The sequence below is a fragment of the Neopelma chrysocephalum genome, unplaced genomic scaffold, assembly GCF_003984885.1.
Source record: "Neopelma chrysocephalum unplaced genomic scaffold, ASM398488v2 Primary Assembly neopelma1_65, whole genome shotgun sequence".
NCBI lineage: Eukaryota > Metazoa > Chordata > Aves > Passeriformes > Pipridae > Neopelma > Neopelma chrysocephalum.
In genome coordinates, this window is record NW_020897722.1 from 2,468,448 (window position 1) to 2,581,142 (window position 112,695).

At 54.3% G+C, this 112,695-nt stretch overlaps 9 protein-coding genes across 23 annotated transcripts; 4 read left to right on the top strand and 5 right to left on the bottom strand.

The window, feature by feature from the left end:
* Nucleotides 1–7,782: 7,782 nt before the first annotated feature.
* On the top strand, nucleotides 7,783–13,304 carry GRAP (GRB2 related adaptor protein). The gene is made up of 5 exons (XM_027683703.1): nucleotides 7,783–7,945; nucleotides 9,132–9,229; nucleotides 10,310–10,432; nucleotides 11,658–11,826; nucleotides 12,816–13,304. Exons 1-5 carry the CDS (start codon nucleotides 7,868–7,870, stop codon nucleotides 12,999–13,001), a joined length of 654 nt encoding a protein of 217 aa, XP_027539504.1. The 5' UTR covers nucleotides 7,783–7,867; the 3' UTR covers nucleotides 13,002–13,304.
* Nucleotides 13,305–13,352: 48 nt separating this feature from the next.
* Nucleotides 13,353–53,304, bottom strand: SLC5A10 (solute carrier family 5 member 10). Of its 2 annotated transcripts, XM_027683701.1 has the most exons (15): nucleotides 53,159–53,304; nucleotides 52,068–52,139; nucleotides 51,184–51,288; nucleotides 50,545–50,604; nucleotides 50,286–50,390; nucleotides 45,102–45,207; nucleotides 43,377–43,457; nucleotides 39,740–39,945; nucleotides 37,366–37,501; nucleotides 18,072–18,179; nucleotides 17,528–17,678; nucleotides 14,980–15,148; nucleotides 14,315–14,530; nucleotides 14,075–14,156; nucleotides 13,353–13,924 (listed from the first exon to the last, which is right to left on the bottom strand). In XM_027683701.1, the coding sequence occupies exons 1-15, from the start codon at nucleotides 53,270–53,272 to the stop codon at nucleotides 13,758–13,760; spliced, it is 1,878 nt and encodes a 625-aa protein (XP_027539502.1). In that variant the 5' UTR covers nucleotides 53,273–53,304; the 3' UTR covers nucleotides 13,353–13,757. The 2 variants fall into 2 exon arrangements, with proteins under 2 accessions (XP_027539502.1, XP_027539503.1); XM_027683702.1 differs by lacking the exon at nucleotides 13,353–13,924 and having other exon boundaries at nucleotides 14,138–14,156; nucleotides 14,315–14,319.
* Nucleotides 21,380–39,744, top strand: FAM83G (family with sequence similarity 83 member G). 2 transcript variants are annotated; one of them, XM_027683699.1, is made up of 5 exons: nucleotides 21,380–22,715; nucleotides 29,539–29,706; nucleotides 33,331–33,455; nucleotides 34,270–35,716; nucleotides 39,214–39,744. In XM_027683699.1, exons 1-5 carry the CDS (start codon nucleotides 22,221–22,223, stop codon nucleotides 39,631–39,633), a joined length of 2,655 nt encoding a protein of 884 aa, XP_027539500.1. In that variant the 5' UTR covers nucleotides 21,380–22,220; the 3' UTR covers nucleotides 39,634–39,744. The 2 variants fall into 2 exon arrangements, with proteins under 2 accessions (XP_027539500.1, XP_027539501.1); XM_027683700.1 differs by lacking the exon at nucleotides 21,380–22,715 and adding an exon at nucleotides 24,363–24,522.
* A 1,857-nt stretch (nucleotides 53,305–55,161) lies between the features above and the next one.
* Nucleotides 55,162–75,385, bottom strand: PRPSAP2 (phosphoribosyl pyrophosphate synthetase associated protein 2). 9 transcript variants are annotated; one of them, XM_027683892.1, is made up of 13 exons: nucleotides 74,863–75,385; nucleotides 70,888–71,143; nucleotides 67,848–67,910; nucleotides 67,218–67,368; nucleotides 66,052–66,104; nucleotides 65,862–65,928; nucleotides 64,761–64,933; nucleotides 63,707–63,822; nucleotides 60,227–60,282; nucleotides 57,769–57,917; nucleotides 57,330–57,400; nucleotides 56,242–56,388; nucleotides 55,162–55,846 (listed from the first exon to the last, which is right to left on the bottom strand). In XM_027683892.1, exons 4-13 carry the CDS (start codon nucleotides 67,334–67,336, stop codon nucleotides 55,688–55,690), a joined length of 1,110 nt encoding a protein of 369 aa, XP_027539693.1. In that variant the 5' UTR covers nucleotides 67,337–67,368; nucleotides 67,848–67,910; nucleotides 70,888–71,143; nucleotides 74,863–75,385; the 3' UTR covers nucleotides 55,162–55,687. The 9 variants fall into 9 exon arrangements, with proteins under 9 accessions (XP_027539693.1, XP_027539689.1, XP_027539690.1 ...); XM_027683888.1 differs by having other exon boundaries at nucleotides 67,791–67,910; XM_027683889.1 differs by having other exon boundaries at nucleotides 67,791–67,910; nucleotides 70,726–71,143.
* Nucleotides 75,386–77,214: 1,829 nt separating this feature from the next.
* On the bottom strand, nucleotides 77,215–79,981 carry LOC113967879 (chemokine-like receptor 1). Of its 2 annotated transcripts, none has more exons than XM_027683895.1 (2): nucleotides 79,325–79,981; nucleotides 77,215–78,775 (listed from the first exon to the last, which is right to left on the bottom strand). In XM_027683895.1, the coding sequence occupies exon 2, from the start codon at nucleotides 78,757–78,759 to the stop codon at nucleotides 77,674–77,676; it is 1,086 nt and encodes a 361-aa protein (XP_027539696.1). In that variant the 5' UTR covers nucleotides 78,760–78,775; nucleotides 79,325–79,981; the 3' UTR covers nucleotides 77,215–77,673. The 2 variants fall into 2 exon arrangements, with proteins under 2 accessions (XP_027539696.1, XP_027539697.1); XM_027683896.1 differs by lacking the exon at nucleotides 79,325–79,981 and adding an exon at nucleotides 79,160–79,301.
* A 188-nt stretch (nucleotides 79,982–80,169) lies between these two features.
* On the top strand, nucleotides 80,170–85,629 carry SHMT1 (serine hydroxymethyltransferase 1). The gene is made up of 12 exons (XM_027683885.1): nucleotides 80,170–80,289; nucleotides 81,168–81,282; nucleotides 81,564–81,709; nucleotides 82,000–82,115; nucleotides 82,204–82,364; nucleotides 82,533–82,614; nucleotides 82,777–82,989; nucleotides 83,245–83,361; nucleotides 83,628–83,750; nucleotides 84,006–84,122; nucleotides 84,307–84,417; nucleotides 84,770–85,629. The coding sequence occupies exons 2-12, from the start codon at nucleotides 81,190–81,192 to the stop codon at nucleotides 84,937–84,939; spliced, it is 1,449 nt and encodes a 482-aa protein (XP_027539686.1). The 5' UTR covers nucleotides 80,170–80,289; nucleotides 81,168–81,189; the 3' UTR covers nucleotides 84,940–85,629.
* A 4,113-nt stretch (nucleotides 85,630–89,742) lies between these two features.
* SMCR8 (Smith-Magenis syndrome chromosome region, candidate 8) lies at nucleotides 89,743–94,694 on the bottom strand. The gene is made up of 2 exons (XM_027683883.1): nucleotides 92,248–94,694; nucleotides 89,743–90,238 (listed from the first exon to the last, which is right to left on the bottom strand). Exons 1-2 carry the CDS (start codon nucleotides 94,593–94,595, stop codon nucleotides 89,785–89,787), a joined length of 2,802 nt encoding a protein of 933 aa, XP_027539684.1. The 5' UTR covers nucleotides 94,596–94,694; the 3' UTR covers nucleotides 89,743–89,784.
* A 135-nt stretch (nucleotides 94,695–94,829) lies between these two features.
* Nucleotides 94,830–107,442, top strand: TOP3A (DNA topoisomerase III alpha). 4 transcript variants are annotated; one of them, XM_027683831.1, is made up of 20 exons: nucleotides 94,830–95,066; nucleotides 95,561–95,795; nucleotides 97,566–97,625; nucleotides 98,161–98,234; nucleotides 98,704–98,779; nucleotides 99,314–99,422; nucleotides 99,695–99,838; nucleotides 100,360–100,530; nucleotides 100,744–100,844; nucleotides 100,968–101,042; nucleotides 101,160–101,242; nucleotides 101,362–101,569; nucleotides 101,719–101,904; nucleotides 102,306–102,435; nucleotides 102,781–102,894; nucleotides 102,975–103,140; nucleotides 103,561–103,704; nucleotides 103,985–104,107; nucleotides 104,397–105,109; nucleotides 106,546–106,724. In XM_027683831.1, exons 2-20 carry the CDS (start codon nucleotides 95,616–95,618, stop codon nucleotides 106,722–106,724), a joined length of 3,036 nt encoding a protein of 1,011 aa, XP_027539632.1. In that variant the 5' UTR covers nucleotides 94,830–95,066; nucleotides 95,561–95,615. The 4 variants fall into 4 exon arrangements, with proteins under 4 accessions (XP_027539632.1, XP_027539630.1, XP_027539631.1 ...); XM_027683829.1 differs by having other exon boundaries at nucleotides 95,058–95,105; XM_027683830.1 differs by having other exon boundaries at nucleotides 95,066–95,101.
* Nucleotides 107,443–109,725: 2,283 nt separating this feature from the next.
* On the bottom strand, nucleotides 109,726–112,446 carry MIEF2 (mitochondrial elongation factor 2). The gene is made up of 3 exons (XM_027683747.1): nucleotides 112,272–112,446; nucleotides 111,632–111,809; nucleotides 109,726–110,904 (listed from the first exon to the last, which is right to left on the bottom strand). The coding sequence occupies exons 1-3, from the start codon at nucleotides 112,437–112,439 to the stop codon at nucleotides 109,856–109,858; spliced, it is 1,395 nt and encodes a 464-aa protein (XP_027539548.1). The 5' UTR covers nucleotides 112,440–112,446; the 3' UTR covers nucleotides 109,726–109,855.
* Between the last annotated feature and the right edge of the window lie 249 nt (nucleotides 112,447–112,695).

The window sequence follows — 112,695 nt, forward strand, 5'->3', positions numbered from 1 at the left end:
TTAATATGACAAGCAGACATAACACACCTCTATGTCCTGCTGCCACCTCATCAGCAGCTCCACGAGCTGCAGAGGTGCTCAGCCTGCAGTGACCATCAACCAGCCACAGCTGCCCAGCAAAGCCCCAAACCCAGCAAAACCCAAACCCAGTTCCTCTTTCAGCCTGAGAAAGAAAGAGAGAGGAGGGAGGAAGGAAGATGGCAAATCTGCATTTCAGATGCTTGCTGGAAGGAACACTGTGTATAAACACAGATATATAACATTTTGCTAAGTGCTTTGCTCACTGTTCCCAGTGCATCTCTGTGTGTGTGTACCATACACACACCTACATGGGGAGGGTTTTTATTACCTGTGCCAATGTTAGTGCCTTACATCACTCAACCCACGAGCCCTGCTGGAGCCACACTGTTCCTTTGCCATCAGCCTCACAGCGAGATGGCCCAGGTCCCCATTTTCCTGGGGATCTCAAACTCTTCCATTGAAACAAATGCTGTTTCCAGCTCTACAGGAATATTTTGAGAGAAAGCAGTGCCTTGGCTTTCCATTTAAGATAAAGAATTGCCTCCTAGGAGTGCTTTTGCTAAGAGAGCAGAAAGCAAGAACACACATCTCGGAGCAAACCCCTGGGCAGTGTTCCTTTAACACAGGCCACATCCTGGGCTCATTTACACAGACAGGTATCTAGAGAGGCTTCAGTGAAATTACCCTGGATTTCCACAGCTGCTGTGTCAGAAATCACAACCCAACACAGCCCCAGGCAGGAATCCATCAGTTTTATTGTGGCCTCTCAAAAAATCTGCACTCACTCTTTCCTCTTGCTTTGCACAGGCAAAAGCACCACTCGGGGAAAGTGGCACGAGAGTGCTGTGCCACCAAAGCAGCAGCTTTATTCAGCTTGGATTTCCAAAGGGCAGCGGATGCAGCAGCACAGTGTGGGTTGGGACAGGTGAGGCCACACGTGTGGATTCTTCCATGTAACCTTTGAGGCTGTTTGCTCATTCCAGACTCCGCAGATGACAGGCTGGGCAGAGTCTTCACAGCTACTTAATTACTAAACATTTCCTGCAGATAGTCAGCTGAGGAGGGGAGCGAGGTCACAGTGATGAGGAACAGCCCAACCCTGTGTCAGACTTCAGGGAATCCACACAGACCTGCCTCCACAGGGCCCGGCTCTAGAGGAAAAAAGGCTGCACCAGACACTGTGGCAACAGGAATAAATCAGAGTGAAAGCTGAGCTGGGGGCACTCCTGAGTTTCCCCGCAGGAAAGGGCAGTGTGGAGCATCCTGGGAATCCACAGCTGCACCTGCATCCAGACACAGAGGGCTTCAGTGCTCCATCTTCCCTCCGCTTCCTCCCTCTTGTCTTGCCCATCTCTGCCCTGAATAGGCAGTTTCAGGAGGAGCACAGTGCCCGGATTCTCTGGGGTCTCACAGTGCATCCGGCACTCGGAGCATTATCCCGGTGGGCCCTGCTCCAGGCCCTGCCTGCCTCCTCCCACCGCCCGGCGCATCGCCAGCGTGGCCGGGATGTGGCATCACACACATCCTCAGCCTTAGGAAGTGGCCAGCAAAGGAGTCTCCTCCCTCTGGCCATTGGCCCTCGGCCCTGGGCTGTCCCCAAGGCCGGCACCACCTGCTCTGGCACTGCCCAAATTCCTGCCCAAACACCAGGAGCTCAGCCAAACACACAGTGGCCAAACCCTAAGTTGTCTCTGCGCTGGTGGTCCCTCGCAGCCCTGGGAAGTGTCACCAGGGCATGTTCCCCCGTGCCATGAAGGGACACCTGCCCAAATCTCCCCCCAGAGCAGCAGGGTGGGGTACAGCACCGAAGGAGGAACCGTGGCCGCTCTTGCCACACTGCCAGAGGAAGGCATGACGTGAGCTCTGGCTTAATTGGTTATTAATAACTTCTTTGTTAACAAGCCAGCCCTAAGGAGGAACCGAAATTTGACTACTTCTCTGGTGGAGAGCTCAGCACCCTCTGCCAGCAATCATTCACAATTTCCCCCTGCGTTTTTTTTTTTCTGTTCCCAGGAATCACAGCCCTCCCCGGTGAGTCACGGCGGTGACAGCGCGGTCCCCTCACCTACGCACGCGGCACAGCCTTCTCGGCTGGGTTTTTTCTTTCTAAATCCTAGAAAAATAACAGATGCTGTTGTTGAGGGGGAGCTTCTCAGAATCTGTTCAGGCACCAGGCTGTGTCTGGATGTGAGCAAATCCGCAGTTCCCCTAAAACAAGCCCTGTGGGAGCTGCAGAGCTCCCCTGCCCATGGGTGGTTACTCCTGCCACCCCGTGCTGAGGGCAAGGAGCCTTCCCCCATGGCAAACACAGACAGCAAACAGCCTCCACACCCAAATCCCACACCTCCCTGCCTGCTTTCTTTGCAACTTCCAGTTAAAGGGACCCTTCTGATTTCTCCCCCACCCTCCCCACCTCTATGCTGTGCTCGCAGCATGAAGCACAGTGGGTTCCAGCCTCAGCTGTCTGGGAATGGCTTCTGAGGACCCACAAGAGAGGGCAGAGAATTCCCCACTCCCATCCACGCTGCAGCACCAGTCCATCCAGGAAATTTTGGTCTGGGGACCTTGCCTTCCCCATAACCCGCACAAGCAGCCCAACACTAAGGATGAAGATTGGACGCCAGACATTACAGCAGTTGCTCCCCTCAGAAACCTCCATCAGACATTGCAAGAGCAGGATTCAGCAGAAAACATTCCTTACACAGCTTAAAGCAGAGCCTGACCTGGACAAGGGCACCCAGCAGATCCCAGAGTTACCCACAGGTGTGTCAGGGACCACAGCAAGATCCCAGGACAGAGCCAAGGACTAGACATGGAGCACACAAGATCTCCTGCCAGTTGAACACCAAGTACTTGTCCAGGCAGACCTGAACAGCTCTGTCTTCTCCAGGTCACACATAGGGAGGCCAAGGCCAGCTGGAGGGAGGGCACTGCACAGAGGGACAACCCACCTTCTGCTCTTGGTGTGCCAGGCTGCCAAGGGGAACCATCTCAGGGAGCAGCAGGATCCCAGAAGCATCTTCAAGACATTGCCAGAACACAAAACATCCTCAGCTCCCCAGCCCAAGCACAACTGTGGCCTCCATCTCCTTTTTATAGGGCCCAGGGAGGCCAATATGCTTCAGCGATGCTGGTCCTGGTGATTAACTCATTAATTGTTTACACCTCTGTAACCTGATCCTGGCCCCTGATGGGTTCCCCTCCCAGTCATGCCCTGGACCAAAACAGAGGCACCACCTGTCCCCAGAGCCAGGTACCAGCACTGCTCATGTCCATCAGTCCAAAACTGAGCTCTGGGAGCCCCTCAGGAAGCACCCAATGTTTGTTCCCCAAAGGCTGCTCTGTCTGGGCTTTCCCTCCTCACCTAAAGTGTGTTTGGCCCTTTCCCAGGAGACTGGTCCCAGCCACCCTCCAAGGCTGCAACCCTCTTAAGGAGGCTGTTTGGGATGAGCTGCCCTCTCAGTGACCCTCTACTGCAAGTTTGGGGTTGAATTCCACACCTGAGAGTTCATGACTTCCAGTCTTTTTCCAGATCCATCCTCAGGCCCAAGTGCTGAAAGTGAGTTCCCATCACCAGCCTCCTGCCCTCGGGCTTCCCCCACGAGAGCACAGTCCTGCTTTCCATCCCACCTGTACCACAAGCAATCGGGACCTGCTCTGATTTACCAGCCCAAAAACCCTAATACCAGCCCCAACCACCCATGTTGACCCCAAGGAGATGTAGCTCCATATCTGGAGGCCACCAGCACCTCAAGGAGCCTCTCACGGCCACACTGGGCCAAGCGTGGCCAACTGGCCTTGGGTCTGCTGGCTGCCCCTCCTGTAAATGTTTTCCTACAAGTCCTCTGGGATGATGGGAGTTTCAGAGGGCTCTGATCCTCTCTACTCAGTTACACCAGGGTGTAAATGGTGACACAAGTTCCTCGGTGTGGGCTGGGCTTTGCAGAGAAATAGGGTTCTGCAGAAGATCTGATGCTCAGGAGTTACTGACGTGGCCTCTGCTCCAGGGGGAAAGTGCTGACTCTGAAATGCTGTTTACGGGCACTGACGTGGCGTTTTCTAGCCCAGGATGTTGCTTCCTCTCCGTGTGGGGCCTCAGAGGGGCACCTGCTTCCTCGAGGGACATCCGGATCCCCCTCGACAGACATCCGGATCCCTATCCCAAGGGCCGATCCCGTCCCCAGGCACACAGGCAGCAACACGAGTGACACCTCTGCTGGCCTGTGTGCCTGGGTTTATCCACATGTAGCATCCAGGCAAGAGCTTAAATCCAGGCTGTGCTGCATTCCCAACCCCCTGTCACACTGCTGTGGGATGGGGCAGGATCTGTCCCTCTCCCTGCTCACTCCTGGGAGCAAAGCCTCTCCTGCACTCCAGGGGCTGCGGAACGAGGCAGCTCACCTTGCCCAGCCCTGCACCATCCAGGCCCAGCTCACAGCCCCTCGGGAGGCAAAGCCAGGCTGGAGACACCCCCTGCTCTCCCGTCCTCCCCAGACAGCACCAAGGGCCGTGGCACAGCACAGAGGGCAGGAGCACTGGCCAGAGAGGAGCCGGGGAGCCCGGGGTAGCTCCACAACAAAGCTCCCCAGGCCCCCGGCGGAAGGGGAAGAGGCTCCCCTCCCTCCTCTTCCTCCCTCCCGAGTGGGGATTTTTCAGCCAGGTAAACACAGGATGTTGATGAAACAGGGGCTGGGCAGATTGGGCAACCCGGGAGTCAGCAGGAGCTCCAGGCAGCTCCCAGTGCCCAGAGCAGCCATAGAGCTGGGAAAGGACAATGCCAGAGCCCCCTGCACTTTCCTCCACCTGTCCCCAGGGTCATGGAATTCCTCTGCATGGAGGGAGAGGCTACGTGGGCTGGTGGTTAAACCCAGGGCAAGGTGGGCTCCCACCCACTGCTGCGTGCCCTCAGGTGATCCACTGCACCTCCCTGGGATCCCTTGGCATCTCCTTGCAGGCTGGGCTGATGCTCAGCACCTTGCTCCAGGCTGCAGCCTTTGACACCCGACCAGTGACAACCACGTGGCACCTCCTGGGTCCCTCTGAACACGCAGGGCACAGAGATGGGGGCACAGATGCCCCCGTATCCCAGGCACCAGCTCACGGCTGGCACTGCAGAGACAGGCTCTGCCTGCTCTGCTCCAGGGTGTGCTGCACAAAGTGTGGCTGCTTGACGAGGCACAAGAGGGGAGATGGTGGAAAAAACCCAACCCCTTTGTTTTGATGTTTCTTGGATGTCTCAGGCCCGTGGTTAGTCAACCATTGGCTCCCAGTTGGAGCCTGCAGGGCTCAGCAGCACAGCCTCATGGTCGGCCACCTCTGGGATCCAGGCTTCTCCCGAGGGCTGGTGAGCATGGCATGGGGCGGATTTGGAGCAGGCACAAGGGTTTTGTCAGGGAATGACACAGCTGGGCGAGAGGATGTGACAGGCATCTCATGTTTTGCAGTACCAGGATAAGGGGTTCCCTAGAGGCGTTCCCTGGAGGCAGCAGATGCTGCACAGGTACCAAACGCCTCACTGGGCACTGCTCCCCTCCTGGCACCAGGGAATCCTGTCCTGCTCCATGGCAGCGAGTTGGGATGAGGCACCCAGAAACCAGCTGGACATGGGAGTGTTTCGCTCCCAACCCAGAAAAGGGGCTACAGGCTGCTCTGGCATCACTCCTGAGGTCGGGGTGCTGCTGTCACCCCCACAGTGACCACGTGTGCTCAGGCAGCAGCCAGGGACAGCGAGCCACAACTGGGACACCAGTGAGCAGGAGGGACACAGACCCAGCACAGGGACCACAGCCGGGGCAGCAGGAAGGATGGAGCGAGGGAAGGGGGTCGGGGAGGGGCTGTGATGTAGAAGGTGGCAGGACAGACCTGACAGAGGGGCTGCCTGCTTCCTTTAGAGCATCAGTGGAGGGGCAGGTGGCCTGTCCCCAGTGTCCCCAGTGTCCCTCTGGGATCTGCTGCCATCTGCTGGCAGGATCCCATCCTGCTCCGGTCCTGAGTCCAGCACTGTGCCAAGGCCTGGGGACCCCTCTGTGACCCCACTGCCCTGTGCCCCACGCCCAGGCAGTGTGGCAGCACCCATGGCTCCAGCCCGGACACCCCGGGGTGCTCCCCAAGCCTCCCTACTCCCAGCCCCAGGAAGCTGAGCCCCCAGACTGCTCCCGGTGTCCACCTACAGCACAGGGATTGTCACCCCAAAAACCCTCTCCCTGGGCTGCAGGTTTCTCCCACACCAACCCTCCCAGTGCCCAGTCATCCCCCCCCACTGCCCTATTGTTCCTTACCAGGGAAATGGAATTCCATTCCTCCACCCTGGAATGGACTTCCTATCATCCAGTTTGGGCTGATGGACACAGGGACAGGATCAGGCTCTTGGCCACAGCAAGGATGGAACAGTGGCTCTGCTGGGCTGGTTTCCCCTGGGAACATCCAGCTCCATCCTCGCCAAGGCTGCCAGGGGGTAGGGGAAGCTCTAGAGAGCCGTCTTCCTGCTGCATTCCCATCCCCTGGGTCTCTTCCTGCTGCATTCCCATCGCCTGGGTCTCTCCGGGACACAGGGATTCACCAAGTCCAGTCCTCCATGTGACAGGCAAGCTTATATGGAGCCTCTTCCCACGGCCTCCCTGACCTTCCAGGCCTTCCCAGTGTCTCCGCTTCCCCTGGGACCAGCAGATCCCAGGGATAACCACTGGGGACTGGGGCCTCACTGTTTGTGGGGACACTCAGGGCCACCCTACACATCCCTCTCCTCTTCCCATGGGCGTGAGAGCCTGAAAACGGCCTCAGTGGGGCCTTATATGGGGTTTGCTTTTCGAATGCAGTCAGGAATTGGGATTAAGGTTTGGAGGAGGTGAATCATCGAGCCCGTGTCCCCACAGTGGCCCTGCAAGCACCACGGCTCATCCCACCCTGGGCAGATGGCAGCGGCATCCTGCTCCTCGCTGGAAAGTGCCCAAATCCATGGGCAGGGCCTGAGCTGCAGCTGTCCCTGCTTTAATTCCTCACAGCAAAGCAAGCCAGTGTCTGGCGGATTTTCCACACTCTTCGTGCCCCAGCCCACACACAGGAAGGCTGCACAGCATCGGAGACCTTCCCGCTGGGAACCATACCCGGTGGGCGAGCCCTGCACGCTCAGTGCCTGACGCCCACGAGAGCTGCGGGAAGTCGTTTCAGTCTAAAAGGGATTTTCATTCCCTAGCCCTGCAAAAGAAAGCTGGGAAAAATCAACCCACCGAAGGGACACGACCCAAAAAGCCAATGACGGTTGTGCTGAGATCTGACTGTTCAGAGCTGGGACACGGAGTGTTCGATCTGAATTCCAAAGAATCCAGGTGTGTACATCCGCCCACCGCCCTCCGCCTCCGCCTTTCCCACCCTCCGTGATTTTTTTCTTCCGGAACAACCATTCCCACCAAGCCACCTTTTGGCAGCTCAGCCTTTACAAGACATCAGAGATTCCCATACCCCAGCACTGCCAGCCTGCCCGTGCCCTCCAAACACACTTCCCAACATCCTCAACCCGCGTCCAGCCCATCACCGTCCTGTTTCCATCCAAATCCCCACCGCTGCCCACCACCCACCGCGGAGGGGATGCACCCGGATCCCTTGGGAGATTCCTTTGTTCCCCTGGCACCCAGGTGGGCTGGCACAGCTCCCCACCCCTCTGAGCACATCTGGGCAGCTGTGCCTGCTGGCAGCACCCTCGTGGTGCTCCGGCAGTGCCGTGACATCAGCGCGGTTTCCTGCCCGCCGGCACCGCCGCGCCGTGTGCTCGGCCCGGAGCCCAGAGCCCCGCGGGGTGCTGAGCCCCAGGCAGCCCCCTGGCACCCCTCCAGACCCCCTGGTGACAGCCATGGAGTCGGTGGCTCTGTACAGCTTCCAGACGACGGAGAAGGACGAGCTGCCCTTCCAGAAAGGGGACACCCTGAAGGTACCGAGGGCAGGGGGTCACCAGCCATGGGGGGTGTTGGATGCTGTTGCTTTTGGGGGACTGGGTGAGCACGGGGGACTGGGTGAGCACAGGGCACGGGATGACACCGGTGGTTTCACTGCCCCTGGCTTTGTTGCCTCTTTGGGGCCCTCTGTGGGGTATAAGGAGCCAACCTTGAGGATTTTGGGGTGCGGAACAGCATTCCCAGCAATGGGTACCGCTTGCCTGTGCCACCAAGCACATCTCCAGAGAGGGACATGCCCAGCTGGGACATGGCATGTGGCCCCCCTGGCCATTGGTGCCACCAGCTGTGCCCTGCAGCAGCCCCCCAGGGCTGGAACACATTTTTCCTGCCCCACCGAGGCACTGGGGGCTGGAGGGATCCAGCAGCTGGGAGCATGTGCCCAAACACCCACCCTGATGCCAGGGCACTGACATCAGGACAGGCTCTTAAATGCCCCCTGGGAATCCCAAAAAGCATCAGGGGGGCTCAGAATATCCCTGGGGGGGCTGCAGCCCTGCTACAGGGTGAGAGCACCCACACCCTCCCCTGCTGTCCTGTCCATGGGGCTGGTGCTGCAATGCTGGCAACTTCTCCTGGTCCCCCAGCACCTTGTAGCCCCCCATTAGGTGCAGCCACCCCCAGGAGGGGCGAGGGCACGGCCTGGCTGTAACCCGGGGCCCCAAACCCCTATGCCCGTCCCTGGTGCCCAGGGTGTTTTCCCCATGGCCCCAGACCGTGACCCGGGGTTTCAGATCCTGTTTGCACAGCTGTGCCACCCCCGGGCCCCTGCGTGGGACGCTGGAAAATGGTGTCACACACAAGTGGGTGTCAGCACCCTGCTCTCACTGGGGCACTTCCTCCCACGGGGCACCCACTGCCACTGTCCTGGGAGGACGTGGGGCCTGGCTGATGTCCCGGCTACTCCAGGGACAGATTTCACCCTCTTCTCTCGTCAGGGGTTTGGGACAATGCCGGGCACCTCCCAGCTGTTGGCATCCCTGGCAAGTCAAGGAGGGCTGGGGGGAGCATCCAGGTGCCCCCAAACCCCCCCAGAACGTGTCACTGTTGGCAGAGCCCCCTTTCCCCAGGTTTTGGGGGGTGACGTGGGGTCTAGGGCAGCAATGGGGGTCCCACTCGGCCCCTCTCCCAGGCTGATGCCTCCCTGTTCCTCTCCCCCCTTAGATCCTCAACATGGAAGATGACCAGAACTGGTACAAGGCTGAGCTGTTTGGCTGTGAGGGCTTCGTCCCCAAGAACTACATCAAGGTCAAGCCACACCCGTAAGTGCCATCCCACCGTATGGGGAAGGGGGGCTCGAGCACCCACCACCCAGGCAGCGATCCCAACGGTGCATCCCAATTCCCAAAGGTCTGCCACGAGCCAGGGTAGTCCCACACGTGGGGAAACTGAGTCAGGGAGATGGGGTCTGACTGCTCAATCAGCCTGCCATTGCCACCACAGCCCCAGGGGACGGGAGGCAGAGGAACACCCACATACCCCCCAACACACCAAAATCCAACCCTCACACCGGGCTGCCACTAAATAAATGATAATTGGGGAACAACAAAGCGTTATGGGATTACAACTGCATTAGACACAATCCTATTACCGTGTTATTAAAGCCCACTGTAATCCATCCCTGATTTAACCTGTGTTTTATGTATCATTAGCCCCCGGTAAACCACATTTAAATGCCAGAGCAAAGGCGTGGGCTCGAGGCAGCCTGGGGCACATCCAGCTTCGGGATGGCTGAGGTGCAGCCTCTTCCATGCAGCACCTGGAGGGTTGACTCTGTGCTGAAGTCCGTGGCTGATCATTCGTGGGACAGGTAGCAGAGGGTGCCCACGGCCTGAGGGTGCAAAATGCCCGGACGCAGCCTTGGCAGGGATGGGAGATGGGGACTCTGCTCCCCCACCTCGTTTTGGCAGCTGCCACCAAAGCAAGCAGGAGGGTTTTATCCTGGCACGGAGGGTTTTCTGCTCTACACCTGGAAGGGCTGCTCCCATGAGGGGCCAAGGGACACGGAGGAGGGGACAGGCAGCAAAGTGGGGGACGAGGCACGTGATGTGAGCGGGCAGGTGACAGGATGCGGTCGCGGCTGTCAGCGATGCTGCGCTCACCCCGCACGTGGGAAACACCTCTGCACCCACAGCACCCTGTGGTGCCTCGCCCCACGATAAATCGGGAGGGGGAGGGAAGGGAGTGACTGCTGTGGGGGGCTCCCGGCCCTGTGTGGAGCCCTATGGAGACCCCTCTCCTGCCAGCAGCGGGGCTCTCGTCCTGCGGGGTGGGGACGTGGCACTGGGGTGTCCCCGGGTGTCCAGGGCTGCCCCTGTGGCTCAGCCCGGTGTCCCTCCCAGGTGGTACTCGGGCAGGATCTCCCGGCAGCTGGCAGAGAAGCAGCTCCTCAAACGCAATCACGTGGGAGCCTTCCTGATCCGCGACAGCGAGAGCACCCCGGGGGAGTTCTCCATCTCCGTCAAGTGAGTGGCCCTGGGACACGTGGCAGGATGGGGGTCCCTGCAGCCCCCGCTTTGGGCACTGAGGCATCAGGCCACCCTTGCGTGGGGTCCCCGTGACAGTGCTGGGGAAGGGGCGAGCACCCTGCCCGGTCCCCGCCACCTCGAAGGGGTTGGGGGCTGCGGAGCCACGTCCCCAGAGCGTCCAGGCACAGCCTCGCATAGGGCTTTCCTTTCCTTCCTCTCCTTCCTCCCCCCCATATCCCCGCGCTCCGCCTCCAGCCCCGCTGCTTCCTGCTGCCTGCACCGCTGCCTCGCCCGGGGTCCCTCCCAGGGGCACCCCTAAACACAGCCCTGTGGGTGAGGATGGAGCTGGGGACAACCTGCAAGCACAGTCCAGGGGACACGGCCCGCGGGAACAAGCTGCCTCCCGGAGCATCCCCAGGGATGAAGGGCTGCAGCATCCTGATGCCTTTGGCATCGGCAGCCAGGGCAGAGCCTATCTCCGGGAATCTCATCCCATCGCTGCCCCTTCCCTGCCCCAGCTGGGGGAGCAGGAGCAGGCCGCAGGCCAGCCAGGCACTTTCTCACACTGCTAATCCCTAATGAAACGTTCTGGGAGGTTCTTGCCCATAATGAAAGGGAGCCGTGCTCTGCTGTGCGTCACCAGCATGGCAGGTCCTGCCCCTGCCCGGGGGCCTGGCAGAGGCAGGTCCCTGCAATGCAGACACCCCAACCTGGCACCCCCAGGTACACTCCAAGGGATGCCAGCATGGGGGGCTGCAAGGGAAATCCTGGCCTGTCCCATCCTCCTGCGGCTTGGGGGTCCCCAGGAGTGCAGGGAAGCTGGGAGCCCAACCCCAACATTTTCAACCTCCTCCCCGTACGTGCTGAGCTGAGACCTGCAGCTCTCACCACACGTTCCTCAGATGTGGCCCTGGACAAAGCCACCTGCCCTACACACGGCTGGCACACTGCCCTCCCTGAGCCCACGGGCATCCTGCTGTGCCAGGGCTGGGACTGAGCTTCAGCTGCCTGTGGGATGAGCTGTAGCAGGTCTCAGCTGTGAGCCCTTGTTTCAGGACTAGGAGCAACCCCAGTCATCCCCACCATGGCAGGATGGGTATAGTGAGACCCCCGGGCTCCTTCCAACCTCCTCAGCACCTCCAGGTTTTCCTACCTTGCCAGAAGAGGGTCTGGGTGCTGCCAGCATCCCAAGGCCAGGATAACATCCATCCTCCTTCCACAGCTACGGGAAGCACATCCAGCACTTCAAGGTGCTCAGGGAGAGGAACGGCAAGTATTTCCTCTGGGAGGAAAAGTTCAATTCCCTCAATGAGCTGGTGGATTTCTACAGGACGACCACGATCGCCAAAGAGCAGCAGATCTTCCTCCGGGACGAGGACCAGAGCCAGGAGGTACAGCCATGGAAGGGGCCATGGGGACATGCAGAGCTGGGGTGTGGGGTGATGGCCTGGCTGCTCCCAAAGCCCTCAAGCCCCCTCAAGCCTCAGCATCCCCACAGAGGGGGACAGGGACATCCTTGGGACACCTGGCCCTTGGCTCTCTAGGGTGGAGAAGGAGAGGGTGCAGCAGCACTGCAGGGAGGAAAAGCCCCCAGAGCATCTCAGCAGGGTAGAACAGGGCAGGGCAAGGCAGGTCACCCCGGGCACTTGCCACCATCCCTTGGGCCAGGGATGATGCCCAGGGTGGGTGGCAGAGCCTGACCAGCCCAGGACAGGGCACAGCCAGCCTGGGGCAAACTCCAGCAAAGCCAAGCCCTGGGGCAGTGGCTGTGGAGGCAGCAAAACTGGACCTTGGGAGCTGGGATGGGAGAGGCTCCAGCACCCAGAAGGGCCTGGGAAGAACGTGGGAAGGATAGGAGTGCCAGCTGCCTCCAAAGGGAAGGGGTCCCCTGAGCACCCATCTTGGCTCTCCCAGCAGCAGGAACAGGGAGTTTCCTGGGCTCTGGGGTGCTCCCCTGCACCGCGGGCTCTTCCCTGCATCCCACGCTGCTCCTCTGCACCCCAGGCTGTGTCCTGCACCCCAGGGTGTTTCCCTGCACCCCAAGGTGCTCCTCTGCATCCCTGGCTCTGCCCTGAGCCCCAGGCTGTGGCTGCATCCCAGGATGTTCCCCTGCACCCCAGGGTGCTCCCCTGCACCCCAGGCTCTTCCCTGCACTCAGGGCCATCCCCAGCATTCCATTCTTCCCATGGCAGGATTTCCCTAGTTTCCTTCTCTCCCCTCAAAGTAGACACCCCAAGCCCTCCCAGGGCTGGTCCTTGTCCCACAGTGGCACAGTGTCCTTGTCACTCTGGGGACCCAAACAGTGCAACCTGGTGCGGAGGGGCTGGTGGGTGGGGACCCCTCTCCCCACCACCAACCCCTGCCCTCAACTTCCCTCCAGGTGGGCAGACCCCGATTCGTGCAAGCCCAGTTCGACTTCCCAGCCCACGAGGGCTCCCAGCTGCCCTTCCTCCGCGGGGACATCATCGAGGTCCTGGACTGCCCTGACCCCAACTGGTGGCAGGGGAAGATCTACGGCCGGGTCGGCTTCTTCCCCCGGAATTACGTCCACCCCATCCGCAAGTGACCCCCCCCTCCCGACCCCGCGGGCGCGGCAGGACCCGCCCCACTGCCCCCACCCACGGGAGCCGCTTCGTGCCCACGCGCGGACTGTGTGTCCCTTCATCCCCACAGCCATAAAAACTTTTCCAGAGCCACAGTCCAGTGGGATGACAGCAACAGAGGGGGAGAGCAAGTGTCCCCCAAACCTTGGCTCCTCTCCGGGCCCTGTAAGCGAAGAACCCACCTCCAGGGAGGGCTGCAGGCAGCCAGGATGCAGCTGGGCTCCGTGACCCCGTGGAGGGATGCCGGGACTCAGGGTTCCAGGGAAGGCTGATCCAGGGGGATTCAGTCCTGTGGGTGCTGTTCATAGCTGCAAATTGTGGCTTTATAGTATTTTTTTTTTTTATTTAGAGCTAGTAAAATTTGTTGGGGTGACACCCACGAGTGTGACTGCTCCTTTCCCACCACTGCCAAGATGGTCCTGTCCTGAATTCATGCCCCCGCTGCTTTGTTGTGGATTTGTTCCAAGTGAAGCTCCCATTTTCCCACCCAAATCCCCGTCCCAAACCCCTCCCAGGGACTTGCTGCCCTCACAAATGCCCCCCACACCTCACACCCCCTGGGATGCACTCAGGGTCCGCAGTGCTGAGAATGCCCAGCTCACTGCACCAGTGGATTTAAACATCACGTGTCCTAAGTGTGACAAATAAAAGCTATCACCCAAATCCCCATTTCCCCCCCCTCCCAGCAGCTTTCTCCCTCTCCAAGGGCTGGCTGGGCACTAGGCAAAATAGGCATAACAGAAAATATTGACACACATCAGGACAACAGCGTTGATGTCGCAGACACGGGCCCAGAATGGAGGTTCTGTGGTGTCCTTGAGGGCCACAGCTGGGGGTCCCACAGCCTTGGATGGCTGCTGGATGTCTGGGTAGGATGAGCAGGAACCTGGAAGAGAAATACAGTGAGTGTGGAGGACAGACAGCCCTGGGGACCAGCCAGGAGGAGGTGTCCATGCCATCCTGCTGCCCGTTACAGGCAGGGAGTGGGGGGCACTGCTGTGCCTCCCCTGCCAGACACCCCCGAGGACACACTCACCATCGGGGGGTCCCTGGGATGTGCCACACACAGAGGGCTGGGGGGGCTCCTGTGAGAGGGTCCACCAGGTGAGATCCTTCAGCTGGAAACCAGGGTGAGATTTACTGAGAAAACCCCCCCAGGCCAGACCCCTGTGGGGACCCCCTGGCCGAGCTCGGGGTGCACAGGGTGACACTTGATGTCTCCATCCAAGGAGATCCGGTGGGGGGACAGGGTGAGGGGTCTGGGTGCCCCACTCACCTGGGCTGGGGGCGGTGGGGGGGTCAGCAGGCTGCCCCCCACCACGACAGCGGCTGTGGCGGTGGCCAGGAGCACAGCAAAGTGCAGGTAGTGGATGTCAGTGAGCAGCCAGGGCCGCTGGTCGGGGACCCCACAGCGGGGTGTGGGGTGTGCCAGCTCCAGCCCCAGCCTGGCCAGTCCCAGCGCCAGCCCTGCCATCAGGCCCCAGAAAGCTCCCTGCAAAGCCAAGATCTGTGGGGGGGTGGCTGGAGCAGGATGGTCACCCCACAGCAGGGACAAACCCCCTGGGAGCTGCTCCTTCCAGCCAGCCCTGGGAGAAGGTCTAGTGGCCCCTGTGTGTTGGAGCACGGCTGAGCTCTGCCCCCCCCTCTGCAGGGGATGCCCCCTGCCACCCCCATTGGCCATGCCACACCTGGTGGCCATGCATGGCAGCACCTGCCACCTCCTCCTCCTCTTTTTCGCACCAGGCACCCACCAGCTCCCAGGGGAACACCAGCCAGGCTCGGTTCCTCTCACCAGCCCCTCCAGCATCGCCCCCTCCCTTCCTCCTCCTTCCGCCTCACAACCCCCCAGGCCCTGCTGGGTTCCTGGGAGCAGGGCAGACAGGGGGGTGTTGGTACCACCCATGTCCCCAAGCTGTCCCCAGGGCCACCCCAGCCGTGCACCTGCTCGTTAGCTCGGGGCCAGAAGACAGCCAGGACGAAGACGGCGGTGACGGGAGGAGCCAGGTAGCTGGTGACAGCCTGGATGTAGACGTAGAGCTGGCCACCACTGGAGCTCTGCAGGATGGGGATCCAGACCACGCTGAGGGCCACCAGCACCACCGTGACCACCCTGTGAGGGGCAGGGAGGTGGTGCAGGTGATGTTCCTGTCCCACCTGCAGTTCTTGGCACCTGCAGTGTCACCGTGGCAATGGGGGTCCCCAAAACCAGGGTCCCAGTGCCAGTGCAGGAGATGGAGGTGGGTCAGGGGGAGGACACTCACTGCTGGGTGACATCCCCAGGGCCACAGAGGGTGCTAATGATGCCTGTGCTGGTTCCATTCTGGGGAGGTGAGCACTCCCCAGGCCCCTGCCCAGCCCCAGGGGGCTGCTAAACTGGACTCCCCCATGGGGAATCACCAGGCAAAGGGCACTTTCACTATGAAAAGCCACCAGCTGCAGGTGTTGGGTGCTCTGGCCAAACTTGCTCTCAGCATCCCCATGTCCAGTCAAGGCACCCAGCTGAGAACTGGGGACCTGGGCTGAGCTGCCCCGTGCTCAGCTGCCCTGGCCAGGCTGTGACAGAGGGGTGTGTTAGTCCCCAACATCACCCTGACCTCATCCTCGCCCAAATCCCAGCCACACCCCACAGCATCACCCTCCTCCAGAGCATGAGGTGTTGGCCAGACCCCAGATTTTGGGCCCAAGCCCAAAATGGGCAGGACCCATCCCAAAAGCTGCCATATTTATAGCTCAGCCCGGCTTATTTACAGCTTCGCAGAATTTCCTACATCTCCATCTGCTCATCTTGAAAAGCAGAAGTAGGAAAAAATAAGAGAAAAAATAAGCCATGAAAGCAGCTCTAGCCAGAGGCCCCACTGCTGCCAGGTGCTGGGGAAAAGGGATCCAGCCCAAGCGTAAAATGCACACCCTGACCCACGGGGTGGGAGAAATCCCTCTGTTTGTGAGCCACAGAGGAGAAAATCATAGAATGATGGAAAGGTTTGGCTGGGAAGGGACCTTAAAGCTCATCTCATTCCACCCCCTGCCATAGGCAGGGACACTTCCCACTAGACCAGGTTGCTCCAAGCCCTGTCCAACCCTGTCTGATGCTAAAGGACCGTGGAAAAACACAGTTGTGAGTGTGGCAGGAGCTGGGAGTGCCAAGTGTCCGTGCCCTGCTCCACACGCAGCCCGAGGTGGGTGTCTGGGCAAGCAATGGAGAGCAGCAGCTGGCACAGCCTGCTGCAGGGCGCTGGGGGAATTTGGGAAGGATCGGGTGTTCCAACCACCACGCCACCGCCTGGGCACGGAGCACACATCAAACACCAGCGGGGATTTCCAGCCAGGCACCACGGCCCAGCAGGAGCTCAAAACGCCCAAGTCCAGGAACTGGGAGCTCTTTCCGATCCTACAATCAAAGCCCTTTCCTCCCTGTGCTGGCAGGGGGTTGGAATGAGATGTGATCTCTAAGGACCCTTCCAACCCAAACCATTCTGGGATTCCACGATCCCTGGATGGGGCGTTCCCACCCTGGTGGGTCCAGGTGGGCGGTTGCGCCCCCCTGGCAGCTCCTCAGAAATAACCCCGGGCCGCCTGTCTCTGTCTATGCTGGCAGGTAGGAAAACATCAAACTTGCAGCTTAAACAGCTTTTTTTCCCTCTCCAAAGCGCTTATCGTTGGCTCTGTCCCCGCGATCCGCAGCGTCCTGCTCTCACTAATCACCCGACACGCTAATGAAGCGCCGGGATCCACCGCAGCAGCGACTCCCGCCCCGGGCGGGCAAAGCCCTTTGCAAACACTCATTATCCATCCTCGGGAAAGCTGTCCTGCGTTGTCACACCCTTGTCACCGGCAGCGAAGCCAGTGCCAGGGAGGGGCGAGGCAGGCCCTGAAGCAAGAGCCCCTCTTCCCACGGGGGGAGCACGCGAGACCACTGTTCCCCAGCATCACTGCCCATCTCCTTCCCACCCTCCGGAGGTGGAGGATGCCCAGAAACAGCTGCTCCTGCAGCCGCTGCACCAGCCAGCTCTCCCCGCAGCCCCAGCACAGCCCAGCCAAAGCCCTGACCCAGATTCCCTCCTTGTTATTGTCTGCCCCGCGCCGAGGACGCTCCCGGCCCCGTGGGCACCGCGCCGGGCATTCCGCAGCGCTGACTCCGCCGCCCCGAGCGCGGCACCGCGGGCGGGTTCCCGGGCTGCCCGCGGGCACCCGCCATCCCACGGGAGCAAGCCGGGGCATGTGTGGGCAGCGCTGCCCTTCGCCACGCGGCCAAGTTCCCCCCGTGTGCTTCGTGTGCGACCTCAGCCCCGGGAGCAGCCGCGGCTTCCCGGGGGGAACGGGCTGGAGGCGGCGGGGAGAGGCTTCACACCGGCCAAACCGTCTGCATTTCCAGGGCTTTCATACATAAAATAACACAAGGGCTTGTTTTCCTTGCATAAACCAGGCTGAGCACAGGCATTTTTCAGGCTGGACTGGCCCCACCAGTCTCCCAGAAACCCCCGGTCACTACCTGCCCACGAGGAGCAGCTCCCGGTCACCGGCCCCTGGCCGCAGCTTCCTCCAGATGTCCATGGTGAAGAGGGTGCTGCTGCTGTTGAATATGGAGGTCAGGGATGACATGAGTGCTGCCATCATCACCGCGATCATCAGACCCCGCAGCCCTGGGGAGGAGAGGGAGTGTCAGGGAGTGGCTGAACCGGGAGAGGTGGCATGGGACAACCCCAGGATAATGCCTGACCCTCTGCAGGCATGCTCTGGGGTCTCCCCTGGGGCAAGGATGGGGTTTGGGAACCCTCAGCTGCACCACAGGATGCCGAGACCCTGCTGTGCCCCAGGGTCACCCACATCTCCTGACCTCACTTTTGGAGCCGCCCTTGGAGGGGCTGCATGGGCTGTCCCATGCACAAACCCACCCAGACCATCCATGGGGTCCCCCTCAACACAGACCCACCCAGACCATCCATGGGGTCTCCCCCAACATCCAAGCCATGGCAGCAGCCCCAGGGTGCAGCAGAGCCCAGTGGAGATGGGGTGACCCCCTCCCACCCACCTACCGCTGGGCATCAGCTCCACCACCAGCTTGGGGTAGGCGATGTTGGAACAGCCCACGGCGGCCCCGCAGACACGGGTGCACTCCTCGGGGTCCACACAGGCCACGGAATCTGGGGGACAGAAGCAGGTGACATGCTGAGACCCCTCACAGGGCAGGGGTCAGCCCTGCACCCCCTCTCACCCGCTCCCACTGCGGCAGATATTGACCCTTCACCATGGCCATGGTGCCCAGACCTTTGCAGGGGACAGGATGGAGAAACAGGGAGCACACCCTGTGTGGAAATCCACCTCTGCCACCCCCACCTTATTATCCCATCAGCCTCAACACAGAAGGATCCATCCCAGCAGCATCCCCTCACCTCCTGCTGCCCTTACCCGGCTCAGCACTGGTTGGATCTACCACCACGTTAAATCCAGTGACAGCTGCCCTGGGGGGACCTCCAGAGCCCCACCAGGACCTGGGGCCACAGCCAGAGGTGGCAGAGCCCCAGGGCAGGCAATGTCCATCCCCCCCCACACGGGGCCAGCCGGGTTCCTGCACCGTTGTGGCAATTTCCTGGGCATGGGCAGCACCAGCAGCTCCCGGGACACGCGTGGCACCGCGCCAGGACCATCAACACCCAATTATTTCTATGGCTCAATGAGCGCTGAACCCTTTCTTTTTTTTTTATTGTTATGCTCATAAAATATTGAAATGGATGGAAATTAACGTCAGGCATAAATATGGATGGGCTGCCTGGCTCTCCGGTCCACACCCGCCCTCCCAGGAGCACGGGGACGAGCACAGGTGATCCCTGTGATGACAGGGAGCATCATCCTGGTTCTCCCACGTGGTGACCCCCAACCCAAGCGGGGGGCAGCCCTCACCCCTGGTTTGCCTGAAACACCAGCTGGTGACACCTTGGGGCTTTCCATAAAGGAGCGTGGGGTGTGCTGGGAGAGGGACACGGTGTGGGCAGACCACAGGCAATGCTCAGCACATCCCAGGGATGTCAAAAACTCCCAGCCTGGGCCGCCTTTCCCCAAGGTGAGAGCCAGCGCCAGGGCTCCGGTGACTCTGTCCCCTGGGAGCTGTGAGTAAAGCTGCCATCACCATCCCTGCCTCAGTTTCCCCTCCAAACCACCACCTTCTGCTCAGCTCCATGCAAATGGTTGGTGGCTGGAGGGTGGAAGGTGCTCCAGAAGGCAAGGAGTTGTCTGGGTGTTATATTCCAGCCAAAACGCCCATCCCAGGGCTCAGCTCAGCCATGGAACCCCTCGGTGGGACCCCGGAGCATGTGGGAAGCGGGAGCCAAGCCCAACGGAGCAGCCAGAGCCCCCAAGCCAGGAGCAGAGCCCAGTGTTGGGCCCCACTGCCTCTTTTAGGCCCTCTGCTAGAGATGGAAAATTAATTAGGAGCTTGTAATGACTGCTCCCATCTGCATCCGGGAGGAGCTGGCTGCAGGAGAGGGGCTGTGTCTGCGCCAGGCACTGCCTGTCCGGCTGGATCAGCCCAGGGACACTGGGAATGGTGGGGACTGACCTGCTCAGGCACAGCCATCTGTCCCTGCAAACAGGGGCTGAATTCGGGGGCTAAATTCACTGTGTGGGGCAAAGACTCCTGGGTGAAGAAGCCCCCAGGAACTGGGGACGGGGGCTCCAGGTGTCTTCCCCCCGTACAGGGATCAGGTGATGCTGCAGGTGTGGAGCTCTGCCATCCCAATCCGCCCCCACCAGCTGACTCCAGGAGCCAGTGCATCACATGATGGACGGGGATGCAGCACTTACACCACAGGCAATAAATCATTAGCGCACACACCCCGCAAAAGAGCCCGTAAATCTCCTGGCACAATAAAAACAGCCGGAGCGGGTGGCGGTGGCTGAGCTGGGGACAACCACAGCACACTCCAGCCACGCCACACACACCCACGCTCCATGCACCGAGCCAGGGCATCTCCCAGCCTACCCAAGGGGGGACAACAACTGGAATGAGGTCCTGGAGCCCTCCGTGGGTGCTGGCTCAGTGCTTGCCTTTGTCACATTTACTGTCCCCTGCTCATCAGGGCTGGAATTTCACCTAAAGCATCCAGTTTTGGCTCCAGCACCCTCAGTCTCTGCTGCACCACTCACTGGCTAGGCCACAGCATGGAAGTGACATCCCACCACCAGGAAATCCCTAAGGGGTCAGCACAGCCTTTCCCTAAATTCATCAGGTCCACCTGAAGCACCTCCTGAGCTGATATTTGGTGGGAGCCAAATGCTTAATTCCCCCCTATACTGTAGATGTGGCACTTGGGGACACGGTTTAGTGTTGGACCTGGCAGCGCTGGGTTGGACTTGATGATCTTAGAGGGCTTCCCCAGCCTAAATGCTTCTATGATCCCAACAGACAGCTGTCACATCCCTGTGTCCCCCAGCCCCGCTGCCGCCTCCTGCACAGGACAAAGCCGGGCTGGGCACAACCCCACACCTGACTTGTCACCGTGGGATGAGCAGGGCCACTGTGCCTGCAGAGAGGAGCACTTTGATGGCCGAGCAGCTGGGCACACGGGCGGCTTCGCCTCGGGAGCCTGACTCAAGCAGGGCCCTCATTTATCCGGCTGCAGATCCAGATGAGCCACACCAACGCCAGGGAGGGAGCGAGACACAGCCCATGGCACTTTCCTTTTTTGCATTGGCGCAAGAATCTGACCCCAATTCCTGAAATTCGTCTTCATCTGAGCTTCCAGGAGAAAGGTCCACGTTTCTGGCTTGTGAGCACCAGCTGGTGAATCCAGGGTGGGTTTTTTTGTCCATCTCCCAGTTATGAATGAAATCTGCCATAGCGAGGTCTGGTGACGTAACTGCGTTCATGTCCATGCTGCAAACCTTATAGAGGAAGGGACTGGACAGGACAGGACAGAATAGAATATTTTCAGTTGGAAGAGCCCTACAATGATCTGGTCCCACTTCCTGACCAATTCAGGGCTGATAAAAAAAATTAAGGGCATTGTCTAAATGCCTCTTAAACACTTACAGGTTCGGGGCATTGACCACCTCTCTAGGAAGCCTGTTCCAGAACTGAATCACCCTCTCCCTAAAGAATGCTTTCTACTATCCTGTCTAAATCTGCCTTCACGCAGCTCCGCCCCGGTGCTGCCCCCTGGGACCCACCTGGGCTCCGAGCTCCCACACCAGCACAGGAGGGGTTAACCACAGGACAGAGCTGTTTTCCTGGAAAATATTGACTTACCAGCTGGCACACCGGGAGAGGGAGGGATTTCAGGGGAGAGGCGCGCTTTTTTTTTTTTTTTTTTTTTTTTTTAAGCCAAACACCTAAACCCCTCCCCAGCCTCCCACCACCCTCCGGCACCCGCACGCTCCGGGGGGTTCCCAGGCTCCGGGTCTCAGGCGTGAGGACACATCAGCCGAAAGAGTTAATCGGGGCAGGGCAGGGAATGTGTGAAGGCAACATGTGACTGCAGGTGGGGCAGGGCGGAGGGATGAATCACTCTTTTCCTTTTCCTCTTTTCACTTCTTGCTGTTACCTGTCCGGCCCCGGCACTGCGCGCTGGCAGGAGCCCCGAGCCACCGACCTGCCAGCCAGGGCGATGCACAGGAGGCTGACGGGGAGCGTTCGCCGCCGCCAGACCCACGGGCTGACCCGCTGCTCCAGGGGGGATAACCAGGGACGGCGTCTCGGCCGAGAAATCCTGCTTCTCGCTGCCCTTCATTAAGCCAGTTTTCTCTTTGTTTCTTTTTTTTTTCCTCCACTTTTTATTTCGTCGGGTGTGTTATCGTTGTCTTGGGAGAGCAGAGGATGAGGAGAGCGTGGACTCGGAGGTGAAGGACCTTCCTGGCGGTGCTCATACACCTGGGGCTGTCTCTGCCCTGTCACACAGCCCCGGCCGTGGGAAGCTCCGTGTTTATCTTGCCTGGAGCCCTCTCACCCCGTGGAGCCGGGAGCAAGCCAGAAACCAAATCCTCCTCCCCAGCAGAGAAGAGCTCCGGCGTGGCAGGAGCCGTTGGAAAAGGGAGCGCTGCCTTTCCCGAGCTGCCCGTCGAGCCAGGGAGGGCGAAGCAAAAGGGGATCGTGTGTTTAAAGACTGGAGAATAATTAATTCCTTATTTATTGCCGACATCCGGCGCTCGGTGGGGGCACAGAGCTCCCCTGGGAGAGGCGCGCGGTCACCATGGCTTTCTCCCAGGTGCAGTGCCTGGATGACAGCCACGTCAACTGGAGGTCCAGCGAGTCCAAGCCCGAGTTCTTCTACAGCGAGGAGCAACGCCTGGCCCTGGAGGCACTGGCCTCCCATGGCCGCGACGCCTTCTACGAGGTCCTGAAGAGGGAGAACATCAGGGACTTCCTCTCCGAGCTGGAGCTCAAGAAGATCCTGGACACGCTGGAGACGTACGACCCCGGCTCTGAGTACATCCCGCGCCACGGCGGCAGCGCGGGGGGGAGCGAAGGGGATGGCAACAGCCAAGGGGATGAGCAGGACATGGCTCCTTCCCTGGAGTACTGGCCCCAGAGGTCCGACCGCTCCATCCCGCAGCTGGACCTGGGCTGGCCCGAGACCATCGCCTACCGCGGGGTCACCCGCGCCACCGTCTACATGCAGCCGCCCATCGAGGGGCAGGCGCACATCAAGGAGGTGGTGAGGAAGATGATCTGCCAGGCTCAGAAGGTGAGGCGTGCCGCGAGGACGGGGCAGGACGTGCCCCAGGGCATCCTGCTGGAAGTCCTGCTCTGCCAGGCAGTGCCTGTCCCACGGGAAGCTGTGCCCGAGCAAAAGCAGCATGGGCAAGCGTTCGGGTTTTTCCGTGGGACCAGTATTTGGGGATCAGGCCTCACTGAGGATGCTGTTCGCCTGGTCCAGCGCTCCCTGGGAGGAACACAACCCTTCCCGTGGTCCATATGGCCGCGTCGTTAATCCCAGGGTCCCCACAGGGCTGTGGGGAAAACCACTGCAGAGAAAAATGGGTTGAGCTGCTTCCCAGCTGTGAGGCCACAATGCCAGGCACCCCACAGTTGTTGTTCCCAGTGTGACAGCACGTGGCAGGACGCAGGAACCTGGGGTCACAATCTGGCCTTGGGTCTGCCAGCTGTTTGGCACATGACCCAAGGGTCATGGTGTGGCCTCTGTCCTTGTGTCCACTGTGTGCCCAGTGCGTGGCCCCAAGACCCAGTGCAGCCCTGGGGCAAAGTAGCCAAAGCCTCTGGTCTGGCACTGACACACACGAGGGTCAAGTTTTGCCCAAGATAACTGTGGTGCTCCAAGCTGGCCTCGTCACGGCTTTCAGAGGAGAAGGATGAGCCGGTGAGCAGGACAGGGCTGGGCAGATGCTGAAGGGATTTGGGTTGAGACTTGTCCTTCCTGTGTCATCCAACCAAGGAGAAGGGAGTGGGGGTGCATGAGCAATGGGTTCAGGCCGGTGTCACGGGCAGGAGGACCAGGGAAGGAGGGAGATGATGGCATGTGTTGAAGGCCGGTGGTGGTGGGCAGAGGTTGTTGGTGTTTCCCAGTGATCCAGTCCCAGCTGGGAAGTGCAGGAGGGGTCAGTACCTGCTGGTTTCTCGGTGCTTTGAAGCTCTCTGAGTTCTGTGCGTCCAATACCGTGAGAGCTCCAAGGAAGGAGTATCCCAGCCTGGGGGATGCTTCAGCAGGAAAACAGGGAGAGACTGCCAGGGTGGTTATGGAGCAGAGAGAGACAGGCTGGGATGCATCAGGTCCACCTGGCTCCTCCAGGGACAGGGATGGGGTTTGCAGATCCTGGCAGGAGAGAGGGAAACCTGGTGACATGCAGCCATCAGAGCTTCTCCAGGACCACGGGACCAGAGGTCTGAGCACGAAGAGCCCCAGCTCAGGCAGGAAAACTAACCTCCCGACACATCCAAGGCATCCAGCTTACAGGAAAGGCTGATGTGGGTATCAGGGCTGCCCACTGTGGGCAGGAGCCATCTCTGGCCACTGTCACCTCACGAAAGTCAAAGTGACCTGTCCTTACCTGTGACATTTTCCCCGCCAGAGCACTTTGCAGTGAGGGCAAAGGGAAGGGAGGGCTGCAGTCCCGCGGGCTGGAGGATGGGAGAACTATCTCACAACAAATAATGTCTCATCCCTGGGTCTTTCCCACTACTCTGACTCGGGCTTGCAGCTCCTGTCTGGCTTTGCCTACTCACCGCTTCCCACCTGCCCCACGCAAACGGCATCTCCTGAGTCATCCCACACCCTCCTCCTGCTCCAGAGCCGGTGGCTGAGTCAGGCAGCTGCACATCCCCACCTCCCCTTGGAGCCTCTCCAAGCCACAGGGCCATGGCTGATGCTGCTGTGATCATCACCAGGACCTTGATGCCCCCTGAGCAGGGCTGGGCAGCAGAGCTGCCTCCTGGCCCAGGCGGTCCCTTGCCAGTGGAATGAGACGTGGTGACACCACTGGTGACATGCAGAAGCCTCTTTGATGCTTATGGCACCCCAGGAAACATAGAGGAGGGTGAGTGCTTCATCCTGCAGGCTGCAGGGTCTGGGGATGGCAGGAGTTATGGGATCTGGCAAGAGGGTTCTTCTGTGGTCTCCTGTATTCAAGGACCACAGTCACTGCAGCTGAATGTGCTGTCACGCTTCGGAGCCTGGGTGACCATTTGTGGGTGCTCCTAAGGGTGGGGACACTGGGATAGACCACCCTTCTCTGCCTGCTGATTTTAGCCAAGGCTTAAGGTCTTCACAGTAGCTCAGAGGTGGAAGAGTTTGGCTGAGGAAGCTGAGGGTGGACAGAAGGACTGTCCTGCTGCCACCCCATCAGATGTCACATAGGCTGGCCATGCACGCTGTCTTCCCTGGGGAGATGCCTGCCAAATTGTCCCATCCCTCCAGACACCAGCAGTGCTCTTCATCCACCTGCAAAGGGGCACAGACTTGGGAGAGGTTCACTGTTGCATCCCAGGGGATGACCCTTGCTCCTGACATTGTCTCAGATCCTTGGCCTGAAATGCTCCCAGGTGCTGAACCCCAAACCCCACCGCAGGAGTTGCTGTCCCGTGGCCAGAAGATCAAAGTCCCCTGACAGGCCCCAGCCGAGGAAAGTTCAGAGCCCACGTGAGAGCTGCTGGTGCTGGGAAGATTGTGCAGGCAGAGCTGGGGTGAGGAAGCAGAGAGCTGGCATGTGGGGCTGCTCTGAGGGTGCAGATGAACCCTGTTGCTTGCAGGAACGAGACCAAGCGCTGCTGAGTTCAGAGCCTCAAACCCAGGTGTGCCGGGCAGGGAGATGCAAATGATCCTCTCCTCTTTCTGGGAATAAATGGGAGAGAAGAGAGGCAGGATCCTGTGGCCACATCCCTGCTCTCCCTGAAAATCCCCATCTTTGTGGCCAACAAACAGAGGTGGTCAGGGATGTGGTGCACCCACCAGGCTTCACCCTGGAGACCTTCACCAGGTCCAGCCACGGCATGGCCGTCTCTTCCTTGCTGCAGATCCCCTCAGTCTGCAAAGCTCACAGGATGGACATCAGGAAGAATTTCTTCATGGAAAGGCTTGTCAGGCTGTGGAAGTGGCTGTCCAGGGAGGTGGTGGAGTCTCCATCCCTGGAGGTGTCCAAGGAAGGACACTCAGTGCTCTGGGCTGGGGGACAAGGTGGGGATGGGGCACAGGCTGGACTCGATGATCTTTTCCAACCTCAAATGATTCTGTGATGGGCAGGAAGGCAGATTTCCCTCCTCTTCTCTAAATTTTGGCTCTGTCTGACCAGAAACCAGAGCAGGCTGAAAACACTGACCTTGGCCCAAAGCCACCGGAGGGAGCAGCGACTCTGACCTCCTCTCTGCACTTGAGGTTCCAGGTTGGGATTGTGGTGATACAATTACCCTGAGCAACTTCCAGTGAAGGTTGGGAGGCCCTATTAATTACTGTTTACAAAACCTTCCTCCATTCCTGGATGAAAGGGTCGACAGGGGAGAGCAATTATTAATGTTACTTTGTCCCACCTCTCCTCCATCCCAACACGCTTCCTCTAATTGTGCCTTGGTGCCTGCCTAATTTATTAAATGCCCACGTGGTGTGCCCCAAAACTCATTATCTGATGATTCAGAGTGAGCTAATAAAGAGCTGCAACTTCCTCTATAAAACATGATCCTGCAGTGCTCATCAAAGCTGTTCAGAAGGATCCCAGCAGCGTTTGCCCGGTGTCCGGGGGGATGTTGTGCTCACCACTCCTCGTGGTTTTGGGACCTGGCACCTGCACATCTGCTGTATCCAGTGGATCCTGGCAGCTCCTGGGACCCCGGGAAGAAAAGCATCACCCTCGTGGGCATGGGGAGCATCCAGCTGTAGATTTGGGGCTGATTTCCTCTGTATCTTCCACATGAACAGCAAAGGGATGGCAAAGCTTCCTGGGATGCCCTTGGCAAAGGGGCTTTGGGAAAGGAGATGTCCTTGCAAGGAGTGCTGCCCTGGTAGAGGTGACAGGGATAAGAGTGCCAAGCTCACTTCCCACAGCTGGATGGCACGGACAGTCCCATTCCCCAAGCTGGAACACAAATAGCACAGAGCATTTCCCTGCTCCGGAGCAGACAGACCTCCATCCTTTGCCGATTGCCCCCGTGCCTGGGTTTGGCACAGACCCAGCCAGTCCCAGCCCTGGTTCAAGCACAGGCAGCCCAGCAGCAGACTTCACCTCAGACAGTCTCCACCTGGGGAGCGCTGCCAGGACCATCCTCGCTCTCCCAGCCCACTCCATGCCAGGGCACTGTTGGCACACGGGTGTGAGATCCTGGAGACAAACCGAGGCCAAGCCTGTCCTGCAGGCGAGACGTGGCGGGGAGGGAAGCGGGAGCTGAGCAGTGACAGGATGCACCAGCTGAGCAGGAGGAATGGGGTTGAAAATGTGGGCAAGAGCCAGGCTACCTCCCCGTGCCAGAGCCAGCCACCCTGGGCCACTGCCTGCAGTTCACAGCCCACTCAGCATCCCTGTGGGAGCGGGGCTTGGCGTGGGGGGTGTAATCATCCCCTGCTTGCACCCCTACAAAGCTCCTTCACATCTTCAGAGCCACAGCAGCAAGCCAAGGCCTTGGGAATGCTGGGGCCACAGTAAGAAAATGCTCTTTTCCTCCCAAAATAAAGGTCAGTGCTATTGTCATCCCCATTTTATGAGCCCTCAGCTTCCTCTGGAGGAAACACAGGGCACAGGCAGAGTGACATGACCACAGCCACCTGGATCAGCGGTGTCAGAGAGAGAAGCAAACCATCTGCCACCAAACCCACCTTCTTAAACCAGGCACACACCATCCCACCACAGGTGCCCCTCACCCAGGACTCGCAGCAGACAGCACAGCTCCTCCCCAGTTAGTTGCTGTACACAGCAAATCCAAGCCCAGAGCTCCCAGAGCAGCTTTGAACCCATCCCACTTTACATCCATGCAAAGCAGGCACCCGGTTTCCTGCCTCAGTTTCCCCACTGGGACAATGAGGACGAGCAAAACACACGAGCAGATGCACAAGGGAGTGAGGATTTAGCCTTTCACAGCAAAACCTGGTGAGAGGCTCTTGGGTGAGGATAAATGGGAATTCAGTTAAAATCCAGTGGCAGAGCCATAAAGTCCTCCCTTGGCACTTCCCAAAACACTTATATGTGGCCAGGGCTGGGGAGGCCAGGGCAGCATCAGAGACAGCAGGGCTGGGGCTCCACACACAGCCTCGCTCCTCACCCCCATCGCCTGCAGAAAAGGAAGAGGCAGCAATGTCATAACGCGCCATCCTCTGCTTAATTAAAGCTCTCCAGGTTGTCCTGTGGCACAAACCTAATTAAAAGGCAGCTTGGTGCTTTGAGTACTCCAGACTGGACGTGTTTGACTGTGCAAGTGCCCAGCACCATCCCGATCCCTTCCTTCCTGAGGGAGGAGTATCCCAGGGTCTCTCTGTGTCACCTCACACTCCCATGCTGGTGTCCCCCCCAGCTCAGCCTCGTGCCACTGCCAGCAGAGCCATCCTGGAAGAGCAAAGGGCTGAGAGCACCCATCTTCCCAACCCAGGGCACCTTCCAGGAACAGCCACAGAGATGGGAGCACTGAGATGTTTCCAACCATGGGACAATGACATGCCAGCACCCTGATGACAAGCTGCTGGGATGAGGGGAGACAGCCATCCCTGTGGGGCTGACCCAGGATGCTCAGCTGGGCTGCAGGCAGCTGCCTCCAGCCCCTTTTCCTGCCATATCTCACACACCACCACTGCTGCTCACTGCCATGGGCAATGCCACCTCCAGAAAGTCCAAATCCACGGGCACAGATTGACCTTTGGTGCTCAGCCATTCCATGACATCCCAGCGCAGCACAGATCCACTTTCCTATCACCTGTGAGACTCATCCTGGCCGTGCCAGGGCAGCAAACGCCCTGGGTACAAAGGCAGCTCCAGCTTGGGAATGTCAGTGAGGTTGCTGTGTGACAAACCCAGCTGTCACTGCATGGCTGGCACGGCCATCCCGGCTCTGCTCCGCTCTTTACAGCCCGGGAGGGAGGAGGGATGTTGTGCAGCTGGAGCAGCACCCCAGGCTGGGCACTGAGACCAGGAGGGGTGTCAGGAGCCCCAAACACTGCCCTGGTGCTCTGCCTTGACCCCACATGTGGAGCTGACTCTGGATCCGACCAGAGCAGCAGCCTCTGGAACAGCCGGGTGCAGGAACTGGGAGCTGCAAACTCCTGGCTGCTCTTAAGGAACCTCGTCAGCTCACACTCAGATCTGGTTTTAAAGGGGATTAAAAGTCACTTTAGCTCCTGAGAGCACCTCAGAAGTATCTCAATACTCTCTACCAAGCTTAAAGTCACTTTTAGCTGCTTTTTATAGTGTTTCTCTCAACACCAGCATGTGATTCTGTATGATACCTCCAGAGGCAGCAACCACCCCACACAACATGCCCTTGGACAGACAGACCCATCATTTAATGGTTGGACTCAATGAACCTAGAGGTCTTTTTTCAACCCTAATGATTCTATGAGCGTTAAATCAGAGGTCTCCCCTTCTGGTGCTCCCTGCAATGCTGATAGCAAAGGGACACCAAACTTCTCAGCCAGAAACTGGATTCTGAAATTTGTGGAGCTCGTTAAAGGCAGGAAAGTTGGATTCACCCTCAGCAACCAATTTTTCCTGAGTATATCATGCTATGGGCCACCACTGGAATCACAGGATCGTTAAGGTTGGAAAAAACATGTAAGACCATCAAGCCCAACCACTAACCCAGCACTGCCGTGTTCACCACTAAACCGTGTCCCCAAGTGCCACATCTACACATTTTGTGGAGATCAAACCTCCCACAGTGACAGCAAAGGAATGGCACTGGGGGCTCCTGCTTTCTGCCCTCGGGCTGGCAGGAGCTGGAAGGGATCCTGGGCTCCCCCACGTTGAATCCCAGCCTCCTACAGAGAGGACATTGCCTTGCCTCTCACAAAACAAGCACCGACCATACCTTTGGGTTGTCCCCAGCCCTGCTGCCCAGACTCATCTCTCCTCTCCCCTCTCCAGGTCATCGCGGTGGTCATGGATATGTTCACTGATGTAGACATCTTCAAGGACCTCCTGGACGCAGGCTTCAAGAGGAAAGTGGGGGTCTACATCATTTTGGATGAGACCAACGTGAAGCACTTCCTGCAGATGTGCGAGCGAGCCCACATGCACACCGGGCACCTAAAGGTGAGGATGGTCCGAGGGGTCCGAGCTGGGAAACCTCTCCAATGCAGGGACATAACCAGAGTTATCCACTCTGCTCCCTCCTGTCTTGGGGAATCACAGCCCCTGAAATTCAGGCAGTGCCAGATGAGTTTAGTCCATTTCTCCTGTAGCCAAAGCTGAAGGTGATGCCCTAATCTGGGAGCGGCAGGATGGAGGGGAACGGATGAGAGACAGGGACGTGGATTTCCACCCAGCAAAGCTCAGTGCAGAAATCCCAGGGGGCTGCTGGTACCCAGCCAGTGCTGGAATTGGGGCAGAGGGATGTCTGGGGAGATGCAGCCCCGCAAGAGCGGGCACAGGTCGCACAGGGCACTGCAAAGCTCATGGCAAACCTGCGAGCTCAGCATCTCCTGGTGGGTTGAGGGAACAAGCTGGCAAGAGGGCAGGACCAGCAGATGCCATGCCAGGGCCGGATCTGTGCCACTGCCAGCCCCATTCCTGCGGCTGCCCCAGGGGCAGGACCGGCAGGAGCAACCGCCGGCCGGTTCTCTCACTTTCGAGCTCTCCCGCAAGCCAGAGGCTGGAATTAACAAACTTGATTTTCCCCTTTTCTGGAGCCTCCACCCCAGCGCAGGGCCGGGAGCAGAGCAGGGAGGCACCCACGCTGCCTGCGGCCCCAGCAGCTGCCAAGGATGCCCTCACTGTGGGGCAGCACACACTGGTGGGACTGATCTGCCCACACACGCCGTGCTCACCAGCCCTGGAGTGCTGGTGGGTGCACATGGAATAGCTCCTGTGCACAAATCCCATGTAAAACCAGGGATGGCAAAGCAGAAGGGTGGGATGTCTGGCAGCACAGGGGTCGGTCCCCAGCCCAAAGTGCCCCAAACCTAAAGGCTGGGTTGGACGTGGCTTGGAGCAATTTGATGTAGTAGAAAGTGTCCCTGCCCACAGCAGGGAGTTGGAATGAGATGAGCTTTAAGGTGTCTTCCAACCCAAACAGTTATGGGATTCTAGGATTCTCCTTTCACCTCCCTGTGCATGCAGGGGTTGCAGAGAAAAATCACCTATCAGGGTGCTCTCGTGCAAAGGCAGAGGAAGATGAAGGGGCGGGGGGGGGTGTATCAGCCTCAGGAGCAGCACCCGGAGTGGGGACTCTCACTCCAGCTACAGGACAAAGTCCCAGGTTCCAGCCACAGGACACAGAGTTCCAGGCTTTCCTCTGGCCACAACACTCCCCTTGCCAGCACCAGATGCAAACACAGCGGAGCAGCCCAGCAGTCTCACTCAGGGCCTGCAGACACCCCTCTCCAGCCATGAGTCGCTCGGCCTCGCCCGTTGCTTGGCAGAAAAGTGATGTTTCTGCTCCTGACGTCACCGGGCCGCGCGACGGCTGCCAAATGGCTGCTGGGAAGGCCCGTGCCTGGGCAGGCTCCCCAGATTTGCTTACGGTGAGGGCGAACCCCCCGGCTGAGCAGGAACACGTCGGAGCCACGACACCCTCGCACCTGGCTGGAATGAGGTGGGACATGCTGGGGGCTCAGGGACCCCCACGCAGGGAGCCGAGAGCACCGGCCGGCCAAGCCTCACCGTGCCCGCCAGCCCGGCTTAATTGCCGCTCCCAACAATTAAAGCAAACTCAGCCGAGCTTTTACCCGCGTCCAAACTCCCTGGAGTCTGGGATCCCGCAGGCTGCTGCCGCTCTGAGACCAGAAAAGCCAGCGCTGACACACTCCGGTGTTTTCCTACATTAGCAGCCCGGTGGCAGGACTGGAAAAGCAGGAGAACATCTGCAGAGCTCGGCAAATGTCTGGAAGTTGGGATTTGCCGCACACTGCAGCCGGTTTGCTGGCACGGGAGGCAGCAGGGCAAGGAGGCGGCGAGGAAAGTAGGGCAGAGTCTGGGAGCTGCTTCCTAAGCCCGGAGATGATAACGAAACATCCCTCCTTGTTATCTCGGTGCCTTTGCTTGGCAATTAGTAACTGGCTTGGGCAAGGAGGTCGCTCCGTTGAGCAACGGCGAGTGCCTGGGGAGTGATTCACCCAGCCCAGGACCCGGCCATCCCACAGGGCACCCGCCTTGGCACAGACCAGACAAGCAGAGATACACCAGGAGCTGGGAGGAAAGGGGTCTGGCACCAGGGAGGGTTGATCCCTGGGTGTTACCTGAGAAAAGCCCACGGCTGCTCCCTGAGTTTGGGCATGGAGTTGGCTCCAAGAGGGAGGGATCGACACCCAGGCACACCAGACACACCAGAGAGCAAAGCCTTGGGTGTAAAGTTTGTGCACCCTGGGCACTACCAATCTCAGCAGCACCATGTGTAGGGATAACACAAGACAGGGATGAGAATTCCTGCTTTCCAGCCAGCCCCCAGCACCACCAGTGCTGCTGCACACCCACGGAAACTGAGATGTCCCCCCAGACACGCCAGGCAAAAAGGCAAACGTTAAGAAAAAAAACCAAATGCAACAAAAAACCCCACAAACTTCTCTGCTCAGTGTGTGAATCTTCCCTGGAAACACGGTCAGAAAAGCCTTTCTTTTCACATCATGCTAAAATCAATGCTGAGTCATTGTCCCTCCTGCCAGGCACGGGGGAGTGGGGACCAGGGAAGCCCCTGGGCTGTTCCTGATTGTGATCTACAGGGAGAGAGGAGAGCCCAGAGAAGCAGATGAGAAAGGCTGGAGGAGGGGAAGACCAATATTTTTGGTGCTTTTCTTTAAAAAAAAAAAAACAGAACGAAAAGCACACAAAAACAGCCATGGAGGGCATGACCCAGTGATAACACTGAGCTTTTAGCAATGGCATGACCAACATCCCGGCAGGAACAGGAGGAATGCAGATGCTTTCACAAGAAAATATTTGCTCCCCACCCAAGGGAGCCCTTTTGCTGTGGAAGATGCTATCTGGTGACTTTGGAATGTGCCAGTGCCCTCCACAGAGACGCTGGAGCCAGAAGCCAGATTGGAGAAAGAAAAGTATTTTGACAGAGACAGAGCTCCCCCTCCATCCCTGGGCTCCCTTGGGGAGGACACCCCACTCCCTCCATAGGAACCTGCTCCTGCATCACCAGGTTTCACTTACTGGGGGTAAAAAGATGTTGCCCCACTGCCTTTTCCCCCCCCAACTCACCCCTAAAAGCAGGACTAAACACTCAGATTTTGGGAGCACAGAAAAGGGGGAGTGTGGTGGACAGCAAACCCACTGCCACCAGGTCCATGTGTGCTGTCCTGGGGTCACCACCTCCCCCTAAAGCCCTTGTACATCTCCTGCTGGGGAGGAGGAGTGGGATCTCCTCTCCCAGGGTGGCATTTCCATAGATCACAGGGGATGGAGAGTGCTTGGCAGCACCATCACACACTGCTCACCCACAGACACAGGCAGCACAGAGTTCAAGAGGTGGAAAACACTGCCCAGCACGTGGGCAAAGCAGGAAATTCTCCGGGCTGAGTCCAGAGTTCACCGCGTGGCCTTGGGCGAGTTATTTTATCTCCCCATCGCTGTGGCCTCCTCTGAGCCAGCCATGAAGAGCGTTCTGTTCCTCAGAGGGGCTGTGGAGCATCCGGGGGGGTGTTGATGGAGGGGTGGATGATGCTCTCAGAGCAGCCCTTTGCTCCTGCTCACGCCTCTGCCTTTGCTCTGCAGAACCTGCGCGTCCGCAGCACCGGGGGGACGGAGTTCTTCACGCGCTCGGCCACCAAGTTCAAAGGGGCTTTGGCCCAGAAGTTCATGTTTGTGGATGGGGATCGAGCCATGTGTGGATCCTACAGGTAATCAGCACTCTCCTCCTGCCCTTTTGCCCCCTCCCATGGAGGTGTTGGTCAAAGGATCGTCACAAACCCACATGGCCTAAATCCTGGTCCCCGCCCAGCATGGCCCCAGACCTCCCTCCCAGACTTGCTGCCCTGCTCCTAAACTGGGAGATGACTTTGCAAGGAGATTTGGAATGGGCCCCAAGGAGTCCCCACCACCTCCCAAAACAAACAGGTCGAGGGCACCTGCCATTCTCAGAGGTGGTGGGACACACCAATTGTTTCTGCCACTTGATGCAATAAGCACAAGGAAGGACCAAAGCACCAAACCACACCACAGCCAGTCCCAACTCTCACAGTAACCTCAGCTTTTCCAGTTAAACATTTCCTACACAAAGTATTTTCCAGGTTGTCCAAATGAAAACTTACTTTGGTAGAAACAGATCACCCCCAGTCAGCTTCTGAGCTCTAAAAGATAAGTTTTATAAACACGGAGCTGAAACATTTCCTACTTTCTGGCTACAACAAATTTATGACTTGCTTTTCTTAACTAACCCGATCTGAGAAAGGAAAAGCAGCCAACACTAAAGTGAAAAACTAACTGACACAGTGCAAATACCTTTTACTTCAAGTCCACTGTGCTCAAGACTTCAGCCCTTCACTCTAATTTGTGATGAGAGCTATTTCATCAATCCTATTATTATTATTATTGATGTTTACAATGAGATGTCCCTGCTGGCACCATCAATCCCCCAGGGAATGCCAGGGTTGGGGAGAGGAGTGTTATTTTCCAGTGAGTGCTCAGAGAGTTTCCAACATGTTTCTGTTCCAGCTTCACCTGGTCTGCGGCGAGGACGGACCGAAACGTCATCACAGTCCTCTCGGGCCAAGTGGTGGAGGCGTTTGACAAGCAGTTCCAGGAGCTCTACCTCATGTCCAAGGGGGTGAGCCTCAAGTCCATCTCCATGGGTGAAGAGCCCGAACCCGAGCCCGTAACGCTGCCCTCGGTCGTGCCGGTGACCCCCGCCAACGCCGTGGTGAAGAAGCTGATAAACCCTAAATATGCCCTGGTGAAGGCCAAGAGCGCTGACCAGATCAGCAAGACTTCATCTGAGAACCAGGACAAGAACCAGAAGGCAGACAACAAAGGCAAAGCCGTGCCCGAGGGCCCGGGGGGTGACCGGCACGGGGACATGGGAGACCTGTCCCTGCTCATCCACCCCGGCCTCCTGAATCTGGAGAAAGCCAACATGTTTGACTATCTGCCCACCTGGGTGGAGCCTGACCCCGAGCCCGGGAGCGAAGTCCTGGGCTACATCAACATCATTGACCCCAAGATCAAGAACGTGAAGCTCTCGCAGATGAACCGCATCAAAGTCTGCGACGTCTCCCAGGCCAGCGCCCAGCACCGGCAGATGCTGAAGAACAGGGAGATGGAGGCCAAGAAAAACTCAGAGCAAGAGCCACCTCTGCTGTCCCCCTGCCAAAGACAGATCCCACAGCCCCCCATGGAAGCCCCTACAGCGCCCACTGCCAGCCACATGGAAGGCATCAGCTGGACAACGAAGCAAGCAGGAACATTTGCCTCTTCACCGTTGGGCCACCACTTGAAGCCACAGGAGGAGACACTGGAGACCATCAAACCACCAGTTCCAAAGCCAAGGACCGTCCCCGTTGGTGTCCTTGTGACCAAAGTCATTACAACCTGTGACAGCAGCACTGCCCTGGAGGGTGACACACAACCACTGCTGGCCGACCATAAGGGTGTGAAGCAGGAGCGGGAGGAGAAACCCAACGGAGCTTCCACGGAGACCTGCCACCTCCAGCCAGACCGGCCTGTGGCAGGGCCACAAGAGGACAAAGGGCCTCCCTGCTCCCACAACGGGCTGGGAGAAGAGGAGGAGGAGGAGGAAGAGGAGTACATCACTCTCAGTGACCAGGAGAGTTACTCCAGCAGCTCTGCTGACCACAGCTACCGCCGCTCCAACGCCTCCTCCATCTCAGACGAGTACTTCGAGGTGAGGGATCGCTACGGGCCGCTCCGGAGAACCAACTCAGACGTCACCCACAACGGGGAGATCCTTCCCATGCAGAGGAAGCTCAGTGACCCCCACATCAGCCGGGGCACCTTCGTCAGCCCCCTGGGCAGCCTCCCGTCCCTGAAGCACGTCCGCGTGGAGGACGTGACGAAGAGGAGGAGCAACGCCGTGGAGATCAGGCGTGTGCTGCCCCGCACCATCCTGGATGGCAACAGCTCCTACCCCAGCAGTGCCACCCAGGTAGGACTTTTTGCTATGACCTTATGTTTCTCCACCCTACAGAGGTTGCAAACCCAGAGGTGACCCAGCCAGCTCAGCCGAGGCGTGGTGTCATCCCGAGCTTTGGTGTCAGGTCCCAGATGCCGAGATAAGACTTCCCATATAGAATAACACCCTACACGTGGCATTGGTAGGAGTTACCCAAGAGGTTCTCCTGGTTGGAAAGGTGGTGGCCATGCCACGGGTCTTGGTGTCTAGCAATGGGAACGGCTGGTAGAGGGGAGGCTTTTGGAAATTAAAGATTGTCCCACAGCGTTGGGCTGGGGATGGAGCCGAGTGGCTCCGGGCACAGCTGTACAGATGTGCCTGGACTCGCTGAGCCCCATCCACAGCCCAGCAGCAGCGGCACCGTGCCCAGCCAGGGACAGACTGTGCGTGCAGGTGTGTCCTTCTCAGGCTTGTTTTCCAGCACCTTGCCAGGGCGATTAGCATCAAAGGAGAAGCGCTCGGACACATAATTAGGCAGAGCAAGACAGCGGAGAAACAGGGACGGCAACCTCTGTGGGCGAGTGCCACAGTCAGCAGCTTTGTGGCTGATCCAGCGGTGACGCCAGACCCTGTCACCGCACGGGTGCTGCAATTCCATGGGGTGCGTGCCTGAATCCCGCTGCTGGAGCACGGGGTGCACAGCAGCATCCCCACCAGGGCCGGAGCATCACCCTCTCCAGGCAGGGGGATCACAGGGGCAATCCCCTGTTTGCACCCAAGCGCTGCAGCCTCTTGCACCACTGCCAAGCATTTTGGTTTCTCAAGGCTCCCCGCCCGCTGTTTTTGGGGCATTCAAACCCCCAGGGCTAAATCAGCAGCTGAAGTCACTGAAACTGCCTGAGGGTACCCTGGCTGAGCATCTAATCTGTATTTACAGGGAATTAAGTTTACTATCCCAGAGTCCACTTGCTTCTCCCTTCCCAGCCAGCGACAGGGAGCTGAGAGCTTTAATCCTCACACATCAAATACCCCCTGGTCCTGCAGGGCAAGGAGCACAGAGCCCTTTGATGCTGTGACCCAGGTCCCAGGTGCCACCCTGCTCGGGGTGGCCGGGTACGCTGGTGTTCCTGCAGTAACTTGTTCTGGCCCTTTGATGAGAGGCAGATAATTAACACAGCATCAGGGTTAGGAAAGCCAGCGCTCAGCTGGTGGAGATGTGCAGGGAAGAGTTTCTCCCATATGTAAAAACAGTAAACCAAAGCAACCCTTGACTAACTCTAGAAAACCTGAATCCAGCAGGAATCACCATCAACCCCCACAAACATCTTTTTCTGGGGTCCACATTTCTCATGTGCTGGCCCATGGCCCAGCATAGCCCAAACCACGGGTGGGGGCTCACTCAGGGCAAACACCATGTTTTCCATTCCATGGAGAACATGGCACCCAAGTTTTCCCTGGAACATCACCTTCCCTAAATACACAACCCCATTCTCACCTGGGTGCACAGCAGGCTCAAGGAGGGCACTGGGGACACCCGTGTCTTCTCCTGCCCCTCTCCCACCCGCAGAGCCCCCAGGTCTGTGCAGAGCAGGGGTTTCCAGACAAACCCCCTCCCACTCATCCCTTAGTGATAAGGAAAATCCCCATCCCACCAGCTCCACAGCTGTGTGGGGAGCCCTTACCTGGGTACAGGACCCTGCTGATCATCCCTGGCATGATGATGACAAACAGGGGCAGCATCTTCAGGTAGCTGGCCAGGATGGAGCCGGCCTTGGCGTGGCTCAGGCTCTTCGCAGAGAGCGAGCGCTGGACAATGACCTGCGGAGGGCCAGGCAGGAGGGGTGAGCAGCACCAACACCACAGCAGCCTCCTCCTTGCCAAACTGCATCCCAAATGTTGGAGCCACTGGGCACAGGGCCCAAGCACAGCTCCCAAAAGCAGCATAGATGTGTTCTCAGCCCACAGCGAGGTTTCTCTCCAGACCAGTAACGGGCTGGTGTTACACCACAGGAGCACGTCCTCCTGACAGTATCAACCATTCCCCACCACTGTTCTCCCCACTCTTGCCCCTTCTATTCAATCTTCTCCCCAAAGAGTGCCCACAGTGACAAGGAAACCGAGTCCAGCCTCCTCCTCCCACAACTCCACTGCTCAGACCATCACACCTCAAAGCTCTGGCCAAGCCATATCCATCCACAACACAGCCAGCCCTGGGGTTTTGAGGCAATGCCTCTTAAATAGGCAACATCTGTAGGAATTGCTGATTTAAAAGAGCTCAGGGTCTCCACAAAGGTTTATAGAGAATGCTCAGCACCCAGCAGGATTCAGCCACTCCTGAGCAAGAACTGACTCATTCCCCCAGTGGACAGGAGGGATGGAGTGCCAAATCCTAGAGTAGGATACTTGGGGAAGCCATGGTTTAACTTCTTTCCAAGAACCAGAGCACGTCAGAAGCTGCAGGACCCACCACCCAAGCTCAGGCACTTTGTGCACCACGTCAGGTACATGATGAGCTCAGAGGGAGAGGAGCTAAATCACCCTTAGTCCTTCCCACCTGAAGCCATCTCAGACCTTAACACTGATTTTAAGCATCTCATAAAATCAATCCAGAACCACCTAAGGTAAACTGCTTTAACACAGCCCTCATGGTCAGCACAGGAGGTGCCTGCTCCAGGACCAAAGAGGCCTTTGGGATACTGGGACTAACTGGCTGAACCCCGAGCTGATGCCAACAGCTCGGTGGAGATGTGGCACTGGCAGCACAGCGAGGGTCATGGCAGAGGCTGGGCAGGTTGGCACAGCCAGCTCTGCAGCCTCCTGGCCCCAGCTCGTCCTGCCATCAGCACCTGCACTCACCAGATCTCATCTCACCTGGTGCATCTGCAGTCACACCCAAAGAGGAGATCACTATCTGGTGACCACAGCCATGTGTTACAGCCTTACCCAGTCCAGAATTAAGATTAGTGGTGCTCAGACCTGATCCAAACGTGTGTCTCAACCAAGCTAATCAGAGCCACCCCCGCAGTGCTGTTGCAGCTCACTGTTGTCTCCTCATCCCACCTCCTCCCCCAGCCCTCCATCCTTTCATCTGATCTTGGCAGTCACCTAATCCCACAGCTCAGGTCTGGATGACTGGGTACTCTTTGTGCCTGATATGAGGGCTTAGATGATTAAGACAGGTTTTGAGGCTGCTGCTGGAGAGAAGGTGTTGAGATGCCTTATCCTGGATCTCCAGGCAGCAGGGACTTGGCTCGGGACAGCCTCCAGGCTGCTTGGGAAGTGGCTGCTGAAGCACTGCATGTGCAGGACTATGTGTTATCACAGTAAGAAATCAGAGCAGCAGCCACGGTTAAGACTTGAGGTAGTTTTGAACTGCCACCAGTCTCAGAAAAATTTGGGCAAGGGACTACACCAAGTGCCAGAGGGATTTGTCCATGAGGACCAAGCCCGTGCCACAGAGGTGTTCTTTCAGGGAGCAGCATCCTCACAACAGCCACAGCTCACCTCTCTCTCTGCTCTGTCACGAACAGGGGACGCACATCTACCGCTACCGACCCAGGACCCCCGCGGGCAGAGAGCAGGGCAAGGAGGTCTCCTGCTCCCCGACGCACGAGAAACCCCTCGGGGCCCCCAAGTACAGAGGGGATGGAGCAGAACCCAAAAAGACCATTGCAGGCAGCCAGCCCTACTGGCAGAGCAAAGCCTTCAGCCCCAGCAAGCCCACGGCACCCGGCCACCTCTCTCCGAGCAACCCCAGGGCGTCGGGCAAACGCTTCACCTCCCTGCCCGAGAGCCAGAAGCCAACCGAGGAGATGAGGACACCCCTCGGCATCCCGCTCTCCAAACTGTCCCAGTCCAAGCACCTCAAGAACAGGGTGGCGGGAGCCCCGGGTGCTTCTGTGGACTCCAAAAAGCAGCCCCCTGAGAGCACGGGCCAGAAGGAGCACTAGGGGCTGGTGAAGGTGGTCCCCGCAGGGCGAGAGCGGTGGTGGAGCGTTGCCTGGAGCCCAGGCCACGCCGTGTTACACGGGGCAGGGGATCCTTGTTTACATTTACCTGGTCGGTGCACCAGTACCACGTGGCCATGATGGACAGCCCAAAAGTCATCCCGGTCCAGGGCAGGTCTCCGGAGACCGGGTCTCGGAAGAGGTGCATGGCATCCGCTCTGGGCAGGTGGCAGGTAGTGTTGGGAACGATCTTGGACGGCACCGCTTTTCCGTAGGCCTCTTCCAGGTTGGGGTAACCTCCGATCTCATTAAAAGCTGGAAAGCACCATTGGGGGAGGTGGTCAGAGTGCAGTAAAACCCAGTGGTCTGTGAGATCAGCTGGCAGAGCACTCACCAGCTCGTTAACCCAGAAGTGCTGCCCAGAGAGGGAGGGCTCGTCCGTGATCGTGTTTTCTTCTAGTTATTTAAGAGACTCTTCTATTACCATTTTGCACAGCAGGTCCCATTGCAGCCCACCCTCCCTTTGGAGGGTGACCCGAGTCCTGGGACAAAGGCTCCTCAAGGGACCCACCTCTTTTAACCTTGTACTGTAAAAGCAACCTGTTCATTAAAGCTCCCTGGTCCCAGGGCAGGGGAACTTCGCCCAGGACTATTGAAATGCAAGATTAGGTGGCCTTCGACTCGATAAACTGCAGCTCAAGGTGCCTTGGCACAAGTGTCCAGCCAAACATTTTGTACTCCCCTGAGCATTTCCCCAGCATCCCCCATGTGCCCCCACCCCCAAACCTCCAGAAACCAGTAAAAAAAAAAAAAAGAAAAAGAAAAAAAAGACCCTTTTCACTGCATTTTTCCTGGGAAATGGGATCCAAGGTCTGAGCCTGAGCCTTGATGAGGAGTATGTGCCATGAACAAGCCCTAGCAAGTGAGCCTCCAAGCCCTTGGCAGATGCCCCGTGCTCCTCCTGCCTGCAGCCGCTGCCAACCAGCCCTGGGCTCTGCCCTGGCCCCCCACCACCTCCCTGCTCCTGGGGGGCACAGAATGAATGCAGCTCCCCCAGGACCTCCAGTGGGAGAATTCTGGAGCCAGAGGCATCACTTTTTGGAGGAGGGTGGGAGGGGAGGCACCCGCCCCACTCCCCCCACACACCACGGCCACCCACACAGCAGCCTGGGGGAGACGGGCAGGGAGGGGCACTGGCACCCCCATACCCACGGCAGCTGCTGGTGCTCAGGAGCAGAGAGGAGGCTCCAGAGGTTTCATGGAGGGGAGGAGACTCCAAGCACGACCCGCGAGCATCCCTCGCTGGGTTTCTCCAAGTCTGGTCCATCTGTCACATCCTGTATCCCTTCTGCCCCTACAGTTCAGACCCTCAGCTTGGGCCCCTCCAGCGCAGCAGAAGAAGGTGGGAATGTGCTCCTGAGCAGTTTCCCTCCCACAGGACCGTGTCCACGAGCCCTGTTGTCTTTAGACCAAATCCCTCAGGCATCAGGTGCTGGGCACTGGGATCACCATCAAATGCCAGCTTGAACAAATCCCAATTTCCAAACCACCCATCCTGCTCCATTGTCCCCTCCTGCCAGAAGACAGCCCTGCCTCTCCAGTCCTCTCATTTCTATGACCAACCTTCAGCCCTGTCCTCATCCCAGGGCAGCCCCCTGACCTGAGGTTTTTGGGGAGCTGGCAAAGGGGCATCACCCACCGTGTCCCCCCCCCTTGCAATCCGTCCTCCCGAGTTTCACAGGGAGTCAGCATTTGTGAACTCCTCCTGCTCTTGCACAAGCAGCCCTGGCCCCCCTCCAGCGCTTGGTTTATCCAGGCGCCGGCTACTCCCAAGCTTTGCATGGGCGTTGGGCACCAACAAAGGCTCTCCAGAGGCAGAGGCCGAGCACTGAAAGCAGAGATTGGTGCCTGGGGGTGAGAGCCTGCTCCCTTCCCAAAGGTGCTCACCAGCAAGTCACGGCACCCACGCCTGCCAAGAAGGAAGAGCGGAGCAAAATCCTCCAGGCAGCGGGAGCTCAGCCTGCAGATGCCAGGATGCAGCCCATGGGCTCTGCTGGGATTAACATTCCCGTGCTGAATGGCAGGATGGCACAGTCTGCCAGAGCTAAGCAGAGTCACCAATGGCACTGCCAAGGTTTCTGTTCAGCAAAATGAAAAAATTCTTCCCTGTGAGGGTGGGGAGGCCCTGGCACAGGTTGTCCAGAGAAGCTGTGGCTGTCCCATCCCTGCAAGTGTCCTAGGCCAGGTTGGGCAGGGCTTGGAGCAACCTGATCTAGTGGAAGGTGTTCCTGCCCATGGCAGGGGATGGAATAAGATGAGCTTTAAGTCCCTTCCAGCCCAAACCATTCCATGACTCTATTGAAGGTATCCTTTATAAGCTGAGCTTTACAGGAGCTGGAGAAAACCAAACACCTTTGGGGCACACCCACCTCCAGGTCCTGAGGTCTCCTGAGACCTGAGGAAAAACCTGTGCAACCAGCAGCTTGTCTTCTGGCTCCCCTGGCTCAGTCCCTCTGCCAAGCCCCCTCACCCCCCTGCACACACCGTGCCACGCTTGCAGGCAGCAAAGCCAAAACAAGCCGGGCTCTGCCGCTGCCGGAGGGGAATTTCCAGGCTTTGCCTACCTGCCCTCCTCCTCTGGCTCTGTGCAGCTGCACCAGCCAAACCTGGCAGAGACAAGCCTCAGAGAGCCCCACGGCCAAGGACAGCTCCAGACAACGATCCACAACATCCAGGCACCACGTCTAAGGCACAGGCTGCAGCCACTGCTCTGTTCTGCCTCGACAGGCAATGAGCTCCTCTGCCTGCAGCAGCTCCGTGCCGCTGCTGGGGGAGTTAATTGTTGTTGTCCCTTCTCCAGGAAGTCTCTGTCCTTTCATTTGTTTCTTGTAAATACACCTTGCTGTGTCCAAGGGCTCGCCCAGGAGCGAACTCTGCTCTGGCACAGGGGAGCAGCCGCGGGACCGGGCTGGGTCACAGCTCTGGGGCTGCTCCCACCTCCACAGCTCTGGGTCAAAGCCTTTCCTACCTGCCTGCCTAAGCTGCCTTCTCCAGGAGATGGTGGAAATCATCTCAGGAGTGCCTCTGGAAATCATCCTCTGTAGTTAAACACCTGCCTTTGAAGCTGGGACTTAACTTTTTGCTTCCTGCTCCTCGGGGCCAAGAGCCCCGATGGCAGAGCCAGGCTGATGAAAGCTCCCGTCCTCGCAAGGATGCTCTGAGGCTGAATTTAGGGAGACACAACAGTGCTGGGGGTTCAGGAAGGGCTGGTGATGAACTATAATCACTCCAACCCAGAGCAGGGCATGACACCATGCTCCACATCCCACCCCTGCAGCCGTGCCTTGTTCCAGTACCAACCTTCTGCTGTGCACGTCCCCAGGCAGCGGGATCCTGTCTGAACAAAAACACCCGGAGCAGAACCGGGAATGCTGCTTCGCTGTCAAATACTTGATCAGTCTCTCAGAGCGAGAGGCAAATGTGGAGCAATCACGTCCACAGGAATGTCACCACTGCTGGGGACAGTCCCACGTGGAGCACCAGGGAGATGCTCCACGGCATCTGCACCTGCGGGAATGGCACACAGGGGAAGCAGGGGGGGACACAGGGGCACCACATTTAGGTGATTGCCACGGACCGAAGTCCTGCTGGGCATCTTGGCCAACAAATGGCTCAGACTGAGTGTTTTTATTTACCTCCACGACCACCTGAGTGAGGAGGGAAGGTCCCCCTGGAGCAGCTCTTACCTCTCACTGCCAGCACGACGGCTCCCAGGACCATGATGAGCGTCTGCAGCACGTCGGTGTAGATGACGGCCGCCAGCCCCCCTGCACGACAGCAAGGCAGGAGGTCGGGAATACTGCCGGATTCCGGCTTGGAATATTCAGAACGTCCCAATAAAGCTTCCCATGGGGATGTACCTGTCGCCAGCCTCAACCTGCTGACGCGGGGGGGGGGCTGCAGCAGGAAGGGGGAAGAGCTCCTTGGTGGCTCTGGTGTCGAGGGGGGCACAGCACCCCCAAAGGTGGGGTGGGGGGAGCAGCCAAAAGCCACAGGGGCTGCAGCCTCACCGGGGACAGGGAGGGGATCCAAGGGATTGCTGGGCAGGCAGGGAAGAGGAGCCAAGGGATGGCAGGAGGGATGCAGCCCCACATCTCCACACAGTCAGGAGGATGCCAGCCAGCCCCAGCCCTGGCTCTTTGGGTGCTCCAGCAGCAGATCAGACTCAGGACATTGATCTCATCATTCACCAACCTCTGCCTAACACCAGGTTTCCCCTTTGTACACCCTCAGCTCTCCTCCAAACCCTAGCTTTATTTTTCCAGCACATGGTGCTTAGTGGGGTCCCCTTGGACATACAGCCAGGAGCATTTCTCCCTTCCCATCCCAAGCTCTCCCTCCAGACCTGCTGCAAACCCAGCACCTGCTTACTCAGCCAGAAGTCAATCACTCAGCACATGAGCAAAAGCATTAAAAAGTAGCAGAGCTAAGGAAGATGGGTCAAAAATTGAATCAGTTTCAACCCCAGTCACTGAATCACATCCCGGGAATTCAGGGCTGCACCATCCCTGGCCTTGCCTGGGATTTGGAGCGATGTTCTCAGGATCAAGGTGATGCAATGATCACACCTGCCTGAGCTCACACCGAGGTGCCTCACATCACAACAAGCCTTGTGGGCAGGAAAAACCCGAGATGGGATTTGCTTAAAACCAAAGTCTTGCAAAATCCACCCTGTTATGGATACACTTAAACCATTTCCCCTTTTGATGGCCGGGGTGAGATAACGAGGGAATTTACTGCCGGGTGTCTCCACCGCCACTACCAGGGGAGGGAATGTCCCAGCAAACATAATAACCCAAAGGGCTGGCAGGGATGCACAGTCCCACGGTCTGAGTGGGGCTGGGAGCCAGGAACCCACGATTTCCAACTCCACCTCCAAACCCTCATCACCTCTGGATCACAGAAGAAACATTATTTGTTGACCCTGCACAAAAATAGCTGGTCCCACAACAGGGAAGCACGGGCAAGAAATATTCCTGAAAGCTTAGTGGAGAGAGGGCAGCAGGTTGCACTGAGGGCAGGGCAAGAGGGAGGGAAAGGAGTTGGGTCAAGGGCTCTCTGGTTGTAGATTCCATAATAATAGTCCTGTAATAGGAGAAGCCCTGATTATTGCTGTTACAAACAGGTGCACACACACAAGAAAGTGCTTAAGTACACGGTGGGGGAGGAGTTATTACAAATGAAAAGATGTAAAGACAAAGGAGAGGTCACGGGCTGAGTCATCACCTGAGCTGACTCTCCAGGAGGCTGCTCAGACACTGGCTGGCTGGGGCAGGGATGTGAACCCCACCGGTATAAACCCCAGGGAACCTTCCAAAAATAACAATAGTAAAATAAAAGCAGGAGGGTAAGTGGTGTGGCTCAATAAAAGAAGCAGAAAAATTGAGGCCAGTGGATGATGAGCGACCTACCTGCGATGGTGTAGAGCCCCGTGACCACCAGCATGAGCACAGTGGAGAGGTAGAGGTCCCAGCCCAGGCACACTTGCACGAAGAGGGCCCCCGAGTACAGGTCTGTCTGTGAGTGAAAGAAGGAACAGGAGGTCTGGGACAGGTGACATCCACCATCCAAGGGCTGTTGCAAGAGCAGCACAGCAGGGAAACAGCTCTGTGGGTTCAGGGAGGACACAGAACCCTGGAATGGTGTGGGCTGGAAGGGACATTAGAGCTCATCTCATTCCAAACCCCTGCCACGGGCAGGGACACCTTCCCCTGTCCCATCCAACCTGGCCTTGGACACTTCCAGGGATGGGGCAGCCACAGCTTCTCTGGGAAACCTGTGCCAGGTCTCACCACCCTCAGAGGGAAAATTTCTCCCTAATATCCAAACGCTCCTCTTTTAATTTAAAACCATTCCCCCCGATCCCGTCACTATCTGCCCACATAAAAAGTCACTCTCCCTCTTTTTTATAAGCCCCTTTAAGTACTGGAAGGCCACAATGAGGTGTCCACGGAGCCTTCTCTGACATCACACGGCACATTCCAGGAGGACACTCCTGAAGCCGAGGGTCCCAGGTGGGTGGCCCTGTCACTGCTGCAGGTGGGTGTCACAGCCCCAGAGGAGCAGAGCAGGCAGCTCCAGCCGTCACTGTACACACGTGGGGGTTGTCATGGTTTGGGGGAAATGAGATGTAAAGCAGAGACTCGGAGCTGGGGCAGCTCCTCCAACAAAAGCAGCGATGCCGTGGTAGGACAGGACCAGGCACAGTGGCAGTGCCACCACCACGTCTCCACCCAGAGCTGAGCTCAGCCATCCCCACGCTCAGCTGGGGCATCTTCACAAAAACCTTGTTTGGAGAAGGGAATGAGGCCAGAAGGGGCAGGAAAAGGCAAGACAAGCCGACTCCACACCCTTGCCCGGGGCCGTGATGGGTTCCCACAGCCAAGACATCAGCTCTGATTTGACATCTCTCTTCACACACCTCCCGAAAACCATCCCCCAGCAGCAGGGCTGTCTTGCCCAATCATGCAGGAGCAGTCTCTTGGGATTAGTAAGGTGTAGGACTGGTGTAATTTCCCATATCACACCTCCTTGCCCCAACTCTGCCCTCCCTCCTCCCAGCACTGCTCTGGGATGCTCCCACACAGGAGCTGAGGACCATCCTCCAGCAATGGAAAGGGGCTGTGCTGCATCATGCAATGCAAAAGCCAAGGTGTGTGTTGGCTCCGTCAGCCCAAAACCCAGTAGGTGAGCCCATGTCCAGCTTCAGCACAGCACAGAAGCCATTCCCCAGCAGGTCAGCCCACAGCATTAGGCATAACCTTGGTTAAATCAAGTCAAACCAACCAGAAGGGCACTTACACCACGATCTTGAGGATCCTAACTCAGGGACTCTTCCATGACATCTGAACCAGGCTTTACACCACAGTCATGCCTGGCATTCCCAAGGGAGGTACTACATGTCCTCAGCTGCACCTGGGATTGGCCATGTGTATGGGAGAGTCCCTGCGAGCACCAAGAGGGAATTCAGCCCTGGAATGACCTCTTGAAGAGGAACTAACTAATGGGCAACCATGCTATAACCTCTACCAGTGGCTCCTTGATGCCTTTCCTTCACAAATGCAATCCAACCACAGCTTGATACCACCAAGAACCCTACAAAAGGACACCTAAACCATTCACACAGTGCAAAGCTTCAGTGACATGAGGCAGAAAAGCCTCAACCAAGGGCCCTCAGCCACCTCCTCACATCACAACCTGAAGTGGGAACACAAAATATTTTAAGCCTCCCTAGCACAGTGCCAGCCAAGCATCCTTGGTGTCTTCCAGAGCTCCTCACGTCCCTTGGAGGGATCCATCACTTGTCACGTCAGTGCCAGCCAGGAAGATTTCTCTCCCCTGTGACTTCCTGCTTCTCCAGCAACCCTTCCCCACAGCCCAGCTGGAAGATTCATCCCTGGACAAGATATTTCATGATTGCTTCTCCTGGCTTTCTCAATGCTTAATCATTTTTGCAGTCGTCTGCAAATGAGTCGAAGGCTTTGCTATGAGGAAGCAGAGGTACCTCCACCTCCCTTCCTGGTAATTCTGCAAGGGTGGGAAAAAATAAAAGCACATGTGACCGAGTTGTTAATAAGACATCCCAAACACAAAAACAAGCTAATTAAAACCAGGTATGACCTATTCATAAAATAAGTCCTTTCAACCTTAAAAGGAGGGGAGAAGCCTTTGAAGTCAGGCTTCATAATCCAGAGAGGTCCCTGCCTCCACCGGTGACCTCACTTGGAAACTCGTTCTTACCCAACGTTGTTAATGCCTTCCCAATGAAAACTGGCTTTGGAGACAGCTTGGGATTAACAATTGGTGAAGCCAAAGCCTCAGTAGAACGAGTTACCCAGGGTACAGAGGAGTCTCCAGGGGCTCTTCGCCAGGGCTGGGGCTCCTCCCGTGTTCCTACCTGAGGGGGTGTGACATCTCTCAGCGGGATTTTGGGCTGCCCTGCTGCAGCCTGCCATGAAACCTGGAAAGATGGGGTCCAACAAAGGGGGGATTCCAGTAGAGGAGGGACTGTCATACCCCCTGCCCTGAAAGAAGAGCCAAGGGAGATGCCGTGTCTCAGCTCTGGAGAACGTGGAGCAGAGATCCGTCCATAAATGCAACATCTGCAGGGAGAGAGGGCAGGAAAAGCCCAGCTAATCCTGGGCTTTGAGGCAGCCCCCAGCAAGGACCAAAGGAACCTCCCCAGGAGACAGCCCTGCCTAATTGCTCAAAGCTTCATACTCCCCTCCCACACTCCCCACTGCGGCCACCACCAGGGACAGGGACATGGGGACACTGGGCCAGTTTGGCAACGCCCCTGTGTCTGCAGACATTCATCCCAACCCACTGCTGGAAACAGCCATTGTCTGTGGGCTTTGCTGTGAATGGAGCCAGATGCCAAGATAATCCCCTTATTAGGCTGATTTCTCTTCTGTTGCATCCTGCCTGACTCAGAGATCACAGAAAGCTCAGCAGACCAAAGAAACTACAGCACTGGCTGAGGAGAGGCTTGGGAAGAGGAGCTTGGGAGTGTCCACCGGGCTCCAAACAAAAGGTTGTGCTGAGAAGGGCTCAGAGAACAGCAGAGGTTCCCACTGGAGCAGGCACTGCCCAGAGGTCATCTACAGGGTCATCTGGTGTTAGGCAAAGGTTGACACCACAACCATCTCCCAAGCTAAGGATGAGTTTGCAGGACATCCCTTCCCCTGGGTAAAGCCATGGAGAGACTGGAAACCAAAGGGACCAAGCACAGCCCCCTGGCATGGTAGGGCACCATCTGGTAAGAGAAGAGGGGATGTGGGTGATAGTCTGGAAAGAGACTCCAAGACAACTTCAAAACTACCAATGGTCTCTTCTTCAGACCATCAAGAACAAACTACCCTGGCAGAAATCCTATCCCAGCTTCCAACTTTTCCTTTTAAACACCAGCAGGGATCTGTGTGAATCCACAGATTCCCTGCAGACCACAGAACCAGGGTCCAGCACCACAGACAAACGTGCTCCAGCATCTCCCCCAGGCTCCTCCTGGGTCTTTGTTGGGAGCAGGGGAGAGATGTGACACAGAAGGGGAATCAGGAACAACAGTTTACCAGACACCAGGGAATAATCAGAGCATCAGTGCCCACACTTGGAAACTGAACTGGTGCTCCAGGAGCCAAGATTTCAGGAACAATGCTGTAGGATTTTCAATAGTATGTATGATTAGGATATAAAGAATATTAGTTTTATGGGAAGAACGCCCTTCAGCAGGACAGGGCATTGTTTTGTGGGGGGAAATACAGGTGGCAGCTGCACCAATGGAGTCACCAGCATCACCTCTGCCACTCTGGAAGCCCTGAGCCAGCAGGGATGGGGAAAGGGCTGCCACCTCCCCTGCAACTTGCCTGTTAAACCCAAAACATAACTCCTTTCCCAAGGTCAGAGAGCAGCTTGGGAAGGAGACAGGGATCTCCTGGAGCCGGGGACATCCCCTCAGTGCAGGGCTCTGTCCGAGGGGGACGCAGCCCCTCCCTTTGCACTAAGTGCTGATGGGTGTGCACAGCGAGCCCTGTTTGTGGGCTGCTCCAGCCCCCACATCCCTCGGAGGGAGACTCAGAGGATCCCCCCAGAGCTCAGCCCAGGGCTTGGGGCTGCAGAGATGCCGTGCAGGGAGGGATGCTGCATCCAGCCAGGCTGACAGAGCTGCCAAGTGCAGAGGCAGGCGCTGAGCGCCTCGACGTGGGGAGACACACACCAGCAGTGCCCCTCCTGCCTCAGCCAGCCTCTGCTCACAGCCAGCCTCATGCAAAAGCGCTTCTCTTGCAGCCAGACACCTGCAAAAGCACTTTTCTTTCAGCCCCAGCAGAGCCCAGGTCGGATCCACCTGCTCCATCAGAGCTCGGTTGCTCCCTCCGGCAGGTTTTCTCTCCAGGTTTTCCAAGCTGTTTGCTCTTGATCTCTGTCTCGCTGTCTCCAGCCCCCCAGGGCTGTCTGTGCCCGGCTCTCTCCTGCTCGCCCTAGACCTGGTATCACAGGCTCTTTGGCTGTTTTACCTCGGATAAACTCTTCCCATGGTTACCAGCGTGAGCGGAGGCTGCACACGGGGAGTTGTGAACGAGGTCAAAATGAGGGGAAAACATCCCTGTGGAAAAGTGCCTGGAAATCAGGCACTATCTGTACAGGCTTGAATATCTTACAGCTGCAGCAAGGCTTCCTTTCCTCAGAAAACCCACCCACGCTCCCTAAAGCAATGAATGCATTCCCAATTCAGTGCCTGGCTCTGCTGGGTCCCTTGGGGATGCTGGAAAGCATCACTGCCAGAGCACGGAGACAAACCCAGACCTCGGAGCACATTTCACCCACAACCTCTGCTACAAGGCAAGTTTGGGAATCCTGACATGTCCTATCTGGGCCACATGGACATGGACATCACTGCTGGATCTGCCTAAGAACTCATGGGGTGCCACAGACAGCACCTGCCCACAAATTCCCACTTTTTGTCCCACTGCCTCCTGGAGCATCCTGCAGCAGCTGCTCTCCCCTGATTTGGCTACACAAGGTTTGAGCCCCCAGAATAACCTTTTGATAGCTGGAAATCAGCTGTGGATTTGTGACAAAGTTAAGGGGGAGCTACTCACTGAGATTTTGGTGAAGATGGAGAGCAGGAGTGACAGGCTGGAAAGGTACATCCTGATCCTCTCCCCTCCAAACCTCCGCTGGAGATACTCGGGCACTGTGACAATCTGCTGGGGGGGAGAGAGACTTCACTGCCCTGTCCAGGGCCCACCCTCCAGGGATGGGGCAAGGGGACAGCAGTATTCCAGAGCAGGACTCAAGAATCCCACGGGACAGTGGTGACAGTCCTCCTGGGAGCAGGCTTGGGACAGCTGTACATACCCCAGATGAGATGTAGACTGGCACGAACACCCAGGCGAGTGCCAGAAGAGCGTAAGTTGCCTGTTGGGAAGGAGGAACATGGCACAGCCAGAAAAAAACATGGATCCTGCTGCAGCTCGACACTGACTGCAGTCCTAGACCCTGTCCCTGCTCCTGGATTACTCCTGAGGGAATATTTACACCCCCAAATGGCTTCAGACTGCAGGCATGGGGTTCTGGTGGAGACCCCCCAGCACCCCTGCCGGCAGGAACCTGCTCCCCTCAGCCCTTCAGCTCCTGACCGGACATTTCTCACCAACTCCTTGAGCACCACACAAGCCAAAGGCTTTTTTTTTTGCTGCAGAACCCAAGGACTTTGAATTAAACATGCAGGGAAGCAGGGAATGGGTGACCTATTCAGTCATTTCCCTGTCAGGGTCTGCGGGGGCTGGATTAGGAAATCGGATCCAAAATGTCCTTTTCCCTGAGCACGTGGAGCTGAGCTGGCTCTGAACTCACCGTACACGAGCTGGAGGAGCTGAGTTAGCAGGGTTCTGTTAATTACCCCCCTGCACGGCTCCTCCTAAACCTTTCGAGACAGTGAAATGGGCCATCTGCTGCGACAAACTCATTTCCTTAATGACACGACACATTTCTTACATTCCACTCGAAGCCGGCGACAGCGATTCCCCCGGCGGCGCCGCTCCCGGCCAGGCCGATGAAGAGCCCGGAGCCCTCGCTGCTGGCAAAGAGCGAGGCCCCGATCTGTGGGAGCAGAGGAGGGGCTGCAGGTGCCCAAACGCTGGATCCCCACGGCTCTGCACGGACCAGCTTCGGTGCTTCCCCACCAGCGCAGCCCCGAGGGGATAATTCAGGAAAAGGAGGTGGGAAAAATAATGCCTGAACGGGAGCGACAGGGCACAGACCTCCCTTCCACTTCTGAAACGAAGCGTGGCCAAAGGCCCCCCATGCGGGATTTCTTTTTTGCAAGAAAATCCCTTAATAGGTAAAACTCAGGTAGCTGTGAGTCCTAGGAACCAGCACGCCCATGGATCCAGCTCATCTGGACATCCCTGGTGGGTTTGGGATGGACTTTCTTGTCTTCAGGAGGATGAGGAGGAGCCACGTGTTGCTGCATTTGCCATGGTGGCCACTCACCCTGGCCCGGTGGCCATGTGCAAGGAGCCAGTACCAGACATGGGAAGGACCTACAGCCAGTTTGTCAAGATTGTACCAAAATGAGAAGGAAAAACCAAACTTGGGACACCCATGATTTGTTGGAGCCACCAGGAGCACGCAGGGACAATGGATCCCTCCCCAGGCTCAGAGAAGCCCGAAAAGCCGAGTGGGCTCCAGCACCCTTTGTGCCACAAGAAGGGAAATGCAGCTCCCAGGACACAAATCCTGGCAGGAGGAGGTGGGCAGGGTGGGGGAAAGCGTGGGCAGTGGAGAAAGCAGGGAGGGGATTTGGTGGGAGGGACAGTGGTGCACAGGATGACCCTGTGCCCAGGGTGCCACGGAGGGACAGAGAGGTCTCTACTTACTGGCCACCAGGCCATGTCTCTGCCAGCAAGGAAATAGCCACTGACCGTGTTCCTGTTCACCCTGCAGGAAGACTGGGAGGAGGAAAGATCAGCACAGAGCACCCTTTCCCTAAAAACCCAGACAAGACACCAAGACCCAAGTCTCCCAGACAAGAAACCAAGAGACAGGAGACTCGATAATTAATGGGAGCTCTGCAACTCGAGCTTAATTACACGAAAGGGTGGCTGCACCCCAGGAACCATGGAGCCATGAATGGCAAAGGAAGCTCCCTGAGAGGGGGAAGCACAGAGGATGTGCCTGTCCTTGTGCCATCCCAAGCAGACAGGTTGGCTAATAGGGCCCAGCTTTGGCCAGGATTTTTCTGCAAGGCAGAATAAATGGGTTTGGAGAGTCTTTGTCTGAAACTGCTGTAGCTGAGGGTTGTTTGTGTTATCAGGGCATCTGGCTCAACACCCTGTAATAGGCAAGGGGCAGAGCTGCTCACACCCAGCACACAGAGGCCAGGGGAGAGGTTTGTGCCATGGCTGATTCCACCTTGTTCCCAAGCTATAGGAGCTTTTCTATAGGGGGTGAAAAGGGCAGAGGGTTTGCACAAAACAGAGCAAATCACAGAATCCCAGAACAGTTTGGGTTGGAAGGGACCTTAAAGGTCATCTTATTCCATCCCCTTCCTAGACCAGGTTGCTCCAAGCCCTGTCCAATCTGGCCTTGGACACTTCCAGGGATGGGGCAGCCACAGCTTCTCTGGGCAACCTGTGCCAGGGCCTCACCCCCTCACAGGGAAGCATTTCTTCCCAATATCCCATCTAACCCTGCCCTCTGGCAGTTCAAAGCCGTTCCCCTTCATCCAAACTCCCTCTCCAGCTCTCTTGGAGCCCCTTTAGGCACTGCAAGGAGCTCTAAGGTCTCCCTGGAGCCTTCTCTTCTCCAGGTGAACACCCCCAGCTCTCCCAGCCTGGCTCCCCCCAGCACAAAACACACAAATGAAAACTACAAGAAAATAATGGAGGCTTTCACCGAAAAGCCAGCCCGGAAAAAAACCCACCATTCAAACAAGAAAGCAGAAATGAACAAGAGAAAAGACTCTCACCCATATTCCCACGCCAACGTTTAAGGAAAAATAAGCCACTACCACAACAAGGTCAGCAATGCTGAACTGCTGCAAGGGGAGAACAGCTCCAGCAGTGGAATTGCTCTCCATCATCCCTCTGCCTCCTTCTTCATCCTCAGCCTCACACGGACAGTCACTCAATCAGTAACTTGTTAGCAGCCCAAGGGCATTTATCATTAAACAACCTGGCAGCAGGAATTGCACTTCCAAAGGTGCCTGGGTGGGCAGTGTGGCCTCTGCTGCCTCCCGCCCCTCCGCTCCCCAGGGAGCTGAAACACCTCTGTTTTGGTGCCTCACAAATGAACAGGTACAAAAAATGTCCCAGCGATGCTGTACACGCTTCAATCCTTTTCTACCACTCCAAAGAAAAGCTAAAGGACAAGCAATCCAGGCCCATGGATGAAATCTGTCCCCAAATTCTTGAGCCCTCGTCAATACCATAATTGCTTTGCATGAAACGAGGCAAGGCTGGGGGTTTTGTGTTAAAGGAACGATTGAACACAGGAGTTGGGTGAATGCCTGAGGTGGAGCCTCAGCATGGCAGCAAAGAGTGACCAGGAGAAACCCTCATAGAAGGGATCATAAATCCTGGAATCATTTAGGTTGGGAAAGCCCTCCAAGATCATCCGGTCCAACCATTAACCCGGCACTCCCATGTCACCACCAAAACCACGTCCCCAAGTGTCACATCTACATGGCTTCTAAATCCCTCCACCGCTGCCCTGGGCAGCCTGTTCCAACGCTTGACAACCCTTTCACGAAGAAATTTTTCCCAATATCCAACCTAAACCTCCCCTGGTGCAACTTGAGGCCGTTTCCTCTTGTCCTGTCACTTGTTACCTGGGAGAAGAGACCACCAACTGGCTGCGCTCTCCTTTCAGGGAGCTGTCGAGAAAGGAAGACATCGTTATTCCTTAAAGGCCAACACGAAACAGACACAGGAAACCACCTTTGAATTCCACATTTTTGGGTATTTAGCCATCAGTTTGCTGTGCTGGAGGCTTGGCTGGCTCCTTCCCAAGTGGCAGCACGCTTCCACAAGGTCTCACTAATAAAATAAACACAGTGCAACTAATATACCCATCACCGAGCCAGGTCAGCGTTCCTCCTCCCTTTGAAGGAGCCGCCGCGGCAGCGGGAGCAGCTCCACACATCCATGAGAGGAGCCGACCTTCCCCCTCACTGCCCCGCTGGAATTTGACCCGCATTAACACATCCAAAGTACTGACAAGTGTGAATACATCAGCCTGGTGTACCCATTAACGTTAAGGAAAACACCTGCTTTTATCCTCAGAAGTCAATGAACCCTCCAAAGCCCTCGGAAGTTCATCTCAAGCAGAGAATTGGTGTCGGCAAAGGTTAACTTTCCCTTCTGAACACGCAGAAAGTTTTATACTCATTTGTAGGACATGACGGGGAGATTAAACCAAACCACCTTTAAATGCTCATCAATTCCACTGCTGTTTTCTCTGCAACAGGTGAGGAACTTCAAGTCTCCAGGACCAGAAGCCGTCTGGCAGCTGTCCGGCCATTCCACCCACACCTGCCCAGGGATGCTTGGGAAAACAAACCTGAACAAGTTCAGCTCTGCACTACAGAGTATTTTTTAACTCATCCACGCTTTCGGGCCAGGCAAGAAATCTCAGAAAAGCTCAGTTTACCTGTGATGAGCTGAGTTGGATTTTACCAGCTTGAATTACCACCCCTCACAATATTCCTCAGTCACAGAATCACAGAATGGTTTGGGATGGAAGGGACCCTAAAGGTCATCTTGCCATGGGCAGGGACACCTTCCACTATCCCAGGTTGCTCCAAGCCCTGTCCAACCTGGCCTTGGACACTTCCAGGGATGGGGCAGCCACAGCTTCTCTAGGCAATGTGTGCCAGTTTCTAAGTCCCTGTTGCTCCCTGATATCCACCTGTAACACCTGCCAATATTTAAGAGGACAGAGTCTGGAAGACAAGGGACTAGCACATGAATATTTTTAGAAAGCTCACACAAAACAAGTCTTTATTCTTTGTTGCAGAAAATAAATACAGGTGCATATTCCATATGCTTTTCTATAAAAGCACTCCTACAAAATCACTGAACTGCATACAACAGTACAACTTTTTTGGCTTTTAAAATGCAAATATTATACAGTCACTTCATTTTGTTATCATTTAAAGCACTTGTAGCAAGCAGCTTTGGAAAAGGAATGCTTAATTTAGAAGCCAATTTCTTGCCTCAAGTGTTTTGTGGGATTTTTCCATCGTGTATAGTGCAACTAACCTAAAAGCAACTAGAACAGTTTTTTGTAAAATGTTTATTCCCACCCACCCCCCCAAAAAAAAACCTGCAAAGAAAAAACAAAAAAAAAGCTCTTAAAAACTGTTCTACCTTGATACTTAAACCAAGAGAAAAGAAGAAGTGGCTCAACGGAAAGATTAAGGTAAGCACGATGCTTCACAGCTCGTTCTCTGTTCGCTTCCAGTTTGGCCTGGGGTGTTTCTTTAGGGTAAGAAGCATTAATCATCCAGTCCTATATTCCTGAAAAGGTACGACATGGACTCCCCGTTGTGGATCCTGCGAATGGCTTCTGAGAGGATCATGCTGATATCCACAGTCTTGATTTTAGGGCACTGGAGTTTCTGTATTTCATGTGGAATTGTGTTTGTAACAACCACCTACAGGAAGAAAAAATGATCAGGAGGACGTAGCTCCATAATGTTTTCCACCTTCCCTATTGGAAGTGTGAAAGGGAGTTTCACAGATCCTATCAAGCCACCACTGCTGGTAAGATTTTACATTTTTGTCAGGGTCAAATTCCTAGGAAAAGCCGCATGTTGCCATGGATACTAATGGCACTGTCCTTCTTTCCTTTCACTCATTCTGCCACGCAGGGCCAGAGGAAGGTACAAAAATATCCCCCACGCTGAGGGGAAAGCTCCACTGACACTGACAGTCCAGTATCTCACCACTTCCCACGTTTCCCTCTCCTGCTGTAGCTTAAGGACATGTAGATGTTTCCTTAAAAAAAAAACCCACCATCATTTGATCAGGATTCAGAATCCACACTTACTTCATCGATGGCAGACTCCTCGATCAGCCGGGGAGCGTCTGAAGACAAGAGGCCGTGGGTGGCCATGACAAAGATCTTGTAAGCCCCCCTCTCCTTGAGGGTCTCGGCCGCAGCCAGGAAGCTGTCGACATCATCGATGATGTCATCCTGCCAAAACACCACCGAGTCACCACCGAGTCACCACGGCCTCACACACAGCACTCAGACTGACAGGGCAGCTCTAGCAAGTACAACAGAACCCAAACTATCAGAAGATTGCCCTGTTTTATGACAAGCCCAGAGATAACATTCTGCTTTAGAGAAACCATGACTGAATCATACAATTATGGAATGGTCTGGGTTGGAAGGGATCTTAAAGATCATCTCATTCCACCCCTTGGTGTGGGCAGGGACACCTTCCACTATCCCAGGTTGCTCCAAGCCCCATCCAACCTGGCCTTGGACACTTGCAGGGATGGGGCAGCCACAGCTTCTCTGGGAAACCTGTGCCAGGGCCTCCCCACCCTCAGAGGGAAGAATTTTTTCCTAATATCTAATCTAACCCTACTCTCTGTCAGCTTAAAGCCATTCCCCCTTGTCCTGTCACTCCAGGCCCTTTAACTAGTCCCTCTCCATCTTTCCTGACGGCCCCTTCAGGCCCTGGAATGCCACAGTTAGGTCACCCCGAGTCTTCTCCTCTCCAGGTTGAACAATCCCAATTCTCTCAGCCTTTCCTCACAGCAGAGGAGCTCTATCCCTCTAATCAACCTGGTGGCCTCCTCTAGACTTGTTCCAACAGCTCCACGTCCATCATCTCAGCTTCACTAAAACTCCTGGACAGAAACACAGTGATTCTCCCCTGCTCTGATGTGCACCTGAAACCCCTCTCCTGCAGGTAAGCATTGAACAGAGTTTCACCTGCCCTACTCATGGAAACAAGGTCCAAACTCTGCTTTTCAGCATGGATCACTTCACAGTGTGCTCAATCCTGCCCCATGGAATCAAAAGTCCACCAGCAACCCAAGTTTAGTGGCTGATACAGAATGTTTACTTGATTTCTTCAACTTTAACATGTTTAATATCATTGATGAGAAGTGAGGACATCTTACCACGATGATAGCTATTCTTCCTCCCACATCTCCAACAACTGTGATGGGTGGCTTTTCCTTAGGAATCAGCACTGATTAAGGGAAAGTTGGTTTAGAGGGATGGAAAGGAGAAAGAAAAGAGAAAGTTTATATAATTTACTTTAATAATGTCTGCTGGGTCACCACAGTTAAGAGAGAGACATGGACCAACAACTATTTCAACAGCATTACTGGGAAAACCAGCAGGACTTTAATACATAAATGATCTTTTTAAGCTTAGTTAAAACATTAACTACATTCATTTACACTCAAATTGTTAACCAATTCAATGAATTCTTAATTTTAGCACAGAAACAAAGTGGCTGGCAGACAGCACCAGTTCCTTTTTGATGGCCCATCACTGCCAGCCCCATTCCCCAAAAAAAGGACGGGTAACACTTTCCCACACACACTTACTTACTGGGGATCTCCAAACTGGGGTGAATAGCAGCTACGTATTTGGCTGTAGGTGGGGAGTGCCGACCATCCACCATGTCAGACTCGGCATCCTGAGCTTCCCCATGGATCACAGCGATTCCCAACCGCAGGCGCTCAGCAAACGACTGTGCCCTGCAGGGAAAAGGATTCAAAAACACCAGGAATGCGTTAAATTTAAAAGAATTCACCCACATACAATCCTAACCTATTTCCGCTTCATTTCTACCGTTTCAGAGGAAAATGAAATGATCCTATAATTTTAGGAGAACACATGGAAGGAACCACTTGCCCCTTAATATCTTGATTCCACCAGGTTTGTGAGTCAGCATAACCCTGAAAGGGCCCATATGGGCCTTGAAGCAACAGGATAAATGTTGCAAGTCACATAATTCTGATTACTCCCTTCTGCTTCGCCCAACAGCCAAAAACCATTCCCTGGCCTTCGGCATCCTTGGGATTCCAATGCTTTAGGAATCTCATCTAACAGTAACCAAGAATAGTCTTGATGTCTGGATTGTCTACATTTAATAGGAAAAAATATATATTCACATGAAAAAAAGTGCTCACCTATTTATTTTTAGCACTAAATAAAGACAATATCCCTGACTTGCTGACACAATCTGAGATACCCTGTGGAAAAGGGGATCCAGATGATCATTCTGCCTGGCAAACCACACTTCAAGTTGAACAGCCTGGATTTTATTATTAGCTGACATAAAGTTCCTTCACAGCGCAGTATTTCTTTGACTAAAATTAGAAATTTCTGGAAAGAAGTGTGAAGTTAGCTGGGGGAGTGGGCAAAGCAGAGAGCCAGGAAAATAGGAATTTCACAGACAGTGCTTGTATCCCAGATACTGGAAGCAGCAAGTGTAAATTAGCACATCTATCCCACCTTACCTTGCACACCCAAAGTCTGGGATCCTGCCCAAGCCACCCCATCTCACCTCCTCTGGTCCAAGTGAATCCAGCACATCTAAAGTGAGTCACTCTGCTCTAACATCAGCACCTCAGACCTGTGCCTGAATCATCTCCTCTATCCTTAAGCCTTGTTTCACTATCCAAACAATCCAGAGTCCAGAGAATAATTTGCCCATTGTGATACTCAGTTAATTAAAAATGAAGAATCTTCCACCCTGTGGTTATCATACAGTTACAATATTCTTGCAAGTAGTTAATTACAGGTAATTATTATTCCAAACATTAGGAGTTAGGACTTAGCAGGCATAATCCTATCAATAAAACCATAATAATTACGTTAAAATGCAATATTAAACTGAACAAAGTTCAAAGTAGCAGCAAAATGATTTATTAATTTTCCAGTGAGCTCAGAAACCGCAGAAACATTCTGAACTGCACCGAGCACGGGTTCTTTTTCACAAGTAGGCATTCATCACAAGTATTTTCCTGGATTGTTTTCAGCCTGGATTAGGCTGAAACATCCAATCCCCCTTTCCCCAGTACAATGCACCTCTTCAAATACTGCCCTTAAATGCTCGTAGGTCCACATGAAGAAGTTTAACAATACAGCTCTGGGAACCTCTCCTCCCCAAATCCCTGTGTGTGCAACTCATCTGCCTGGTCAGTTTGAACAGACTATTTGCTGGCATTGACAATTACTGGATGAGTGTTAAAATGCTTCAACAAAAGCCTGTCTACACCCAAGTGGCAACACTGACACCGTGGAAAAGAAATGGGAGAGAAACAAATGGAAAATGACTGGCCGAAACAAAAGAAATCACAAGAAGTACTGCTGGAGAACAAAGATGACACAAGTTGAATTGTTACATAAAATAACAAAAACACAAAGTATCACAAATTCCTTGGCATGAAAGTCTAAATAACTCTTCAACAAACTCTTGGTTTGTCACCACAGCAAATACAGCATCTCTTAAACCATTGTCCAGCTCTTACAGCACCTGCTGACAGCAGTGTAATTCCAAAGCATCTGGGAACAGTCAACTAAAAAGCTTCATGGATTAAGAACAGTCATTCAACCACAAGGACTTCACAATCAAAATCTTCTCAAATATCAAATCCTGTTTCACCATCTGTATTTAGGATCTGATCAACCATGTTCTTATAGTTAAGCCCACATTAAGCAATTCCCTTGGATGAATGGCATTACATTTCCAGCCATTTTTTTTCATTTACAGCAGGAAATTTATAATGTAAATGCACACAAATATAACATGATTAAAAACCTTCTTTATCATAAGCACTGCGCTGATTTACCTCATCCTTTTGTTTGTTTTTTTCAAGTCTCCTTAGATTTATTGTGATTACAGAGATGATGTAAAAACTACACAGCTGACAAGGTAGAACTGGGAGGGGTTTGAAGGCTGCATCTTCTAATTATTGGATATCTGTCCTTCACTTGATCCTAAGAACAAAATCCCGACAGAGTTTTCCTGCTCTAAGGCAAGAGAGCAGATCTTACCCACCTCTTTGCAGACGCAGGAGATTTGGCCACAATTACAGCATTCCTGTAGTCTGGTATCTGTAGTAAATAACAGATAGCAATGTCCACTTCATATCTTTAGACAAATTTAAACTCAGTAAGAATCAGAGAACTTTATTTTGCCAGAAGAATTTTAAGCATTGAACATTTTCACCTAAAAAAGCAACCTCAGGAATCCATGGTAAATGATCAGAGTTGACAGCTCAGTAAAAACAGGTATTTAGAAAATTCAGATATTGGAACTGTACCTTTCATATACCCCATGTTATAGTAGAGATTACAGAAAAGTAACTGCTTTAGAACATCAGGGCTAGGCAGACAAGTGTTGAAAGAAACAGGAAATCATCAAAATTAAAGTTTCCTGTTCAACTTTAATTGTCTTTCATCACTTGAAAACAGCATTTCACCCATTTCCTATTGCTTTGGAGAGTACACTGAGAAAAGTCACACCTCTCCATCACGGAACACCGACTATTTCTATGGACAATCAGAAGGGACAGAAGTTCCACGTTCACTGCACTCTCCTGGAGTCACCGTCTCACAGTGCTGCAAACATCAACAGCACCAGAGGGGTAAGGCCAGGAAGTCTGGGTTTCTTTTTGAGGTTTGACAGAGACTTCAGTCACGTTTCACAAACACAATCTACTCCTCAGTTTGCTGCCCCTGCCCCATTTTCACACTGTTTTTTCACTCCAGACTCCTGCTCTCTGTTTAACCACCATTTTAGTCTCCCCATCTCTCAAAAGTTTCTTATCCTCATCTCCATTTTCCCTGCAAACAGCGACTCCACATCAGACTCATCTTGCCTTGTCCGTAACTTCTCAAGCATTCCACTATTCACACTTCCAGTCCTCCTTTCCACAGCAACCCACGCTCCCTCTCATATCTCATCTTCCCCCATTCCTTGAAAACTCAGTAGTTTCCTTCACTGTTTTTCCCTGGGATGATCCATCTCTGTGGAGAGCAGCTGAAAGAGAACCTGGCTGGCCCTCTCTCCATTGCCACAGTTCTCAGCCAAGCAAAGTCCTACAGAGCAGGTCCATCCTCAGACTCCCAGAGTTAAGGGACCTGCAAATTGATCTGTTACAGATGTAATTGCACAAATTTGGGGGGCTGACACCCTGTCATGCTGCTCACCACCTTGCTGTCAAGATGTCAAATACTCATCTCAGGGAACAGAAACAAGCAGGTGTTCTGCAAACACAGGCAAGGTAAGTTCTTCCACAATCTTTTCCTCAAACGCACAAACTGCTCTGGCTGAGTATGTCCAAAAGCTCTCCCTGAAATGAGCACGGGAAAGAAAAAAAATTGGGCAAGGATCTAATCAACTGAAAACAAGAACTTTTCTGAGGACGTTGTCGGGCAACGTTAATAACCCACAATGTTACTAACTCCACCTATAACACTGGGAATTCAGCATGTTCTGTCCTTTACAAACACTTAGTTATACAAGAGGCTACAAAGATTAACATGACGGAAGGTATGGACAAGGCAGGGCCTGTCACTTGACATAACAGAGGCTTTGATCTTGTTCAGACACCATTGCCTCATTTTTCCCCTGCCAAATTACCGAATTTGTTCTCAGCTCTTCAGAAATGAAGTTGGAAAGCCAGAAGTGTCATCCACAAAGCAGTAAGGTATCAACAACAACTCGAAACAAAGAGCTATGTCACTCTGGGATTAACTTGTACACACAGGAAAGAGAAGACACCAAGTATCCAACATTTTCTAAGCAATACAGAGGAAACCCAACAAATTATTTTCATATCACATGAGTTTCACTGATTGCACTGTCTTCATCCCACAACACTGAGTAATTCTCTTCACATCTATGCATAAATTCCCAACAGGGAACAACCACAAGTCCTCATCCTCTCAACTTTCAGTTAAATGCTTTTTAAATGACCTCCACTCTTACCAAGCTGGACTCCATTTCATGCTACTCAGTGCACCCCATCATGACTCCAACTGCTTTGAAAGCTCTGGCATTCCCAATGAAGAATATCCAGCAAGTTGTGGCCACCAGGAACTTGGGATGAATACTAAATTCCTCCTGAGCAGCGCTGGATCACAGTTTTAAGATACTATAAATGACCTGGCTGGTCAGGGTACTTGCCAGTGTAGATCCCAAGTGACCAGATCCAGTCAGTCAACTCCAGTTTTGACAAGTCCCCTCATGGACGAGCAGAGGAATGAAGAAATAAAGAACTGAAAGTATCTTTTAAGACTTCAGATCCCTCTGTAAATGTTCATTTGTTAGACTGCACAGCAGTGCCAGACTCAAAAGCTGCAACAATTCTTTGTAAGCCATTAAAAGCTCATGAATCAAAAAGTGATTCAAGACCAAACCAGGACCATGATCTTGCTATCGACTATAAATCACACACTGTAGCAACATATAAAGGCACAACCTCTCTTGTGTCTGCATACTTGGTTTTCCACTTTTTTTTCCTTTTTTTTTAACTTAGGAAGTCCTTACAATGTGCAATACTTCTCTCCTGGAACACAAGACGAATGACTGTGGCAAAGCCAAAGCCTGGGGTTTTGTTCTGCCACCCTCTTTGATTCTATTACCAAATGAAATGATAAAGAGAGCTTCAAATGGTAACTGATTCCCCAAACAGATTTTAACACTGTCATAACAAAATCATGTGGGTTTGGGTTTTCTTAGGGGGGTGGGGTGGGGCGTGTTTCATTTTGGTTTTTAAATTGGGGCATTCACAGCCCTATAAAAAGAAATAGCTTGGAACCAAAAGTAAGAGTGAACCCAACCTTTTCTCTCACTAGGAAGAAAGCATTTGCTTTATTCCAAATTATCATTAGTCAGAGGCTTAACGTGTATCTTATACCTACAATTATCATTTGCACAATTTGCATGGATGAATCTACCAGTAGCCCTTCTCAAAGCACTTGTAAAAATAAGATGGAGAAATGGAAGCTCAGAACGGCCCAAGTTAAGCTGCTCAAGTCAAGACATGCTGAACGAACAGTGGGTGAGATTTCCACACAAGAAATCAGCTGGGCTTGCTTTCAGAGCATGATCAATAGGCTCTCTCATAGCTTACAATTCCCAAAGTGGTTTTTATCATGAGACATTAATTACACCCACACAAGCACTCCATCCTATAAACATCAAGGAAACAGGAAACAGGAAAGGAAGAGGACATCAAGAGCACAGAAATCCTAACTTTTTTTTTTCAATATTAGGGGAATACATCTAAGAAGATAGAGCAGCATTGCTGCACAGGTAAGAGAACACCAGCTCTCCATGGAAGTAAAAGTTAAGCACGTGGGGAGGAAAATAATCAACTGCCCCAACACCATTCCCTGCCGCAAACTGATCCTTTCCCCTTAAAATTCTGTTTGAAGAGTTAATCTTTTCAGAGGAATTTGTTTCAGATGTCTTGAGACATGACAAAAAAGGTAATTTAAAAAAGCAACTGTAACAGCAGGCCCTCCTCACCTCTTCTTGGATGTACTGTAGTAAAAACGGGGATGCTCTCAAGTTATCAACTGGAATGTTGAAGAAGCCCTGAATTTCCTTCTGATGTAGATCCATGGTAATAAGATGAGTTAGTCCTTAAAAAAAAAAAAAAGGAACAAGACATAGAGAGAAGCACATCAAGAAAAGGAAGAGAGAACAAGACAAGACAGTCTTTATTTTTCTAAGTTTCACTGAAGCTTGTCCAGAAAATCTCCAAGCTGCACGAGAACAACATTACACTCAGTGAAAGCACATAACAAATTAACTACGTCCCTCTTAAGCACATGGGCATTAACTTGTTTTGAGACTTCTACAGTGACTTTTTAAAAGAACCTCCGAACACTCCACATAACTGACTCAGCAGTGCCACACTGAGGCAGGTAAGATCCTTCTCCACGGGACAAAATGGAAGCACTAATTTGCCCTGTGTCACAGACCCCGGCACACTCATTGTAGTCCTGAACTCCTGCAAAAGGGGGCCCAACTCCTAAACACCAAAACCCACTTCTCTCAAAACAACAAACCAGCTCACACTGGGTTTGGTATGAATGCCTGTTTTTTCCCAGCGATGGGAACAAAAGGAAAGGAGCAGAAAATGTGCTGAAGGTTGTGGAAATGAATAGTCTCATTCTCCCACATCATCTCAAATGTAAAGGACAAAGTGCATTCATCCAACAGGTAAAAAAACAGGCCAGAAATGACAATGCACAACTGTTCAAGAGTGTTAAAAACATGAAGAACGGTATTAAGAGATGGATACCATGGCAGCTGAGCCCAGCAGACTCATTTTGCCAACTCAGTGTAAAATGGCTGCTTCAAGTTTGGGTTTTTTACGAACTCATAGTTCAGAAACATTTCTAATTAGAAACAATCTCTAATGAGAGAATTTCTAATTCTCCTTTTTATGTGAGTTTTAAACACATAAAGTTTGAAATTTTTAGAGTCCCAGTTTGTGCACAGACCTCTCTAAACCTGGAAGCTGACAGCAGGAACCCCCTTGGCCTGATAATTTCAGAACAGCCCCCACTCTTACCAGCTTTGCACATCATTGAGGCCAGTAACTTAGAGACAATGGAGCCCCTTTTCCTCATCTTGCACTGTTTGCTGTATGGGAAGTAAGGGATCACTCCAATAATGCTTTTGGCACAGGAGGTTTTACACGCATACACCATGATCAGCAGCTCCATGATCGTAGTATTCACATCCCTGCAATGACAAACATCCAGTTCTGTATCCCGGGCATAAAAATCTGGTATTCAGCACAGGATTTATACCCACTCCAGGAATTTCATGCCAGGGTAGCTCAAAGTATGGTGACTGAGCAAACTTCACTAAGCTTCCAGCTCTGGACTTCAGGATGGCAAGTGCCCTGGGCCCAGTATTTGAATTCTTCACCAGAATTATACTTCTTTACTGTTTTCACTCAGCCGTTTTGGACAATTCAGCTGTTTTTGTTGGACGGTGTTGCTATAAAAAAGTAGCCCATAGTTTGTCCCCAATATCGCTTTCTATTGTCCACAAAACAAAATATATGTATTTTCCCATATAGATATGCTTTTTTAAAAAAAATACTTTGCACTTTACAACAAATTCTTCTCTTGTTAAGCCAAGAGCAAGCTAAATACTTAACAATTAGCATCTATTCCCTAAGAGAAGTGATCATCAACTAAGATCTATTATTTCTGTTGCCATTAGCCTTAGCATTTGTAAAGTTCACTTAAAATAAAAGATGCTGTTTTCTGAATCATGGGACACATTGCCCAGGAAATTTTCCTCCTACAATTACAGCTTTGTGATGGAGCTAGAGATGGGCAGTTGAAAAGGGAAAAATTAAAGAGAACGACATAAGGAAAAGAATACACTTAGGGAAAGAATGCAGGGACCCAGGGGAATATTTTGTTGATATATTCACTGAAAGTTAAAATAAGAGAAGTTTGCTTATGCCAAAGTTGGCTTTGTGCACATATTAAAAGAAAAACACAAGACAAATAACAACAAAGAAAAGACTATCTAGTTAATCTAAGCTTATTACACTGTATCACATACATAAGAGATGACTAAAATTAAAACCAGAAGCATTCCTATGGACAGCCCATGTCAAATGCTAGCACAGGGTCTTTAAACAGTTACTCACTTTGAAACTGTTTGGATGATAAATACATCCTTTCCTCTCACAGACTCCTGAATCTGCACTCTTGTTTCTGCCAAGAAGAAAAATATGTAATATTTGCAATAGCAAAACTCAACAGAGTCTAAGAAAAGGGGAGCCAACACATGCACATCAGGGTTGGGTACAATTCCAGTTTTGCTAATTAAATGCTCACCTCTGTTTGGCTCCTGATAAACCTGAACCTTCCCCATCTCAACTCCCAGGCGCCTGCAGGAACAGAAAACAAGGAGAAGTCATCATGGGGAAAGGAAGGACAAAACAAATGCAAATCCCACAATGCAACAGTTACTGAAAATGCTGTACTCCACAGCACAAAACCAAGGAAAGAAAATCCCAAACCATAAAACCAATAATTACAGTGGACATCTCTTTAAAAAGCACCTACAGTTTTCATAAGCTGCACTGCAGACTAAGCTAAACTCATTTTCAAGTCAAGCTCAGAAGAACAAGCAGCAGAAGAAAAATGCTTGAATACTAAATCGTGCAACAATTTCTAATTTTTAATATGTATTTCCTGCCCTATATATATATATATATGTATATACACGTGGCAACATACACATACACAATACTTAAAAATACAACTTTTAAGTTGTTCTCCTCTATAGAAAACAGTCAATGTAGACTGAAGAGGAAATACAGCAAGCACTATTCTATGGATAATGGAAGACTAATGTCTGCTGTATTTATTCCATGTCAGGATTAGCACAGATCCCCATGACTACAAAAAGGAGACAGTTAACAGAATATGACACACACTCATGCCCAAATTCTTGCCACACATAACCTGAGCTCCTTTGCCCCCTTTCTCCTCCTGTCCACACCTAACTTTGGGCACATAAGTCTCGGGAAGAAATCCATAATGTGAAATATTCCCAGTAATGTTATGCATCCTAATTAGCACAGTGAAAATTTACTTAAGCCATAAAAGTTCTGCTGAAGCTATTCACGGATTTAAGCTAAAGGGATGTTCCCATCCAAAATATACAGTGAGCAGGAGAGATGTAGTTTTGCTGCCTAAGAAAACCATACTACAAGGAGTAGTGATGATAAAATGATGATAAAATGATAAAAACTTCTGCCATGATTATTTAACACTATCCAAACATTAACTTTGCCCACGTGTTTCCTATAATATGCTGCAGCCAATCCCAGCCTGCCACGGAACAATTCCAACACAAATTATTCTCCTTCGACTCCAGTTGTTGAAATATGCTGTGCAATAGAGCACACACCACGCTCTTGCAAACCATGGCAGTTTTCCCATGTAATTCTCCTTAAACAGAGAAATCAGAATTAATAAAATAAGACTGTACTTACTCAGCAATCCTCTTGGACAGTTCCATGCATGACGAATTGGAATTAGCCGAAAACAGCACCAGCCCACCCTTGGTGATATTCATGATGGCCCCAATTTCAGTTGATGACACACAAAACATCAACCCTAAGTTGTTTTTCCACTTCTAAAAGACTGCAAGAGATCAAAAGTCAGTTAGAGCCACAATGTTAAAAACAAGAAACAAATTTTCCCTGTTTCGAAAGGGAAGAATTTCCTATAAGCCTGTATTTTCCAGCATCCTTAGTATTTGTTTTCCCCACTTCAATAGCTTCCCTAGAGCTCTCCAAAGGTCCCCCTGAAAATCTCCTAACTTTACAGGTTTTTTCCTATTTTGAACTGTTTTCCTCAGGCTATCATCTAGTAACAGAAATCTTCTTTTCCATCAGCTTGTCCAGTTCATTTAACAGAACTGAGCAACATTTATTGACTTTTCCAAGATCACAAAGCCAGTCAGGGGCAGAATGGAGCTGAAGAGAGCTCCTGGGTCCTGGCTAGAAGAATCTGTTTCCATACTGTGTCTCTTTTCATCACTTTGCAATAAATGATAAACTTACAAATAGGGATGAAACGTAAGGAAGAGTTCAATAAAGCTGGCAGCTGTAAATAATGACCTCTTGCACAACGAATCCACTTGCTGAAGCAGCTGCTGTCATTCTTTGAGATTAATAATTCTCCTGTGAAAACAGGAGAAAAATATCACGAGGAATTCGATACAATTTTTTTTTGTTTCAAATAAAGGAACAAACCACTAATCCCACCAAAGATTTGATGGGCTTCCATCTTTTTATTACTGTTTAGAAATTACATTTTCCTGACTTCTTCTGCTGTAATATTTTAGTCAAATAAAAGAAAAAAAATCACATTGTCCAGCAGCCCCTGACAGACCAAAATAGAATTCAACTCAAAAAGTCCTAGGCTACTGTACTTCACTAACTTCTGTTTAAGAAATAGAATCCTTCATCATCCATTTCAGCATTATGTAGAGGACTGGAAATATTAAATATGAATGGCTTAAATTATGAAAGAAGTTACAGATAAATCAGTAACTTCTTTCCTGATAAACATCTCTCTGCTGAGAAACATAATTATCTAATAGTCACAGGTAATTCATTAGAAAAAGCTGATGGTTTATCAACTATTAAGTACTCCAAAACAGCAATAAAAAGAAAAAAAACCAACCATTTTTGTATTAGAGGGATAGCTGGCTGGCTCTATAAAGAAACTCTTCACCTCATCTTTACAACTTGCCATTCTCTCGGTCAGGTTGATTTTGTCACAGAGGAATCTGATTCACTCTCATGAAGAGCCAAAGTCAAGCCAGGAATTTCCTAACAACAAATCTCTTGATGCCCAGTCTGAGCTCTGCTTAACTGCTGTGAATGAAAACCTGCCTGTCATCAGAACCTCCAAAATGTGCAGAGAGTGAGCACAAACAGCAACAATTTCAGCCTCAGAACTCCGAGATGTTTCACTCTACTAGAAACAGGTGAACCCCCGACACCTCAAAAGCCAGACCTGTATCCCTCCCAAACGAAGTGCCCAACAATTTAAGGATAAACCTAATTCTAGGCTAGTGTTTCTCTGTTCTGCTGCTCAGCTACTCTCTGCAACTCCCAGCTGTTAACTAATGGCCATCACCCATCAAATATTCATAATAGTGTTCAAGATCCATCTCAGCTCCAAAGAAGGCATGGACTAGAAATGCTTTTAGGTCTCAGAACACCACCTGAGAGCTTGTGTGGCTGGATGGGAACAACGTGGATACAACTTTCCCTGTTACTAAAAGCATTCATACAGAAGGCACTCCTTTTTCCCCCCCCTCAATTGTGTGTCTTCTTCCTTCCATGGGATTAGGGAAATGAGAAGCATTAAGAGATCTGCTGAAAGACAATAGTTGTTGCTGCCCATTATTGCTCAAGGTGCATTTTACACCACCATAAGATAATGATGTATTCAGCAACACTAAACGCTGCTCTTCACATCATAGGTCAAGGACTTCTTTGTGGTCGTACTTCAGCAGCTACAAGTGGGCCACGGTGTGTGTGGGGAGGGAAGGTGCATTTAAAGAGTAATCAACCTTGAAACGGGTGTTGGGATGACAGCAAGCTGGCAGAACTTTATTAGATGTGCAAAGACGTGACTCCGCATGGGTAACCTGGGACCAAAACCCTCTGGTTTGAGGTGGGCGAGGTCTGGGAGAACACAGGCACCACCTGAGGCTGAAGCACCAACTCCTGCCCTGCCTTTTGGGCTGCACACAGTTACACAGACACGCCACGATGAGCACAATTACTGGGTACACATGGCTTTACATCTCCATGAACTGAGCATGTCCGCACAGAAAGCAACAGAGGCAGGAATAACTGTATGGGATAACCATGGTACTAAGCAATGGATCCCCGTGGGACGGAGGGAATCTGCACCCTCTCACCCATCTCCCCACAGGGAATTTTCCCGGCCCTTCCACACTCACCTATCCCCCTGGGCTAAGGGACCCTTCCAGCCCACGCCTCCCTACAATCCTTCAGCTGCTCCAGGTGGGTTACACAGGCCCTGTGGTCCCTGCGGATCCCATCCCTCCTATCCTGGAGCGGGCAGTGCACATCGCAGCCCCACGCCGCTCCTCCTCACCTGTGGGGCTGCCGGGGAGCCCGAGAAGCCCTGCAAAGGGCCCGCCCAGGAGAGAGTCCCCATCCCCTGAGGGGAGGGCGACGTAGCCCGTTCCTCAGGCGGCAGAACCCCGTGTGTGGGGAAGGGGGGATGTCCTGCCCACACAGCCAGCTGAAGCGGGCTGAGCGGGCGGGAGCGCCCCTCGCTGAAGGCCTTACCTGCCGGCTCCGGCCCCCCGGCCCCGGGAGAAGGCGGCCCGGCCGGAGGGGAAGGAGGGGGTGAGGCAGAGGGAGAAGCAGAGGCGGCGGCGGAGCTCAGCCCCTCCAGTTCTCCGCGGGCAAGATGGCGGCGGGGCGTGAGGGAGGGAGCGCGGGCGGGAGGGGCGGGCCCGGGGCGACGCCCCCCCCCCCTTCCCGCCACGGGCTCGCACCGCGCTGAGGGGACCCGGCGCCATTTTCCCCCTCAGCCCCGCAGTGAGGGGGGGACACCGGGACGGGGTCATAGAATCACAGAACCATCAGGGTTGGGAGAGACCTTGAAGATCCTCCAGTCCGACCGCCAGCCCAGCACTGCCACTGTAGCCCCTAAACCATCTCACCCATCGCCAGATCCAGGCGCCTCTGGAAAACACCCTCCAGATACAGTGACTCCACCACCTCTCCCTGGACAGCCCGGTCCAATGCCTGACCACCTGAACAGTGAAAAAAAAATTTCTGGTATCTGATCTGAATTTCCCCTGTCGCAGCTTAAGGCCGTTTCCTCTAGTCCTCACTGCATGCACGGTAGAAGAGACCAGTCCCCCCCTCAGTGCAACCTCCTTTCAGGTTGTTGTGGAGAGCGATGAGGTCCTCCCCGAGCCTCCTCCAGGCTCAAACAAACCTTCTCCAGGTAAACAAACTCAGCTCCCTCAGAAAACACGTTTTCTAGACCCTTTCACCAGCCTTGTCACCCTTCTCTGCTAAAGAGAAGGGCACTTCTGGGTCCCCATCTGGCATGATGTGGGAACCAGAACACCAACGCCACAGTTCAGCTCCCACCCACCAAAAAAGACCCTTGCCAGGGTTGGGAGAGCCCCGGTGCAAAGTCCACATGGAATAAAAGCAGTGGATGTCCGCAGGGTGCCGTGTTTTGGAGCTCCCACGCCTGCAGCCCTGTCGGAGGGAGGGACGGGCGGCTGCCATGCTCCTCCAGGCACCTCCATCGCTGTGGCTGATCCTCTCCATCTCCGCTGTTCCCCAAGGCACCTATGTGGTCTTTGCCAGCAGATCCAGCAGTGTTTGTAGGGAAAGGGGCACTTCTGGAAAGTAAATTAGGAAAAGAAACAATCAGTGATGTCTCAGTTCCCTGTCACCAGCACGCATGATTAATAATCCAGAGTCCCCTGTCAGGACTCCCCTTGCCACGTACATTGATTAAACTGCATGAAGATTCTTTTGACATCTGCAGTGAGACTCTTATTTTAAACACCCTGTTTAAAAAAAAACCAAAGAAACAACAAACCACCGGCTTTATCCCAGGACACCCATGACAAAACTGTCCTTTCACTGCTTTGAGGAAGTTACAGTCATCCCACACAGACATAGGAGAAGAAAGGTCCCTGCTTTAAATAAAAACCCAAACATTGTGGTTTTCCCTCTAACTGCAGCATGGCTAGAACCTGTTTTAAATTATGCTTCTCAGTATGCCCAAGATGAACAGTGTTTTATGGATCAGAATTTTAGCATTTAGTATAAAGGTACAAATTAGGTACTTTTGCTGCAGCTTTTCTCACAAAAAGCAATTAAACTTGATTATTCTTGGCCTGCAGGGTGCACTGGAGCAAAGCCTAGCATCCCAGCAGGTATTTCTGTCCACGCTGGCCTTAATGTGAAAGAGGAGGAAAAGCCATTGAACGCCTCACTTAAACATGCCTGTGAAAGGACAACGTTAAATTCATAGTTTGAAACCATTATGAGCTGCATTTTCCACCTTAAATACTCATGGGCGAGCGTTTTCCCTGTATTTCACATTTCCTTCTTGCTTCACCCATTCCAAGGCTTCATCAATTGTCTCCTCTTTTTGCTTTTTTCAGCAGACTGGGAGCTGGGGAAGGAGAAGCCATTTAACCAGGAGCAGCTGCCAGATGTCGAGCACTCCACTTGCAGGCTCACACAAAGCCAAGACATCTGTTTGAAATATGTGAGCAGAGAGGCCATCAGCCTCTTTGTACCCTCAGAGATGCAGCACTGATCCTCTGACTTTCCTACAGCCTCTTCCAAATTACAGTGGAGGGTAAGAGAATAGACCCCTCCCAGCACCTCGCCACCCCCACTGTTCCCAGTCTGTGTTTTCCTGTTTCCAGGCTGATGCTTCCACAATTGATTCGGGGTCATTGACCCCAGTAGGTTCTTGTTTTGTTTCAGGGCTTTTAGGACAAAAGGGAAGGGGGTTTGAGCTTATTGTTGGCCTCTTCACAGAGCAGAGGAGATTTCTCTTGGCATCAGTCTCTGTCGCAGGATTTCGCTGCAGCCTGGTGGGGCAGAGCAGTTTGATGCAGAACAACTAGAAACGACACTTGGTGAAACACTGACCCGTAATGCAATTAGCAGCCTTCCCCAGAAGCATTTTTCAATACCCCAGGGCACCCAGAACTTGCTGACTGTTTGATTTGTGCTGCCCCAAATTCCTGACATTGCTCAAGCAAGCCACAGGACCAGGAACTAAGAGATCCTGTCTTCCGATCCTTTTTATAACGGCACTGCCTTTGTTTTCTTAGGGAAAAAAAAAAAATCAATTTCTCACCTCTGTTTTCCTGATCAGAGGAATGTGAGTTTAAATCTCAGCTCCCAAGGGAGAGGGATTTGTTAATCTGATAATATGCTACCCAAACACTAAGGGTTTAACAAACAGTTGCTCCAAGATGAGCACACGGATTTTATTTCATTTACAATGATTCAATTAGCAGTCATCTAAGGAATGCTGAAAATTTGCTGGGTGTGAATACACTGTCTCACAGAGATTTGTTGTCCTTAATCCAGATGTGACCCTGGCAAGCAGAGATGTGCAAAAAAACCCCTCCATACACACCTAGTCCAGCCAAGGTGAGGAGCACTGCTCATCCTCATCACTTGGCTGGACAACAGCCTGCATCCATCACCTGAGAGAAGATAAATGCTGCTGTCAGCCAGGCTCCTGTGCTCCATCCATCACTGCTCAGACAGGTTGGCTTTTTTTTATTTGTTTGTCTGGGGTTGTTTTGGTTTAAAAAAAAGATGGATATTAAAACTCACCTACCAAACCACCTGACAGTGAGAACTATCAGACATGGCACGCCAAAGAAACACTCTGATTTGATCCTGACAGAGTTCTGTGAATAGGTTTGGTCTCCCCCAACAGAAGGAGGATCCTACAAGGCATCCCAAAAGCATCCTCTATCCTACACAGTCCCTCTGAGCCTGCAGGGAGGTTCTGCAGCACAGACACCTCCACACTGAGTGCAGCCCAAAGGCCACCACCTTCCTGCTCCCCTGCCCTTGGCTTTTCTGCCTGGGGAACAACTGAGTTCAGTTTCCAGAAGATTCTGCCTTGGATATTACCCAGCTAGGGAGGCAGAACTCAAAGTGGCTATAAAATGCATTTCAGAACGGAGGGAAGGAGGAGTAATTTTATCATGTCTTGGGAGTGATCTGGAAATAGCATCCCCCATGTCTGGGAAGCAAAGTGCCTTAAAAAAGGCCCTGGAGCAGAGAACACGTCTTCTCTGTGTGAAAGGCTGTGGCTGTAGATAGCACTCATTGCTTTATCAAATATTACTGCCTGGCTGTCTGCAGAAAACAGGCACCCACTCATTTGTCACAGTCCTGTTCCCCCTGAGTCACAGAACTTTGACTGAAGGACTCCCTGGGCTCAGCGTGTTTTCCTGTTTCCAACTGTGCTCCCAGTTCCAGGTCAGTCTGTAATGTTTAACAGATCTGCCACACCAGCTCCAGCATGGACACAGGGTTCTCTCCAGCCAGCCTCCCAGCAAAGAGATGAGAAGTTTGTGGGAATACTCAGTGTGGAACAGGTCCTGCAGACACACAGCTCGAGCTGGGTGCAAGGGTTTGGACAAACACTGCCCTGAAACAAGAGCCGGTGGTAGCCGCTCTTGCTTGGTTCCCAGACTGTCTTTGCTTTGCTGTGTGTGGGCAGCTCTGTCCTGCAAAGTCTGCATCACATCCTGCTCACATCCATTACCTGATGTTTGTGGCTGTGGTTTGCCCTTTGATTCGCATTTAGACAAAAGTGGTTGAACTGGGCAGTGAAGTCACGCCATTTTAGGGAATTTGAGCAGCTGCTCAGTTCGTGCCAAACACTAGTTAGTGCTCTGTTCCTCCCTGTCCTACCCACTGGGTCCCAGCATGGTTTGCCATTTGCCTCACTAAGCTACAGCTCCTCTACAGAGAGCACCCAGGCATCATGCCCTGTGCAAACATTTAGTGAGCACACAGGAAGGACTCGAGTTGGTCACTGCAGAGCAACTTTGCAAATTAAAGCAGAATTCAGTGCAGGAGAGCAGGTCCTGTGCCTTGGGTGCACAACTTGGGGGTGTAAAGAAAGATTTGGTACCAGCCCTGCCCTGTACACTGAGCAGGAGCTGGGAGAGGTGCAGGGAAGGAGCAAAGGGCAAGCAGCAAAGAGCACCCTGTGTCTGCCCCAGTTCAGTGCCAACCAGGACCAGCCCTGGATCAGGAAGAGCAGGTTAACCCCCTTGCTGGGAGTAGGACCCTCACCCATCAGCTATGCCAAGAAAGGCTGAGGAGACCTGGGTAAGGCCCAGCCTATATCACTTATTCACACTATTACCAACATCTCTCCTGCACAGAGAAGCTTTTGACCAATACAGGTCCTCTAATTTGCCATATTATTTCCTGCCTGATTTCAGCAAGCTGTGGAAGAGGTTCTGCTCTCAGACCACTGTGCACTGTCTTTCCTTAACCTTATCTAACAAATCAATTCCCCAAGCTCAAGAGTGGGACACTTAAAGATTTTACTCACCAGGAAAGTCTCACCAGAGGAGAGGCAGGGGGACCGTGAGGCTTCCCAGAGGCTTTTATTGTCTCATTAAGCTCTCATTAATGAGAACTTCCTCACCTGCTGCAGTCTCCCTCCCATTCATTTGTATTCACTATCCTGCTGCTGGTACTTTCAAGGCTTAGTTCCCACTCCTTCCTCCCTCTTTCCTCTGAACTATTCTGAGCCCAGTTTCTATCTCCATGCTCCCATCCAGGTCCCAGGGAGAAAATACTTTCTCCTCTTGAGTTACCGCTTGCCATGTCCTCCTCAGCTGGTTTCTTCCCTGATACCTCTGCAGCTTCTCCAGCTCCAGAGTCACCTGCAATAGTCTCTCCTCCAAAGCAAGGCAGCAACAGCTCCTGGTGAAAACCCTGGTTAGATGCTTGCTAAAAACTTGCTTGTTCTCCCAGCTAAGGCTCTCCACGCACAGCTTGAACCCCCACACCTCAGTGGCTCTGCCTGAACCCCGCGCGCTCCAGTGGCTCCGCACGTCCCAGCCCACTGTTTGTAGGAGCGGAGCTGTCGGATCAGCCCCTCCGTGGGACCAATGAGGGCCTCACACCAGCAGGGCAGCGGGTTCAGAACCTTTCTCAATGACTGCAAATACTGGGGGGTTCAGGCTGTTCCACCCACCCCGTGGCATCTGAAAGAGCCTTGAGAGCAAAGCTGCGTCAGAAGGGGGCACAGCTGCCAAAGCGGCCGCTCAGCCTCGTTGGATTGCTGGTTGGAGAATTCCTCCCCCTTTTATTTCATTCAGGCTTTTCTAGATAAGCATATGGCAAATGCGAGTATCAGAGAGAATGAACAGCCTGCCTCCTAGTTGGGAATGAGGGACTACCACAATTATCCCTGTGATAAAGGGGTAGTCTGAACATGAGGGAACTCAATACAACAGGAGATTTATCTTGAAAGAAGTCCCTTGGCAGCCTGGCCCATATTCTGTCAGCACAGTTTCCCATTGCACAAAGGGCAGGGATCAGACTGGGGATGACAGATCCACCCACATGTCAAGCACATCCTGCTCCATAGCTTAGTTACCTACTGCTATTCCAGTGGCAATTCCTTGGATCACCCAGACACTCTCCTTCATTCAAATCATGTTGTCCCTTGGGAATGTTTACGCACCTTAGATTTCTAAATGACCCAGAAAATTGCTTTCTTCCCTACCACAGACCAGGTCAACACTTTAAAACCTGACTCTCAAGGCTGCCAGGATGAGGAGAGAGGCATGACAGGAGTCTGAGGTCTTGGTCCAGCACTCGTGGAGTCTCTTTGTCACAAGGAATTACGTGGGATCTGCAAACAGATAAGGAAAACCAGAAAGAGCAAACGCAGGACTGCACAACCTTGACACGGCAATCGATGCTGTAGTTCACCACAGGAGCAAGTAAATAGCCCTGGAGTTACGTGCTGCATAGCAAACACTGCAGTTTTATCTGGATGACAGGCAGCAATTTGTGGCAAAGGGTAAATCTCTCTGTTCACTCAAGCTTGACATATGGATGGTCATGTTACATTCCCTGTTCTCAGCGGGTTTGTGCATGAATTTAAGGTTAAGTACATGTGTGCCTTTAGGATCACGACCTTCATTCAATATTGCATGGCCCAGCAGACCCATAATTAATCCCCAGCATGTCCAAGTGACAGCTCTCACTCGGTAACGTCATCCATGCAGAACAGTGAGGCACGTGTAAATTCATATATTCCAGCTGGGAGTCAGAGATTTTCCAGCCATCAGAGCAGCGAGGCTCCAAGGCAGATTTCTGACAGGATGAACAGGACAATTGGTGGCTTGGGCTGTTTTACAGGTGAATTGGGCACGGCAGGAGAGGGGGGTGTGATACCCTGAGGAGGGTGGGCTGGGAATGACAACACCTCAACACTACCGTTCTCTGATACGTGACCAACATTTTCTACTCACAAAAATTTAAGAGTTTCAGAAGCTGATGAAGCCTGGGAAGAAAACCTCCACCATCTTCCTCCAGGGAAGTTTGCAAATGTGAAATTTGACCAGACTCAGCTCCGCTACTTGCTCTTCTTTCTCCTCCAAGTCACTGTTTTTCAAAGGTACCCAAAGGTCTGAAGCCCAACAATAAGCCATAAGCAGGGTCTGGCAATCAGATCCATGTAGTCCAAGTACCCCAGGCAAGTCCTCACACCCAGGTCGTGTCCTGTCTGCTTCACTCAAGACAGCTGCTGCTAATGCCAGTGGTTTGTTTCCAAATTCTGGGTATTTAATTTTTTTAATCTAGTTGTTCTATTACCAAAGATGAACCTGCTCAGTCAGGTTGGGTCAACACGTGTTTTATCCCACAGGCAACACAACAGGCTGGGTAAGTTTTACAGAAGTTTATTGGGGTTTAATGTTCTCACCAACAGCACAAAATATCAGATCCCCGCTATTTAAGGGCTGGAAACATGTCAAACACAAACACAAACCATCATTGCTCAGAAATAGTTATGCTGTACATCAAACATGAGTAACAGGAGCACAACCACTGATTTGTCCTTCCTGGAGAGAGAAAAGATGAGTGTCTTACGAGCTGTCACCATACAAAAATACACAGAGACACTGCATTTAACTCTGTTTCTTTGAAAGATGCATGAACAAGAGTCAAAAGGCACAAGGAGTAAAATGCTGCTACTTTAACCCACCAGAAAGTTCTTTCACTTCCATTGTGTCACAGTATGTTTGAGATACCCCCAAGACACCAAATTATACCTCGCACAGCCCTTCACAGCCCCCAGTCCCGCCACTAGAGCTCTGAAATAAGGGAAGCTGCAGAGAAACACTCAGAGCCTTGGGACCTCTGCTTCCGAAGCAGACCTGGACTTCCTCCGGCTGCCCAGGCTGCCCAGGACCGACTCCTCACTGAAGGCTCCTTCGAAGGTGGACAGGATGGACTGGCGAAACTTCTCCTTGAAATCCGGCCCCACAAAGACATACAGGATGGGGTTGATGCAGCTGTTGAAGAAAGCAAGGCTGGAAACCAAGGGGATCCCTATGAAAAGAGCCAGTTTCATCTCATGGCTGGAAGAGTTTTTGGATATTTCCAGTAAGGAGAAGACGTGATAGGGGAAATAACAGAGGAAAAACGAGACTGTGACAGCAATGATGATTCTGTAGGGTTTTGCAGAGCTGGCCAACTGCCTTCTTTTCAGCCTGACAGCAACGACGCTGTAGCAGATGAGAATCACCAGGAAAGGGATGAGGAACCCGCACAGGAAGCGCGTTACGATCATGGCTTTGTGCCGCACCCTCCACAGCCTCCGCGTCGCCTCGGATGAGTAGTCGTCGGACAGCGCGAAGTTGTTATAGCAGCTGGTGACGTTCCTGGAACTGACCACAGTGTCCCGAAAGACCAGGTACGGGGAGCTGAGGAGCAGAGCCAGGACCCACGTTCCCAGTGCGATCCTGGCCGCCAGCTCTGGGCTCCGGTGGTTGTGAGACCAGACGGGAAAGGCCACGGAAACGCAGCGGTCGATGCTGATGACGGTCAGGAGGAAGACGCTGGCAAACATGTTGAGGAAGGCGATGGTGCTGTTCAGCTTGCACAGCAGCTTCCCAAACGGCCAGTGGAAGCCCAGGGCAGTGTAGGCGATGCTGAGGGGCAGGAAAAAGGTGAAGATGAAGTCAGCAACGGCCAGGTTGAGGAACCAGATGGAGTTCACAGTTTTCTTCATCTTGAAGCCTGCGATCCAAATGACGAGGCCGTTCCCCGTCACCCCCAGCACACAGGCGATGCCGTACACCACCATGGACAGCATGTGCATGGTCTTCTGGAGCCCGGAGTAGTAGTCCTGGTCAGTGGCATTCTCAGGCAGCTCAGTGGGGCAGCTGGCAGGGAAGGGGGAAGGGGAAGAGGAGGCGCTGTCCATCGCTTCAAGCCAAGACCTGAAATCACAACAGCACACAGCGCTGTTATCTGCAGCTCCTGCAGTGCAGGAGAGGTGGAAATCTTTGTGAGCAACCCTGCACAAAATGTGTGTGCAGAACCAGATTAGACAAATTAATATATCATTAATATAAAGTCCTTCTCTATAGCATCTGCAGCTGCACCTCACACAAACCACCACAACCAGAGAAACAACCCTGGTTTTGGTGTTGGTGCTCTCAGAGGAACACCTCCATCAACAGCCCACAGCAGCAATCCACTTGGGATTGCTGGAATCCCACGGAAACCCAGATCCCCCTGCCTTGACAAGTTGTTTTTGGATGACCAGTGACAAATCAAGACACCAAAACCCATCTAGGCTGGCAACAATTATGTTAACAGACCATTCCTTCACCAAGCGCTCGCCAGGGAGGTGCACTCTGAGAGCACACCACCACCCGAGCTGTATCCAGGTGTAATCCTCAGCCAACCAACACCCTCCCAGTGAGCTCCCCCATTCTCCTCGCCCCTCCTGCTCACCCAGCTCGGTAGGTCCTGGCAGGACTCACCCTGGTGCTTGTTCCTTGGCCACTCTGCCCACAGCGGGTGGTCTTGCCTCCTGGCTGACTCCCCTTCTGCTGCTCCTCTCCACAGTGACTCACACTGCCTTCCCATGGCTTGGGATCACGAGGAATTTAGTAGGATCACTTATTCCCTAATCTTGTTCCTCAATTTGTGGTGTGTTGATTTAACTCCTGAATCCCCAGCAGCCACACATTCCCTCGGGCTGGTTGGCCAAGCCCATCCAACTTGGACTTGAAGAACAAAGGAAGCACAGCCCCTCTCGTGCCTGTGCCACGCATCTCCTGGCAGCTCCCTCCCTCCCGAGCACCTGGACATCACTCTGGGCACCGGGGCTGCCCTGCCACGGTGGAGGGACAGGGCCAGCTCTGCTACCCACAACAGTGGCCCCATGCCCAACCCCTGCCGTGGCCTGGCACACCGGCTTGGTCTCCAGGAAGGGGGCTTTGGGGGTGGCCGGAACTGCTCCCTGCCCGGTGTAGGGTGGGGGGAGCTCCCGTCTTATGGGGGAAGCGAGAGGCATCCCTGGATGGCGGGACACCCCAGGGCTGCGGGAGAGGCACCTCGGGGTGCACGGCAGGCAGGGCTGGAGCTGTGGGTGACAGGAGGGGTGACAGGAGGGGTGACACCCGCGCTCCCCTGCCCGTCCCGCCCCGTCCCTCCCAAGGTCACCCGCGCCCCGGGCGCCACGTGCAGACCCCCCGCTGGCCCCCGCCCCCGGTGCTGGCCAATGGGGCGCGGGGAGGGGGAGGAGCGCGGCGCTGATTGGCCCAGGCGCTTCCGGAGCGCTGCCGTGCCTGACGGAGGGCGGCGCTGATTGGCTGCGGTGCGGGGGAGGCGGGGCCGGGCGGGCTATGGTAGCGAGCGCGCGGGATCTCGCGCGGCAGGGATCGGGATCGGGACTGGGACCGGAATCGGGATAGGAACCGGGATCGGGATCTGTGCGGCGGCGGTAGGAGCCCTGTGGGGCGGGGGAGGGAGGGCAAGGGTGAGAGCCGGGCAGGCAGCGCTGGTCTCCGGGTCAGGGCAGGGTGGGCGCGACACCGGGAGCCGCTCGGGGATATGGGAGGTGATGGAGCCGGGATGCAAGAGGTGCAGAGCCAGGTGGGGATGGAGCTTCAGGGCTGGGGTTCGCCCCTGCAGCAGCTGAGCTGCCAGGGCTGGAGTGGTGTCCACCACGAGGGTGGGCATGGGGCTCTCATCCTGACTGGGGAATAGGAGCTCTGTGCCCCTCGAGCTTTCTGTGGGTTTACCGAAAGCAGTGGGTGCTGTAACATGCACTGGGGGGACAGGCAGGACCCAGCCATCCTGCTCGGGGCCAGAGCAGTGCACTCTGCCCTTCCCCTCACAGCCCTTTCCCCAGCAAAGCCCCTCTGGCAGTGGGGATTCCCACCCTGCCAGTGCAGCCCCGGGCTGGATCGCAGCCGAGCATCCCTGCCCAGTGAGGGCAGCACAGCAGGCCCACAGCAAATGGACTTCGGCAGCTTGGCACAAGGAAACCATGTGAAATTGCTTAATAACCTGCTCACGGCCCTCCGCTGTCCTTGCAGGGTTAATGAGTAAAAAGATCCACTGTTTTCTGCCAAGGCAGCAGCTGGGCTGTTATTCCTTCCTGGAAGCAGCAGTGGCATCAACCAGGCCAGAGAGCTGCCAGGCTTGGGCATCACATGGAGCCAAGCAGAGGCAGAGCTTGTGTGTTTCCCTCACCCAACAGCCCATGGCCAGTCCCTCTGTGTTCCCAGGGAAGATGTGGGATGGGAGCAGGCAGGACACGGGGACCAGCCCCACTGCCATCCCACAGACCCCACAGACTCCCCTCTCCACTGGCAGGTGACTCAGCCCCAGCAGGAACATGGCAAACTCAACACAGGGCCTCCCCAGCGCCGAGCTCTGGGCCTCCCATAACAAGATGGTGATGGAGCCGCTTGACACCAACGACCCGGAGGTGAGACCCCCTTCTGGAGCCTGCCCAGCCAGGGATGCTGGGGATGCTGAACTCCTTGGGCCAGGGACATGACAAGGTCCAAGGCTGAGCTGCTGGAACCCATCCATCCTCTATGCCCTGTCTGTGGGATCAGCTGCACCAAGAAGGGATCCTGTCTCCCTTCAGCACCTTTCCAGGCCCCTCTCCATGCCCTGTCCCTTCTAAGGGTGCAGACCCTATGGTGGAGCACCCATGTCTGCTGAGAGCTGTCATAGTGAAGCTGTTTCTCCCCTCTCCCAAAGGTGCACAGCATCATCAAGAAGGAGAAGCAGCGGCAGAGGCTGGGGCTGGAGTTGATTGCGTCGGAGAACTTTGCGAGCCGAGCGGTCCTGGAGGCCCTGGGATCCTGCATGAACAACAAATACTCCGAGGGTTACCCAGGACAGAGGTACGGGGCTGGGCCGAGTCCCACCAACCTAAACCCTGACAGGGAGGGGGAGGGACCACCCACCCTGCCAGGCCTCACCTCTGGGAAGGAGGTGATGTCCGTGTGCTGGCAGCCAAGCTCTTCCAGGGCAGGATCCGATCCTCTTGGCTTCTGTCCTTGGCCACACATGGGACAATCTCAGCAGGGTCAAGTGTGCTGTGGCTGCCACTCCAGGTTCTCCCCATCTTGGTCACAGGGACTGTTCTGGGTAAGGAGTTTGGTTTTACTCCCTGCCCCATCCTTCGCCACAGGTACTACGGCGGGACAGAGTTCGTGGATGAGCTGGAAAGCCTGTGCCAGAAGCGAGCCCTGCAGGCCTACCGGCTCGACCCCCAGAAGTGGGGTGTCAACGTCCAGCCCTACTCAGGTAATGGGGTGCTCAGCAGAGCCAGGACAGTTGCCCTGGTCTCTGTGTGCCCCAGCACTCACAGCCACGTGGTGGGCTCTTACTGCAGGGTCACCTGCAAACTTTGCGGTATACACGGCCCTGGTGGAGCCCCACGGCAGGATCATGGGGCTGGACCTGCCCGATGGAGGCCACCTCACCCATGGGTTCATGACAGACAAGAAGAAGATCTCTGCCACCTCTGTCTTCTTTGAGTCCATGCCCTACAAGGTAGGGGGAGCTGCTCCAGCTGCAGTCAGGATGTGGCTATCATAAGTGTTGGTGCCCCTTAAAGTTAAACGTTCTGGCATGGGGCTCCCGGCACTGCATCCTGCAGGACAGCGCTGCAGCTGGTCTTCACCACACCAGGGGGGCTGAACCCTCCTCTTCCTCTCCCAGGTCAACCCCAAGACTGGTTACATCGACTACGACCAGCTGGAGGAGAACGCCCGGCTCTTCCACCCCAAGCTGATCATAGCAGGTAAGGGCACACCTGTACCGACCTCCTGGGTGACACACCTGGCTGGGGGTGGCTCCCAGAATCCAGTAGCACTCCAGTAATCCCAGCTGCAGGGCTGGAGCCTGGGCTGTCCGATTCCTGGTGCATCTGCTCCTGCCTCGTCCTCATCCCATCCCCCTGCAGGTGTCAGCTGCTACTCCCGCAACCTGGACTACGCCCGCATGCGGAAGATTGCAGATGCCAATGGCGCCTACCTGATGGCCGACATGGCCCACATCAGCGGGCTGGTGGCCGCCGGCGTGGTGCCCTCGCCCTTCGACCACTGCGACGTCGTCTCCACCACCACCCACAAGACCCTGCGGGGCTGCAGGGCCGGCATGATCTTCTACCGCAAAGGTGCCCAGCCCGGCTGCGCTGCCGGGAGAAACGCTGCCCCCAGGCTGGGGGGTGCAAGTTAATGCTCCTTCCCACTCTAGGTGGGAAGAAAGATCCTGGGAGCATCTGGGGAGCATCCCTGGGCCAACCCTGGCTCAGATTTGAAGAGGAGCAGCCACCATACTCTCTCTGAGTGGTTGGGGGTGAAAGCAGCTCATGGGAGGGAGAAGGGTGGCTGTGCTGCCTGATGAGTGACCCTGCCCTCCCCTCCCGCAGGCACCCGCAGCGTGGACCCCAAGACAGGCAAGGAGACACTCTACAACCTGGAGAGCCTCATCAACCAGGCGGTCTTCCCAGGGCTGCAGGGAGGCCCACACAACCACGCCATTGCAGGTATGCACACAGCTCCAGCATGGCAAAGGTGTCCTGGCAGGGCTCTGACCCCTGGCAACAGCCTGGACATACCACGGCAAAGGGCAGCCGGGTGATCCGTCATTGCCCGAGGAGTGACCAGGCTTGTCCGTCCTGCATTTTGGCTCCTGGCGATGTCACCAGCCTGGATATGGGGAAGGAAGGGACTGTCCATCAATTTGCTCAGCTTCTGGGATGACTCGTGCTGGCATCCCCCAAAAGCTCACCCCAGCGTCCTCCCACCGCAGGGATCGCCGTGGCGCTGCGCCAGGCCATGACCCCCGAGTTCAAGGCTTACCAGCAGCAGGTGGTGGCCAATTGCAAGGCCCTCTCATCGGCGCTGATGGAGATGGGCTACGACATTGTCACAGGTGAGGAGGGGTCTCGGCAGTGGGATGGGGTCCAAGCCAGGCCAGGAGGGCACAATGGGCAGAGCTCTGCCACCGTGATTCCTCAGGACATCCACAAACCTGTTCTGAATCCGCCCCAGTTCCCAAGGTCAGGCCCCCTTTAGCCCCCCACACTAGGGGCAGGCCCTGGTGCAATCCCAAGCCTCTTAGCTGATGTTTCCTGTGGGAGCAGCATTTCCCCAGTCTCACATCCCCACCAAACCCCTCTCCTTGCAGGGGGCTCTGACAACCACCTGATCCTCCTGGACCTGCGCAGCAGAGGCACAGACGGCGGCCGGGCCGAGCGGGTGCTGGAGATCTGCTCCATCGCCTGCAACAAGAACACCTGCCCCGGTGAGGGATCCCACGAGCTCTGCCGTGTCCTGCCCCGCATGCTGGGGATCTCCCGTGGCCTGTGCAGAGCTCCCCACAGAGCTCCCAGCTCCCAGTCCACCCCGGACGCTGGGAACCAGGCTGAAATGCCACACGTGGTGGTTTCGGTGCCGGGTTTGGTCACGTGTGCCCTGTCCTGGTGCAGGTGATGTCAGTGCCCTGCGCCCCAGCGGGCTGCGGTTCGGGACACCCGCTCTCACCTCCCGCGGCTTCCGGCAGGACGACTTCCGCAAGGTGGCTCAGTACATCCACAGAGGTGAGCGGGGCTGGGATTCAGCTCCAGCAGCATCCTGGGCCAGGGCAGCTCCCCTGGATGAGGAGGCACTGGCTGGCAAGGGAGCACACCCACAAGTGAGGAATAACCATCCACCTGCACATCTAGATGTGGGAGAGGACATCTGGCCACAGCTGGGACCAGCCAAACCCTTCCCTGTCCCTCGCAGTCTTGTCCCAGTTGTCCTCAGGCATCCCACACTGGTTTCCCAGGGCAGCAAGTCCCTCACATGGGAGGGAGGGAGCAGGGCTGTGTCCTGGGGAGCAGCAGGGCTGGGAGAGCCGTGGGATGCAGCAGCTGCAAGGGCTGACCAAGGCATCTCCCACGGTGGCAGGGATCGAGCTGGCGCTGCGCGTGCAGAAGGACATGAGCCCCAAGGCCACACTGAAGGAATTCAAGGAGAAACTGGAGGAGGAGAAATACCGTGCGGAGCTGAAGGCACTGAAGGAAGAGGTGGAAGCCTTCGCAGCCACCTTCCCACTCCCAGGACTGCCTGTCCTGTAAGGGGAGACACCCGTGCTCTGCTCCCAGAACCTCGGGAGGACCCGGGATCACGGCACGCTCACACCCCAACACCCCAGTGCCTTCTCCCAGCACCTCCCTGCTGGAACTGCAGCAGCAGCTCATCCTTTGCCTCTTACTCCCCTCTCCCTCCCGTGTGGGGCACAGGGACCCCCTGAGCACAGCCCCTGTAGGGACACCAGCCCTTCACCACTCAGTGTCACCACTGGGACCGAGCACCAGGTCACCCTCACCTCACAGCCAGGTGCCACCCAGCTCCTGCTGCCTGTGGGAGCAGCACATGAGGCCGGTCTGTCCACATTCCCTGGACACACTGACCACAGCAGCGGGAGGAATGGAGGGTCCAGCTGCACAAGAGAACTCACAGCCACTAAAAGCCCCCCTAGTTTCAACCTCAAGGATTCCCCTTCATCCTATGTGCCTTCCCACCTCCTCTGCAGGCTCTGACAAGGCCAGGCCTTATCCCTAACATCCCTCCTGGGATTACCCTCCCATCCTAGCCAGAGCCTCTGGTATTTTTCTCAGACCTCTGAGCACAAAGCTTAGGTTGAACCATTTTTTAATAAGCACGGTAAAATTAAGAATTTAACCACAATGTATGACAAGAATTATAAGCTTTAAAAAATACGACCGATTTTTTTTTTTTTTTTGTATTTCAAAAATATCTGAACCCAAATAAATAATTTTTTTTTTTTAAAAGTACATTTCTCAGACTAGTCATTTGGTGTTATTAACATCTGTTAAAGTCTTGTGCAGTAACACTTACAGCACGACACTAAGACATGCTTCTTGGATTTCTCCCGCTCACACTCGCTCTAACTACGGACGCAAGCATTCGGCACGCACAGGCACACACACGGAACTCAACATGCAGGAATAGGATACAGTGCTTTAAAACAAGATGAGAATTCATCACAGCCTCCTGGCAGCCCTCAGAGGCAGCTCCGAGCCCAGCCCCATCCCCGTGCCAGCGGCGGTGCCGCCGGCAGGACCGGGTACCCTGTTTCTGCCTTCCAGTTAAATCCGTTTCGGGGAGCAGCGGGCGGTGGGTGTGCGGCCCCTCCGCCATCGGGTGCAGTCTGGGGCTCTGACATTGTGCTCTGGGGCAGGTGTTCTCCTGCAGCCTGGGCAGCTCCCTGAATTCCCATCATACCCTGTTACGGGAGCCTTCTCACAGCGCTGCTACGAGCCTGGGGGCCTGCCCAGCTCCCCAGAATCCACAGCGGAATCCGCAGCGTGGGGTGTCATCCACCACCAGACTGGGGGACTCTGGGACCCCCCCACTCAGTGAAAACCAAAGAACTGGCCTGAGGGCACAGAGCCATCAGCTCCTGCCCCTGGAGTGCCTCTCCTACCCCTCCCAACACGGTGAATATTGCTAGAGTATAGGCAGCACCTCCCTGCCAAGGCAAGGCGGCTGTGGAGCTGCCCTGAAGGGATTGCTACTGGATGAAAGGAAATCTGAGCACTGTTCTCTGAGAAATGAAACCTGTGTAGGGTTAAGATCACCTACGGCTATGGCTGACCCTCCTCGGGTGGGAGCTGGAAGCGGCAGGTTAGTAGAGAGCAGAGCAGGGGCTGGCAGTCGGGAGGAAACGAGAGCCCTTCCCTTGCTCTGATGAATTCTCGGTCAGGTTTAACACCTCCTCTCCCTGGCAGCGAGGAGGGAGCCGGCGCGGCCGTGCAGGAGGAGGGGACATGCTGGGCTGGCAGCACTCACGGAAGCAGGCGAGGGCCATGCCAGGGCACTGCTGGCTCTGGCAGCAGAAAGGCTGGTGAGGATGGCACTGCCGCTGCCAGGAACCAGCCCTGCTCCTGGTGGAAGGATGGCTCGGGCAAGCCGACAACACGCGTGCCAGGACTCATGGCAGGGGCTGTCAGTGCAAAGGTGGTGACTTGTTGTAAGTCTGTGAACATCAGAAACGGGTGAGGTACCACAGCGAGATGGGGAAAAGTCCTAAAGTGCCGATACAGGGATCTGTACTGTACAGGAGCAGAAGGTCAGGCAGAGGAATCACTGAGGAAAGAGGAATTCAGCCCCCAAGCATCAGCTGCGCTCGGAATCCCCCTCATTTCTGCCACCACAAACAGTGAGGGCAGGCTGGGCTCTGGCTGCACCGAGGTGCCACAGCCAGGTGTAACTCCCACTTTTCCAGTCCAAGCTCAGAGGTTACATGGCCAAGAGGAGGACAAGCACTCCAGGGCATGTTTCTCCACAGTTCCCAGTTGCAGATAACCACTGAGCTCCCGTTTGGAATGGGGTGATGTCCCAGCCAAGCCCCCGGGGCATCCTCCCAAATCAGAGCTGCTTTGTGGTGCAGAGGTGAAGCAGGTCAGACAGGTGGTAGTGCAAGTATTGCTCAACACAGCCTTGAAAATCAGATACTACAGGTTTGACAGAGGGAGCAATGAGAAGTGAGTTATTTATCAATTTGTGAGCACAGTTCAACACCAGAGGTCGAGACCACTGTGACTAAGAGATGAGCCACCACTAATCATCCTCCCGCTCTGCGCTGTCAGCCTGGAGGAAGATGGTGAGTGAGTCAACAGGAAAAAAGTTCCTCCCTCCCTCCCTCCTCAAACCCAAACAGCACCGGGTTGTTTTTCATCAGGAAACAAGCTCCTGTTCTGACCATAGCTCCAGAGCAGGACACTGGGAGCTTTCATCTGCCTGGTGGCACCTGCATTACTCATTTGCTGAGATGCCTCTTCCCCCAGGGAGTTTGGGTGCACATGGATCAACACCTTGAGTCACTTCAGGAAGCAGACAATTTGATGGACACAGAGGCCTTTCACCAGCAGACCCAGTTCACATGCGACAGGAGGGCAAAGGTAGGACAGAAAAAGGCTTTAAACGTGCTTTAAAGGCGAGCAGCCCCAGAGAGACACACAGCTCACCTTAAGCAAAGGCCACACCACACTGCTTCCAATTTTGACCTTAAAATACCATCACAAACAACCTCTGGCCTGGGAAATCCCTTTGGAGAGTACCACAAGCTCAACTGGCTCAGCTGAGCCACCAGAAACAGCAATAACCTTAAAACCAGCTTTTCTGCACTGTTGGCCTATACCCCAGAGAGCCCTTTCCAGGGGAGAGGAAGAGGTGGCAGCAGTACTGTAGAGCTGGTGCCAGACAACGGCCTCCCCAGGGAGCCTCCCTGCCTTTGGGACACGGGTTTTGGAGCAGTGCAGGTCTCACAGCAAGTCTCAGCGAGGTCTAAGCCACGCTGGGGAACCCCAGGCTGTACACAGAAACTTCCCAGGCTCAGAAGGAGGATCACATTCATTTCCAGTGCTGCCTCACATCGTCACCAAACAGAGGTTTAAAAAAAAGCAACAAACCAAACAACGCATCGGCTCTTGTACGATCTCAGCTGTTCTCACCCCAAAATCAGTGTTAAAAAGAAATAAAACCAAGATTATCTTTCCTAGCAAGGCTTTTCTGGCTCAGAAGGACCACAGGGGCTGCTACTGCCACATGGCACTGGGCAGAGCAGCCCGGGCTCAGCATCTCCAATGAGACACCGGAGGGAAGCGCTGCGCCCGGGCGCAAAGCTTTCGGCACTGACAGGAACAATCTGAGAGTGTCACCGTGCTGGTGGCACATCCTTTATGGCACAGAAGCTTTAAAAGAAGAAGTTCTTAGTATCCAGGCTCAGAGAGCAGTAGTTCTGCCCTGTCCAGAGCCATCCAGGAGCCCCAGGAGAGGTAGCTGTGACACGGCAACGGCTCAGCCAGGAGCAGCACGCAGCAACGCCAGCCTTGTTTTACCACAAAGCACAAACGTCAACTCCCAAACAAACAAAAAAAAAATAAACTATTACAGATACAACGTGGAATCCAGTACATTCATCCCTGATCTCTCCTGAGCACTAGTTCCTCACCAGCCAGGCAGCCTGTGCTAACAGCCTGCTGTTTCACAGCGTAGCTCCAGCTGAATCGCATCATTTCCCCATCACAAAAAGCACCTAAAAATGAGGGCACTCGCCCTCATTCAGTTCCCTTCTCTCCTTTAAAAGCCACCCCTGACATCACATGCTTTGAGGAATCCCAGTCTCCCTCCAGCCTTCTCAGAGGTCGCCCAGCAAATAGGACGTGACAAATGAACAAGGCACAGTGCTCTACATTCACGGCAGCCGGCGCCTCGGGGCCCAGCGTTAGGGAGCGCTTCCACCTTCCTGATTTTAACAGAGCTGGGGGAAACTGGCAAACACTTCCTGGAGAGAAGCACATGTGCCTTCACCGTGCTCCCACCCACCCAGGAAACTCAGAAAATGCAGGAAGGGACACCATCCGCACGGCTGCACACAGACGGGTACCTGCAAGCTGCCACCCTGCCAGGGAGCTCCGAGCTACACTCACATGACACACCAGTGGATTAAAAACTTCACGTGGCCTTGACATCTCCCCTCTGGTCTCTGCCCTGGCTCCACGGAAGGGACTGGCAGCGCTCAGGGCTCTGGCAGAAGCGTGCAGAGCACTGTGTTATTTCGGGGGCTGCACACTAGTAAGCGTTGATCCCCGAGACAGCCCACCTCTCTCCATGCCACAATCCCCCTGGGATGCTGCCAGGATCCTCTTTAAAAGTTAACAGTGCCCCTTCTAACATTTACAGAGTGCCCGATGGTTTATGTGATGGAACACGTACGCTCTTGGCCACAGGGAACACCCAGGAATCGGCTCCCGCAGACACGGATTTCTGCGGAGCAGAGACACAAACCCCTCGGCCCCTTCCCGGCGCGTGAGAGCTACTGCAGACAGCGGCAATGTCAAGCACGGATGAGCTCTGTCAGACTCCGAGCACGCAGGCACACGGCCTGGGCAAGGCTAGATTTTGTACAAAAAGCTGGGGACATAGTCAAATCTGAGCAAGGGGCTCCCCCCTCGCCCCGGTTCCTGAATGTAGTGCAGCTTCAGCAGCTCGGCCAAATACTGCACGATTTTGACATCTTCATTGGCGAGGCCCAGTTGAAGCTTCAGGAAGTTCATCCTGCGGTTCACGACGGATTCCTCCGGTTCCCTTTCGCTGATGGGAAGGTGCAAATGATGGCAGAAGGTGAAGAGGAAGGCTTTAGAGCACAGCTGGGTGAGGATGCTTTGGACGTGCATGTAGTAGGTGCTGCCCCGCTTGATCTGGGTGCGGTGGTCGGCCAGCCGGGCCACCACGGTGCCCTTGTAGAGGGGGCAGCGCAGAGTCTTGCTGTCGGCGTCCAGGATGCTCAGGTAGCGGCTGTACCGGCTCAGGGCGTGCAGCACGTTCACCCCCGCGGGGGACACCGTCCTGGAACAGCAAGGAGAGAGGTCACGGCTGGAGGGGAGCTGCATCCGTGCCCTGCATCTCATGAGCTTTCCCTCTAGTTCACGAGCTGGTGTGAGAGCCTCTGCGGGAGAACAAAGTCTAGCATAGAAGAGAGGGGACAAACAGCCTCTCCAGCCTGCCAGATCCCAAAGAAACCTCGATTCCCTGGCCCCCACGTGCCCTAATCTGCACTACGTGTGTGCTACTGCATAAACCACCCCACTTAGGGTCAGCTTCCTTCCTCAGCAACACAGACAGGGAGTGATAGGACATCTCTGGTGAACAGACACAAACCCTACAGCAGATGGAAGCTTCTGGATGTGACAACAGGGACTCAGAAACCCAAACCAGCTCCCTCTTTCCATGAGCTCCTCTTTCCCCCATGTCACTTTGGGATGAAGCTACTCTGAGGTGGTCAAAGCCCTGAGTGGAGCAGAACCTTCCACCTTTCCTTTAGAAAAGAGAATAAAACCAGAATATCCCCCGGCAGAGCCTGTCCATTTGTCACTCAGGTGCAAACCCACAACACACAATTACCCACCAAGCTTAGCCTGATGTTATTTAAATGCAAATCACGAGCCTACGCAAACCTTCAGCTCCTCCATTCTCTGTCTCTGTGGTGACAGTCTCTGGGCTGAGAGTTCCCAGCCTCCAACTGGGAGCCCCAACTGGTGTAAGAGCTGCCCCCGTGCCCAGGCAGCACCTTAGGAGAGGCAGGATCCTTACCAGAATAAATTATTTAGCCTGTAAGTTCCTTCCCAGAGCCCTCGTACAAATGGTTCACTGAGAGCACCCACGTTAAACCCAACACTTAATTAACATTCCACGGAGGAGAGCTGAAATGACTGACACACGTTACAGGCAGTGCTTAAAAAAAGATTTCTGTTTATAAAAATTGCATCTAACCACAAACATTGAGCAACGAGTAAACACTTGGGGCTTTTAAAAACCTCACTGACAGACAGAGAGCTCGTGAGCAGCTGTTGCAGAGCTGTCATCCCGCCTCACGAGCACAGAAATGAGGGTAAACTCACAGCTCTGGGTAATTTCCCCATCCACAACCCCCAGCAATGCAATACTCTGCAGCCCAGAAAGCAGCTTTCTGTGGCTTAAGTTCCACGCTGCTCAGGAACACTCTTTCAGGAGCTGTTCCAGCCTGGCTCTGAGCACTGGGCTGCCACTCTGACTCATGTTTTCCACACTGGTAACAGCAATGGCCATTCCCTGTCACACCTGCACCCAAACACGTCCTGCTAACACGCAAAAAAATCCTTTTCATAACAGCAACAAAGGCAGGGCTGAAATCTTGAGCTGAGCAATCACTGTTTGCTAATAATGAGCTGTGAAGCCACAGTTCAGGACTGGGTGTTGGGAAGGGGTGCTTGGTTTTGGGATGGTCCTCGCCCCAAGCAGAGGTTTCCTGCAATCCCAACACTGCACCTGCACAGCTCTGAGGGCCTTTTTTACTTGCCAGCACAGCCCAAGGTGCTGCACTCCAATTTTTGACCTACAGATCTCAGCACTCTTCATTAGGGTCCACAAGGAAAAACTCTCTCCCACAGCAAAGCACCATTTAAACCCCAGAAGTCCAGCTAGAAACATCAGAAGGGTTCCAGCAGGGGATTGGAAAGCGGAGCACACAAGGGACTCCTGGAATACTTGTATCAGATCGACCAGGAACCCAGCAGGACTCAGGTGTTTGTTCTCCACTTTGCCAGGCAAAGACCTAAACCAGAAGGAAACCTCCTGGCCAAATAACTCACCTGAGGCAGGCAGCAAACACCCAGCAGACTTTTAAATATTAACTCTCGAGTGAGGCTGGACACAAAGAGACAAATCTACCCCTTTTCCAAAATAAATCCCACAAGCAGAAATTCGTGGCAGCTGTGTAGGTTAATTAGAGACCTCCCGTGCACACCCCTTCCTCTTTGAGATGGAAGTTCTTACCACACACCTCGACACCACTAAAGCAAACAGATCCTTGGATTTACCTCTGGAGTCCGATCAACTTCCACTTCTGAAAATCCACCAGGTGCAGAGGGGAGGTGACCCAGTGCTTGACGGGCTTGGCGTACACGCTGCAGTTGGGCACGAAGATGGAAAGCGCCGTCACCAGCTTCTTGACCATGGCCTCGTCCTCCCCGAGCACCACCAGGGTCCTCCCGCTGAGCAGGGAGTAGATGGCGGGGTGGGCGAAGGGGTACTGCCGGATGAACCGCAGCGCGTTCTGCCCGGCCCTCTTCTTGTGCCTCTCTCCGGCCCCGCAGGCGGGATGGGCAGGAGAAGGGGTCCTGTCGGAGCACGTGGAGGCAGCGCTGCTGATGTAGCTCGTGGAGTCCGAGCACTCGTCCAGGCTGCTCTTGCTGACCTCCCTGCTGCCCGACAGGTACCGTGAGTCGAGCTCGTAGGGCAGGAGCCCCCCTGGGACGCCGTCGTGGGCGGGGAAGCCCCCGCGCAGCCCCTGCTCGGCCGCCCGGTACGGCTGCGGCGGGATCCGCACCACGCCGTCCTCCTCGCACGGCTTCTGCCCCAGCTCAGGCAGAGGCTCCAGGAAGTTGGGGCTCTCCTTCCCGATACAACAGGCAGCATCAACCTGCACCAAGCTCTCCTGCTTCGAGACGTCATCCTGCTCGTCGGCGACGCCCGGGCTCAGTCTGGGGGCGAAGCGAAGGCCGCGCTCGTCGTCGTTGTCCGCGTAGGGCTCCTCGTTAATGGCACTTGGGTAGCTCGCCTTGAAATCCTCCGGGATGAGGGACTCGGAGGGACACGTGCTGAGCACCTCGATGCTGTCCTCGCTGACCGTGCGCCGGCTGCCCACCTTGCTCCGGCCCGCCTGGGGGCTGGGCATGACGGGCAGGCTGGCCTGGCTCTCCGACTTGGTCAGCCCTGACCCCGACTTCTCCGTGCCCAGCACCTCAATGCTCTCCCCGCTGCTGATGCTGCCTTTGATGTCTGCATCCAGATAGTCCAGGTTCTCCTGGGGCTCAGACGTCACGGACTCGGACATTTTGGGTTCTTCGGAGTCCTCCATCTCCTGCTCCATCTTGATGGGCACACACTCCACACTGGACTTGTAGGAGCCCAGGCTGATGACCACTTTAGGGGTGAGGGACTCTTCCAAACACTTTCCATCCGTGGCATCTTGGCCAAGCCCCTGGCAGCCTCTGTACTGTTTTTCAGGAGGTTTTTCATCCAGAAAAGACACATCCTCGAAGAGGAAGTTGGTGACACTCTGCTGTTTCAGGAGTGCCCGGCTAATCTGCTCTGTCAGGAGGTAACACACGTCACCTCGGAAAGTCCTCTCGATATGGTGCAACTGGTCAAGGGTTTGGGTGAAAAAATAAACATCACAGAGCTCCTCCAGTGTCTTCAGCTTCTTGTCAAAGCACTTGGCAGACTTGGCTTTGATGAGCTTGGGGGTGTAGGATGGGATGTGGGTGTAAAGGTGCATTTCACCGGGCTCTGCAGGGTCAGAGGGAGCCAGGTCCTGATCACAGCCCGCGTCGGCCCGATCCAGTGCACACTCCGGCTCGTAGGGGTGGAACTCTGACTCCTTCAGCTTCCTGTAGGGATAGGACCGGATCTGTCTCAGCAGGTCTTGGTGCTCAATGATGGACTTTTCCACGCTGGCCAGCTCGTTGGCCTTCTCGATGGCCTGGGTTGTGTAATACCCCTTGTCGTTGGCTTTCTTCTGCGCCTCGGTCTCGTTGTGCAGGACAGTCCTGGTGTAGTCGAGGTCTTTCAGTTTCTTTTCCAGCTCGTTGGCAAAGGCTTTCCGGTTCCCTGTCTTGAGGCATTCGGAGGCTTTGGAGAACTCGGCGGAGAGTTCCTGAAACTGCTGCATGATTTTGTGCTCGTCAGCAGAGATGTAGGCCATGCAGAAGGGCCTCACAAAGCCACGGGCTTCCAGGTCATACAGGGTCAGGTGGTGCACATAGGCGAAGGCCCCTTCCTTGGAGTCCCCCAGCACCACCTTGGAATCCTCCACGAAGTTCAGCTTTGGGTAGGCAGAGCCAGGGGGGTGCCCCACGAAGGACGCCTGGTAATCCACAGACATGATCCGCAGGGAGAAATAGTTGAGATCGAAGGTGCCCGACACCTTGGCGTCATCGGGGATGGTCAGGAGGGGCTGGGGCCCCACTTGCTCCGAAAACTCGGAGATGAGGATGAAGTCCCGGGTGAACTTGGAGCCGGCGACCTTGGCCCAGGGGTTGGCGCCGTGGCCGGCGAAGGGGAACAGCGGCACCGAGTACTCCTCGGGTAGGGGCGGCTCGCGGTACAGATCATCCTCCAGCTCCTCCTCCCTGGTGAAGGCCACCACGTCAGGGGCGCTGATCATATTTCCCGCAGGACGGGGCCGACATGGAGCAGCGCCGCGCCCCCGGTCCCCTCCCGCCGCGGGAGGCGCCGCCGCAGCCCCGTGTCGCCCTCAGGCCGCCGCCCCGGCCCGGCCCCGCCGCCGCCGCAGCCCCGTGTCCCGCTCACGCCGCCGCCATGGCCGGAGCCGCCTCCTCACGGCCCCGCAGCCATCTTGGGGTCACATGACGCGCGGCCTCCGACCCCGCCGGCAGGAAGCGACACCGCCGCCACCTCCCCTTCGCCCTCGGCTGTGGCCGATATTTCTACCGTGGTCGTCCTTTGTCGTTACCGATCCAGGGACGGGTCCGGCGGAGGGAAAGGGGGAAAAACCGAGGCGGGGCGGCGGCGGGGGGACACTGAGGATGAGGCGCGGGGGATCTCGGGAGTTGTAGTTCCCTGGCGCCGCGCGGCATCCCGGGAGTTGTAGTTCTCTTTGCGGCAGGACGTGACGGTGAGGGAGAGCGACCGGGAGAGCGCGGGAGGGAGGGAGGTGAGGGGGAACGGGGGAAAAGGGGCAAAAAAGGGAGAAAAGAGCAGAGCCGAGGGGGAGAGGGGAGGGCAGGGGGCTGCCCTGGGTGAGGGGGAGCCCGGGGCGGGCCGAGGAGGGGCTGCCCAGGGTGAGGGAAAGCCCGGCCTTAGGGGGAAACAGAGCGGGGGAACCGCGGAAAACGGGTGGGAAAAGGAGGGGAAGCGGGGAGGGAAAGGGCTGCCCCAGGTGAGGGAGAGCCCGGGGAGTACCGGGGGGGGCTGCGCTGCCGCGAGTGCGGGGGGCCAGGGCAGGAGAGGCCCGAGGCCCCGCCGGTGCCCGGAGGATGCGGGACCCCCGGCAGCGGTGTCTGGAGGGGGTGTCACCTTCCCCAGCCCCATGCGGGCCCCGAGGGGCTGCCCTGGACCCTCCCGGCGTGGCTGAGCGGGGACACCAGCGATCTCTCTCCATGCCCGCAGGGACGCGGAGCAGCACCATGCCCTGTCCCCGCGGGAGCCGCTCCTGCCCCCCGTGATGATCCTGCAGGTGAGGCTGTTGGCCAGGGGCAGGATGCTGCCCCAGCCCTGGCGCCTCTTCTCCCGGGCCGCCGAGGACAGGGCTCTCCAGAGGATCCGGAAGGTGCTGTGCGTGGCCGAGAAGAACGACGCTGCCCGAGGGATCGCCGATCTGCTCTCCAACAGCAGGATGCGGCGGGTAGGGACACGCCACATCCCGCTGCTCCCTGGGACATGTGGAGACACACCACATCCCGCTGCTCCCTGGGACACCTAGGGACACACCACATCCCGCTGCTCTCTGGGACACCTAGAGACACACCACATCCCACTGCTCCCTGGGACACCTAGAGACACAACACATCCCACTGCTCCCTGGGACACTATCCCACTGTTCCCTGGGACACCAACAGGTGGGGCTCAGCTGGCTGGGGAGAGGCAGCAGCACAGCCCTGGGCTCAGCTGTGCTCTGTGTCCTGTGTGGGAGCCTCAGGTCCTCCCACCTTGCTGAGGCTTGTGGAAGTTTCTAGGTTGTGCGTTTGTTGCTGTTTTTCTACAGGAGCAGGATGGTTTCTTCCTTGATTAGGACTGTCAGTGCTCAGGTTCTCAATAACATCTTGCAGTCAAATAAAGGAGGTTGTATGAGGTGGGGGGTTGCCCTCTTTTCCCTGGTAACAAGTGACAGGACAAGAGGAAACTACCTCAGGCTGATTTTTGTCTCTGGACACTTCTGACCACATGAGGGTACAAGAATGGCCTTCCTTGTTCTGTGGACAAACACCACTTGGCCAAATGTTTCTGAGAGTCTCAGATCCCTTTTCCATGTGCTGTGAGTGCTGTTGGAACTCAGCTCCCTCTGCCCAGACTGCCTTTCCCAGACACTGATCTCCATGGTGAGGACTCCCTGTGTCATTCCTAGATTTGCAGCGTGTGCCAAAGGCTTCAGGAACTGAAACCATCCGTTGGCATTTCCCAGTCAAAAAGCACCAATTCTGCAGCATCAACAAGTGTCAGGGGTTTACTGGAGTTTACAGAATAAAGCAAAGATGGGCTGTGGTTTGGAGAAGAGGAATTCAAAGATCTGTCCTCTCTGCTGCTCTGTTTTGTGACCTTTAACAGTTTGCATAATCACTTCGTTTCCCAACTAAGGAAGTAGAAGGTGATTCTAGACCAGAATCAGAGAATCATTAAGGTTGGAAAAGACCTCCCAAGATCAAGTTCAACGTGTGACCAATGCCCACCTTGTCACCCAGCCCAGAGCACTGAGAGCCATGTCCAGTTTTTCCTTGAAAACCTCCAGGGATGGTAACTCCACCACCTCCCTGGGCAGCCTCTTCCAATGCCTGACCACTCTTTCCAGGAAGAAATTCTTCCCGATGTGCAACCTGAACCTCCCCTGGCACAGCCTGAGGCCAGTTCCTCTTACATGAGAGAAGAGCCCAACCTCATAGAACCTCCTTTGTTTGACTGCAAGGTGTCATTGAGAACCTGAGCACTGACAGTCCCAATCAAGGAAGAAATCATCCTGCTTCTGTAGCAAAAAGCAGCAAATACACAATCTAGAAACTTCTGCTAGTCTCAGGTTGGAGGTAGCCTTGGGGACCCGGAGCTGGGACACTACTTGTCATTTGGAGCAGGACAGGTGTTTGTCAGGAATTTCTGTGATTCTATGGTCATTGGCCAGCCCTGTTAAACAAATCAGTTCTTCATTATCCATGGGGAGATAACCATCCCTGAAGGTGACTTCAGGGTTTAAAATACCCTTACCTTGAAAATCACCATTTCAGCATCTTCATAAATGATAACAGGCAATTTCCATTCCACTGCTGTAATTCCCATTAGCTCCAGGACCTGGTTCTCCATTGCCCTGTGCCTCCTGTGCTCCATCACAGCATGTACAAAGCGAGGCAGGATGGATTTGTTTTCTGTTAAAACAACAAAAACTCAGGAACTCTCCTTTTCCTTCTAGAGAGAAGGGTTTTCCAAGTTCAACAAGATCTACGAATACGATTACCAGATGTTTGGCCAGGTAAGAGTTTCCTTTCAATCTGCTGCTGGGTTAATGAAGTGCAAATGCTAATTAATAAAAGCCATTTGTCAGGAGTTATGAAACACATCTCCAGTGCTGGGGATGTTCTGCCCAAAGATGAGGAAATGTCAGATGTTGTTTTCTTGGCTCGACCACCTATTTTGTTGTTTTAAGTCTTTGAACTTTCTGGTTTTATATCCATTAAAAATACATTGTGGTTGTTTAGAATTGGGAGCTTCCTGTAAAAATTGAGGATAAGGCCTCAATGGATTTACCTGTCAGTAGAGAGGAGAGCTTGTTATGTTGTATTAGTTGTGGTTGTCCCATCCCTGGGAGTGTTCAAGGCCAGGTTGGCAGGGGATGGAACAAGATGAGCTTTAAGGTCCCTGCCAGCCCAAAGCCATTCTGAGATTCTGTCATTAACAGGAGAGAGGTGTCACTGGTGGTGTCAGTTGAGAACTGGAGGAAGATTTTGGGGCTGTGGGTAGTTTTTAGTGAACGATGGGCACTAATTACCTCGCTCTGTCTCTTGCAGAACGTTACCATGGTGATGACATCCGTGTCAGGACACTTACTGACTCATGAATTCAGGATGCCGTTTCGCAAATGGTTGGTACCTTGTGCCCTTGGCAGGGAGGGGTCTGTCACCTCCTGCTCCTCACAGGAAGGGGTCTGTCACCTCCTGCCCCTCCCAGGAAGGGGTCTGTCACCTCCTGCTCCTCACAGGAAGGGGTCTGTCACCTCCTGCCCCTCACAGGAAGGGTCTGTCACCTCCTGCTCTTGGCCCTGAGCCGAGTGGGGCACTGCAAGCTCAAAGACAAGGGGGCACGGAGGGACTCTGACGTCCAAATTTTATGGAGAATACTAAAATATTGTTTCAAATTCCTGTTTTCAGAGCGCTGTTTTTTGATTCTGTTGCTTTTAAGTGTTACTCAGCATTTCACGTGAACTCTGTGTTGTCCCAGATAGGCCTGTAATAAAATACATTATTAATTGCAGTACTTAGGCAGCACTAGTTATGTCTCACAATATATGTTTCAGTTTTTGTAATGCACACTGTTTATCCTGTGTTTCCCAGGCATAGCTGCAACCCTTTAGCTCTTTTTGATGCTGAAGTTGAGAAGTATTGCCCTGAAAATTACCTGGATATCAAGGTACGTCGTGGTCAAGAGTTGCCCTGAAACTGAGTTCGGGGGTTGGTTCAACAAATACTGTGCCAGGCAGAAGGATGATTGTACCTTTGTCCTTAACATCCAGATTTCTAGTTTAGCAGATTCCTCCTGCATTTCCTAGGACTATTAATGCTGTTTGTTTGAACATTGGAAGTCTCCTGATTGTGCACAAGTAGTGCAGTAAAGGAACAACAACTTTGCTAAAGATAGAAATGGTTTTTTCCAACAAGGTGGGATTGGTGATTGTGTCTCAGTTTTACAAAAAATTACATTTTTAGAAAACAGATTGCAGTACAACCCGCTCTTGGCCAAGCTTTTTAACAGAATTAGATATAAATAAATGACTCAATTCTTTTGAAAGCTGCCTAATCTCATGAGACACACAATTACCAAATGTTATTGCAACAATCCATCTCCATGGATACACGCTGCATTTCGTGTGCAGTGAGTCATTCCAAAATTAAATGACAAAGCGAGTGGCCTGGAATGTCTCCCTGTGTTGTTTTCTCCTCTCAGAAAACCCTTGAACGAGAAATCCGGCAGTGCCAAGCCCTGGTGATCTGGACTGACTGCGATCGGGAAGGGGAGAACATCGGCTTCGAGATCATCCATGTGTGCAAAGCTGGTGTGTAGTAGAGTGTCTTCATCAGTCTGGGTTTAACAGCCCCTCAGGGATCTTTTAGCAGAGGCATATTGTCAATCTTCCTGTGTCCAGGTTGAATGCTCACTGTAGTTCTGATAAATAAATGTGGCTCTGATAAACCAGAAATACATTCAGCTGTCGGAGAGCTGTAGAGCAGGTTGGCAGCACAGTCTTTTGAAGGCAGCTGTTTATTAGTTGCTCCTCTCCGTTGGTGTTTGAGTCAGTCTGATTTCTTTTTTGTGTGTATCTGGCAGTAAAGCCAAACCTCCAGGTTTTCCGAGCCCGTTTCTCGGAGATCACCCTTCATGCTGTCAGATCAGCCTGCGAGAACCTCACCCAGCCGGACCAAAGAACGAGCGACGCCGTTGACGTCAGGCAGGAGCTGGACCTCAGGATAGGTCTGTAAACATCTCTTCCTGTATCCTCAACACAGGGCAGAAATGCCCTCTGTAGTGTCACATATCTGATTTTTTTATCAGATACAACTTAGTGACATCTCGTGTTTTACTGGAGAACGTGCTCTTTGAATGAGAGAATCGTTTAGGTTGGAAAAGACCTTCACGATCATTGAGTCCAACCTGTGACCAATGACAACCTTGTCAACTAGACCAGAGCACTGAGTGCCACATCCAGTAGTTTCTTGAACACCTCCAGGGATGGTGACTCCACCCCTCCCTGGGCAGCCCATTCCACTGTTTAACAACCCTTTCTGAAGAGTTTGTTTCCCTCCCAAAAGGAGGAAATTGCTCCTTGAAGCAAATATTAAGTTCATAGGCCACACAGCACTGACAAGCCTCTGCAACTGAGTATTAAACAGAGTAAAATTAATACTCAGAGTATGAAAGAGAACCATCTGAAGTGCTGTGATTATCATTCAACATTGTTATATTCAGTTCTGCTGCACATTTTGTCTTCCCAGGTGCTGCCTTCACCAGATTCCAGACGCTGAGGCTGCAGAAGATCTTCCCCAATATTTTAGCAGATCAGCTGATCAGCTATGGTAGCTGCCAGTTCCCAACGCTGGGATTTGTAGTTGAACGCTTTAAAGCCATTCAAGCCTTTGTTCCTGAAACCTTCTACAAAATTAAAGGTGTGTTTGGGGAAAACCAATCCTGGGCTCCATCTCAGAGGGTTTGATGTGCAGAGGAAGGAAAAACACTGGAGCAACAGGCACGCAATGCTGCAGAAGTGGTTTCCTCTTCCTCTGCTGTGACCACTGAGCAGAATTGGAAGGTTTCCAGGTGCTTTTGTGATGTTTCCATTTTGTGACTACTCTATCAGCCAGCTCTGTTGTTCCCCACAGTGACCCACAACCACGAAGATGGCAGTGTGGTCTTCAACTGGAAGAGGAACCGGCTCTTCAACCACACAGCGTGCCTGGTCCTTTACCAAATGTGTATGGAGGTAAGAAAGCTTGTAAATAGTTCTGTTATCCAGATTCAGCCAAACATTCCCTGTATCAAGACGTTTAAAGAACAGTTTGTGCAAACTCCTAAAGGAGATTTGGGTTTTGCTTACTCTGTTCAGGATCCGGTGGCGACTGTTGTTGAGGTTGCGAGCAAGCCAAAGAGCAAATGGAGGCCCCTGCCCCTGGACACTGTGGTATGTTTGAACTTTGGAAAGGAATTTTCTGAAAGGAGCTGCGAACAGATGTTTTACTCACCACCCTGAATTATGCACTAATGCTTCTGCGTTTTTTTCTGGCCCTTCCCACCGCAGGAACTCGAGAAGTTGGCTTCCCGCAAACTGAAAATAAACGCAAAGGAAACCATGACAATAGCAGAAAAACTCTACACTAAAGGGTAAGAAAGCAAAACTTGGCTTGGTAAACTTCATTATTTTAAAAGTAAATGGTGTTTTGTCCAAACTGGGAAGCATTTTGGAGCACCTCTTTAAGTGCTCTCCTGTCTTTCTTCCTAAGGTTCATTAGCTACCCCCGAACTGAGACCAACATTTTCCCCAAGGAGCTGAACCTCTCTGCCTTGGTACAGCAGCAAACAGAGGACCCAAACTGGGGAGCATTTGCACAGAGAATTTTGGATCAGGGTGGGCCAACCCCTCGGAGTGGAACCAAATCCGATCAGGCTCATCCTCCCATTCACCCCACCAAATACGCCGCTAACCTGCAGGTGGGTGAAACCAGAGCTAACTCATTTGTGTTGCTTGATAAATAAAGATAAAAGCCTTAATAACGTGGTCATTAGCACAGGATCCTCACCTGAGATCCCACTGATTTCTGGATGGGAGGACACTGACTCTTTTCGCTGTTTGGTGTCAGGGCAATGAGCAGAGACTCTACGAGTTCATCGTGCGCCATTTCTTGGCTTGCTGCTCTCAAGATGCCAAGGGGCAGGAAACAACTGTGGAGATCGACATTGCCAACGAGCGATTCATTGCTCAAGGACTGATGATCCTGGCCCGAAATTACCTGGAAGTCTATCCTTACGACAAGTGGAGTGATAAGGTAATCCTCTTGAATAACGTAGGTGGGAGAGGCTAAAGTAGCATTTCACTGCCAACTTCAGACCCCTCTGCAAAACATCCTTTGACCATTTCTGGTTGTTTCACTGAGAGCTTTCTCTGCTGGAAACCTGTGCAGGTTTATTGTGCCAGCTCTGAGTAGATTCTCCCATGTCTGACGCCACAGCAGAAACCATTCAGGGTTGTAGGGTTGACTTTACCCACCAAGAGCAGCTGTCCCATGGTCTCTCTGGCAGCTCATTGCTGGCTGATCCCGAGGCCCCTGAGGCTGGATTCCCTCCAGAACAAGCTGCTGCTCTCTGACTGCATTGGCTGTTGGTGTGGCATTTTGTCCTGAGTGAATGGACCAGGAAGCAGTTTCAAAGAGATTCTCCTTTCCTTCAGGTCATCCCAGTGTATCAGAAAGGGTCTCGCTTTCAGCCCACCACGGTGGAGATGGTGGATGGGGAAACCAGCCCTCCCTTGCTCCTCACGGAAGCGGATCTCATTGCTCTCATGGAGAAACACGGCATTGGTCAGTATTGGCAGCGTGGCCTCTCACTCTTGGCAGAGGGAATTCTCTAAATGTCACTTCAGATAAGAAATCACTTTAAAAAGCAGAACAAAGGGATATAGAGGCCTGTGGGCAAAATGCAAACATGCTACAGAGCCTGCGGAGTGCCTCCAGTACCCAGGGAGATGGGTGATTTCACATCCAGGGTGTGCCACCAGCACCTCGCTGGCCTCAGTGCCAGTGGGGTATGAGGGCAGTGCTCACCATAAGTTGTGTCCTTGTCCCTTTAGCCCCTTGCACTCTCCCCCGGGCACCGAGGAAGTAACTCCTTGGTACCTGCTCCCACTGACCCCTGTCTGCTTCCAGGGACCGACGCCACTCACGCCGAGCACATCGAGACGATCAAGACGCGGATGTACGTGGGCCTTACAGCAGATCAGCGCTTCCTGCCCGGCCACCTGGGCATGGGGCTGGTGGAAGGTGAGGGCAGTGCCCACCAGCAAGGTGGCAAGTTCCTTATTTTCACCTTCCTTTCGCTTACCATTCCATGTATTCCTCAGGCTATGATTCCATGGGCTACGAAATGTCCAAGCCTGACCTTCGGGCTGAGCTGGAGGCTGATCTAAAACTGATCTGTGAGGGGAAGAAAGACAAATCTGTAGTGTTGCAGCAGCAGGTCCAAAAGTACAAGGAAGTCTTCATTGAAGCTGTGGCCAGAGCCAACAAGTGAGTCCTGTCTTTGCCCTCTTCCCTTTGCTTTGCTGTTCTGGGAGATGCTGGCTGCTCATCTGGGGCTCAGCCTGGAGTGGGGGATCCTGTCACACTGTTTCCCTGGAGCTCTGCCCGGTGTGTGTGGGCATTTGCACAGCAAGGGATGACTCGAAGCCTGGCACACTGTCATGAGTTTGTGCCAACTAAAGGTTTAAACCAAGATGAGCAGTTAAGATTAAATTTGGGGATGGCAACATGCACTGACCTCTTCAATGTTGTTCCCACATCTTCCCTGTTCCAGAAATGTGGTGCTGAATCAAGATGCTCATGGAGAAGCTCAGAGGGGCTGTGTGGGGGGCAGCAGGTGCTGAGTCACTGCAGCACCTGATTGCTCCTTGCAGAGACACAGAGGATGCTCTGCCTGTTTCGTTACAGGTTGGATGAGGCCCTGGCTCAGTATTTTGGAGAAGCTGCAGAAATTCCAGAGCAGGAGGAGGTGTACCCAGCAATGCCCGTTCCCGTTCGGAAGTGTCCACAGTGCAACAACGACATGGTCCTGAAGACCAAGAAGAACGGCGGGTTGGTGACCTTCCCTCTTGTAGCACCTTCTGTGCTGGTTTGTTTTTTCCCAGGCACTCGTTTACCTCCTTTGGTAAAAACTTGGAAGCCTTGGGCTGCAGCTCGCTGACTCCACCAGCCCCATAAGCTGCGTGGACTCAGCTGAACCTCTTCTCAAGTAGGTATTTGCCCTTAAAAACTGTGGGTTTGACAATTTCTGATGGCTGAGAAGATGAGAGAACAGATCACCAACTGTCTTGACTTTGCCTCTTCCTCATCTGGTGCCTTTGTCCCACGGCAGGTTCTACCTGAGCTGCACGGGCTATCCAGCCTGTAAAACTGCAGTCTGGTTCCCTGATTTTGTGCTGGATGTGACCAGGGATGAGAGCATCTGTGATGTGTGTAAACCCCATCCGGTTCACAGGTAGGTAATACCAGTTATCCCTTGGGGAAACACGGCCCCTCAGGCATTACCTGAGGATAATCAGACTTCCATGGGCTAGGCTGGGAACCATTTTCCATTCCAGTCTTGGAAAGCTGAAGCATGGTGTGTAATCCCCAGGGCCTGGAGATGGAAAGAAGAAAGAGGGGTTGGGGAAGCTGGTCTTCCTATAGCAGAATTAAAAATATGTGTAAAAGTTCAAGTCTAAATTGAGGTCTGTTGATGAGAAATGAGATGAACTGGGAGACTTTGACTCCTCCTTTTCTCGTAGACTGAAGTTTAAATTCAAGAGAGGCAGCGTTCCACCTGTGATGCCCCTGGAGTTTGTTGGCTGCATTGGGGGCTGCGATGAGATGCTGAAGGAGCTCTTGGACCTCAAGTACTTACACAGACCATCCCAACCCGCGCCGGCAGCCACCCAACCAGCGCAGCACCTGCGGGTCAACCACTCCTTGAACAGAGCCAGCAGTGAGAACAGGCAGGGGAGGGGGACCACAAACCCGCCACGGGGACACCTGCTCTCCGTGATCTCCAACAGAACATCCAGGGACGCTCCTCCAGCCGCCGCGGAGGACGGGAGCAACGCCGTGGTGTGCAACTGCGGGGCCGAGGCGCTGCTGCTCACCGTGCGCAAGGACGGGCCCAACCACGGCCGGCAGTTCTACAAGTGCAGCTCCAGCTCCTGCAACTTCTTCCTCTGGGCCGATGAGCAGGCAAAGGACAGAGGCACCACGGCTCCACGGGGCTCTGTGCTCCCCCAGCCCGCGGCGGGGAGGGGCCCAGGAGGAAGGAGAGGTCCAGAGACGTTTGGGAGCAGCAGCTCCGAGCCTGGCGCTGGCACGGTGTGCAGGTGTGACCAGCCGGCCGTGACACGCACCGTGCTGAAGGATGGGCCCAACAAGGGCAGGCAGTTCCACACCTGCCCCAAGCCCCGGGAGCAGCAGTGCGGCTTCTTCCAGTGGGCAGATGAGAACGTGGCACCAGGTAAGGCCGGGCTTGGGGTGGGACACGAAGGCTGGAGGATGTTCTTAAGCTAAACAAAGGAAGGAGCTGCTGGAGAGGGTCCAGCAGAAGCCAGGAAAATGATGAGGAGTCTGGAGCAGCTCTCTGATGAGGAGAGACTGCGAGAGCTGGGCCTGGTTAGTCTGAAGAAGACAGAGGGGGTCTCATTAATGCATATAAATATCTCGAAGGCAGGTGCCAAGAGGATGGTGCCAGACTTTTTTTGGTGGTGCCCAGCAACAGGACAAGGAGCAATGGCCATAAACTAAAACACAGAAAGTTCTACCTCAACGTGATTTTACATTGAGGGTGGCAGAGCACTGGAACAGCTGCCCAGGGAGGGCGTGGGGTCTCCCTCTCTGCAGACATTCCAAACCCACCTGGACATATCCCTGTGTCACCTGCTCTAGGTGATTCAGCCTTGACAGGGGGGTTGGATGATCTCCAGAGGTCCCTTCCAACTCCAGCTATTCTGGGATTCTGTAAACTGAACACACCTCTCGCACATGCTCGTGCTGCACAGCTCTTGTGGCACCTCATACATTTAAGGCGTCAGGTTTGTCTTCAGAACATCTGTCAGCAGCTTTATAGCACTGCAAATGTTGCTTTTAACAACAAAGTCTGGCTTACCTCTCCAAGTGCTGGCAGGATACATCCTCACAGCACACATCTGAGCTCTGAGCAGGATGCTTGGCTTCTGTGTGCAGTGAACTTGACCATCTGTCTGTCCATGACTCATTGGATAAAGCCCAGGACTCTTTCCAACAGTCTGATTGGGAATTTGTCCTCCCAAATTACAGTGCTCAGCTTTGTGAGAGCTGTTACCGACTTGGTGCAGAGTTGATGCAGTGGCACCACTTCTGGAGATCTTAAACCCCACCCTGGCATGCCAGGGAAACTGCTGCTCCCTCTGCCCTAGTTTAGGGGTGTAGGGAAAGGCCAAGTCATTCTGGAGCTTTGATCAGAGATCAAACCGAGTGTGAGAAGATGCTGAAAACAAAAATAATCACAAAATAAGGATGCAAAAGAGAGAGCACTGACAAAGGGACAGTAACCAAGTACAGAAGGGGAGATGTGGTCTGTGAGGGATCTTCAGCACTGACCTCCTCCTCCTCCTCCTCCTCCTTAGAATTGTGGGCCTAAAGGGGTAGAATCAAGTTTTCAAAACTACTTAAACCCCAGGTTTTCCTCTGGCATGTTTTGTTTCTGCTTTAGCTGTAGACCAGAGCAGCTTCCCCTGTTCTGTTCCCACGTCTCTAATGCTGCAAGACAAATGGGTTACATTTAACTGTTCAAACAAGTCTGAAGCAAGTGCAGGTTCAGGAATAATCTGAGAATCCTGCTATTTCAAACTTACCTTCTGTTTCTCACCTACTTATATTTTCAAAGATGCTTAAATTCAAGTCATTTCTCTCTAGGTCCTTCTGGAGATGGCTCTTTGAACAACTTTGGCAGCAGTGAATACTCAAGAGGGTTGGGAAGCAAAGCCAAGAGACCAGGCAGTTTCTCCTCAGGATCCACTGCCAAGAAACCACGGACCTGTGGCATTTGCCACCAGCCTGGGCACAACAGGAAAAACTGCCCTCAGAACCACTGAGCTGGGATGGACCCCTGAGAGCCTGAAAGGACCAGGGTTGTGAGCTCCTACAGGAGCAACTACTGCCACAGGGAACTGGAGTCTGGAAACAAGTCCCTTGAGTGTTTTTTGGAAGAGCTGGTTGTAGACTGCTCCTGCCAAGGGATGGCATCCATTACAGCAAGGGTTCCACCAGCTTGGAAAAGTGGTTCTACTACCAGTGTCAGCTTTTGTTTTCAGCTGCTCTTCTCCTGAGCAGATTGGGGTAGTCTAAACATTTCAAGGAAGCACTTGGATGCTGAATCTGCAGAGAGGACTGTGCTGAATCATCCCCCCTGCACCATCCCGGTGGTTGTACCAGCATTTCCACAAGGAAGAGCTGGATTGGGGCCACGAGGACAGACACCAGGGCTTCTGAGCTCTGCTCAGTCCCTGGCTTTCCACAGTGTGGAATTTAAGTTCCCCTCTAAGCTGATGTTACCTGAGCACCATTCCCACCACAGTCACCCTTACCTGGGGTTGTCCCCACCAGTGAAGGAGGGCCGGGTGCTTGTCCTGGGGGAAACTCAGCTGCAGTGCTCAGGAAAAGCCTTCATTTTAGATGGTCACTGAATTTGAAACAGAGTTCTTCCTCAAACTTTGAGACATGCCTTTGTGATGCTGCTAGCTGATGATAGCTATTTTTGTCAAACAAGTTTCTTATTAAAATGCTATTTAATTTTTAAATTTGATGCAGTGACACCTTAACTCGGCCTTGTTATTTCTTTCTACTTAAAACAGTGAAGCTTTTACTGCAAAAGCATCCACCCAAATCTTGCTCTTTCCACTCACTGGAACAATACAGGAGCTTTCTTGGCAGACACTCCCTGCAGTAATTTAGAAGTGAACTGCAGAGGGGTAGGAAAAGTGGTTTTATCTCACCAGCTGCATCTGCTGCTGTGCTGCTGCCCCGGGACAGGCAGAGCTGGCTGAAATGAAGGGAGGCTCTGTTTTCCTGCTCGGAGTTCAGGCTGAACTCCCTGGGAAGCCAGGATGTCTCTTCCCTCGCTGTTGGGGCTTCCTCTGCACATCAAAGGAAGGAGATCTGCAGGATTCCTGTGTGCTCTGCTGCTCAGGATCCTGCTCAGGACCTGGGCATGCAGCAGTTCCCAGGGTCAATCCTTTGGGAACCGGCAGCACATGGGGTGGGCAAGAGGCTGGAGCACCTGGAGGGCAGCAGAGACCACACCAGCACAGGTTCACTTGAAGGTCTGCACGAAACAAGAGAGCCTTAAACCCTGCAGCAGCTCATTGCTACCAGGCCTAAATCCGTGGAGTTACTCAGGGGAACTTAGGATGCGTTTCCCTGAACCCCTCACTCCCACCACTAACAGCTGTGCCCTAAAAATACAGACCCGTGGGCTAAAATAACAGGATTACGAAGCTTTGGAATGTGATAAAGCACAGCAGCAACCACCTTGGAATGGCAACAGCAGTGGGAAGCACTTGTGCAGGACCCAGGGAGCAGGTTAAACCTTGCTGGTGGCATCAGCCAGGACCAGCTTTACTGGTCTAACCCTGGTGAATGCTCAGCCGAGCCCTGGGAAAGTGGTACAAGCTCAGCATCCAGACAGCTCACATGCTGCAGCCAGGCACTCTGGGGGTCCAGGGGTTTGGAAGAGGAGGAGGAAAACCTTGCAGGAGGGGATTTGACCACCACCAAGCTCTCCACACAGCGAGGGGACACCCTGGGTGGTTCCTGGGAAGGTCACCACAGCCGAGGAATCGCTCCAGCCCTTACCACAGGAAAGGAGACAAACCAGAGCTGACACCAGTGTGCACAGGGAAGGTTTATTCTCATCACTAACACCTGGGAAGTGGTTTGGAGGAACAAAGTAATCTTCAGACAGGGAGGAAAAGCAGGTTTTTTTCCTCCCATAAACAAGATGATAGTTGTAAAGAAAATTAAACCACAACAGCTGCTCACTCTGAAGTCCACAGGATTTTTCCAGCTCCACCCTCGTGCAAAGCCAGCTCTTCCCATTAAATATGAGAATAAATTCCTTTGCCCTGGGACTAGAGCCAGACCAAACCCTACTAGCAGCCACTCAAAAAGAAAACCAAAAAACCCCAACAAAATACCCAAACAAAACATATTTTCTTAATAAAAAGCACAAACCACTTCAGTTCTTGCAAGCACTCTGCTTACAGCATCATTCCTGCCCTTCTTCCCCACCCCATACCGTGGGGCTCCAGGGAAAAAGGACCTCAAGACAGCAGCAATACATGTGTGAAAAGGTGACCAGACAGACTGGAAGTGACACTGTACCCACAGACAGACACTGGCAGCCACCCACCCGTCGGGGAGGGGACACAGCCCTGCTGCAGCCTCCAAGGGACTGACACCAGGAGCCTCCCCAGAGCCAGCAGCTCTTTTTCAGGACATCTTCCAGCAAAACACTGCATGGGAAAAGAGCCATGAAGCCCCAGCTCCATGCTGGAAGCAAACCCCTTCCTCGGGGGGAACAAAGAGGTAGAGCTGAGCTCACTCCTTTTGGCAGCTGAAAGGGTTTCCAAGGAATAAACCCCCAGCCCCATTTGCTATGGCCGTACCACCCAGTGCCCAGACAACCACCCAGGTCATCCATAGGGCATATTTTGGATTGGCAATATCCTACAGGCAGGTGAGGCTCTGCCACCCTTTCCCAAGTGCTGGCACAGTGAGACCAAGTGCTGGTGAAAGGACCCACCCAGGGCGCTGCACCTGAGGGGTCTGCAGGACACAGCAGCAGGAAGGAGCTGCTCCCCTCCAGCTCCAGCTGGTCTGGGAGCACAAGGGGAGCCTGACAGCTGGGACAGGCAGAGGACACTGGGAACCAGAGAGTAAACATGCTTCCCTTGGCTCCCAGCACACAGGACTCACCTGTGGGTACTCCAGGTTTGGGCTGCCCTCGCCCCGGGTTTGGCAGAGCCTCCCAGCCAAAGGCTCCTTCTGCCAACACCCACCTCTGCTCAGGCACGTTTTATTCACACAGGAACCATTTTTTTTTTCTCATAAAGTGCAAGAACTTTGCCTCTTACTGACTAGTCAACTAGAAGCATGGCAGCCCTCACAGCAGGGAGCAGCAGGCGGGTGAGGAACATCCCACATCCGGGAGCTCCTGACGCACTGGTCACTCCAGCAGGAGCTCCGGCTCAGACATGGCCCTGTAGAGCACAAAGCCCATCTCATCGATTTCCTCTTCCAACAGCCCGGAGAACAGGTTGATTTTGGGGTTGAAATAGGAAGGCAGGACCCCTTTCTCCAGGTAGGCCACCAGCTCCTCGAGCACCTGCTGGAACCTGTCAGCCAGGCTTTCCTCTGCCCAGTCGGAGCCGGAGTCACTGAGGTGCAGGATGACGTGGGTCACGGGGCTGCCCCCCAGTTTGTGCAGGGTGGGGTGGCTCCTGCAGACACCGTTCAGGATGCGGAGGCAGCGCTGCCGAGCCCCGGCATCGCCGGCATCCAGCTCCTTCACCTTCGAGACCTCTGCCCTGTAAAAGCTCTCGAGCCAGAGGTTTTCCACCAGTCCCTCAGGAGGAAGAGCCAGAAGAACCTTGTCCTCCATTTCCACCACTGGAAAGAGGGTGATGCTCAGCTCGACCTGATCATGTTTGACTTCCAGCTTCAGCTCCCGGGAGGCCACGACGGGGTGGATGACACACCCCAGCAGGCCGCCGATGGCAGGCCAGTTGATGGAGGCCACCAGCATCTTGTGGAGGGTCTCATTGAGCACGTTGGAGGAGAGGTACCGGCCCACCATAAACCTGTCCCAGGGGCTGCACCCACGGGGGAAATACCCCAGATCGACCCTCTTGATCATCCAGTACTGGGGGTTCCTCACCACGGTGTCCTCTCCCGGGATGAGGCTCCAGAGCCCGGCATCGAGGACCACGGGCAGCATGAGGTGGATGTGGTCGGCTGCCAGGACCTCCAGGCCGTCCAGGAGGGCTCCGCTGAGGAAGAGGCGGCCGAAGGGCAGCTCTGGGCACTTGCTCCGCAGGAAGTTCTGCAGTTGGGTGCTGATGCTCCTGGCCAGCTGAGGGACGAGGGACACCTGGATCTCGGGCACAGCCAGACGGCTGCTGTGGTGTGAGAGGAGCTTCTCCTGCAGCGTGAGGCAGCGCAGAGGGCTGGACTTCACCCGAGGAGCCCCCAGAGAGGCAGAGCACGCCCTGGGATCTGTGAGAGGGGAAGGGAGAAGTCACAGCTCTGGGCAGATCATCTTCTGCTGCAGCCAAGGGTGCTCATCCCACCATGTCCCTGAGAGTGTTGCCCAAACACTCCTTGAGCTCTGTCAGCCCCAGGGCCCTGGGGAGCCTGTTCAGTGACCCACCACTCTCTGGGGGAAGAAACTTTTCCTAATATCCTAAACTTCCCCTGCCACAGCTCCAGCCATTCCCTCGGGTCCTGTCACTGGTCACCAGAGTGAAGAGATCAGTGCTGCCCCTCATGAGAGTCCTGCAAATGCTCCTGCCCCAGGTCCAGTATCTCAGGACCTGCCCTGCACTGAGCCAGGCTGCTTTCCCACTTGGAAAAATGCCACCTCTGTAGGCAGCAGGACAAGGCAGCCTTTGTCTGTGGCATCTCCCGAGCACACCTTCCTGCAGGCAGAGCTGACCCAGAAAATGAGGGCAGCCAACACCACTCCAGAGGAGACAAACCCCACCAGCCCCCACCGTGCCATGCTGGCTGGGACACCCGGAGTGTTATCAGAGCTCCTGTCTCCACAGGCATTGCCTAAAAAGGGGCCATGGCTCAGGAGCCTCCCAGGAGGGCAGGCTCCATCGGGTTGGCTTCCCGGACACCGAGCTAAAAATAACACAGGGCTCCCAGAGTGGTGGAGCAGGGCACAGCCAGCCTGGAGCACAGCAAGGTGATCTTCCCAGCTGGACACCCTGAGCCTCACCTGGCGCCAGTGGCCGAGCTGGGGAGAGCAGGGGCTCACTGAGGTCTTCCCTTCTCTGCTTCTTGGGGGGCTTTGGTGTAGTCTTGATCAAGGCCAAGTCCTGCCAGGTCTCCTCCAGGGTCTTCTGCTCAGCTTTGGGATCACCTTCATCCCGAGGGCTGGTGGCTCGGTCAATCAGCTGGAGAGAAGGAAAACCCACAAGGATAAGTCATTATCTTTGTTTCCCCTGAATTACGGGTGACAACAGCCCCTCCGGTGCACACAAGGGGGGACACAGCCCCACGTGGGGCTTCCACTTGGAAAAACACCCAGTTTGGGGGGCCACAAAGGTGCACATCTTCTTCCCGTGGATTTTAAGTGGAAAATAGGTGCCCAAATATGCCTTAAGCCCAGGTGCCTTTCTGGATGGGATACTGTATCCCAGGTTCGTGCTGCTCCAGGCAAAGGGAGCACAGGGCTGTTCACGGTGGGAATGGGCAGCTCCACGCCCACAGCACTGCTGCCAGCACCGGTGGGCATTCGTGCCAAATGCGAGGGACCAGCTCGGGAGCAGCCAGCCAGGTTTGTGGCACATCATTCCCCACCGCACTGGAGACCCAGGCAGCAATCCCGACCCTGCTCCCGTGGGTGCCAGGCTTACCCTCTTGACGGCCAGCGTGGCGATGGCCAGCACGGCCGCGCCGCTCACGCCCAGCACCAGCCTGGCGTTGGCCAGCAGCACATCGAACACGCTGCCCAGCCCGTCGATGAGACCGCCCAGCCCGCCGGGCTCCTGCCGCCGGCCCCGCTGCTGCCAGAACGCCGCCATGGCCGCCCTGCGGGGAACAACGGGGGTCACCCGGGGCGCGGAGGCACAGCCCGCGGGGAGGGAGGTTTTTTGGAGGAGCGGGAGGTTCCGCCGTTCCGCTTCCCTCCGCCCCTGGGGCAAAGGCTCCTGTCGGCGGCGGGACGGCTGGGTGGGGCGGAGGGGCAAGGGTCACCCCGGGGAAGGGTCACCCCCGGGGAAAATGGGCACCCCGGGGAAGGAAGGGACACCCCGGGGAAGGAAGGGACACCCCGGGGAA

What these genes read in the sequence shown, in the direction of transcription:
- GRAP (XM_027683703.1), top strand. Translation starts at nt 7,868, where the DNA reads ATGGAGTCGGTGGCTCTGTACAGCTTCCAGACGACGGAGAAGGACGAG. An exon ending in GAGTTCTCCATCTCCGTCAA is followed by an intron (nt 10,433 to 11,657) that starts GTGAGTGGCCCT and finishes CTCCTTCCACAG; the next exon opens with CTACGGGAAGCACATCCAGC. An exon ending in ACGAGGACCAGAGCCAGGAG is followed by an intron (nt 11,827 to 12,815) that starts GTACAGCCATGG and finishes ACTTCCCTCCAG; the next exon opens with GTGGGCAGACCCCGATTCGT.
- FAM83G (XM_027683699.1), top strand. Translation starts at nt 22,221, where the DNA reads ATGGCTTTCTCCCAGGTGCAGTGCCTGGATGACAGCCACGTCAACTGG. An exon ending in TGATCTGCCAGGCTCAGAAG is followed by an intron (nt 22,716 to 29,538) that starts GTGAGGCGTGCC and finishes TCCCCTCTCCAG; the next exon opens with GTCATCGCGGTGGTCATGGA. An exon ending in ACCCCAGCAGTGCCACCCAG is followed by an intron (nt 35,717 to 39,213) that starts GTAGGACTTTTT and finishes TGTCACGAACAG; the next exon opens with GGGACGCACATCTACCGCTA.
- SLC5A10 (XM_027683701.1), bottom strand. Translation starts at nt 53,272, where the DNA reads ATGATGGAGAGCAATTCCACTGCTGGAGCTGTTCTCCCCTTGCAGCAG. An exon ending in GAGACATGGCCTGGTGGCCA is followed by an intron (nt 51,289 to 52,067) that starts GTAAGTAGAGAC and finishes CTGCTCCCACAG; the next exon opens with ATCGGGGCCTCGCTCTTTGC. An exon ending in ATCCCAGGGACCCCCCGATG is followed by an intron (nt 13,925 to 14,074) that starts GTGAGTGTGTCC and finishes TTTCTCTTCCAG; the next exon opens with GTTCCTGCTCATCCTACCCA.
- PRPSAP2 (XM_027683892.1), bottom strand. Translation starts at nt 67,336, where the DNA reads ATGTTTTGTGTGTCATCAACTGAAATTGGGGCCATCATGAATATCACC. An exon ending in TTATCAGGAGCCAAACAGAG is followed by an intron (nt 65,929 to 66,051) that starts GTGAGCATTTAA and finishes TCTTCTTGGCAG; the next exon opens with AAACAAGAGTGCAGATTCAG. An exon ending in AGGAGTCTGCCATCGATGAA is followed by an intron (nt 55,847 to 56,241) that starts GTAAGTGTGGAT and finishes TTCTTCCTGTAG; the next exon opens with GTGGTTGTTACAAACACAAT.
- LOC113967879 (XM_027683895.1), bottom strand. Translation starts at nt 78,759, where the DNA reads ATGGACAGCGCCTCCTCTTCCCCTTCCCCCTTCCCTGCCAGCTGCCCC.
- SHMT1 (XM_027683885.1), top strand. Translation starts at nt 81,190, where the DNA reads ATGGCAAACTCAACACAGGGCCTCCCCAGCGCCGAGCTCTGGGCCTCC. An exon ending in CAACGTCCAGCCCTACTCAG is followed by an intron (nt 82,116 to 82,203) that starts GTAATGGGGTGC and finishes CTCTTACTGCAG; the next exon opens with GGTCACCTGCAAACTTTGCG. An exon ending in CCCCAAGCTGATCATAGCAG is followed by an intron (nt 82,615 to 82,776) that starts GTAAGGGCACAC and finishes ATCCCCCTGCAG; the next exon opens with GTGTCAGCTGCTACTCCCGC.
- SMCR8 (XM_027683883.1), bottom strand. Translation starts at nt 94,595, where the DNA reads ATGATCAGCGCCCCTGACGTGGTGGCCTTCACCAGGGAGGAGGAGCTG. An exon ending in AAGTTGATCGGACTCCAGAG is followed by an intron (nt 90,239 to 92,247) that starts GTAAATCCAAGG and finishes TTGCTGTTCCAG; the next exon opens with GACGGTGTCCCCCGCGGGGG.
- TOP3A (XM_027683831.1), top strand. Translation starts at nt 95,616, where the DNA reads ATGATCCTGCAGGTGAGGCTGTTGGCCAGGGGCAGGATGCTGCCCCAG. An exon ending in ATTACCAGATGTTTGGCCAG is followed by an intron (nt 97,626 to 98,160) that starts GTAAGAGTTTCC and finishes TGTCTCTTGCAG; the next exon opens with AACGTTACCATGGTGATGAC. An exon ending in AAGACCAAGAAGAACGGCGG is followed by an intron (nt 103,705 to 103,984) that starts GTTGGTGACCTT and finishes GTCCCACGGCAG; the next exon opens with GTTCTACCTGAGCTGCACGG.
- MIEF2 (XM_027683747.1), bottom strand. Translation starts at nt 112,439, where the DNA reads ATGGCGGCGTTCTGGCAGCAGCGGGGCCGGCGGCAGGAGCCCGGCGGG. An exon ending in CCACGCTGGCCGTCAAGAGG is followed by an intron (nt 111,810 to 112,271) that starts GTAAGCCTGGCA and finishes CCTTCTCTCCAG; the next exon opens with CTGATTGACCGAGCCACCAG. An exon ending in AGCTCGGCCACTGGCGCCAG is followed by an intron (nt 110,905 to 111,631) that starts GTGAGGCTCAGG and finishes CCCCTCTCACAG; the next exon opens with ATCCCAGGGCGTGCTCTGCC.